The sequence below is a fragment of the Filicampus tigris genome, chromosome 9 (assembly GCF_054856515.1).
Source record: "Filicampus tigris isolate MCC_2025a chromosome 9, RoL_Ftig_1.0, whole genome shotgun sequence".
NCBI lineage: Eukaryota > Metazoa > Chordata > Actinopteri > Syngnathiformes > Syngnathidae > Filicampus > Filicampus tigris.
In genome coordinates, this window is record NC_141225.1 from 23,992,757 (window position 1) to 24,129,485 (window position 136,729).

The 136,729-nt window shown below is 42.0% G+C and overlaps 9 protein-coding genes across 16 annotated transcripts in view; 7 read left to right on the top strand and 2 right to left on the bottom strand.

The window, feature by feature from the left end:
* Window positions 1-722: 722 nt before the first annotated feature.
* Window positions 723-4,450, top strand: drd5a (dopamine receptor D5a). Its single transcript, XM_086041591.1, has one exon. It carries the CDS (start codon window positions 988-990, stop codon window positions 2,419-2,421), a length of 1,434 nt encoding a protein of 477 aa, XP_085897717.1. The 5' UTR covers window positions 723-987; the 3' UTR covers window positions 2,422-4,450.
* A 21,981-nt stretch (window positions 4,451-26,431) lies between these two features.
* Window positions 26,432-71,824, bottom strand: slc2a9l2 (solute carrier family 2 member 9, like 2). Of its 5 annotated transcripts, XM_086041252.1 has the most exons (15): window positions 71,703-71,773; window positions 71,061-71,133; window positions 70,271-70,435; window positions 67,961-68,040; window positions 66,717-66,818; window positions 62,732-62,892; window positions 60,631-60,755; window positions 59,661-59,806; window positions 50,808-50,940; window positions 48,837-49,024; window positions 48,476-48,586; window positions 46,479-46,580; window positions 44,969-45,044; window positions 35,592-35,719; window positions 26,432-28,165 (listed from the first exon to the last, which is right to left on the bottom strand). In XM_086041252.1, the coding sequence occupies exons 4-15, from the start codon at window positions 68,021-68,023 to the stop codon at window positions 27,923-27,925; spliced, it is 1,578 nt and encodes a 525-aa protein (XP_085897378.1). In that variant the 5' UTR covers window positions 68,024-68,040; window positions 70,271-70,435; window positions 71,061-71,133; window positions 71,703-71,773; the 3' UTR covers window positions 26,432-27,922. The 5 variants fall into 5 exon arrangements, with proteins under 5 accessions (XP_085897378.1, XP_085897382.1, XP_085897379.1 ...); XM_086041256.1 differs by lacking the exon at window positions 71,061-71,133 and having other exon boundaries at window positions 70,309-70,435; window positions 71,703-71,824; XM_086041253.1 differs by lacking the exon at window positions 71,061-71,133 and having other exon boundaries at window positions 71,703-71,823.
* A 2,165-nt stretch (window positions 71,825-73,989) lies between these two features.
* Window positions 73,990-81,699, bottom strand: wdr1 (WD repeat domain 1). The gene is made up of 15 exons (XM_086041533.1): window positions 81,510-81,699; window positions 79,996-80,117; window positions 79,517-79,607; window positions 79,266-79,413; window positions 78,558-78,738; window positions 78,153-78,230; window positions 77,934-78,014; window positions 77,067-77,300; window positions 76,800-76,889; window positions 76,361-76,515; window positions 75,915-76,002; window positions 75,612-75,722; window positions 75,270-75,443; window positions 74,974-75,118; window positions 73,990-74,773 (listed from the first exon to the last, which is right to left on the bottom strand). Exons 1-15 carry the CDS (start codon window positions 81,523-81,525, stop codon window positions 74,667-74,669), a joined length of 1,821 nt encoding a protein of 606 aa, XP_085897659.1. The 5' UTR covers window positions 81,526-81,699; the 3' UTR covers window positions 73,990-74,666.
* Window positions 81,700-83,439: 1,740 nt separating this feature from the next.
* On the top strand, window positions 83,440-90,797 carry idh3b (isocitrate dehydrogenase (NAD(+)) 3 non-catalytic subunit beta). 2 transcript variants are annotated; one of them, XM_086041373.1, is made up of 11 exons: window positions 83,440-83,603; window positions 84,606-84,779; window positions 85,144-85,264; window positions 85,360-85,420; window positions 85,510-85,642; window positions 86,187-86,320; window positions 86,429-86,531; window positions 86,877-87,023; window positions 87,175-87,269; window positions 88,002-88,062; window positions 90,375-90,797. In XM_086041373.1, the coding sequence occupies exons 1-11, from the start codon at window positions 83,562-83,564 to the stop codon at window positions 90,450-90,452; spliced, it is 1,149 nt and encodes a 382-aa protein (XP_085897499.1). In that variant the 5' UTR covers window positions 83,440-83,561; the 3' UTR covers window positions 90,453-90,797. The 2 variants fall into 2 exon arrangements, with proteins under 2 accessions (XP_085897499.1, XP_085897498.1); XM_086041372.1 differs by lacking the exon at window positions 90,375-90,797 and adding an exon at window positions 89,058-89,684.
* A 1,053-nt stretch (window positions 90,798-91,850) lies between these two features.
* ptpra (protein tyrosine phosphatase receptor type A) lies at window positions 91,851-116,395 on the top strand. Its single transcript, XM_086040168.1, has 22 exons — window positions 91,851-92,330; window positions 101,400-101,441; window positions 101,726-101,807; window positions 102,485-102,922; window positions 106,360-106,459; window positions 106,616-106,689; window positions 107,017-107,153; window positions 107,516-107,606; window positions 107,691-107,767; window positions 107,893-107,929; window positions 108,022-108,119; window positions 108,706-108,825; window positions 108,932-109,098; window positions 109,175-109,310; window positions 109,495-109,644; window positions 109,771-109,864; window positions 109,956-110,032; window positions 110,122-110,256; window positions 110,375-110,500; window positions 111,542-111,693; window positions 112,230-112,365; window positions 113,103-116,395. The coding sequence occupies exons 3-22, from the start codon at window positions 101,732-101,734 to the stop codon at window positions 113,175-113,177; spliced, it is 2,496 nt and encodes an 831-aa protein (XP_085896294.1). The 5' UTR covers window positions 91,851-92,330; window positions 101,400-101,441; window positions 101,726-101,731; the 3' UTR covers window positions 113,178-116,395.
* A 1,146-nt stretch (window positions 116,396-117,541) lies between these two features.
* Window positions 117,542-119,099, top strand: gnrh2 (gonadotropin-releasing hormone 2). The gene is made up of 4 exons (XM_086040169.1): window positions 117,542-117,603; window positions 118,452-118,593; window positions 118,687-118,770; window positions 118,906-119,099. Exons 2-4 carry the CDS (start codon window positions 118,459-118,461, stop codon window positions 118,942-118,944), a joined length of 258 nt encoding a protein of 85 aa, XP_085896295.1. The 5' UTR covers window positions 117,542-117,603; window positions 118,452-118,458; the 3' UTR covers window positions 118,945-119,099.
* Window positions 119,100-120,194: 1,095 nt separating this feature from the next.
* zmat1 (zinc finger matrin-type 1) lies at window positions 120,195-129,678 on the top strand. 2 transcript variants are annotated; one of them, XM_086040663.1, is made up of 8 exons: window positions 120,201-120,339; window positions 123,904-124,010; window positions 124,098-124,181; window positions 124,429-124,564; window positions 124,633-124,890; window positions 125,363-125,453; window positions 126,363-127,321; window positions 129,540-129,678. In XM_086040663.1, exons 1-7 carry the CDS (start codon window positions 120,201-120,203, stop codon window positions 127,297-127,299), a joined length of 1,752 nt encoding a protein of 583 aa, XP_085896789.1. In that variant the 3' UTR covers window positions 127,300-127,321; window positions 129,540-129,678. The 2 variants fall into 2 exon arrangements, with proteins under 2 accessions (XP_085896790.1, XP_085896789.1); XM_086040664.1 differs by lacking the exon at window positions 129,540-129,678 and having other exon boundaries at window positions 120,195-120,339; window positions 126,363-128,159.
* cd8b (cd8 beta) lies at window positions 129,661-132,077 on the top strand. Its single transcript, XM_086040668.1, has 5 exons — window positions 129,661-129,721; window positions 130,642-130,992; window positions 131,542-131,610; window positions 131,884-131,973; window positions 132,040-132,077. The coding sequence occupies exons 1-5, from the start codon at window positions 129,661-129,663 to the stop codon at window positions 132,075-132,077; spliced, it is 609 nt and encodes a 202-aa protein (XP_085896794.1).
* Window positions 132,078-132,161: 84 nt separating this feature from the next.
* cd8a (CD8a molecule) overlaps window positions 132,162-136,729 on the top strand; it is a 7,638-nt gene continuing 3,070 nt past the window's right edge. Inside the window, exons 1-4 of one of the 2 annotated variants that reach the window (XM_086040665.1) lie at window positions 132,162-132,206; window positions 132,475-134,401; window positions 135,948-136,261; window positions 136,336-136,662. In XM_086040665.1, the coding sequence (XP_085896791.1) occupies window positions 136,144-136,261; window positions 136,336-136,662 (445 nt within the window). In that variant the 5' untranslated portion in view covers window positions 132,162-132,206; window positions 132,475-134,401; window positions 135,948-136,143. Of the gene's footprint in view, window positions 132,207-132,474; window positions 134,402-135,947; window positions 136,262-136,335; window positions 136,663-136,729 lie in introns of those variants that run through there. The other variant, XM_086040666.1, reaches the window with a different exon arrangement.

A 136,729-nucleotide genomic window follows, 5' to 3' on the forward strand; every position in this document is an offset into this window, starting at 1 on the left:
TTCCTGCAAAAATAATTTGGAGAGTGCCATCTTGGCAGGGAGCATCGAATTATGATTCTCAAATTGTTACATCAGAACAGCATTTTCCTTGTTTTTCCCCCTGTAATTTCTCCCTCGGTCTGAATGAAAAGATGGAATTCAGGAGGAAACATGTTGGGTGAAACGCCAACAGCAACGTCAAAGTTATTGTATTGTAATTGTTTTCAAATTCCAGATTGAAATTTCCACAACAAATGTTCATTTACTTTCTTTTTGAAGGACATGCTATCTTCCAAATATTCTACACTCTAAAAACAGTTGGGTTCAAAATACCACAATTTTGGGTCAAAAATGGACCGATCCAATTTAGGTCAATTTGACATAACTTTCTTTGTTGTTTTTGCACAAAAACAACCCCCAAAATGGTCTGTTTTGCAGAAAACAATGCAAGAAAATGGACCTAATTTGTGTATCGGTCCATTTTTGACCCCAAATTGCGTTATTTTTTAACCCAACAGTTTTGAGAGTGTACCGATATCATACTTCACACAGCGAGAGTGACCGCACTCGCCAATTGAAAAGCCTCAAGCCACGGTCGCGCATTAAAATGAAAGCGTGGCACAGAAGCAGGCGCAATGGCAATTTTGGACAGCTGCAGTTCTGCACAGCTCTTATCGTGTTGTTGAGCCAAAGTGCACATTTCCCCAGAAGCGCCTGGAAATGTAGCGCACCCTTTTTTTCTAACGCAGTGCGTATATGCGCTACGCCCCAAAGAGGCGTGGCGCACCTGCCAGTGCGTAGCTGGGCGCATCGACTGTGGGAATCCCTTCTTCCACTCTCACGCGGTGCGAGCGGGCGGGCGGGTGTCTGAGAGCAGCCGGGCTCCAGTCCGGCGGCGCCGCAACATGAGCTCGCCGAAGCGCGCCGAGTTGCAGGCGCTCAGCCGCGCGCACGCTGACCGCGCTCGCCGCTGCGCTGCGGCCACGATGCGGTGCGACCGCGGCGGGAATGAGCGCGGGCGTCCTTTCGCGTGAGGCTGCGCGCCGCTTGAGGGGCCGGCGCATGGAGAAGCCAGCCAAGTATCTGTCGTCGGTGCAGGGCGGCGAGCCCGCGCCGGTGCCGCTCGGGGAGATGATGCGGAACGGCACCGGGTCCGAGGCGGCGGGCGACGGCGAAAGGGACGGCGTGCTTTTGCGCGCCGTGACCGGCTGCTTGCTTTTCCTCCTCATCATGTGGACCCTGCTGGGGAACATCTTGGTGTGCTCGGCGGTGCTGCGCTCGCGCCACCTGCGGACAAAAGTGACCAACATCTTTATCGTGTCCTTGGCTCTGTCGGATTTGTTCGTGGCCGTGCTGGTGATGCCGTGGAAGGCCGTGGCCGAGGTGGCGGGATACTGGCCCTTCGGCACTTTCTGCAACATCTGGGTGGCTTTTGACATTATGTGCTCCACCGCCTCCATCCTCAACCTTTGCATCATCAGCGTGGACAGGTACTGGGCCATCTCCAGTCCCTTCCGCTACGAGAGGAAAATGACTCAGAGGGTGGCGTTCGTCATGATTAGTATCGCTTGGACCTTGTCGCTGCTCATTTCATTCATACCGGTCCAGCTCAACTGGCACAAGGCCGGCGGGGACGAGGCGACGGCCGGGGCGGCCAACGCCTCGGCGGGCCGGCGGGCGGAGGAGAACTGCGACTCCAGCCTGAGCCGGGAATACGCCATCTCCTCGTCTTTGATCAGTTTCTACATCCCGGTGGCAATTATGATTGTGACTTACACGCGAATATACCGCATTGCCCAAATCCAAATTCGGAGGATAGCTTCTCTGGAGAGAGCGGCGGAACACGCGCAAAGTTGCAGGAGCAACCGACTCGAGTGCCATCACCACAACACGTTGAAGACGTCCATCAGGCGGGAAACCAAAGTGTTCAAAACCCTCTCGGTCATCGTGGGCGTCTTCGTGTGTTGCTGGTTGCCCTTCTTCGTCCTCAACTGTATGGTTCCCTTCTGCGACAAGCCGCCCGCCCAGCGGGACGCGGGCCTGCCTTGCGTCAGCGAGACCACCTTCGACGTCTTCGTGTGGTTCGGCTGGACCAACTCCTCTTTGAACCCCGTCATCTACGCGTTCAACGCCGAGTTCAGGAAAGCCTTCGCCAGCTTGCTGGGCTGCCGCTACTTGTGCTCCGGCACGCCGGTGGAAACGGTGAACATCAGCAACGAGCTGGTGTCCTACAACCAGGACACCATGATCCACAAGGAGATGGCCAACGCCTACGTCAACATGATCCCCAACGCGGTGGAATGCGAGGACGCTTTCGACAGGATCTCGCAGCTGAGCGTCAACAACGACGACGCCAGCGACTCGGTGTGTGACTTGGAGGACTGCGAGGCTGCGATCAGTCTGGACAGGTTGTCGCCATTCACGCCCAATGGATTACATTAAGCGCCGGCTCCGACACCCCAAAATCTCCCCCCCGCCCCCCCACCCCACAGGTGCCCACCGTGCGTCGTTGGATGTACTTTTTAGCCACTTTATCGTTCCATTCTCCTCCTGGCAGGTCAGGCCCACGCTGTCTAAAATTCCAGAGTCCATTTCCGTTCCCAGAGGTACAATATGTCCCGTAGGGCTCGCCCCCCCCCCCCCCCCCCCAAGTCCATGGTACCCTTTCCAAGCCGTTGAAGTGTTTTGTCAAGCTTCCAAGGGTACACTCCGTTCCGTTGTACCCCGAAAGCCGCAATGGTGTACTTTTTCTCCGAGTGCGCTTACTCGCTGATGGACACTTGGACGGGACGTTTGCGTCGGCGCCCAACGAGCCGGCCTGCTGCCGCTTTGCCTCATGTGTTATGTCACGTTGTTGTTCTGAAAACAAACAAAAAAACAAAAAACAAAAAGACATGTTGGTGGTAATTTCCATGAGCAGTGAAGTCTGTGTTGATTCGTTCAGAGGCTCGGTGTCGTCGGAACTGACGTTTTCCGCAAGGTTTGTCTCATGAGTGACCAAGGGGAAATATTTCTAAAGAGCGCTAAACATTTATAAACATTGAATAAGAAAAAAGAAGGTGATGAATAAATGCAATATTTTTCACAGGGTGGAGATTTTTTCAAACTGTTTCGTATTTTTATGTCCATTCCTGTTTCATACCCTTTGCTGCTTAAAACTGTGATGTAGCCAGAACCCGTCTTTGTACTCAAGGCTCTGTCTTCGTAGATGGTGCAGCTGTGCTCGAGCACAAAAAACGGCACGTCTCCATTTTCATGCCGTCGCGAGCTTCGTTTTTGCCTCTTTGAGAATTTGGCTCCGCGCCATGTTGGGTGCCCGGCGCACCTGACAATTTGCTAGCTAAAAAGCTTACGGCTGCTAAAAACCGCCGTTAACAATCGGCTCATAAAGTCTAATGCGGTTTTGGTGAATCTGATCAGGGCACAGGCAAGCAGATTCAGCACTCCATGGACCATATGCGCCGGATGTCATCATTTTTTTCATTCAGAGAATGCACATCGAACCCTCGGAACGATTGTCGGAATCAATCCATTTAAGACATGATTAAGTATTATCATCGTCATCTTAATTGTACACTCTAAAAACAGTTGGGTTAAAAATAACACGATTCTGGGTCAAAAATGGACCAATCCACCAATTGGGTCAATTTGACCCAACTTTCTGGGTTGTTTGTGCAGAAAACAACCCAAAGATTGGGTCGTTTTGTACAAAACGCAAGAAAGTGGGTCAAATTGACCCAATTGGCGATTCGTCCATTTTTACCCCAAATTGTGCCATTTGTTATTTGAGCGTATTTTTGAAACCATAAAGTCGGCTGTGTTCACACCCACAACGGTGCTAAAGACTCTTTTTTTTTTCAACTGCACCAAGCTGAGTGTGTCTGAGAAAAGATCACTTGCACCGGGCATGAAAATATAGCCTTGAGTGTGAAAACGGAGGAGAGCCTTACAGAACGTGCAAACCAGACAGTTAAAAAAAAAAAAAAAAAAAAAAGAGAGAGAGTTGAACCCAATGCAGTCATCTCAGCGCCTTATAGCTCATTCAAAGAATGAAATGTGTTGTATGGACCTCCATAATGCCAAAATGCAGTATTTTGCGTGTGTTACCTGTCCCCACCCCACGCGCCCCCTGGAGGTCACCACAGGGATTTGATTGCAGTTTGCTCGCAAGCTTTGATGGAGAAATGTGTTAGCGGTTGCACAAAAATCAACAAAAGCGTGTCCGTTTGTATCGGTGGCACTGACGCAACGGAAGCAGAAGAATCGAGAGTAGCTGTCACCTGAGCTACTGAAGAACAGCAACAAAGAGTTGCGTTCACGTTCGGTTGAGCCGACTTTCCGACGCGACCAAAGATTCCCAGGCGCTGATATGTACAGTATGTCCGAGTGAAATAAAGTGGCTTGTTGTCAATGCGCTTCTCCATCATTGTATTGCGTAGGTGACCTGAATGTAAATAAACAGTGAACAGTGTCATTACTTGCTTAATAAAATGCTACGGAATGCACTGAAAGAACAGAGCGGTGCGCTCCACGTGTGCACGATTCCGGACAAGCGCGACTATTACACACATTCCTCGATGTGCACACTCTACAAATATTTCATTTGACGTCGTATCTGGATTGGCGAGGTTGGCCACATTTGCCAATTTGCTGCAGCGTTCACATGTGCCGCATTAGAATTAATGAAGACAGTTGGCGTGAACACTTGTGGCGCTTGAATTGTAATCGCAACATGAGCAAAAAAAAAAAAAAAAAAAAAACCCAAAAAACACCTACAATTGCCACGTAAATGAACGGAATTCCACAGAGGGAGACACATGAACACTGCTGTTCCATTTTGACGTTTGACTCTGACCATTTTCCCGAAATGAACACAATCGGTTATTTCGCCTCATCGGAGACTAAAGTTGCCGGCACGCCGATTTGATTAAATGAGGTCATGCCGAAAGCTTGTTCAATTAAATCAAGAGGCACTGCGGCGCTGCACACCTCCCGTCCAAACCCGGCCGCTGAGCCCCTGGGAAATGTGGGAGGCAATTGTGGGATTAGCGGTGTCTAGCAGAGCTGAAATGTAAAAGGATCACCTGGCTGCAAGTACCCGATTCTCATCGTGGTCACAAAGCAGAGCAAGACGCGGTCACTGCTGAATTGGATGACTGACAAACTTTGACATTGTGTCTTTGTGTAACTAGTTATGAAGAAGAACAGCATTAAAGCAGACCCAAAGATATTTTTTTCAAGAATATTATGTTCCCAGCAGGCCCACTCGTCCAAACGCGGCATTCTGATCAATTTTGCGTTTGTGGAATAAGAGTTAATCCACGTGGTTTTTTTTAGCCATCTCAGGGGGCGGCCATTGCCGGAAGCAGGTCTAAGTTGTGGCGCCATCGGCGGTGTGACGCCATTTTGCTGGACTTGATCCGGGCGCAGGCAGACGTGTGGCGGATGTCATTGCATATTTCATTGATAAAGACCCTCCGAAGCGCTGAATTTAAAGGGAATGAGGGGAGCCGCTTCGATTGGACGAGAAGCAAGTCGGCTGTGTTCACTCCCACAATGGCGCAAATGCCCATTTCTGACTGCTCCTCCGCTTTGAGGCCTGGGCCTCTATGTGTTTGACTGTCTGTTTCTTGGGATTTCTTTGCACGTTTCTTTGTACTCTTTTGGAAGTACTACTATTTTTTTTTTTTTTACATTCTAACAGCCAACTGCTAACCTTTTAGTAAAGTGTTGACATGACTACCGGGGAATACTTCATTGAAGCCTCTTCTGAGTATTTGCTGGGCAGGGCTCTCTAAAGACCAACTGATAAATCTGTTTCCTTTCTACAACAAGGTCACGAGTGACTGTAAACACTTGAAATAAACTAGGAAGCGGGTGCTTAAAACTCCAAGTCGATAGAAAGGAACCATGACGGTTGCTCCCGGCCAGGAAGTTCTAGTCACGTCACATGCGCCTCTCAGTCCACTTATCAACTCAAATCGACTTTATTTTGTAGAGCATTTTAAAAACAAACAACGGCTGCATTCAAAGTGCTGTACATGAAGTAAACATCAGACATGTAAAAACAAAGAGCGTTTAAACAATAAACGAAGAACATAAGAAGAGCGGACGCAATAAAAAAGTCAAAGAATTCAAATGGGTTTTAAAGCTAGTTTTTAAAGATGCACAGAGAAGGGGCTTGCCCGACCTTTCGGGGGAGACGATTCCAACGGGAGGGGCCAGCTACGAAGAAAATCTTGCGAAAACCACATCGCCACGGCAGCAAAATCCAAAACGATTCCAAAAAGTTTCATCTTAAACATCCTTAGATGGAACACCCGCGTGCGTGTTCTGTGTCCTCGCGGCACAAAAACAAAAAAAGGAAGGTGGCTTGACATCGATATTCAGTCATGACAGGAAGGTCTGGGGAGTAAGCGCGGGGCAGGCTTTGGGGGTTACGCCATCCGTCAGGTCGCATTCATCAAAATGACACACGTGCACACACACACAGGTACATTGAAAATGCATAGGTGCGCTCAAGAGATCTTCTATTTTCTCTTTCCTCACCTAGCAGGTCTCCAAATGCAATGTTTCCCAACCATTGTCTTGGCTTTTTTTATTTTGTTTTTTCCTTTTTCCCCCTCGCGCCTCTCAGAGGAGCAGGATGTGCAATCGTGATTGACATCTCTTTGCTGCACGGGGGCTTATTGGGTGAAAACCTGACCCAAAGCAGGCCTGACAATCTTTGCTGACTGATCATCCGGGAAGGGGAAAAGCATTTGGTCTCGCCAGCCGTAGCGCGCAAGCCCTCGTGCTCTGAAAGTGAACACACATATATCAATCTTAAACATCTGAATGGATTTTTGAAATGTGAGAAAGTCACAACATGACAAGGACAAAATCGTCAAGCGTGTGCTTCCTGCTCTTATTAACACACCGCGCGCCTCCTCTCGCCAAGCAAATGTCTGTTGTAGTACCAAGGCTGGCCTGTGAGGGGCAGCAATATGCCACAGGAAAATAGAAAGACCAAGAAAGTGTAGAAGAAGAAGAAGAAGCTAGTTTAACTGTTTGCTAATCTGGTAAATACGTAGCGTTCGCAAATTCTTCTTGTCATTTTCAGCAGAAATATTGAACGAATAGAACAACTGACGACCCGGATTATTTTCCGAATACTGCATATTAGAAGGATTAATCAACTCGTAACACGCCCCAACCTACGAGATAATTCCTCAGTGTTATTTTTTTGGAGACATCCAATGATTGGGCCTTGGAAGAGAGGGAAAAAAAAAAATCTCAAATTAGGCCTGACGATTGGACCTAGGGCTGCTCGATTAAGCGATTTTGAACCGTAACCGAATTTTCTGGATAAAACGATGTTGAAAACGTTCAAATCGGCACGTTCATTTTTTTTTGTTTTTGGTGTATCTAAGCCATCGTAGTTTCCTCTGCATTTCCGCTTCCTTCCACGAGCGCGCAATCCGAAACAAGGACAACATCCGCAGGCGATTCTGCTATTTACTCAGGCAAGTGAGCGTTTAGTTAATAAATCGGGCAAAAATAGATCTGTAGTGTAGTGTGTGCCGCCCCGCATGTACAATACAACCCGTGAGCAAGTAACTCGACGTCTGAAAGTCGTCCCTTTTTTTTCCTCCTCTACAACCGACCGCTGGTTCATCTGTACTTAAGCTTGACAGGGCATTGTATTATTGAGTGACAGTTTTGCACTAATCATTGATTTATGTTGAAGTAAGACCAGGGAGAAAGGTGAAAGGCTCGTTACTAACTAAATGTCGATTGTGTAAGTAAAATGCTGCTAATCCCAATGGCTTGTTCTATGTGTATTAAGTTAAATTGACTGGCATTTTGAGTTCAAAGAAAGCCAAACCAAGATGAAATAAAAGACATTCAAAAGACTTTATTTTTCATTATTTTTTATTTTACAAAGAAATCGTAATCGTAAAATCGGGTTTGAGAGAAAATAATGGGGATTTTCTTATTAGGCGAACAGCCCTAATTGGACCCTTCTTCATTTTTTTTTTCTCAGCACAACAACTCATTTTAGATCAGTGGGCATTTTGATGACACGAAACAGCAGACACGGATAGCAAAATATTGTGCATGACCCATGATGAAAAATGTGCCTTTCGCATGTTGTTTGAGTTACAAATTAAGGCTGCATGAAAATCTGCGCGCAGAAATAGCAAAACCAGAGCACACGGCAATCGACTTGCATCGGAAGTATAAATGCGTCACCTTGAGATTGTTTCTATGATGACTGCTGAAGTTTTTGTCAGGCTGCGATGACTGATTGTGACTGTGCCGGAAATGAAGATGCTTTGCTATTTGGCTGTCTGAATCATTAGAGGCCCTGATTGCTAATTACAAGTTCGGAATGATTGATTCACATCCAGGAAGCTGCTTTCATCACTCTCATAAATTTGCCTGGAGAAGCGTTGATGTCTCTCTAGAGTGATGTAAATAAATGTCCTGGTCATGATAATGTTTTATGAAATATGACAACAAAGTATGAGCAAAATGATTCATTGTCGTTCAAGGCATTAGTCATGGCACAATCACGCGTAGAGATCCCTGTCTGATTTAACAAACACTGTCGAGTAAAGTTCTCGTCTTTGAAGAAGTCGGTGAAAATGTTGCAGCCTACTCTCGCGCTCCTTTGACTTTGTCTTTGCTTTTTCCGACGGCAAAAAAGCTGTGAGTGCCGTGGATTTTGATTAAATGCCGGTCCACGTTGCGTCTTTTACCGACTGCGAGTCCTGCGCCACATAGCGCACGCAGGCACGCACGCACGTACGCACATACGCACTTACGCACGCACGCACGCAATGAAACACAATAAAAGTGTTTGATTGACAGCTAATTAGGAAAAAAATGTGTGTTTAACCTCTGCAGGGTGTGGGGCAGCTGCGAATTTGACTGGCTGAGAATTGAAATTGATTTGACTACACTGAAAAATATGGCGCGTTGATTTTCTCAATTTGATTCGTATTCAAGCGCTTGCATGCAATAAAATCATCCGGATCCAGAGCCATGTTTGAAGTGTTCATCTGCTTAATAGCCTAATCGAAATCCAGATGATTCTACTGTGTGCAACCTCTTGCCAAAATAACATTCAGTAAATTCAACACGCCATTTTGTTCAGTGCACGTGACGAGTCAAATGTTTGTCGTTGTATTTTTGCCTGCTTGGCGATGGGCTGGAAAGTGTCTGGTGAACTTTCAGTCGCTTGCCAGCAACATATTGGAGACATCTCAGCTGACCATAAGCCTAAAAGTTGCTTTGCGCTTGTCTGGCTCCTTGTCATAGTCGGTCTTTTGAGCTTGTTCTTTGACTTGGGTTTCATGTTTTTCCTTGCGTTAGGTTAGGTTAGGTTTTTCCTCGTTAGGTTATTGAGTCCACCTGTGCTTGTCGTGCCGGTCCCTGGTGTCAGCCAATCAGCTCCCTCCTACCCGCCTGTGTCTAGTCCAGGTGTTCCTCGTTGTATCATCAACTTGTCCGCGGTCCTCGTTGGTTCATCGTCACCACCAATCAAGTTGATCCTTTATTTATTTATATATTTACTTCATATTATTGTTGTGAATGGTACAACGCCGCCACCGTAACATCCAGTCGCCCGCCGTCGACGAGCCTCCGGGCAAAACGTCTTCATAACAACTCAAGCTGACTTTGGCTTTCAGCACTCACATAAATCGCATGTCAAAATGCGACAAAGAAAAATAGAAACATTTGCATTAAAGGTGGGACGCACTATTAAGAATCACCCCCCCCCCCCCCCAACAAAAAAATTGACTTATTGCGGGAATAGCCGAGAGTGGTGACGTTCAATAAATTGGACGCGGAGCAAATGTGACATTAATGTTAAATTGTGTCACGGGAACACATCAAGATGTCAATTAAGTGATGAGTGGGATTTCCAAGGCTCCTCATTTCGAGACCCCCCCCCTTGCATGCAAATGGATGTAAGTGTTGTAGTCGGCGTCGCGTGATTGTCATTGGATCATTTTTACTCCGTCGATAACGTCAGCTTCAATCTCGTTGTCTAAGCGGATGAACACGCCACGCCAACTTTGCATGTGGTCTGTAGCTGGCAGATGATATCGAATGACGCCAAATAAAATCTTTCCGTCAGAATATCAAATGTGTCGTCCGGAGCCGGGGGACAATTTCACCTGCTGGCATTTCCCCAAAGTTGACTTGTACTCTAGTCCGTTTCGCACATATGTGAAATGTGTGATGTGAAACATGTGTGTGGGCGGGCCCTCGTTGAACAACAGGCTTGCCAGGGGCCGTCAGCAGTCGAGGGCCTATCCCAATTTGTAGTGTGGTTGTTTGTTCTATCAGCGCAACATTATTAAAAAAAAAAAAAAATGTTCTTGGAAGCGATTGAAAAAAAAAATGCACCATCGGTTCGGAGAAAGTGTAGTGTGTGTGTGTGTGAAGCTTTTGATTTGTTGGCTATTCAATTTGTTCACATTGATGAAAAGCATTAATATCTGATGTGTTTGTCAATGTTGAAAAATGAGTAGAGCATCCCGGTTCGGGCTGGGCACGGGAGGAGTGGGGGGGGGGGGGGGCTATATTTGATGCTTAGCTTCCGAGTAGCTAAAGGCAGTCGCGCCTGTGAGCGTTTGTCTGATAAGCTGATAAGTTGTCTCAGGAAGACACTTCATCCCATTTCATTGGAGAGGCGGTGGACTGTTCACATGTACAGCTCACGAATCCTAAAATGATCCGGATCGTTATCAGGCTTCTCAAGAGCTTGCTGAGGAGCTGATTCATTTGAATCAGGTGTGTTACAGCAGGGAGAGATTGAAAACCTGCAGGACAGGATGTGTCACGGCATCATAAAAAAAAAAAGAAGACCATTTATCGTATTTTCGTGTGACTGTTTTAAATCGCCAGATTGTGTCGCACACAGTCCCACAAAATGTGGATAGACAGGTGGCTTTAAGGTATAACCCAGAAAGAAAGAAAGAAAAAAAAAAAAAGCATGGCCTAAATCCATGCTTTATAATCTGTCAGAGACACACACACACACGCACACACAAATGCAGTGCTGCATCTAATACTTCCAGGGCAGTTTTCCCCGAAATGAGGCCCATCCCACGATAGTGTGGGAGGAAAAAAAAAAAAAAAAGAATGCTCTTTGCTGCATTTGCTGGAAACTGCAGTGGCCAGACAATTATCCACTCTGATCATTTTTTTTTTCTCTCAGACTAGAACAATCTGACAGCTCCTTGGAATGCTTCAGGCTAGTTAGTGTGTTGATTTGTCGTAAGGGGAGGGCAAAGCCTTTCCCTAATCTTGCGCTCGCGACTCATCCCAAACGCGCACACACACACACACACACACACGCACACACACGCAGCGACATCGCGCCCACGGGGGATTTGTGTTTCAGCTTTTCTCAGTGAAAGGCTCCCACACCCAAACTTTTCCCTCTTCCCTCCGGGTTGCTTGAGAAGTAGCAAAGCTACGTTGTGTAAAGTTGTTGTTTCACATGATTGAGGAAGTAAGCATTTTACTGCATGCGCACGAAAAAAATTCAGAGGTAGAAAAAAACCAAACAAAACGGAAAACTTCCCCCCCAGTGAGATACCGTTCAAATAAGTGCGTGTGACTCAGACAGCAAACGTGTTTGTTTGAAGACAATCATATAAATCACAATTTCTGTCAAGCAAATGCTTCCTAAATAAGAGCCCAGCTGTTATGAAGCCACTGACGAGCAGCAAGTACACGTAATTCAAGGAATTAACGCGTCTCGATAACTGGTCCCCCAAAGCCTCGCAGTCGTGTATTTTGGTCACTCCGAAGCAATCCCCAAAGACAAACATTTGCATGATGTACATGCAAATTAAGAACAGATCACTGATGACTGTGAACATCAAATGGTGTGTCACACCCGTCACACTCGAAAAATTTGGGGGCAAAAATGGAGCGATCCACTTGCGTTCCCGTTTTTTTTGTTGTTTTTTTTCAAAAACAATCCAGAAGGTTGGGTCAAATTGACCCAAGTAGTGGATCGGTCCTTTTCGGACCCCATATGGTGTTATTTTTAAGCCACCTGATTTTCGAGTGAGGTGGCAGAGAAATCTTTTGGGCTGGAATAATGGCTCGTGAAAGAGAAGGCCTGTTGAGAGGGTGCCTGAAGGTGTCAAAATGACCATTTTGACCCGTTCCCAACCGTGCCTTCTCTGGTCAAATAATTTGTAAGCGACACAAAGAGCTGGAGCTGCAATAGGTAAAAAAACATAAAAAATAAAAGGAGGAGGATTTGTTAAATACGTTTTTTTCCTGATTTCATTCTAAAAAAAAGTTGGGTTCAAAATAACATAATTTGGGGTCAAAAATTGACAACTTGGGTCAACCTGACCCAACTTTTTTTTTTCTGTAAAAACAACCCCAAAAAATGGTAGTTTCGTACAAAACAACCCCCAAAAATGAGCTGTTTTGTACAAAAAAATGCAAGTAAGTGCGTCAAATTGACCCAATTTGTGTATCGGTCCATTTTGACCCAAAATTGTGTTATTTTTAACCCAACTGTTTTTGGAGTATGCAATTATAACCACCGATGATGAAAAATAAATAAAGATATATTCACTGTAAGTCATTTAGCAAAATGGTGGACCACAGTGAATATCAATCTTATGTAATTGTGCTTGATCCTGCATTGATTTCCCGCACACGCCTACCAGGTACAGCGCGCGCCTCCTCGGTAGTCGGGCTCCAATTTCCGAGACGTCTGACGTCCAAAGCGGCACAGAAGGGAAGCTGAGCATATTTGCAAGAGAGGCCGCACAAAAGAATTGGAGGAGAGCACGCAAACTCCAAAAGGAAAAGCCGGCGTCTCTCTTCTGTCTTCTTAGTCCAGGCATGAACGAGTTGTTCATGTTTTGGAAACAGAGAGCTACCGGTACTTGGTGGGTGCTAATTCATGCCAAGGGCTACCAAATATGATGAACAGGTCAGAAATAAACACACTCAAAATTCAAAATGTGTGATTATTTACTTTTTTTCCCCTATAAATCTCTGCAAGCCTTTCCAATTTCATATTTCGACAACATTTCGAGGAAATGAACAATGTCCTTCTGAGCTATTTTTAGAAGAGGCCCTTGAGCTTCTCAGGTAGTTTTGTCTGTCTACGCCAGACACAGACAAAGACTGGACAAATGAACAACATCCAATTAGAGGGCAGAGGGTAAAAATTGACATGGGTACCCACTTTTGGTGATATTTTGGTTCGGTGGTGCTCTGCGAGATTTCTCGGACTTCAAGTGTGCGCCGGGACTCAGTAAAGGTTGGCAATCGCTGCTCTCGATAACAAGGGCAGAACATCAAACACATGAGTAGCGTCAGCTAATGAAGCGCGTCTTTCGACTACGGCGGTACAAAGCAATTTTCAAACTCAGGGCAGATCTATTGATCTTGTGCTATTCCACATCGCTCTCATATGTACCTTCAATCTCATACCTTCTGCTCACGTAAACAGAAGTCCAATCTAGTCATGTTTGTTATTTCTAATCAAATAAGTCCAAGACTGCATTTCTATTACAGGTCCTTCATAAAAGCTGCACTGAAAAAAAAAAAGTTATATTGAATGTGCTCAATTGGTCAAGTGGTTGCACAAAATACAATGATCTGGATGCAGGTATTTTTTTTTTTTTTTTAAGTAGACTCTACATCGATTTAAGAAATCCAGATGATTGTATTGCGCAATCACTTGACAAAATAAATAGGAGTAAATTCAACACCTTTTTTTTCAGTCGCAGTGACCAACTTTTTCTTTATCGTTGTATTAGTACAACATTTTCCTCGTCTTTTTCTTTTTATTTATTAGTTTGTCGCGTCTCGCAGTTCTCAACAACGTCTATTTTTCAAATGTCTTTATTTATTTGCCATGTTTGTGTCACCCATCGCAGTTCTCAACGACAATAAATATCTATTTTATTCATTTCTTTTCATGTGTTTGCTCATGCACTGAAAAACAAAATGGTGCGTTGATTTTACTCAATCATTTGGATTCACGTGCATTTTTTGAAGCAGATGCTACTTGAAGAACGCATGTGGATCCAGATAGGTTTATCTTGTTCAAACCACTTGACCAAATAAAACGGAGTAAATTCAAGGAAAAACTTGTTTCAGTGTACAGTGCGGTTTTGCCGTTCATTGCGTGGCTAGAAGAGCAGCATGAAGCAGATTGTTTCATTCATAGCACGGACACAGACGTTGGTAATAAAAGTGTTTGTGGCGCACCTCTGAACTGAATCGAGCCGTTTTGCAGGACTCCCTCAACTCCAGAAAAGCAGGGCGTTCGGCCTGTCAAAATGACATCACCAGACTCTCCTCTCACTAACCACCTCACATTTTATATGCCGCATCCAATAAACGCCGGCGTGTTTATTGACGTCCTATTTAGTGTCAGAGCCGGGAGACAATAAGAAATGTCGGTCGCTCAAAGGCTTCCGGAAGGCTCGTTGACTGCTGTTGCGTAGCAATTTGGGGAAACAATTGAGTTGATTCAAATGACCGTTTCTCGCCACTGCCTAATCGGCCAGAATTCAAATTAAGTATACTTTGTAGCGTTGGAGGCAAAGTGACAAGTGCTCAAGCTTTAGACAATTTGTTAGGTTTAACGTGGAGGAGGACCCAAATGCGGGGGGCAAAAATCATTTGCATAAAAAGCTAAAACAAAAGGCAAACAAGGTGCTGGGATAATGCTAAACTAACAAAAATGTCAAAGACCCAAATAAACAAGGAACAAAACAACTAAACTGGACTGGCATTTACTTCGAAGAGTGGCGAGAGGGTTTAGACAAGACAGAACAGACGAAGCAACAAGGGCTGGAAGAAAGCTGGCAACTAAATACAAACAAGTTAACGATACAACGAGGAACACCTGGACAAGACACAGCGGGTAGGAGGACGCTGGTTGGTTAACACAAGGGACCGGGATGACAAGCACAGGTGGACTCAACAGCTTAACGAGAGACAAAGGGACACAAGGAAAAGCATGAAACTAACCTCAAAGACAAAACTCAAAAACACAAACCATAAGAGAAGTGTTGCTATCTCATTGTGGGAAATGGCGCTGCCTGTGTCAAAGGTGGCTCAAATTGCGTTACACTCACTGCGTGCTTTATTTGTCTGTGGGAAATTGTCATCATGTGTCGTGCGCCAATCTACGCGCGCGCACGCGCGCGTGTGTGCGTGTATTTCGTCCCTAATGGCTTTCTCCTTCTCTCATTTCTATCTTTGAACAGACGCTGTGTTCCGTCATTGATTCATCTTTGTCACCACGTAGATCATTTTATGAATCAGATCATAAAAATCATTAAGGCAAAGTGGGTCTGCTATCTTCTTCCGAGCCAAACATCATTTAAAATGTCAAACGTGCCAAGAATTCCAATTTTGGGAATTCCAGCAAAATGTTTTGGAAACATATCAGTAAAATCAAATTAAAACACATCCTATACAATGATCGTTAGCATTTTTTTTTTTTTATACCACAATGGAAGATTGCAATTAATGGCAAAGAACCTCCAATATGAGCAATACAATAATTAAGACATCAATTACATACGCCGATGACGTTCACAAAGGGGATAATAAAGAAAATGGAATGTAGCTGAACTCGCACTAGCTAATGACTCGCATTAAAATGAGCGCAGAAACCAGTAAGGCAATTTTTTTTTTTTTTTTATGCACTGAAACGGGGTATAATTTGTTTCACTGCAACTTGAGAAGCGCTTTGTATAGAAGCAGCAGCCACCGAGCTCAAGCTGTGTTCTTCAACTGCCTGCTGGCAAACACACAGCATACAGCCGGCCTTTTCAATTCCGGCAACACCGGCGAAATATAATCACACCAGGTTACCTCCACATTCCAGCTCTATTTTCCATTTTTGCTCCATCCATCCATCCATTACCGATACCGCTTATCCTCACAAGGGTCGTGCTGGAGCACTATCCCAGCTGTCTTGGGGCAGTAGGCGGGGGACACCCTGAATTGCTTGCCAGCCAATCGCAGGGCACACAGAGACAAACATCCGCACTCACAATCACACCTAGGGGCAATTTAGAGTGATCAATTCACCTGCCGTGCATGTTTGGGGAATGTGGGAGGAAACCGGAGTACCCGGAGAAAAGCCACGCAGGCACGGGGAGAAACATGCAAACTCCACACAGGGAGGCCGGAGCCGGGATCGAACCCACGACCTCTGAACTGTGAGGCGGACTTGCTAACCAGTCGACCACCGTGCCGCCCTATTTTTGCTCGATATTTTTTTTTTTCTATTTCTATTTGCATTTAGTTTTATTATACAGTGGTTAACATCGCTATTGACTTGGAATTTTGCTTGTACAATGTTAAATTGTCGCAACTCATGCAAGGACACGCTATGTCTTTAAGTGACGGCTCACTCATACACCCCCTCACATTTCATTGATTCATATTACTTTTGTACGTCGTAGTTTTCCGCATGCTTAAAATGTGAATTAAGGCCCTCTTCGATGCCTCTAACGCTGTGGTCTTGTTAATGTAATTATCTTGACTGCAGAGAAAACGCAGATGCAATTTCTGTGCAATGACTGTGGATTTGTATTTGTATTGTTGCGTCACTTGATGAATATTGATCCCGCAGTCTGAAGTATTTATCTTACAACAAGTCCAACCTATTTGAGAGCTCAAATTAAAACACAGAAAAAGCCGTTACTCCATATAGCTAACCTCGTACTTCGCTTGTAGCATTTAGCGCCACAAAGGTAACGTCACCGTGAAGACAACTTCAAAATGTCAAGTTGTAATAAGTAAGCATATATCTTTTCATGTTAAGTTGAAATGTAAATATGCCTTGATCAAGGCAAAGTCTTTTACCTTGTTGCCACTTTCAAATGGGCTGAATAACTTTTATCCGCAATAGGACAAAATGTCAGTCTTTTTGCCAAGTGGGGACATTATACACCGTTTCGAAACGTAATCATTTTTCATGCGTTAAAAGAAGCAAGGATGTCTCCCTGCTTTGTCCCCATTTTTATGGCAAAGCTTTTTCTTCTAACGTTTGGCTTAAGGCGCCATTGTCAGGTTTGCCCTGCATGATGCTGCGCCCACAGCGATGACTTACAATTATTTATTTATTGCACTGACCTTTGTCAGAGGCGAGAATCTTTTTTTCTTCCCCCCCCACCCCACCAAACAATACACACCTTGTGATTATTTCAACTCCAGATGGGTGGAGATTTTTTGGTACCGGGCCGAATGAGCAAAAAAAAAAAAAAACATGCGAGAGAGCTATCACTGCTGTTTTGTTTTGTTTCTTTTTTTTTTTTTGCAGGAGCAACAGAAACTTTTACAGCAAGATATTTTGTTATCAAAAACAAAACTCTTCTTCTTTAGCATCATGGACATTGATGTATGTTTCCAAGAAGTCACAGCATGTTGTCTATGTATATTCTTAATGCAGACGGACATAACGTCAGCATCTACATGATTATGCTCTTCATGACAAATTAATATCTGGGTGTTGTTCATTCATTCGGCCTGTTTCTGCTTGGCTGCGTGCTACGCAGAGAACTCACAAGATGACATTGCTCGAAAGTCATTAAGCGCAGATGGAGCGAGAAGTATTTAAAGGCAATCTTAGTAATAAGAACTGTGTGCATGAATTAAGAGGCAGTCATTACATTCATGAAAGAGAGAGAGGGAGAGGGGGAGAGAGAGAGAGAGAGAGAGAGAGAGAGAGAGAGAGAGAGAGAGAGAGAGAGAGATAGCTAGATAGCTAGCTAGCTGGATGGATGGATGGATGGATGGATGGATGGATAGATAGATAGATAGAGAGAGAGAGTGAGAGAGAGAGAGATAGAGAGAGATAGATAGATAGAGAGAGAGAGAGAGTGAGAGAGAGAGATAGAGAGAGATAGATAGATAGATAGAGAGAGATAGAGAGACAGAGAGTGAGAGAAAGAGAGAGAGATAGAGAGAGAGAGATAGCTAGACAGCTAGCTAGCTGGATGGATGGATAGATAGATAGATAGATAGATAGATAGATAGATAGATAGATAGATAGATAGATAGAGAGAGAGAGAGAGAGTGAGAGAGACAGATAGATAGAGATAGAGAGAGAGAGAGAGAGAGAGAGGGTGAGAGAGAGAGAGATATAGCTTGACAGCTAGCTAGCTGGATGGATGGATGGATGGATGGATAGATAGATAGATAGATAGATAGATAGATAGATAGAGATGGATAGATAGATAGATAGATAGATAGAGAGAGAGAGAGAGAGAGAGAGAGAGGGTGAGAGAGAGAGAGAGATAGCTTGACAGCTAGCTAGCTGGATGGATAGATAGATAGATAGATAGATAGATAGATAGATAGATAGATAGATAGATAGATAGATAGATAGATAGATAGATAGATAGATAGATAGAGATGGATAGATAGATAGATAGATAGAGAGAGAGAGAGAGAGAGAGAGAGAGAGTGAGAGAGAGAGAGAGAGAGCTTGACAGCTAGCTAGCTGGATGGATAGATAGATAGATAGATTGAGATGGATAGATAGATAGATAGATAGATAGATAGATAGATAGATAGATAGATAGATAGATAGATAGATAGATAGAAAGATAGATAGATAGATAGATAGATAGATAGATAGATAGATAGATAGAGATGGACAGATAGATAGATAGAGAGAGAGAGAGAGAGAGAGAGGGTGAGAGAGAGAGAGATAGCTTGACAGCTAGCTAGCTGGATGGATAGATAGATAGATAGATAGATAGATAGATAGATAGATAGATAGATAGATAGATAGATAGATAGATAGATAGATACACTACAGTCTGCTTGGCTGCCTTCCAATAAAGTATTTCCTCTTTACCACTCCTTCAAGTGGATTGTGGAGCGCTCGCATTATATCGTTGCGCAGCTTCTAATAAACACACTCTTGTGTGAAAAGAACGGCGGGAAGGATGCAAGGATGCCTGCTTGTGTCAGCATTTCTCGAAGGTGAGGACGGGAGACACTTCTCATTAAAGTGTTGTGAGGCACCACAAGGACAGAATGAAATCTTACGCAGAAAGTCTTCAAATTGGCAATGGATCCGCCGGCATCGTGAAAAGCACTCGCCGTCACTTTTCCACGCCCCCGACGACAGATAACATTTCATGCATCCTTGCGCCTGGAATGGATTTGGTCATGGTGACATGTTGTCGTAAAGTAAATCCAAGAAGCATCCAAATCGGACAACTTTTAAATTTCATTGACTCTATGCCCTTTTATTATTATTTTTAAAGAAACATGAGAAGTGCTAATACCATACAGTACTTGCCGATTATTTTAACAACAAAAACTAGATGACACTCATTTTGCCTCGAAATGTGTCTTGACAACAAATTGCTCGACTCGATAGCAACACAGAAACGATTGTTTCGCCAACGCCTGCAAATGTTGCGGGCTTCATTTTGCTCTGTTCTTTGTCCAGCCCTGATGCGAAATGGAAGCTTGCACCTATGGCATCATTTGAATCGTGAGAGAGACAAGTGCATGTAGGTCACAGCCTGCTTCTGTTTTGGGCTCATCTCGTGAAAAAAAAGTTTCAAACGACAGCGTGCCCAGCGCACCATCTGTACAGCGGCCGATTATGCCAAGCTACAAAGCAGAAGGTGAATGTGGAAGTGGGCCACATTATTCCTCGCCGCGCCACAAATAGCCCGATGTTCACTTGCCGGGCGTCTTTGACTCGCTGTCCCGGCCGACGATGCTTTTGTCCACGTTTCCCGCCCCCGCCGTATCAAAAGACTCTCATGTGAAGAATACACAATCAACAAATGTAGCTTGGAAACGAATGGGAAGATCTGCACCCGCGATTTTTTTCTCTTTTTTCGAGAGCTCGATTTGTATTTCATGAACATGACTGGCCTGCTGCAGCACCACGTGACTTGGGGGCTCTCTCAGTAATTACTCCGGATCAGCCCTCATCTACACGCCAAATCCCCGCAGCATGTGACACCAGGCTGTAATTTACATTATGAATGGCTATTGACCAGCATATTCTTTTGTGTTAATATATGCTTAAGCCATTATTATGCAAATAATATAGTGTAGGTGTTATCATTTGAGCATATTGTGAATTCAAGTGCAGGTCTTCTCATTTTGACACCCGACCAGAAATGATGAATTGTTTGAAAAGGTTATTGGTGCAATAATGAAATGAAGGTCAGGCGTGAATTCAAGGTCAGACCTGAAAATGGGGACTGGCAGCATGACTCGAGGCTTGCGCAGTTCCAGGCTATTTGTCTAGAACTGGATGAGGGGAATAAAACACGGATGTTTGCCAAAGCTATAGAGGAATAATAATAAATGCTACGGTAATTTCTCAGGGCAGAACAAGGTGAAGCATGACGGAGTCATTTATAAGCATTTGATTAAGTGGGAAGACCACTCCAGGCAATGTACTGAATAGATGTGGTAGACGAAATCTCTTTTTCCATATTTTGAGAGGCAGCCTAAGCTCAAGGTAGGCACGGGTAAAAATAATTTTGAAAATATTGAAAAAGAATGATCCTATGCTAGCAGGGGTGTCAAACTCATTTTTGTCACGGGCCACACTGTAGTCGCAGATTCCCTCAGAGGGCCATTAGTTTGAAAGCATATACATGTTTAATCATCTCTATAGCAAGAGACGTCTAATAATTACCTCCTTCGAGATCCAAGATTTTGTTTTTAGGCTGTGACAACAAAGTCAAAAGTCTGCATGTCAAATCACATCCTAAAATGTAGGCTGGTGAGCTGCGTTCGAGCAACTTGGTTTCTCTGCATGAACACAAGGCTCACTTTGGGTCGACAGCTTTATCACAGAGCTGTCAAAAGAGTGAAAGAAACACGTCATTAATATTAATGCCGGCGCTTCAAGTGCTCCTTGCAGGCAGATTGTTGTTGCGCGTTTAGCCACTTTGATTCATTCTTTTCCAATGGAGTTTTGATACCGATTATAATTCATCAAAGACAAATTCAAACTCACAGCACGCCGTGAATTTTTTTAATTTTTTGTGGTTTCACGCCACAGTGCGACCCATATCACTCGCACGCAGAGTTATCACAATGAAAAGGGTGCGAGCCGAGGATTGTGCCTTGCTCAAGGGCAGCTCGACAGTAGGCAACAAGCAGACGAGCATTTCTCCAACAAGAGGATTGATGTCAAATAAAAAAACAAACACGTCACTTAAGGGCTGTTATAGTGAGGGAGGCTTTTTACTAAGACTTTTTTTCCCCCATGTGGTATTTATAATATGTAAAAATGAGCATGTGGCAGAAAAAAAAAAAAAAAAAGATTCTCTGCAAGGTAGCTTTGACACAAGAGCCATTTCCTTTCCGTTTGGCTGCTGTCGACTGTTGAGGTAGCGCAATAGCTAACGAATCTCGAGGGACCGCTGATTCGGAAACTTTCCAAATGAATAAGTCGCCGCCTAATAATTGAATAGTAAAGAATCTCTCCGGATACATACAAGCCACCATTGTAAATTATTAAGCCACGGCTGGCAGGATGCGTATCGACTTCAGCAAAAGGTCAAACATGACATCATGATCTATTAAGAAACGATGACAAGATTGGGATGATCTCAATGATTCATTGCCTCTAGTCATCCTGCAAATGTATCAAGTACGACAGAGGACGGGTTTCTAGTAAAACGGAACCATTGTTAACAATTTTTAATATGATCATCGAGACACATTTTGGACATTTTGAATCGCTTGTATTCTAATGGATTGCTGCTCACCCATCGAGTGGGAAAACATGCAACGCAACCAAGTGCATTTTTGTCCGTCCATCCATTTTCTTGCGCTTCTCCACCGGGCGTAAGGGGACGTTTGCGCCGTTGTGGGGCATCGTTGCATGGTATGCAGTACACGGGACCAGAATGAATGTGCGATCTTATTATTACTCTATAACCTTGGCTGAAGCATAAACAATAAGTTTGGATAAACTTCCTCATCATCAGACATCATTTTAGCTATTAAGACACTGAAGCCAGATGTTCCCTTATTGTAATAATTTTGACAGATGGCACATTTGCGGGCCTGGTGCTCTCTAAAGTGTGCTTTTGTTCAATTCCATCAACAAACGAATTACTTTTTTTGTGTATAGCCTGCAAGCCTGCTCTCTCGACCCGGAGTTTGCTCCAATTTTTGGTAAGAAACGGTGACCTTAAAAGCCTAATCCTTGGGAGCGTTATGGTCTGTGTTTTGAGTTTGGTTTTTGACTGTAGTTTCATGTTTTTCCTTGCGTTCCTTTGTCTGTCTCTCGTTAAGTTATTGGGTCCACCTGTGCTTGTCAACCCGGTCCCTGGTGTTAGCCAACCAGCTTCCTCCTGCCCTCTGTGTCTTGTCCAGGTGTTCCTCGTTGTATCGTCAACTTGTCTGTTTTTAGTTGCCCGCTTTCATTCGGTCCTTGTTGGTTCGTTTTGGTTTGTCTTGTCTAAATTAAGTCAAGTCCCGTCCAGTCATAGTCCTAGTATTTGTTCAGTTTGTTTTTGGTCCTTGTTGATTTTTTTGGACTTCGAAAACCTGCCGGGGATAGTTTATTCCCAGGGATTATTAGGTTTTAAGGTCACGATTCCTTGATTGCCTGCAACTTTTTTTTATGGCTGCTGAAGGACTGCGCAACTTCATTTATTTCCCGCAGGAGTTGCTAAACCACTGTTAATCATAAGGGAGTGTGAAATTGAACTACAGGTGTGAGTAGTGTGAATGAATGAACAGATGGATTGAATTAATCTTCAGACTGCACCCATTAAATGACTGTACAGCTTGCCCACTTGGACCCCCCCCCCCAAACAACGTTTCCTTTTTAATAATGAGAGCGACAGCCTCAATGACCATCGAAGTAGATGACATGAAAGAATAGTGAGGTTCCACGAAGACCAAAAACATGATCATTATTGTACAGAAGTACTTCCTGTTTACCAAATGAACTGAAATGAATTCCATCCATTTTCTATGCCTCTCGTCCTAATTTGGCTGGCAGGTGATAAGGAACCTTTTATTTTGACCATTTCATATTACAGTGTAAAAACTACTAGAGCGAACCTCCATCATTTTTGGCGCTTGGTCCCTAAACACTATAAAGAGCAAAAATCCATGAGTAATTTAGTTTAACACAGGGCTGTTGGCCACCCCAAAATCTTGAAAAATCCTGAATTATTTGGCTTATCACTTTTAACAGAAAGTGCTTATGTAGCACTTTATCAAATTAACTAGAAATTATAAACAATAAATAATTGCTTGCTTGAGTTGAGTGAATTAAAGTCAAAGAATTTCAGTGGCCCCCGCGTCCTTCCATTTTGCGCCCATCAAATGGAAACGTTTGGACACGCCCGGGCTAAAGGTTGGGGTACGCTTGACGCATGTATGTTGCACACGAAATGAGAATTGTGTAATCCGGCCGGCACAAATTTTGGAGCATTTTATACTCTGTGCAGTTCGACGATTTTCTCCCTGACAATAGCGGGCAGCGAAAAGCGTATACGGTATACGAACAACACTGCACTGTAAAAGAAGTAGAGAATCCTAGCGTTTCCAACATTGTCCTCACTTTACTGTAGCTTACTACTGCTAAGGAAAAGAAGAAAACGTGTCTTCTTTGCTCCTCCCGGATCACCACTCTTCCATTTGGCACTCTTTGCTTGTTTTTACCTAACGATCTCATAAAGTCGTCCCTCTCTGAATGGATGCAATGACGGGCTGTTTACAAGCCGCACTACAACGTCAACTTTGTGGCTGTGCTAACGAGGCCAACAGCAGCAGTAATCACACAGCGATGTCCGCAAGTAATCGAAGAGATTAGCATGGATTTGGCCCAAGCAGCCGTTTTATGAGAACTGGAAAATCTATTTTAAGATGAGAGCAGTTCACCTCTACAAAGCCTTTTTTTTGGTAGCTGTGAACATGATGAACACGTTCAAAATGTCTTTGCGACGAGACAAAACTGCGACCGTTGAAACCGTTTGCAAATGCCCGGCGGACGTCTTTGCAACCCTTTTGCAACCTTGAAGGAACCCTCGTGAAAAACCAACACTCGGGCCGAGCACACTTACAAGCCTTGGCGGCCGAGTGCGGCGCCATTGTCGCTACTCATCATGCTCTTACCGCAGCTGCAATAAACACCTTGCTCACACGTCTCCACTCAACAGCCCGCTCGGGCATTCGATGAGCTCGACCGCAGGCTGGGACTTCACTTTTCTTCACCAACTGTCTTTCTATCAATTTGGCAACACAGCCCGAGAATGGAAATCAGCCTACATGTCGATATACTTTACGTATTTTGACGCCAGCAGGCAGCACGTCACAATTCTGAGGAGGACGCGGATTGAAAGCTCTCACGGGAACTTTGGCGTCGCCTTGAGCAGGCCAGGCAGGCGGTTGGAATTCTGTTGCTCCGTGTGAGCTCACGAAGCAATTGCAACAGCTGAACGGTTGATGCCTTTGGTCGCAACCGTTCGGGAGGGAATAGATCCGCCTGTTGTCGCAATTTGCCTGAAATGCGTTTCGTTTGCAGGGAACCGCTCTTTGGGTTTAAATGGAAACAGAACATCAAAGACAAAGTCAGAAAAGCACAGGGCAGTTGCGCTGACACGCTCACACGCTCAACATAAAACTGACTCGGCTGCCATCTTGGATAATGTGCTGTCATGCAATTTAAAGTGAAAGTCAACCCAAATGTATATTTTTTTTAAGAATATGTTCTATGCGCCTTCACTAATTGAAACATGGCATTCTGGTTAATATTTTGTTTGTGGCATATGAGTGAAGCAGCAAAATCCCCCCGTTTTTGGCCATCTCAGGGGGGCCCCCGGCCATTTTGCCACCTGTGTCGACTGAAAATGACATCACAGCTGCTCGTGGCTCACCTGTTTTCTGAAGCTGAGCTATGATTGGTCGTTATCTGAGCCCTGAGCAGCTGTGATGTCATTTTCAGTCGACAGAAGAGACAAAATGGCCGCCCCCCGAGATAGCTCAAAACGGGTGGCTTTTGCGGCTTCACCCAGATTTCGTATGAATCATATTGCCTTGTTTCAACTAGTGGGTCTGCATAGAACATATTCTTGAAAAAAAAATCTGGGTTGACTTTCACGTAAATGCATGTAAATGAAAATTCTCACCCTGTGATGATTGTGTGCAGCAGACACTTCATGTCCTCTGAGTTTTGGCTGAACGGACGCAGAGATGCAGCTGCTCACTTGCTGATTGTGTCCAAGTGGTCTTCCCCCCAGCAGCGTGCCCAGCGGCCGACGCGGCTCATTAGAGTCGCAAGCCCCACTCATGCAGCGGTGAGAGGTGGCACGTCGACGACGTTTCTCCCACCTGAAGAGGTTAATCTAATCTCCGAGGAAGAATAATTCAGCCCGCAGTTTGACAAGTACTGCGTAGCGCTTGTAATTGTCGCATGAAGATTCATTGCGCTGAGTCGTGACATACTGTGACATGTAAAATCTTGTAAGGCAGGTAGGCCATTTGTGACATTTGAGTAAATGCTTTACATGCCATTCGGTCACCAAATAATTTTACATGTCAGGGTTAATGCTTGACGGGGTGAACAGTTATCGGGGATTAATAGGCGACGTGGAGGCGTCAACTGACGGAGGACGTTTGTCCATTCGTCCCTGATAATTGGACACCTTCACGGGCACGCTCACACCATGGTAGCCAGCCAACAAAAATAATCGCTATATTTATATGTGATGCTTGACACAAACTGTGGAGATGGCATGGCTGTGAACTTTATTGACTGAAAATTGGTCAATTTTTGTGCCAGGAAGTGTCTCGCATTTTCATGGCCCAGTTGCGTTCCCTTTGCGTTGATCTCATCGCTCTCGTCTGTAAGTTGAAAGTTAAAACTCTCATTGCCGCTTCTGTCTCGTCATTTTTCTCTCACCTCATCAGCAGCGTCCCGATCCTCAGAGGTGTTGTAATCCCCAAATGAAGTCACTGATTAAATCATCCATTATTGTTTTACATTAGCTCATTTTGCCCTCGGAGTGCTTCACGTTCTGTCAGCAGAAAATCCGACTGCTTCTGGTTCGTGTTTGCTTGTTAAGATCTTACGCCTACGAGTGCTTGCTGCGCATTAATTTGGACTAATGCTCTGATTGTTTTGACAGGAATGACTTGAGATGTTCAAAGGGTGCACATCAGCTGATAATGGAGACAGATGTAATTTTCTGAGCCAATCAGAAGCACCTTTAAAGTGGATTGATCTATAAAATATATAGATCAAAAATATATATATATATATATTTTTTTTTTTCATATTTTTAATTGTATACTTGGAAAATAGAGTTGCAGATTATTTTTCAACTGCATTTATGCTTCGTGTATCGACATTCTATACTGTTGCAAAGTTTGTGTCCGAGCAAGTAAAGCACAACTCCAGGCAAGCGAGAAATGAAAAGGAATTTATTTGGTTGACAAACTCCAAAATGGGCGAGTAAAATAAAAATTTGCAATAAAACAATGATCACAATCAATGTCAGCGAAAAGGCCAACACGGCAGTCGAAACACAAGGGCAGGCTGGGATTTAAGTGGCTCATATCGAAGAAGGAGGAAAATTAACAAACAAACCCAGCACCATTTAAAACCCTTTTTATTGCACACGCACAAGGATGTCTGTCTGTGTCGATATGTCTTTTAATCTCAGAGCGAGGACGTTTACCCTACCGGGAGGGGTTAGTTATATTCGCTCCAGATGACTCCCTCGATCAGCTCACAGCAGGTAGCAAAATCGCCTTTTGAGTTCTAGAGAGGCACAGGAACAGTGCCTGCCTGCCACAACTACCGCATTTTTTTTCCTTCCTTCACTCATAGTATATTTTTCAGATACAACTGCCAGCTTGTTTCTGTGAAAATGATTTGCCTCAGCATCACACACCAGATGAGCAGCAACCCTTGAAGAAGACCAGAAGCTCCTTCACCAAAAATGATATCTTTCATGCTAGAATGTCATGAATTAGCTTTGGCAAGCACGAACCGCCGCCTACTTTCCCCCACAGACCGTTCGGCGTCATTAAGTGCTTTCATGTGGAAACTTTCATTTTCAGTCAGCTCTGCGTTTAACTTTTTGACTAAGAATTTGGACTTCAAGCATGAACCTTCCCTTATATTCTCCGAGAGGTCCGAAAGAACAATAACGTACAAGTTCTAAAACGAAGCAGCCTGGTAGTTTACTGGCTGGAACGCCTTTCTCACATATTCCCAAAACACGCACGTAAAGTTCAGTGAAGTCTCGAAATTGTCCATAAATGTGAATGTAAACATTTTTTTTTTGTCTAGATGAGCTTGACAAAAAAGGGATGGATACGAAAACATTTTTTTGAGTGTGTGTGAGAATGCAAGAAAAAAAACGGTAGTCTTAATAATCCAACATGCTTTGCTATTTTACAAATTCTACACTTTTATTTCATTGTTCTAAGTATAAAAGTGTGTTTTGAAATTCATAGTGATTGAATTGCAGCAACAAAAAAAAGTTTCGCTTCAATCGAGGAGCTTCCACATGCTGGTCTGCATATGCATTAAAGAAAGAGAAAGATCATTTTGGTTATGATCAACGCCACTAATTTAGGGCGGCATCAATTTTGAGATTGGGCAGTGGTTTCATACGATTGCTAAGCAACGTATGGACACACGCACACGCTTACACGCACGCACACCAGCAAGGTCATTAAAATCTCATAAAAACTTGGCTCGGATGGAATGAAAACACATTCTTTAGCTATTATGTTGCTCTGAGGCGGTTCAGATACACAGTGTGCAAATTTACCAATCTCACTCCCAACAAAAAGCCCTGAAAAACGGTATAAAATACATTAAACGTTTAAATTAGCATGACACGTTTTGATATCACAAGATAAATGTATGTAAAAAAATAAAAAACGCCTCAAGGCAATTTGTTTCGATTTAAAAGGAACTCTCCATCTTAAAGCCACCTTGCACTTTTCCGTTCTTATCCTGCTCAGAACAGAGAACGAGTTTCATTTCATGGCTGGTGGAGGGGACCGGGACTTTGTTGATTTTGGCAAAACTCTGGCTTATGTCCATGAAGGTTTTGTTTTTGGTTTCAGGGAGGACGATGAAGAGGTAGACTGCCGCTACGACGCAGACCCCCACAAACACCAAGAAGGCAAATGCCTCAAGGGCCTCCTACACAAAACAGAAAAGAAAGCGGAAGACAAATGTGTTTTCTCAATGCAGTTAAATCAATCAATGAAGTTACAGCGGTAACAATAAGTAAGAGACATCTAATTACATAACCTACCCGACACTTTTTATGAACCACTCCAACATATTTTAGGCATGTGACTAGGGGTGCGCGTCCCTCCACAAAAGACGATTTGATACGGTTTTCGATATGCTAGGTGCGAAACAATTCAAAGGCGGGGAACTGGAAAGTGGAACGATTCGCTTGGTTTCGACTCGGTGAGATTGCGATTCGATTCAGTATGGCTCAGCTGGATAGTGTACGATGCAATTACTTTTTTCTTGTCATTTTACACACATTTGACGGAATTTGTCAGCACTGTAAATGTGCCAATCCCTTCTGAGATATATATCTCTGCAACAAAAGACCATTCGATACATATCTCGATACATTTCAAAGTGGAACGATTCGATTCGATGCACTCGCGCCTTTTAAATAAAATAAAACAACAGTTTTCCGGTTCAAGCGGGTTTTTGTTACACCCCTACTTGTGACGAATAGAAAATAAAAGTTAACCTTGAGACTTATACACAACTCTGCTCTGACCGATTACCCACCGCGAGAATTCTGGATTAAAAAGGGTCGCTTGCGTGCGCCCGTTCGACCCCGAGCGCTCGTGTGAAGGACGCAACATAATTGCAGCACTATGCACGCACCTGCACTAAGTAACGGCGAGTCCAAAATAGCCATGGTCGCCATGACAAACTCCTTACTCTTTCAGCTGTTACATCACTCCGGCTGTTAGCCGCTGACACAGTTTTCCCATGTTGAGTGAATTTCATAAGAGCACTAAAAAACAACATCGTGCAAAGGGCCTGATCCACTTTACCATGCAGCCTCTATGATGTAATGCTCATCTGCAAAGTTAGATGAATTAAAAAAAAAAAAAAAAGCTGCCTTTCTCTCCCAGCTGTTCTGGCCGATGAGTCATATTCAAACAGGACAACCTTGCCTCGGCTCAGTTTGTGTGCAACCCCGTCACAATGTCTGATACGGACGAGCGAGCGCGGCGTCGGCTCCTCCGGGGGCGGCGAAGACGCACGCGCAAACAATGGGGTGCGGGCGCATGCGTGTGGAAGCGGAAGCGGATCACACGCGGGCGGGGACGGCATGTGCGACCGCAGAGCACAGGGGGAGGATTGGAGCACGACTGTCTAGTCTAGGACAGCGTGTGCGGGGCGGGATGGGATGAAAAGAAAGCAGACGGGATAGAAGTGTGAGCACAGAGGAGGTGGGGAGGTCCTTCAAAAGCCGCCGGATAAATCCAAACATATTCGCTCGTGTAAATGCTCATTGTGGCCAGTCAAATGATTTGGTTTCTGGGCCAGCGTTTAGTTATAATCTGTGGTTGAGGTGTACGCTGTCACTGCAGGGGATTATGTGCATGCGAGAGGGCTTTTATAGTCTCAGCGGAAGCCAACGGAAGGACGGCGCCTGCCGTGCATGAAAGGCGGAAGCGTGCAACAGATGACGGGTGCATCGCGGCAAATGTCCGCGCCGGGCCGTTGAGGGGTTTTATGGATTACTGCGTTTCTGTCACGTCCCCGCAGCCTGATAATCGGGAGGCGCACAGTGGCTGAGAGGCACTCTTATGGATGGAGGCTCACACGATGCAATCATTAGGGCCGTATACGCAAATATAAGTTGTCACGGATAATGAACACGGCGGCTAATTATCCCGCAATGGTGCAAAATACTAATCGCACTTGTTTATACCGCCGCATTTGCATTGTGATGACATCATTTAATTGAGTTCATCCCATGAGCTGCCAATTAAATTGATGCCATCCATGTCTCGAAAGTAAACGGATATGAACGGAGCTCCGTTCATGTTGATATGCGTATAGAAATAAAAGAAAACAATACTGGCATAGCCATAGCTGACCACAAGGTGTCCTGTGATCGTTGATGCGATTGGCGCATGAACGTGAAAGTCAGTTGCTCACAATCCCATTCCAATTCCCAATAGTTACTCAGAAGTTATTTTGAGTTATTTTTATGAGATAGCGGAAGGGATGCATTCACGAGATAATTAAAACTGCGTTTCAGTGTCCATTTAGACTCTCATCGCACTCAGTGTTTTTTTTTGTTTTTTTTTTTACTGACCTGCAAGCTGCTGACACTCACATCTGGCAGCTTTGTAATAATTGTGATGTTAGCATATCCTGCTGCTCATTGCACATTTTTTTCCCCCCTCCATAAAAAGACTCATTAAATGGACAGTCATTAGATAACATATATTCCACCTCTATATTGTCATTTTCTAGACTTTAAAGTGAAAGTGGCGGTTCACTTAGCTGACTTGCGTGCAGCTGATGGCGTAAATGTCAACGCGAGTGTTTATCTGTAAACGAGAGTGTGTTTATTTGTACAGCACGTGCCCGTGCCAGTCGCAGCGTGTTGCCTGCCTATCACTCCAAATCGTCGGGGATTGGCTCCTACTCACCTGTGACCCTGAGCAGGACACTTGACGCATGCACACTATGAGCAAAATAAGGCCTCGGCGTAGGGCTTGATTTTGATGACCAAAGCTTCGTGTTCTTTTGATAAAAATAACCTAGTAGGTGAACCACACTCAGCAAAATCGTTGGAGTGGGGGTGAGATGAGATGAGATGAGATGAGATGAGTACCGGCACTCAAATAGTCCGTGTGAAATGCGTGTTGCACATGATTGGCAGTGTTCCATTTTGCGCGCTCGATCTCGTGCTGGGATAAAAGAGCTGCATCTGCTTTTATAAATATAAGATGGCTTGGATTTAAGGTTTAAATTGTCAACGTTTGTATCGTTGCGTTAACGGTTTGCAGTTGTGTTGAACTGAGTGCTATTTTAAGACCCGCCGCGATTTAGAACTGTAGAAAAGATGCGGGTCCAGATTTATGAATTCGGAGGGCATGTCAAACCAAAAGAACAGAACTCCTCCTCAGCTGAGCTTGAGCTTCAGCTAGAAAAGGTCAAAAATGCGATTAGTTTGACTCAATTGGTAGTGTATGTCTCTTATCAGTAATATTGAACAGCGATTTCAATTTTGGGGAAAAAACAAATGACATACAGTGCCAATGCTCCAGAAGAGTGTGTGCTCTTTTGCCTCTGTTTGAATATGATAATCTGTTCATCTTTGCCCATTTTGATGATGTAACTTTCCAGCGTATTCACGTTTGGCACAGTTTGTTGAGGAAAGATAATAGCAGGCCCTAACTATTGGTGTTGTATGAATCCCTTGATCAGTTTCGGTTCAAGGAGCAGCGGGCATGGAGGGTTCAGCATTTAACTTTTATGGAGGTGGAAAAAAAAAAAAAAAAAAAGTGTTGAGGCAGCAAGGTGCAGGTGTCGCATCAGAGGTCAGATTTGGTTTCAGATGTGATCTGTATGTCTGACAATGCAAAATTTGACAAAGCGCTTAGCCCAAAATAACCTTGTAGCACCCCCTCACAATTCCTCACCTTGGTCCCGCTTCCTCTCACGCTTCATGCAATTGCGTGAGGCATCACTTCATCTTGGCTGTTTTATCGAACAAATTGCACACTCATCTCCACCGCATCCCTTTTCTCCACTTGATGACGTCGCCGGTCAACATTTCGGTCAAAGTGAAGCGTCCTTCGCTGTTGTCGTTCAATCGCTCGACTCTGTCTCCCTGCTATCGGCCACTAACGCGCGCGCGGAAGCCTGTGGGCCGCAAGCTTGCGATGCAAAGTGTATCGCGTGGCGCCTGACAAATGCGGTGATGCCACGTGCGCCACGCGCAAGTCTATCCGCCAGCGGAGTCTCTCGTGGGCTACTGAGAGAATAAACAAGAGGCGTTCCGAAAGGTAAAGTACTTAACGGCTCACGTGGAGCCAAATGCTGAAGTGATTGAGGCAAGTGAAATATTCTCCAGGAGCCAAAGTCGTGGCCAAACCTCGCCGCGCCACGCCTGTTCACTGGTCTTACTGTGTCGTGTTGTTTTGTTGCTTGGTTTAGGAGTCAAAAAGATGACACGCTGCCGCGACTGACTAAAAGGCTGAATTGAGGTTCATCTGCGGGCGCAGCAGAGAACCAAGGCAGACGAGGCCTGGCATTGATTGGGCACGACTTTCACTCGGACTAAAAATAAAATGGAATGGATTTTTGTCATTCATCCTTCAAGCTTCAACGATTTGCATTTGCTATGTCTCGAAATGTCACAAAAAGCGGCTTCAATCCGTTTAATGACATCCCAAGTTAAAGCTTACTGTCAAACTGAGCATAAAACAAACAAGGATGAGATGATGGGTCTACTTTCTTGACCAGTGCAAGGCTGGCGTGCGGTACGGTCGAAATATGCAAGTTCAACTTGATTTCGGTATTTTCAAAGACGCGCATAGCTCGGTGCAGTTTAAAAGCATTTTGGCATTTTTGCACCGTTGTGGGCGTGAACACAGACTTGACTCGCCGGCGGCACCTCTCGTTCATTTTAAAATCAAAAAGTCTTTGACATGGAGAAACGGATTTCCACCCCTCGCATGTGTCCGTGTGTGAGAATTTTTAGGCTTTTGAGAGACATTTTCCCCAGGGCTGCACTGCAGAAAAGCTACTTTAGAAATCATAAAATGAGACCAAGCTCCGTTGCGCCAATCAAGGAAGATCGGAAATATGCAGCTCATATAAGACAGCCAAAGAATTTACAGGACCCGGAGGCTTTTTACCGAAAAGAAAGGGCATTCTCTAAAATTCTCGCAAAAAGATTGCAGGCAGTCAATGATGCTAAAGAGGGCAATAAGATAAGGTGTTAAGAACTAAGGCTGTGCAAACTTTTTAATTGAGGCCAGCTCATTATTTTTTCTTATTGCTCTGAAATGTAAACTTCTGAGAACAGCTGTAGCTAAAGTGAAGCGTGGTGTTGGCAGTGTCATGCTTTGGGGCTGTAATCATTTTTTTTCCCAGCTTTAATTGGGACATTAGTCAAGGTGGGGGGAATTATGAACAGTTCCATCTGACGATGCAAAGCGGGCGGTGGCCACCCTTGCAATCTGACAGATCTGGAGCATTGTTGCAAAGAAGAGTGGGCAAGCATTTCCACATTAAGATGTGCCAAAACCATAGGCTCCTGCTCAAAAAGACGGAAGAAAAGTAACATAAGCCAAAGGTGCTGCAACAATGTATGCGTTTGAGATACTTTTGGAAAGCAGGTTATTGTTCTTTTTTTTTACTTTTTCCCCTTGAAAGATGACATTGGTTTTTTTTTTTCAGTTGAGTTGGGCAGGTTAGAGGTCACTTTAATAGTGGAATACGTTCAGGAATTATTTATCTTGGTCTTTTCCTTTTTTTTCTCTATATCACAAAAACCTGGCATTGGATCAAGGGTGTATTAAAAAAAAAAACACACATCGAAACACGTCAACTGATGTTCATGCGGTTTGTGATCTGTGAAGGCTGCTGAATATGATTTACATTCTTATCACATTTTTTGACTTTGGCTTGTAACAAAGCAGCTGCATTCCGTATGCTTTTATACTGATTTACTCATACAACATTGCGTTTGTTTTTTCTTGGGCGCTCCTTGTTATATCAGCATGATTACATGTTGAAATGAATGTTCACCATGCGCCTTATTCTTGATCTTTTAACCAAACTGGAATTGTGACTTGTTTTATTTTTTAAAAAGACTTGTTTCAATGATATGTCAACTATTTTAAATATCTTTCAGATACAATCAATACTTTGACATCAACGTGGGCGCCAATGAACCATTCATATCCAGGCCTGCTGAATTAACTTGCAATGACGTTAACTGCTTTGCCTTGTGCCGTTGCGTTATTAGAGACGGCGCAGCTGCGGTCCAGCATAAAATCTGGCAACTCTCATTTTCGGTGGATCAAGGAGCCACCATTCTCCATCATACTTGAGAAACTCCGTTTTCCCCTCGATGGTTCCATGAACACATTTGAAGAGACTTCAGGGGCAAGTCATACCCTGTAGAATCATTGACATCTCGACTGAGCCCCATTCCTTCTTTTTTTAATTATCAATTTATGAAGTCAATATTTTTGGGGGGGTTTGCGATCTTGTGGCGCTGCTGTCGTTTATTCGGTGGTAGTCAGCCGCGGGTGTGGCCGGTGAAACTCAAATCAAAACTGTCATTAATAATGGACAACTCGAGAATTAACAGTTCAAGGTAGCAAGTGACTTCACATTATAAGCAGTAAATGTGTGTTACTTTGTAATTGTGGGTCAAATTCCTGACGCTATAATGATATTGATTCCTTGGTGAGAGATTTGGCCACTGAAAAGCACAGAGATTTTTTTCAAATGAAAGACACATTTGGAGCTGCAACCGGGGATGAAAGAATCATAATTGCTATTTGGTGCACCGAGTTATTGTCACACTTTGGAGCAATGAGACGCTTTTTTCAATCAATCAATGACACGTATAGCTTTAATGGCGAGTGAAGAGATTGAGTGCGACCTCAAATTGTCACCGTGCCACTGTATTTCAACAGTAGCCATCACATCACAGACAAATGACGCCTCTACGCATAATGCCTTCATTTTGAACTCACCTCTATTGTAAATCAGAGCGGCATGTTAAGTTACATTCCAGGCTAAGAACCGCTGCATTAAAACTCCTCTTCAGTTCAATTTCCCGCCACCAGCGCAAAGCCAGCAATAAACTTCTTTAATTACATGCAGTCTCCTCGCCTGGTGTTTTCCACTTACGTCAGGTTGGTTCTGCTCTAATCTACAAAGTCGGAGGCTAATAAAGTCACCCAATCTTATGCCTACATGCTAACAAGGCTGCTGGTAAATTTTGTATTATCAATTCTTGTGTGAATGAAAGTTGAATTACAATCATCATGCGATGGGAAAGAGAGGCTGAACTCATTCTTTTCAGCACCCTAACTCACTGGTATGCAAGTAAAGGTAAATGTTGAAAAACATTCAACGTTTTTGTGGTTTGAATATGGTTATGGCTTTTACGCACGCTGCCTCGTTCGTTGCCTTTTAAGATGAACTATAGACGTAGCTTTGATTGAAAAATGGATTTCTCGAGAATGTTTTACCACAACATAGCTTCGCATGAACAACACACATTCATCTCAAGTATCATCTTCATAACCTTCAACTTGGGGGGACAATTATTATGGTTTGAATAAATACATAAATAAATAAAAACATGCATTAAAGCTGACCCTTGATAAATACGTTTTTCAGCTATAAATTTGATATTCGGACTATGGCAAATTTGAAGGGGCAAACTTACTGTAAACTAGCTGTGTCACGTTAACTAATTCACTTAATCGAAACACCAAAGCACATTATGTTATTTATAGGTCTAAAATATCAAGGGACATTTCCATGAATCAGCACCTACACTAAAATAAGTGCGATTCTTTACCAAGAATGGACTTACCTGTATAAAAGGAAACAAGAGACCCACAGCAAAGTTGGCGAGCCAGTTCACAGTGCCTGCAATCATGAACGCGGCTGGCCTGTAGGCTTGCTCAAACAGTTCACCGGTCAGGATAAATGGGATGCCTCCTATCAAAAAGGAGAAGAGCGTCATCGGTTATCAGCTGGGCTACAATTCAGCTAGTGCTTTAAGACCGCATGCCGTAAAAGGAAAAGTGACTCGTTCATTCTGTTCTGCTGCACTTTGGTTAACGGCTGGTGAATGTAAACAAGGATAAATGATCTTCATCCCATGAACAAAACAAACACAGACCACTGGGGATCCATTTAAATGTGCTGCAGAATTTGCTAAACGAAGTAGCGGACATGTTTCTCCTGATTATTTTTGATCATCCGGTTCTTTCAGTCCCCCGAGTGACTCACGGGCAAACTTGACTTGCTTCCAGTTTTCTGTTGGACGCCAGACTTTTTCAAGGCAAGTTGCCTGACTTCAACTCTTGAAGGCGAAGGCGAAGGCCATAATAACGACAATAATAGACACATCATCATCGTACGTTTGAATTGAAAGCACCCTTCGGAACACGCAGAGAAACCGTACAACAGCAAGACCAAGGTAAAGTCAATGCAAAAACAAGACTAGGGCGAGAATAAAATCTTAAAGAAATTCGTTTGGAGGTTGGCTTTGTTGCATGGAAGGAAAGCGGAGCGACAGAATACTCTGCTCCCCACCGTGATGTGCTGGAGTGAAGATGATGACTGAGGAAGAGCAGCACGGTTGCAAAACTGGAGTGATGGATTCTTGTAATGACCTGAGGAACTCCGTTCTGAACCAGTTGATTGGAGAGAGCAATTGCAATATTTGATCCAAGAAGTTGCCAGGCAGCCAACAAGCAAGGCAGTGGAACAGGCAATGAGGCATGAACGAAAGTGATTCAATATTGCGGGAATGGAAATATGTCAAGCATGTGATGATATTTGTGTGAGCTTGGTTTGATTGGGTGATGTCAAAGATGGCACCCAGACTCCGAGGGGGAAATGGCGCAATTGTCAATGAGAATGGGGGAACTTCAAGTTTTGCCAAGTGTCCATTTGGACCCAGCCAGAACTAATTGAGTGGGAGCAAGTTTGTACTAAAAACTACATTTGGGGTTCAGTGAAAGAGTCAGCAAGCTGAAACTCTAGAAAGTCCGGACAGTGTCCGTCCGTTCTTTTACGAACTTCTGCAAAATACACCACTTCCGAAGAGCTCTTCAAATGAGACGCGCAAAAGTGAACATATGGTCTAAAACTTGTTTCTGCTCCCTCCGTTAAAAATGTTTACCTCTGCTGGGGATGTAATGAATGCGCACCCTTCAGTAATTGTTTTATCGGAACCGTGCACTCCCGCTGCAAGAGCAAGCTGCGAACGTGAGCCAACCGCCTTCACCGGTGCTGCTCGGCTATGACAGATGGTCTGGCGCGTGCTTTACATTTTTCAACAGTGTATTGCTCAGCCAGGTCAACAAAATATACTTTTAAACTCTCGCAGGTTATATACAGCTGCACTTACAAAAAAGAAGCATTATTATTCACTGCTTCCACGGCGCTACCATAAATTGTGTCTTATCTGGATCCGGTTGTATCTGTCTATCTTTATTAAATAAGCCTGAAAAAAATGGTGCTGGAGGCAACGTTAAGAGTAGAGTAAGAATGCACGTGAAAAATGGTTTCTTGCACTGCATTTCTTGATAAAAATGCACAGAAATCATCCATCTATAGCATGTGTTTTGTTCGAGATCACTTGTAGGCTAAAGTCTATCCCAGCAGACTCACAATGACCGGCCAGGAAGATCCTGACTGATGAGCTGTCAATCAAGAAAGGCTTTTCCCCCAAATTGTTCCCATTAAGGTAGAAGCAAAGAACAGCGGTCTAATCCACCACGGGATTAGCAGTTACCGTAATGGATGACGACTTGTCTCACCATACTTTGCCAACAAAATAATTAGCAACATTTTCAACAGCGGTTAAGTCTGGCGTCCACAACTTTCGTCTTTATCTCAACTGCGCAATAAGTGCGCCTGTTGCTAGTATTTACTATCAGAACAATCCAGACTAAACCTCATTTTCTCAACGGTGGTTGTTGGGTGTCACAAAATATTTGATGGCAGCTAATTATCTGCTAACCTCATATCGCTCCAGACCACATTTTGCCTTTGATGTATTATTTATGATGACACACTATCCTATTGCGATAAGGAGAACTTTACCCGGTTTCAACTTTCCCATGCAGCTCCCCATTGTTAGTCATCAGGTGCCTCAGGCTGTAAATAACGATCGACCCCAGAGAGATTAACACAACTCTGAGTCCGGTAGAAACCTTTGCATTTAATAGTGTCAAATCTCACTTCCCGTAATCCAGCATCAGCATTCCAACCATGTGCTACTAAATCATTGCTTCCTGAAATTGTCTGTTTCATTTGTTTCGAATTGTGAACGGGTCACACTCGAGGTGTAAAATCTAAATTCCTTCAGTACTGCCTTATGGTGAATGATAAAACAATCGGAACTGCAATATGCAATCAAATCATGCACACAAGGCTGCGTTTGGATGTAAAAACTCCTCGTTAGATTTGAAAAATGAAAACTTCTAACTAACAAGTTTGACTAGCTAACCAAAGTCTTAGAAAAGCAATAGCAAAGCAATACATTTGTGCTTAGCAGAGCTCATTTGGGGTTATATGGGAGCCAACCCCCAAGAAGCACACCTGAGCTCATATAAAGACAATGTGAGGGTCGCCAAGAGTCATTATTTTACTTTGAGCGAAAATGAGCGTAGGAGAAAGTTCTGTTTTTGTTTTTCTTTTATATAAAAAAAAGACACCACAGTTGTATTCTTAATTTCATATAAGGACAGACTTGGAAATTCTGAGCACCGGGGCTGTGACTAAAGCTTGATATCACTTGGGTTAACTCCATACGTCACCCCCGAGGACCACACGAGGAGCCCGCTGCTCTCTTCTAAAAGTAGCTCACGCATGATGGGATATGGTGATTTCCAAGAATCTTGTGGAAGTGATCATTTGAAGATGTAAACACTTGCAGAGATTTATTGAAATAAATGTTGTATGTTGATCGATATCTGCGTTCTAACTCGTTAAGCCATTTTTGATCATTATTGTGAGTACATGAGTATGTGTGGATGCCCATTTGTGCATATACACTTGCACCTACATTTGTAGAGACCCCCCCAAAAGCTCAAGTTCTAAACCCCAACCCCCATACTTGAAAGTCTGCGTTTAAATTGGAGGTAGCAAGTTCGACCCTTGATCCGAGCTGTTGAGAAAACAGTGAATTGTCTTCAGAACAAAAAGTGAGAAAAAAACAAAAGAAAATCGAATGGCTCTCATTCGGCAAGCAAGTCTGACTCCAAGGACGACAGAGCAGGTTAATGCTCCGGGCAATATGACATGCATGAGCCCGATTCTCCACCTGTGTCCATCATTTCAGGGCCTCGTGGACACTCAAGTGGAATATGGAGAAGAATGTCAGAGACTGTGCCAGAATGCTTCTTTCAGAGAGCTCCAAGGCAACAATGTATTCCCGAGTCGGGTTAGGGTCTGCTAAAGATAATTGGGGAGGACGGAAGGAAAAATATCTAGCGGGGAATAAAGCATGGAAGATGGCTGGCGTGGTACATTGAGGGGTTGTTTTCAAATTGTCTGTGTGCTTAAATGATTGGCAAAATATCGAAAACGAGCGCATGTTGAATCTCACATTATGAGGTCTTTTGTGTTCCACGGTCTGTACGGTCTAATTCCTCAACCCTGGTTTCGATAATATTTTCGTGATACTGCAAGGATGATGGCACGTTCTTTCCTGAGTCCGATGCATTTGTCTGCTCAGTTTTGCACTTGTCGCGATTTTGCCAAGGATTTCGGGTGCATTGAACAAAAAAACACCTTGCTGGAATAATAGTCCGAGGACCAAACGGTTTAAAAGGGAAAGCCGCACAATTCGGACTCCAAATTGACAGCAGCCGTGGGGTGGAAAGCCACAAAGTATTTCAAGAGGCTCGATGCTGGCGAAAGCCTTGACAGCACTTGATAAGATGGGGGCTGATTAGAAACAATATTGCAGAGCGGTCAGTGGAAACAGGAAAACGCGGTTGGTGAACCTGCTGATGGACGTTTGGACTGTTGAATAAAAACCAACAACCTTGAAGCTGCAGGTAGCAAATAACCACAAGGGTGTTAAATGCGCCCAAAGGTCTCCCTTAAAAATCCTGCGACAATAAGCCTAAGGATGTCTGGCTCAGTATTTCGGAGAGTGTTTGTGGAGAGCGCAGCCTGCAGTCCCTCTCGAATTGGAATGAAAGTGGCACCTCCGGGGTGACCTTCACTATTAACGCCTGTAAATTCTCTGGGTGCAAGACAAGATCGCAATTAATCTCTCAAAGTGTTTGAAAAAGGAAATGGCAGAGGAGCTATGGACGACATTTGATGGGTAAACTGTACTAATGAGTGTTTCTTTTTATAATGTTCACGCGCATGAATAAAACCTGGGGATTTTTTGACTATTACTTTGTGAGTTTTAGAATTGAATTTAGAATTGAGATTAAACTGCTCCTCCACTTGGGAATTTAGATTCCGCAGGAGAACAACAAATTAGAAAATGGCCTGGTTAGATCTGACATTTGAAAATGTTTGGAAATGGGAATTTCCATCTTGACCAATATGCAATCTGGATCAGATATAGAACTATTTTCGGACAAACCTGGCAAGGATTCAGAGCGTTGACTCTCAGGGAAAGCCATTTACTGTTGTTTAAACAGTCGAGGGACATTTGGGAGTTATTCAGTTCTGCTATTTGGCACACCCGCTGTTTGTTTCTCTCACGTGCCCCTTCATTTATGCAGTCCTTGAAATTAAATCTTGCAATAATGGCCAGAGCACATCATTAACGTTCACCTTGGCTGAGGTTCGCTCAGCAGACATTTCAATCAATGAATATTTCCTCCGTGTTGTTCTTAAAAGTCATAACGCGGTCGTCAAGGTGATTCCAATCAAAGTTGTTTTGAAGTTTTGCATCTTCAAGCTTCGCTTTACGTTAACATTCCCACGGGAAACGTCAGTGTATATTTCTAAAATGCAATGTTTATGTTTAGTAACGGTTATCGTTATTTTTATTGCTAGGATTGTAATTAATGTTACATAATATGGCAAAGTCACATGACCATAAAACATTTTTTGTCCCAGCTACACCCATTTATATATTTTTATATTATATATTGGGGGGTGAGAGTTGGATATTGGGGGGGAGCCACGCCCCATTTCTTGTGGATTGCGCATAGTGGAACATTTATCCGTGTTTTTGAAGATATTTTGGGAGCTTTAATCGCCCCCCAATGCATTTCAATGGAGTTATACGCTTATTTTTGCTATTCGTGGGCCGGCCAAGTCCCTGTCCCTAACTCGTGAATGCATACATTGTCTTAAAGCTACCAAAGGTTAATAAGTAATCATGACCAAATTATTCTCTCTGTGGATATTCAGCTGGGAAGAGCTTTTATGTTAGGCCTTTTTTTCCGGCCGCATCCACCTCAGTTAAACAGCCATTCGTGACATCTGGGATTACTTCATATGACTGGTTTATCTTCCCTTTGAAAACAGTTACTGATGCAAGAATTTCATGAATAAATTTCTATTCATGTTTACCCAGTATTTGTGATACCAAAGCTATGACTGTTAAGCTGCCCGACATCTTGGAATAATAAGCATATTAAATAAATCCCCTATCACTGTTGGGGAAAATAAAAAGATTTAGATTTACAGAGATATTCATTGATGTGCGGATATGTGGGATAAAACTAGTTCACTATTGCCTGACAGACTGTGTGAAGACTCAGACTGACAAGCTGTGCATGATTTGACCAGAGCTGGTCATATGTGACGGACCGCTCCGCCTATGACGGACGCTCATTTTGCAGGCGATAAATGATAAGACGGGAAACTGAAAAAAATACAAAGCATATTTGGAAGCCCATTTTTTTTCCCGTCGATGTAATCGTCTTTTTCTGCAGCTTCTGGCTGATATTTTGAAATGTGTCAACTTTTGGCCAGAGTTGCTGTCATGTTGAAGGCCCTCTATTTGTACCCGATTTATCTCACCGTGGATGTAAGGAGATGGAACGCTTTGAAAATGGTCTCATAGCCCGCCCAGGATGAACGGGCTGTCAATAACCCAGTCCTCCTTGCGCTGGGAAAGCTCCTTGGCTCTCGGCATTGTTGATTTGCATGGAACCACCGTGGGTTTGCTTGCTTTCCGCTCTCATTTAATTAGCGCAGGCCAAATCCTTGCCCAAGGAACTCTCGTTTCATTGGTCTAGTGAAATGATTAAAATAAGCACCCAGATGTTTAAACCTGTGCATTTTGCCTGCTTGACTTAACCAATGCAGCTGGGGGTTTATTTACTTTTGCACATACGCTAAGACCGTCTTTTAAGTCTTTGGTCTGCTTAAAGAAGAAAGTCAACTCCCTACTAAACACATGGCTGCCATCGATAACTGCTGCATATATCTGATATTACATGCATAAAAACTGGTAATGATAAAAAAGATTTAAAAAACCAAGAAAATGATGGCAAATCAAAACTGTGGGCTGGTCAAGGTGTTCGCATACATTGACATAGCAGCGTATATTTGCAGACCCTGCACTGACATACACACATAATGTTTGTTGAGTATGTTCTTGAACTTTTGACCAGCTGATGAACAGCCTATTTCAGTCGAATTGTCCTTGGCAGTACATTTTTGACTCAGTTTATTTTGTCTCACTCTCATTTCTTTGTTTTGAATTTGTGTTCATTTTTTACCCGACACAACATGATCAAGTCTGCAAACCTTTTGATTAAACAAAGGTTTGAGGTCCCTGTGATTTCCCTGACGAATAATTATTTCCAAGAATGCTGAAAACGTGTCGTGCGGCCGTTTATGACCAACTGTGTATGATCACTAGTGGGATCGCATGAACGTGATCTTTGGCTGAGGAAGAGAACTTGGCCAGCCGAGAACTCACAATTCTAAATTGATTTGCATACATTTTGACAAGAACATTGGAGAGCTGGCACAAACGTTGATGACACCCAATCACCTCTAGAATGGGCAACACTACAATAGAAATGTAATGATCATAGACTTGATCATGCCAACGCTGGAAAGAGTGGAGAGAGAGAGAGAGAGAGCATATCGAGAGGCAAAGAATACTCAAAGTGAATGAAATGAGCAAAACAAACGTGGCTAAAAGGCAGCAAAAAATAGCGACAATATGGAGGAAGATCGTGCTGCAGGTGTGAGGAAAGCTTTGCAGTCTGCTCAATTTGGACGCCCCTGACATGTATTGAGAATGAACAATTCAAGGCGTGTTTGTTTCTTCCTCGGTGCTCCTGGTTGAAAAGGGTCTTAGACCAAAGTCTGTATTTTTTGTTGTTGTTACCGGCCGATTTGTCCAATCTTAGCACACCTGTGTTCTGAAGCTGACCCATGATTGTCGTTACCTGAGCCCTGAGCAGTTAGGATGTCATTTTCAGTCGACAGAAGTGACAAAATGGCCGCCCCCTGAGATCGGCTAAAAAGGGGTGGATTTTGCTGCTTAATTCATATTCCACACACGCAAATATTAGTCAGAATGCCATGTTTCAACTAGCGGGCCTGCATAGAACATATTCTTGAAAAAAAGCTCTTTAAGAATACCATGAAGTACCGGTATCGATTCCCAGGTACCTGGAATCGGTACCATATCTGTTCAAATGTGAAAAGGTACCGTACACATCCATATTCTCAGGCACAAGAGTAAAAAAAAACCAAAACAAAACGAACATTCGCACTGGTTTGACAAGGTGTGAAGGGAATTTTCACTTTAATGACACAAGCAAGCAAGCAAGCAAGCAAGCAAGCGTCTGTGCTCTGCAGGGAGGAGCATCAAGACGCGCAGCATGTCTTGGAAAATCAAAGACACTTGAATGTCAAAAGTATAAAATCTGTCACTGTTAAAAACAAAGAACACAGAATTTGTCCCGTGTGTACACTACAGCCATTAAAGGGGCTACATAAATTGTATCATGGCTATAGCCATACCCTAAAACTTCGAAGCATGACCTCCAAGCCATTTTTTATTTATTTTTTCGCTCAGCTGTCACCATAGAGACAGCTGAACGAATGACTAGCTCCGAGGGGCCATATAGCACAAGTCCCAGTTAGAGCCCCCCGGCGGTGAGAGGACCCAATTAACTAGTCTCCTCAAACTGGACCCACAACCACAGTCACCGAGGGAACACTAACAGCCCAACGACGCACACTTCATCAAGGTGCGGCGTGTAAATACACTGGCAGGAAGAAAGCACACTTCCAAACTTTCTCATGCCATTTCTTTTGTCATTCCTGCAGGCTACATTTTGAGGTTCATGGGCGAGGCTGCAAATTGAAGTTAGTGGCTGCCGAATCTCCAAAGTCAGGTCATACGCTAAAATTCCAGGAAAAATGTACTTCTACAATCACACTGATAATATCACTTCAGAAAATATGCAGTATTCTTAATTGTTTCATTAAAGCTGCCTAATTCCTCTTCCTTCCATGCAATATTCATCATAACGCAGCATTTAGACTGGTGGAGAGACATAAAACATATTATTTTGACATGATTTCTGCTTTAATGCCTTAATATACACGCAATTACGAAATACCTAATCCACAGGGGGGGAGAAAAGAATCTTATGTGTTAACGCATGACAAAAACAGACTTCATATCTCAGCAGTGAGGATTAATGTCAAACAAGCTGCAAATGCCGAGCAGTGCGGAATACTAAATTTGGATCAAAGAAAGGTTCCGATCTTTCCTGTCCTATCTTTGTGTTACGGGTTGCTTTCAGGCACAGAATCTGGGCCAGCGTTAGCGCGCTGGAAGCACTGGGTAGCGATTGTGGCTCATCAGTCATCTGTTCAAAAGCACAATGGGGATCGTCCCGCGTGTGAATATTAACATCACAAGCACTTCATCTGCTTGGGCTTCATCTGTTGTAATGTGTGATGAATCTCTGCTGTGAAAATGACATAAGACGCAATCTCGACCCCCACGGAGTGCACACATCAAATGCCTGAAAACCGTACAATGTCAAGTGGAACTGTGCTAAATGCAAGTGTGTTGATGCGTGCGTGCGTGCGTGCGTGCGTGCGGAGCCTGGAGCTCATTCCATTTTCCAGTTTGAGTAAGGATGAACACAGACTTGGTTAACTCATATTTCAGTAAATAATTGGGGAAGCTGTTGTACAATCGGCATTGTTTTTTTTTTTAAATCAAGACATTTAAAAGAAAGAAGAGGCGGGATTGTAAAACAAAAGTAATACCTGGCCCGGAGCAGAAGGAAGCAATCACTGCCAGTATGCAGACGTAACTGAGGTAAGGCATCCATGACACGCTGTCCTAGGAAGAGACAGGGAAGGTGCTGCCATTGGAAGCATACCTTACTCCATATGAATTCAGCAAACTGAAAAGCCTTATGCCCGCACAGTACCGTACATACCTTAAGTATATCTTAACCTTTACTTTTCCATTGATCATATCCGCTACTGCTTGAATATATTTGACCACTGCTCAGAATGTTGCAAGTGTGCACCTTTGCCCTCGATGTTAGTTATAGTGGCCCAGCGGATGAATCTATTTAAAGGGTACGTAGACATTGGAAACGTCAACCCTGGATAAAATAGTAGACTATAAAATGTGTCGTAATACTTTCTTCATCCTTTTATTACACGTCTTTTGTTTTATGGAGTCGCTGATAATGTAGCTGTTCACTCGCCTAATTTTCATGCAGGCATAATGAGCTGAGCTCCCACTTAGTGACGGTATGAATGTGAGTGCGAATGGTTTCCTGCAAATGTATTTGACGGTCCAGGGTGTAGTCCACGTTCCACCCGAAGTCAGCTTGGAGAGGCTCAAGCCAACTACAACCCTGAACAGGGTTCGTTGTATTGAAAGGGGACGGATGGATGTCTTTACAAGGTGGGTCCAGCGCTCTAAGGGTCCTACTAATTTATTCAACTGGAACTTAGGGGGTAACAAAAACAAAGACTCTTGTCGCCGGGCTGCTCAGGGCAACGCAAAGTGGCTAACTCAAGATGGCGTGAATAAAAGAATGGAATGGATACCACAAAGGTCGCACGTGTGTGAGCCCATTTGCCAATTTACACATTGCAAGACATTTGCTTGTTACTTAGTTCATTTATGATGGCAACAATTTGATGCAGGAACACATTATGTCCATTTTAATTGAGTCGAAATCAGAACAAATTGAAAGTTGACCAACATCATTCACTGTATAATTCTTTTCTGTATGGATGCGCGAGTAATGATATCAGGTACCGGTATCAGGCCGACACCAGGTTTATTTTATAGCATTGGTTACTCATGAAGGATGCCAATACCAGCCACCGATACTTAAGGCAAATTATTAAATAAATCTGAAGTCTTCCTTGTGTCAGAAAGACAGATAAAGGTTTTTATTCACAATTATCTGTGTTAATTTAAATTTTATGTATCATGAGTACTAATGATATCGGAACTTTGTATCAGTATCTATGAGTACTCAAAAGTGAATACTCATACTGGTATCAAACATCCCTCATTGTTTTTAAGCTATCCATCTGCAAAACAACTTTCATGCTGGTTTAGTAATGTATACAACTACATATTTTTTAATTTACACTTTACACTTATAGAAAATATGATGCGCATACGTCGCCAGCTTTGCACTTCTCTTTTGCAGAGGCTGTTTTCTTATCTATTCGCAATGTGGCACAGAACAGAGTAGTGGCACAAGACTACACGGGGAGGAGGTCAGTCAGAAAGGAATCTTACTTGAAAATTGAGGAACACAGTGAGGAGACTGAAGAACACGGCCATGGCGCAGAAGCCAAATATGAGCAGAGGTTTTCGCCCAATTCGTTCTATCACCAAACCCTGGAAAGAGGACAAAGGCAGCATTGTATCACCAGCATTTCCAAATGCAACAAGTTGATTTGCTCTGCTGTTAGAATTGAAGAATTTCACCCTGCTACATTTCGAATTCTGTGTGCTTTAAAAGGCAGAATGAATATTTCCAATGGCCCATCTCTGCCACACCTCAGCGCCTCATCACGCTCAAGCTAGCGTCTTTGTACTGTCCTAGAGAATGTCCTTCATGTCGTATCGTGTGTGTGTCACTAGCAATTGAAAGAACAGAACATGAAGCAAAGTTCATTATAACCGTTTATGTGGACGCAACCGCTTCATGGCTTTGTCCGTCGGCAAATATCGTCGTGGTAATGGCATCGCTCAATGTCAAAAGGCAACAAACATTCTGGAGAAAGAAGATTTGGATGCGCTGCAAATTTTGGTAGAAGCCTTCACTGAGGGGGTGGGGGTGGGGGTCGATGTTGCATGCTCCCCCAAGGTAGCCTAAGTGGCAAGCGGAGGGGGCATTTAGGTATTCAGGGAGCTGGTCTGACCTCGCCGGTCGGATTTCATGAGGCTGTGGAAAAGGTCATTGCTGTTTGTACAATATTGTATGTATCCCACCAGCTCAGCAGAGACAAGGTGGAAAGAGAACAGGAAGTAAATCGCCCTTGTGTGTGGATGTGTGTTGGAGAAACCTTACACATTAGAATTCATTGTGTGCGTGCGTGCGCGTGTGTCCCACTTGCCCTGAAGGCACAGGACATCTCTCTACCAGACACATCTGCAGCCACACGCATGCACAATATCGTTTGCAGAGCTGCTGCTCACGAAGAATCGTAGGAGTCTAATAAAGGTTTGAAGAAGAAAAAAAAAATCACAAGAGTCTGATTCATTGTGCCTGTGCGAGACGTAATTTGAAAGAGGACAAAAACAGTCCTTGCTCTCAATGCGAGGCCATTATCGGCCATCCTAATCACTTCACGTCATTGTTGTCCGTGCAAATCAATTTGCTCGGAGTCCACTATTTTTCATTGTCGCTGAAGAAGTTGCATTTTTACTTCTACAAAGACACTTGGAGCCCCTGATGATGTACTGTCACCGCGGAATGAAATCAGCATTCTCCCAGAGCACGTCTCATCTGCACTTCTTGGCAGAGGCAACAGAGGTCAAAGCTGTGACTTTAGCACTCACGGTTGACAGGACTAAAACGTCTCGTCATTATTCATCACATCAAGAAGTAGACGAGCCATTAAAGACAAGTAGCCGCAGCTTGAGGCACCACTGGCCCTTCATGTGCCGCGGTCTCGGCACCGTTCGCAAAGAATAACCCTTGGGAGAGCGTGAAAATGCACTTTGTTTGGCCGTCACACTCGCACTGGTGACAATTAAACACAAAGACGGGAAAAGGACAAGTTAAGGTTATTGCACAGGCTTTTCCTGTACTCTAATGGTTGCAAAGAAGTAGCCGTTGACCCCCCCCACCACCAAACCCCTCCCCCCACCCTTCACAGAAAGTGGCTGTGTACGTATAACCAAGCAAAACTTCACAAACAAGGAAGGAGAAAATGTATTGGATAAGATGTACAAATAGTGCAGAGGGTTATAGAATATGGAATAAGAAGAGAACAAGTGTTAGTAAGCCACACAATGAAAAGTATGACGAACAAAACAAAAAGTACATTAGCAGCCAATAAGCACGAGTCAAAAACCAATTTTAGACATGTAATGAACGCCATTTAATATTTTCCAGCTCGCATTTGTATAATGACATTTTGAATATTCAATAAAACGATAACAAATGCAAGGCCTGCAACAATGATATATAGAAAAGTAGTTTCAAGGTGGTTCAAGTCGGAGGAAACCATGACCACGCACAACAACAAGTTGTTTTGGGATGATTTGAAAGTGGCAATACTCACAGAGATGATAGCGGAAAACGTCTCGATACCTCCAGTGCTGAGGGTTATGTACGGAAGAATATCTTCAGGGAAGCCTGCTTCTCGTAGGATCCCATTGGTGTAGTACCAGATCTGGAAAAAGGCAACAGTTGATCATTGAAATGCAGACTATTACCTTTGCATGGACAACAAAAGATGCTAATTAATGTCTTGGCCCCGTGGTCTGGAAATGGTTCGGATGATGTTGTCCAATTAGCCAAAAATGCTAAATTATCAAACAAACATGAGCTGTTTTCTTTCCTCAAGCGAACAGTACCTCAGAAAAGTAGGATTGTATTGTGTGATTTCATGAATGCATAACAAAGTAGGAGGTGAGGCTTACGGCGTTGAGGCCGCAGAGCTGATAGCTGGCCATGGTGACCATGACAGTGATGAGCTGCCAGCGAACCGCCCGACTCTTCACAAGCTGCAAGACGGACACCGTGTGGAGACTTTCCTGAGCTCGTGCCTCTGCGTGGACCTCTTCCAACTCAAGAGAAACATCATTTTTTCCAAGGAATCGCTGAAAGGCTGGGAAACACACACAACCACACACACAGAAATAGCTTTAGGGTACTTCAACCCCCCCCCCAAAAAAAATCATAAAAACAATCAGATTGATTCTGAATCTGGCACTCCAAGGATCATTTGCATACCCACGTCTTTATTTATTGACAAACTAATGTCATTCATCTTTTGTATGTATGTAGGTGTGTATATAATTTGTTTGTTTTTAGATGTCTTTTGCATGTCTGACTTTTGTAGGCAGCGGTGGTTGTTTTTAAAGCGCTCTGGAAATAGAAAAAGAAAGTTACGCTGAGAGTTGGGTTGTATTTCAATCCAAAAACAGTGGCCACACTTACAAATAAGGTCGATAGATAGACAACTGAGAATAGTTTTAATGTTTGAAAAGTTGAATTGTGCTTGAAACAAATGTTTGCCTTGCCTTTTTGCAGCCTGGCACCTTTCTTTGAACTTGTAAGTGAAGCACGAGGGGGAATTTGTCGGTGTTAACACAACACTTTCTTCTCTTTAATAGTCATGAAGTTAGAACCCAGTGGTCACAGGGCCTCTGGGTGTGTGCAGATTGAGGGCGCAACCTCGTTTGGGAACGTTTTCAAGCAAAATGAGCGCAAAGGCAAAAAAATATATATATATACGAAATAAACCACTGAATTGTTGAGTTCAGATGGGTACCATGATAAAGGTAGTATCAGATCTCTTCCAGTCAATCAGCAAAGAAAGGTCAATAATGACAAAAAAGTACTTCAATATGATGACAAAAGAGGGCTGCTTGATTATGAAAAAAATATGATTATTTTGGGAAAAAATTGAAATCACAATTATTCAAACGATGTTTTATTTTTGGGTACAAAAACAAGAAAATGTTTAAACGTACAAAATAGAAAGGCAAATAAATGTACGTAAGTTCCTTTGGGACCAAACAAAATGTATAAAATTAGTTATATAAAAAAAAAATATTAAAAGGTGCAAATGTCTAAATTCAAGTATGTTTTCCTTGAGTAAACAAACAGTGTGTTGGATGTAAATGACTATTAATAATCGTTTATTTACGATTATGCCAATTTTGTAATCGTGGAGTGTAATAATCGTGACGGTAATTGAATTTTGTCTGAAATGTACAGTAAATAACAAGGACTGTAAGTGTAATTGACCTTTTCGCCACTCTGTAAATACTGACTTAAATGATTGGACATCTGCACAAGCACTCCCACTGCCGTCAACAAGATTTTCTGCTCCAAATGTATTTACGTGTTGAGGTCCTCAGGGGAGCAGCTTGTGTGCGTCTCCCAAAAAGTTGGTGTGCGAGCAACTCAGCGATGCGCAGCAGCAAGTGTCCTTTTGAGACCGTTTCAATATCAGCCTGGCCCACGCGACCCAATGATTATTTCCGTAACCTCCTGAGCAAAGCGTGACATAACAGCGGTAAAAATAAAGCCGCTGTCATGGCGGCGGTCCAAGACCAGACGCTGGCATCCAAAGAACACACACTTCTGAGCTTGAGGACCTTCGATTATGTTTTAAGATGAAAGAACATTAGGGAGGGAAAATAGGACTTAAGGATGTAATGTTGGCAATGCAATGTGAATCATTGCATTATAAAGGGATAGGCTTTAATGTCAATGGGTCCCATTAAATGGAGAGAAATAAGAGTCTCCTTGGCATTCCAGTACTACTTTAAAAGCTTCAGAACCGCTCAAGGAAGAAAAGCTGACAAGAAAAGCCGCACGTAGCCAGCGCAAGGGTTTGTGAGTGCTGTGGAGCAGGACTTGGCTGTGTGCTACGTCGTTACCTTTCTCTGCTGCAGCCTCGTCCCTCCTCTCAATCAGCAGGTAACGAGGACTCTCTGGCAGGAAAGGCAGAACGCAGAGCTGCAGCACTGCAGGCACTGCCAGGAAGGAAAATAAGTAGTTCCACCTGGACTCCTGCAGTCACAAATCACCAACCAACAATGGGATCAGTAACTTGAAGGTTTGCCATGGATGCTGATTTTTTTTTGGGGTGTGTTTACAATCAAACTTTTCATTAGAGTATCGGTGACAATAAGCCAAAGAGGGAAATGTCTTGGTACGCATCAAAAATAAACTTTGCAAAACTTTTGATTGGCTTACAACTTTTACACTCTTTCAACAGTTGACTGTACTGAAATATGAATGACAGCATTACCTCTGTGATAGATTAATACACTTTCAAACATTTTATAATTAATTACAAAATGGTGGTGGTTGATCAACACTGTGGAGAATTGTTACGACGGCTACGTCAGAGTTGTGAGGTTCTGGGTTCCGATCTCAGCTCCACCTTCCTGTGTGGAATTTGCATGCGCTCCCAATGCTTACGTCTTTTTTTCGCCAGGTAGTTCCGCTTCCTACCACATCTCCAAAACATGCAGATTAATTAAAGACTTGACATTACTCATTAGTGTGAATGTCTTGCTCAAAGTCCGCCGGGATTGGCTGCAGCTCGCGCTCAGACGTAACGAGGATAATCCCTATCGAAAAACAGAGCGACGGGTGGATTGATGGAAAAAGGCGGTTTGACCAGCCTCCTGAAACGGATGCTTTGCGCTTCCAGTAGCAGGCCCTAGAATAAAAAGCTACTCATAAAAATCCGACGTGAAATTGTTTTCTATTGTGTCAAAGCTAGGATCACCACTGCACACAGTGTGTAATAAATTCTTAGCTGCCACTTTTTATTTATTTTTTTACTGTCACCGCTATGCTGTACAAAACACAAAATCAGTAAGTGATAAGGCCGATATAATAAATTTGGACTTTCAGAATGGTTTACTTCATGATTGTAGTCAGTGTTGTTGCTGGAGGTAGCTGCGAAGATGAATAGACAAACAAAGGTGGATTGATGAGCATCACCGAGGTCATTTACATTGTCTGTGGTGCGCACGTTCTTTGAAATGTGCCTTAGGAGGTAACAGGGTCATCATTCACCGCCGGGTGCCTCCAAACGAAAAAGGGGCCACGGAAAAAAGACAGAGAACCTTTGAGTCCTTCAGGACCGTGTATATTTCAACGTTAGCAGGTTGTTAGCCAAGCAGCATTTCTCTCGGTAATCCGTCCATCCATCTTCTCTATCACTCATCCAAATTAGCCTATCAATTAGATGAGGAAATTAGGCAAATTTAAAGTCTTCAATTAACCTACCTGGAGTACCACAAAAAGCCACACTGTGACGGGTAGAACGTGCAAACCCCACACAGGAAGGCCGCAGGTGGGAAACAAAGCCACGACCTTTGAACTGTGAGGCAGTCGTGCTAAACAGTCGGCCGCCGTGCCGCCCCCCTCAGTAATTTAGCTAGTAGTTGCATTGATCCTTAACGTGGAAGTCAACCCAAACGTATTTTTTTTCCAGAATATGTTCTATGCAGGCCCACAAGTCTAAACACGGCATTGTGATTAATATTGGCTGTGTGGAATATGAGTTAAGCAGCAAAATTCATACACTTTTAGCCATCTGAGGGTCGACCATTTTGTCACTTCTGTCGACTGAAAATTACATCACAGTTGCTCAGGGCTCAGGTAACGACCAATCACGGCTCGCCTGTTTTCTGAAGCTGAGCCGTAATTGGTCGTTACCTGAGCCCTGAGCAACTGTGATGTCATTTTCAGTCGACAAACGTGACAAAAACGGCCGCCCCCTGAGATGGCTCAAAAGGGGTGGATTTCTCATATTCCACAAACACAAAATTAATCAGAATGCCTTCTTTCCACAGGTCGGGCTGCATAAAACATATGCTTGTAAAAAATATGTTTGGGTTGACTCCCCATTAACAACGCTTCCCTCAAAATTGATCGATAAGATCAGGGATCAAAGTTGTAGACGCAACAAAATGAATGTTCAACATACTTAACGATAGGTCTCGTATTTTTCTTTTTACTGAATGTCTTGAAATAATAATTGGACCCAAACCGATCATAATTACAATAGCAAATGACGCCATACTCGTTAAAAAGGCTGTAATCGGTTTCTATGACTCACGGCAGGTACTTTCTTCCAGCGACAGGCTCGGACCGTCATTAGGTGCACCAAAGGGAAACATAAACGTGTCATTTTTGTAATAAGTGTAGAAGGAGCCATTTGCCAATCACACATGAACTGTTACCATTCGGCATGCACACACGTTTTCCTTCAATTTACTGGCTTGTCACTGAAGGAAATTGGGACTTCGATTTGTTTTATTTTATTTTTTTTAATTCCCCATCAGTTTCTGCCTAAAGCCAAATAAGATGTGCATGATTTTGAATTACCGACAAATCGTGTGGCACACTGGTGCCTCTCTGAGGGAGCGAGGGAGAAAGAATCAATGGGCATTGCTCATATCAAGTGATTAATGTGCAACCTGATGTTTTACTCTTCACCTAAGCCACTAATTACTCTTGCTTGGTCTTCTGTGTGTTTTGACAGGTCTTCAGGTCGTGGAAGTAAGCGCCCCTAAAAATACGTCTGCTACAAAATGTGGGATTTGGACTACAATTTGTTGTTGTTTGAATGTGCATTGAGATTGTTTATTGTGAGCCAAATGGGCCCCAGGACACTTACGCATCAATCAAATGAAAATATTTTCTGACTTTTCAACATAATGATTACTTTCTACCCATTTTTTGTTTTCTGCAAAAACAACCCTAAAAATGGGTAGTTTTGTACAAAACAACGCAAGAATGTGGGACAAATTGAACCAATTAGTGGATCGGTCCATTTTTGACCCAAACTGGTGTTATTTTCAGCCCAACTGTTTTTAGGGTGTAAAACACTTATGTCCATTTTTTTTCATTTTTTTTATGTTAATGGGGTTTCCACGTTACAGACATCCCACTAATGTGAACTATTATTTTTTTAAATGACAAAATTGGACATAAATTTTTCACAGGACAGCGACGATATACGCAGTTTTCACCAGATAGCCATGTCGTAAAAATATATATATATATGTATATATACATAACACTTCTTGCCATCTTTGTGCAAATGATGGCGCATGGACACAAGTAAACAGTTTACAGTGAATGAAGAGGTGCAGACGCACAAGTTAATGACGTGTCCCATGAGGTTAGAGTTGTTGTTTTTTCCCCTCTTTGAATCATCTCGTGCTACATCGCTGAGACTAGAGGGTGTATGCTGGCATGCCGTGATTGAATGCGGGTGAAAAAATAAATAAATAAATTTAAACTGAAAAAAAGCTTCTCTCGTTTGGCCTCAGCTGACAGAACAAAGTAAAAGGTGAAAGCACATTTCATGGCAGCTTCCCACAAGTAAAAATGGTTTGTGCAAGGTAGGTAAACTGTAATGGAAATGCCAGGAGGACCACATTGATAGTTCTGCATTTATACTTTCTGTGTGAGGTCAGTATTCATTACTTCCCCTATCCCAAAAAATACTCCAGCGAGAAAAGCACACCCCTGTTGAAAATCATTACTTGGTGTGTAACTAACCGTTAATTGAAAATCTTTAATTCAACAGCAAGCTGCGAGATATAATTGGCTGTCACTTACTTCTAGCCGTTCACAATCTAATGCATGATGGATTACAATGTGCACTGCAGTAATTATCGGATACAAGCTGGCATAAACAACCCTGGCCCGATAAATTGATGTGATGCTTGTTTTTTTTGGGTTTTCTTACATCTTTGATGTGTCATTTTGAGACCCATTAGGTCACTTCGCTTCATTTACACTTACACTTCATTTACACTGTAAAGGGATTTGTGCTTTTTGTCGTCACTGCGGCATAATGAAAACCATCCACCCACCAGAATCGGAAGCTTACGCAGCGTTACTCCTTGAACGCTCTGTGTCTATTCGGGGTCAGTTTGGCCAATTATACTGTTTGGTCATTATGGCAATGTGAAAGCAACAAATGTTAAATGTTGGATTTTTGTGCGAGTGGGGAAATAATTTATTGAGAAAATGAGAAGGACTAAATAACAACTAATCCTGGGCTCAAGTCAAATCCAATTATAAATGAAGATTACTCACAGCCTAAGGCCCAAATATTTCTTTTTTTTTCTCGCCGAAAGTGTCTGTTGGAAAAAAACAAAAAACCTTATGTGACACATATGATAAAAGGTAGGATCTTCAGAAAAGCCCCCCATCCCCTCTGCCTGGAACGCTTGACCGTGAATGTCACCTCGTCTAAAACCCGATTTTACTGATGCTGATGAAAGATGTGCCGGCTGACAGCTGACACTAAAAAGTGTGTGCAATCAGAGCAGTCATTTATTACAACAGTCAGTGTCTTTTGCAGGCAGCCAACAGTCCGGTGATATCCGCACATTCCGATAAATCAGACCACATTTAATGTCGTGATACGGTATCTTCCGATTCAGGCTCCAAACGCAGAAACAATGGTTGACCAAAAGAAAACAAAGGCAAAATCTCTATGCAGAAAAGATTCATAGATCCCACTGGCTAGCCCTCTCTCTCATTTTAATTGAATGATTCATTTTTTTTATTCAGTTGATCATAGTAATTATGATCGAGGAAATTCCTGTTCCTGTCCACACGTGCAGAGATGCAGACAAGGACTGCGGGGGGCAGCGCCTTGCTCAAGGGCACCTCGACAAAGCTCCAAAATCAAACTAGCGTCTGGTGCAATTTCCACATTTCCTTGACATCCGCAGCAGGATTTGAAACGTTGGCCCTCTGATCCAAAGTCATGTCCGCTGAGATCGAGTCACTGACAGGCCAAATACTAATTACTGAATTAAGAAAGCATTGTGCAGCCTTGCTTCTATATAAACCTCACAGACAAAGACACCATGTTATGTTTGCGTAAACAGAAATATGCTCATTTATATAAAGTGGGTCCTCGCTTTGCGATGCCCCCGACCTACAGTGTGCAATCAATTGCTTTGTACCCCTTTCAGTGAAGTGGTCAACCACACAAGTAAAAATAAGAAATTGTTCTCTTTCCAGTTTCTGGTTTTCATTTGATTTGACCTCAGAGTGGTTTTTTTCCATACAAATATGAACTCAAAAGTTCATGTTACTTAAACATAGCTTATGCTTAAGTCACAGAACTCAGCCGTAAAATAAAGTCAGACTCAGTGAGCATTGCAGCAGCAAAAAACATACGCAGTCATTTTGAAGTTTGTGTGACAGCCAGTCAACTTTTTTTTACGTTCCAGCGATGATCAGCATTGACATTTTTTAGGTGCGGTGAACAGAGCGTTGTGAGGGATTTTGAAATGTATAGTATGAGTGAGGATCGGGTCATTGACTACGCAAGAGCCTACTTGTGAAGATTACACACAGTGTTGCGCTCACTGCAGCAGAACTCAGTGACAGATTGTCTCCAAGGCTTATCCCTGCTCCAATTTTGGAATGATCTCGGGACCGTCCGTACAGGATGGCATTGGCTAACCGTGATGGCCCGAAAAAATTGCATTTGTCAAAGCTTATTACTATTTAACACCCGACGCGAGTGACATGTTTGATTTCTAATAATGGAAGCCTTCACCAAGACCTCAAAAAGTATTTTGAGTCTCATAAACAAGGGCCGGAAAATATCATGGTGGCATTATCGGAATATGTCACACAGTATACGTCTGGTATGCGCCTGTCAAATTACTGGAAAACAGACAGGCCAGGCAGAAAGGGTGGCAAATAGGGCAGATGAACACATTGGCTGCACAGGCGACATCGTGCACAAATTGGGGGTGGGACAGGCCACCATTTATGAATTACAAATGACCTGGTGTCACGCTCAAGTGGGAATGCCAGTGCGGCGTTTACACTGCATGTCTCAAGTGACACAATTGTGATTTTTCTTCTTGTTTTTGAGTGGCCCAATTCACATCGTTAAGAGGGGGAAAATAATCACAGATAGCCAGTAGACGGCGCGAACCGCGATCGAAATCAGACTTTTTCCCCAAATCAGACACCGTATCGGGTATGTGCCAATACGACATGCAGCGAAAATGGAGGGTGTGGTTATAGCCCATCAATGTGAACTTGGCATCGTCAAAATACACCAATCGTGACGTGTGCGACGTGAAGTATGTCAATTAGCGAGTGTATAAAATAGGAGACAATGAACAGGCTAGTCGAGTAATGTGGAAAGGAAATGACGATAATTTATATCGGTGGGGGAGAGACTCATCCCAGGCTAACTAAACGCTGAGCAACATTTTAATAGTGTATTTGCGTTGCTGTTGTTATTGCTGTTTCTTTCTGTGTTGTCCCTGCCCTGAGTGTTTTTTGTGTGTAATTTTTGTGTAATTTGAGGCAAGGGCAGAAAAGAAAAAGGTTTCTTTTTGTTGTTATTTAATTGAGACAAATATTTCAACAAAACCAAACACAATTATGTCAAAATGGCATCTTCCTTAAATTGGGTATTGTGTAACACATTTTTTTTTTTTTGTTAAAGCTACGGCCAGTAAAAGGAGTCCTTCATGCTATTGATTCCCTCAATGCAGTAAACGTTTCAGTTAGTTTGGGAGAAAATACGTTTAAATTAATTCAAAAGCTAAGTCAAGGTGGCAGCCACGTTTTGAAACCAAGGCAACGCTGTAGAAAGAAATAATATGAGTCTGAAAATCACCTCGCCGCATTTAAAGGGAGACCTAGACAAGCTAAAACTTTCATGCCTAATTGTTCATAAGGAGCCTGATTGTTGTGGCATAAAGGACACAGTCATTGAAATGATTCCAAATGCTGCAATGATGTACGGGGACAATAGTCAACGGACGTGAATTGAACTCTGCCAATGCTTGTGGCTGCAGATGCAGATCCAGTTGCTCATTTTGATGTGCTCATTTTGATGTCATCCAACTAGCAAACTAATGTGCACGTTTCTTTTTAGCGACTATTGCCCAGCTGTTATTATCTTCTGCAGAAACTAAGATCGCCAAGGGAACAAATCAAGGAAACGACTTTCAGCCATCTGTCTTTGTACTCCGTTCTAAACATCGGCACTTTTACGACACGACCAAGCATGTTGAACAAGCAGCAGAGGCCATCGGTGAGAGAAATAAGCCTGCCTGGCTTAACGGCTTTTGCAAATCAATGCGCAAGAAGAGAAACAAAATTGCAGTGCCAAGCAGCTTCTGGAAAGTTTTGTCAAGGGGACAAGCACCAAACGCATGCGAACATTGCATTACACATGTTGACAGAAGACTGGTCGGGGAGATATCTAACTGAGAAACAAAAGTGTCAAAGTAGTGAGCAAAGGTATGTGACTTCTGCTCATCCAACATCATCGACCCCAGTTCAGGGGGTTTCTCCTGCCTCTCGCTCAAAGTCAGCTGGGACATGCTCCAGCTTTCACTTCACTCAAAGCAGGATAAAAGGTAAAAAAAAAAAAAAAATGGATGAAAATATGAAAACTGAATGGTCATACATTCTCCACTTTGTACTCGCCCCAGATTTCCTGCACCAGACACCCCTGAGGTTAGTTTTCTTTCGTTTTCTCAGGCCGCTGCATTGTAAAGGAATTATCGCGTCCAGATGGCCCAAATTTCACTCGCATGTTCTATTTGTGTATTTTTTGCTCAAGGCAACAAAAGCGGCTGTCATTGTCAATAAGATGAATCCATTTTGAAGCAATCGGTTTATATCACCACAATCGATATCTCGCCATGTCTTGCTGTGATGTTATTGACTGAACAGGGGGCAAATTCGCTGTATTTGGACAAAGGAATGTACTGCTATCATTTTGATCACGTTATTGCATGTTTTTGTCACCCTGATCCATGGTCACGTCATGGCTAACATGCTTAGTATAGTTAACATTATGTCATGAAAGCCTGTCAGCTGAGGCCTGGCCATGTCATAAAGAGCAGCAATGCCGGATGATGTCTATATTATTTAGCCATAGAACATAATCGGACACGGGATGGCTGAACATAATCTGACAAATACCCCGCCCCCATAAAAAAAACAAAAATGAAGGAAAAATGAAGGAAAAATGGAGGCGCCAGGCCTCAACGGGTAGAATTGGAATGAAACGGCAAATAATGCCTGTGCAATGTTACAATTGTTTACATTCATTTTTCTCTCTTTTTGGAGTGGCGAAGTGCGGTTTTCTTTCTCCACGTCAGAATCGTTGAAATGATCACTGCAAATGGCACTCTGGCTTGATCCATCCCATTTGATTTTGTTTTGCTGTGCTCTTCAATTTTCAAAGAAAATAACGTGATTCTGTATGGACGAAGCAACTGAGGACACAACAGGAATGTGCTTGCATCATTTTGTCACTGACATCAGCGGGCTGATGTGTGAATCACGCAGTTTACAACAGAAACAAAAATCAGGCAGAAAAGATGTTGTTGTTTTTTTGTTTTTTTTTTATCACACACAGGCACATACGATCGGCCCACTTCACAGATTTGTCATCTCTCTGGTCAACTTTACATCATCCGCCTGTGGAGGTCTGCTTACTGTACCTTAAAAACATACTTTGCACGCTTCAATCTCCTGCATGTACTCTGGCAAATCAGTTTCTCCTTTCACCATGTCAAGAATATCGTGCACAGATTTTAAAGGGAAGGGTTGCATCTGGCGACACTTGCAAGGGGACCATTTTGATTTTGTTTGATGATAAGATTTAACTAGGCCAGATCAACCTTGTCCACATTGCTCTCTTCTCACATCTTTCAGGATGTTGAAAGGGCGAGAAATAATCAGCTACTCACCTGGCCCAGCAGCTCAGGTAGACCCAGCACCTGACCAATGAACACTCCCAGACAGATCAGAATAGAGTTGAACTGACCAATGGAACCTCGGATATGTCTTGGCGAAATTTCTCCAAGATACATTGGTAGGACACTGAGAGCTATACCTGCGAGAAAAAAATCAAAAGATTCAAATAAATCACACTGTAGGGCATACATTTATACGCACCACGATGTATCATTATGATCATATCATAAGAGTGTGACCCCGAGGACTGCTGAAAATTGAATGTCTTTTTTTCTTCAATATGTGTCGAGCACATATTTGACTTATTTTACGCTTTAAGCCGACAGGATAACAACAACAACATAGCGCAGAATTGTAATGACATGTCTTAGTGTCTGTAAGCTTCGGACTGCAGCTTCTGATTGTTACTCCCCCATAAATATGCCTAAAAGTTGAACCTTAATTGGAGACATTGCTTTGCATGTCCCTGTTTTTTAATCACCTCTTTCAAACATCTAATCAAAGTAGAAATTCTTCCCATTACATTAATGAAGTTGATGATTGGGAGTAAGTGCTAATTTCACAGACGCTGCGCACCCAACAAACACACACACACACACACACACACAGGTCATTTCAAATATCTTGCTTGATGAGAGCATCGCTTTGCACTGGTTATACACAACATTTAAATTTTTCACCGGGATGATTTCATCTCCCCTGGAGAACCAAAACTATTACATTACTGTATCTCTTTCTAAAACTGAAAAAAAGTCAGATTATTTTGAGCGTGCAAAGAGGAAAAAGCTACTTGGGCTCAAGCTCTAGAATGTTTCCTGAAATATTACATTTCAATTGGCTATGTTTACGGATGGAGATGGCCCAATAAAATAAACTCCGAAAAATACAGATAGTTCCCTCACCGCCAGGTCTGTGTCATGAAATGTCATCTGTCTGGGTTGAGCCGCAGAACTTTGCACTCACCAGAGTCCACACCCATGATGAAGCGGCCAATGATGAGCATCTCAAAGGACCGCGCCCTCTCCCCAAAGGTCAGAAGCAATGCAGCTATCACAGCAAAGATGTTATTCAGCAACAAGGTTCCCTTTCTGTTTGGAGAGAGACTCTCGTTAGGCAAAACCAAAAAAAAACAATAAAAAAAAAAAAAACATGACACGATTAAGAAGTTCCAAATCAAGACAGATGCCATAGGATGACTAAAAAGGGAAACAATCCTCTTTGACTTTATGGTTACCTTTGTAAGAGAGTTCTTGGAAGTTTTTAGGATTCATAAGTTCATAAATGGCACTGAATCAAAGCCCTCTTATGGCATTCATGTTTTATTTCAAGTTGTACTGTAGAATTTCTTGATTAGAGCTGTGACATGTCATTTCATAGGATCCAAATACAAATGTTGACATGACCCAGCAGGAGTTTCATTCCTCAGGAAGGGTTTTTATTATCAATTCTTTAAGATCTCCATCGAGATATGCTCGTCCGTCTTGAATAATTCAGCAATATCTGAACAAGAATAACCCCTCGAGAACTTTTAATGAGTCAGTCAGTATTTGATTTACATATTCTTCATCTGCTATTATACATTCAACTCTATTCCTGGCCCGACCTATGGATTCTTAGCCTTTTGGAGACAGTTTTTATTATTGGTTGGGGCCGGGAGCGGGTTGGGGGGGGGGGGGGGGGCAGCAGCTCATGTCGTGGTTTCTAACTGAGAATAAAGAAGAAAAGAATGAATAATACATTTCAAATTGTGCATGCGAGCAGTATGGATCACAGGTTTGAAGTTGAGATATTCAAGGGGAACAGTAAGGCCTCCTAACTTCCCAAAATGATGCTGGATAAAAACTTTTTTTAGATTCCCCGCTCTACGAGCAACATCCTTGTCGTCTGTGGAAAATTGATTCTTTTGAACATATATCGTTTCCGAGCAATGACAATATTTGTGTCCAAGGATGAGTTTGCCCTTGACAAAAGTTAGCACATATTCTACAGTCCAGGTTGGCATTTCTACACCGCAACAGACGAGCCTGACCTGGCACTGAAAAACTTCCCAGTTGCAAGTGTAGCCAGCGTGTGTTTTCGGCACGTGTCCATTTTCTGAGAACATTTACTTTTTCCTGAAAAACATTATGTCCTCACTCGTCTCCGTCCGTTTGAAAGTGCAGAGGGGAGCTAATGTCTAAACTAGCATAAGTACTTGTTTTAAAGGACAGTTCTAGTATCCATTTGTGGCCACTTAGGTCCAAACAGGTATTTGAAAAATGACGATATACGAAAGCGGATTTGAAAAAAAGCGGCCTACATGTGACTGTAATGGAGATTCTCAGCTTTGAAGATTTAAAAAAAATTTGTTTTTTTTAAACAAATATCTCCTAAATATGCGGAAGTAAAGGTTGTTGATTTTAAGGCACTCGAAAAGGAATCAGGTATAAAGAGGCAAGTGAAGGTAAAGAGTATAGACATAAGACATATTGTCAACGGACCACTTTCAATGTGAGTGGGTCAGAATTTTTCTAGAGTGTATTTATTCATTATGCATGTTTGACGGAGCAATCTGTGCACACTTTGGGCACGTTTGATGTTTGTCCTTTCACCATTGTCCTTGAAGAACAGCTGGTCAGTCCTTGTTACCTGTTCTTGGATGCTGCGCAATTAGCAAGCTATCTCATGAGCGACATGCCCTTTCCCTCCTCCGTCTACAAGAACAGTGTGGATTTGCATCGCTCACTCCGACTCATAATTAACAAAACTGCACTTGTTGCCTTGGTTCTTTACTCAGATTCATCTCTTTAAAACCCAAACAATGCTGTCACAATATACTGTTTGTGTACAGACGCAATGAATGGATACATCTCGTACCCAATTATTTAATCCGAAATATTCTGCTCCAAGACATTTTGAACAATTATTTTTCAACCCTGTCAGCGTTATGGTCCTTCCTATTATTTGTATCCGTCTAGTCATAGGTGCGAAATGCACGAGTTCCTATGCTGGTCGTAACTTGAGACCGTTGAGTAACGCAAGAACGCTGGAGAAATGCATCACGAGCATGCGATAGTCATCTCACCTTCCCAGAATTTTGATGGGCCAAGAAACAGCAAGCGCTCCGAAAAGGCCCCCGATGGCAAATATGGAGACTGTGATGGACCAAAGGAGCGTGACTGTCTCTTCCCTGACAGGTTCATTGTATCTCTCCATCCATGTCCGATTGTAAAAAGCTTTAATGTACTGCAACGGAAAAAGCACATGGAAGAAAGAAATCTTTAGTGTTTGTCAAATTTTATTCACCCAAGGCACAGCTTTTAAATTACAAAAACATCTCATGGAACACCAGTAAACAAAAAAAAAAAGGCTCAAAAAGTGGATATACAGGTTGATGAAGTACCTTTAGGCCATTTATTGGAAGAGCATGCACTAATTGTTCTGCCTTTTAATCTTTTCACTAATTATATTAAGATGCATTGGATCATCGCCTGCAACCCGCCTGATCATCTCTCAGGGCACACTGATGTCCCCAGCACAATTTTTTTTTCATGTTCGTTTTTACATTCCCTCCCGCTGTGAACAAAAAAAAATGTCTAACTAGTTGAAGAAAAGATGCTAGTTTGTAAGGCATTGAAGCCGGTCATCTTAAGCCCAGGGGCACATCACAATCGTTTTTGACTGGGTACAACAAAGCAAGACTGTAATGAAATACAAAGGCTACTGAACTGGCGTCACCCTGTGATTTTCAATTAAAAATAAAACAGCTCCAGTTCAATAATCTGAGGTTTGAAGGTTGGATTGTTTTTATTGGATTTTTATATCCGGGATGTAGACTTGCATCAGCCTGAGCGTTTAAAGTGACTACACGGTTGGGCTTCCTGGCGAGAGCTCAGCTTAGCCCACATTTCAAAAGATTACATTCAAACTTTGTACCTGTCACTTCTACTTGACTGAATGAATTTAGTGGGGGAACCGAGAGGATTTTGATGAATGCAGCGCAGTCTTAGAAAAAAAATGCTTTTATCTCCCTCACAATACAATTTACATGCAAAATGTACTTTTCACCGGTGCAAAAAGGCTCATCACGCAGGACATATTTCTTACACAAATGACATTGTGCAGTCTCACTGGTGGTGGAGTCGTGCAAGATGCAAGCAGTGTAGGTTCAGTTCCCACAAACATTTGTTGTATGTTTGTATCTCTAAATTCTGCTTTAACTGCACCAACACTACTTCCTCTCTATTTCGGATGCTGAAAAGGCCTATCAATGCATTTTATGTTTAATACAGAGTCACTCAGTTGATTAAAATTGACATTGTCTGCCTGACTTCTTCTTCATGGCAGCTCCCTGTTGAGGGGGCACTGCGCCATCAGCCAAGTCTGATAGATTTCTAAACCTTGTCACGGACGTATAAAATTAGCATGTATTTTTCATTCAAACGTCCAAACAAAAGTTGTTTTCTTTTCAGCACAGAAGTTACTGATTCAACCACAACAATCAACAACCACTGTATGAATAATTTCGGCCTTAAAGTGGGAGTCAAGTAAAAAATGGTCTTGTCAATATGTTATATGCGCCCCCACGAGTCTAAACACAGTGTTCTCATATATATTGCGTTTGTGGAACATGAATAAAGCTGGAAAAATCCAGCCGTTTTAACCCATCTCGGGGAGCGGCCATTTTACCTTGTACTGACACATGCTGGTGACTGAAAATGACATCACAGTGGCTAAGGGCTCAGCTTTACATTTTATATGGTTCACATTGGAAAAAAATCTCCCAGAACACCACCAAACAAACATGTCACAAAAAGTGGCTATGCGGGTTAATTTAGTGGAAGATTATTTGTTTAATTCTTCTGCCTTACACTAAACATCCTTCGCATAGATTGCCAAACAGACGTACATTATTTGAAGGTTAACGGATACTTTTATGATTCGAATTTCCCACGACACAACCGCTGATCTCTCATGGCACACTGGTGGGAATCGCTGCTTAAAGGTGTTAAATAAATGTAAACGCAATTGCATCAGAACTAGGTCTCTGAAAATACAGAATGTGTAAATTGGCAAATAGTTATAAATTATTGAATACAGTGACTAAATTGGTCACTTAGTACTACACCATCACCCAGCTGGGGTAGAATTAAGTTTTCCATGATCCTGACATGTAAAAATGAATGAATGGATTTCAGAGGGTATTCTTGGAGGGTTTGTGACACTGGTTGGATTTCAAGTTGTTGTACGGTATTTCCAAAACATTTTTTACCATCGGAAATATTGTGTTTAAATTTGGTTAAGATAAGGTTATAAAGTTTTTCTTTCATTCACTGTAAATGACTTTGGCCTGTTTTGGACTGCCAGCCCACTTTCTCATTCTCCGATTAAAGAAATCACTTTGTCCCGCCAAAGCATGGAGAACGGAAAAGTTAGACATGCACCATGTGGCTACTTTCCCAGGGGAGGAATCGTTTTTTTTCTGCTTTTACTTCATTATCATACTTTTATGAACCCTGAGTGGATTGTCGGAGGCCCTGAGCGGTTCGAGGGCACCTTGACAGTGCTCACAAAGGATACAGCCTCTCCAGCCCTTTATCCCAATGGACTTAATTCTCATTCATGGCACGTCTTGGAATTGTGACTCTCTAGTCCTCAAGACAATAACCAAAAGAGCCAAGAGACTTCCCCCAAACTTATTGACAGATCTGGTTACTTGAGAGGCTAAGAGAAGCCAGTGCCCTGCAATTTTTTTCCCTCCCTAAACTGCCTACTAGTGTCCATCACCATCATTTTCCTTGGAGACTTATGAAACATTTATCCCAGTTATGACCCCCACCACCTCCTGTCACTGCATGACAATCATCTTCTGTCTCCAGAGTGTGAAAAAAAAATCAAAGTACATTCAGCTGACAAGACTGATACCTGCTGGGTTCAGCCCATCAGGACAAAAAAACACTCATAGCAGGTCATTCCCGAGTGCCTGTTTTCCATGGAAGGATGGGAAAAGAAAGGTGGCTTCTCATCAAACATTCCATGTCATTAATCAGCTGAAGTGGGCACATGCCCCGTAGCAGCAATCCTTTTGTTGTCTTCACCAGGGATGTCCTCCGTGACATCCACATGGCTCCTTGAAAAAGACACGGCCTTGGGCTTTCCTCGTGGGATCAACTTCCATGATACTCATGATACCAGGGGCAATTTTAGGATCAGAAGTTTGGAGGTGCTGGCAGTTTTGGGCCATATTTGGTGTCACACATACACACACTGTGTCAGTTAGCTAGTTAGTAGCACCTTGGCTTTAATATTAGCACACTGGCATACGAAAAGTGTGCTTCTCTCATTGCAATTCGAAAACAGGACGATGGTACTGCTGATCTACACTTTTCCGAGCTGGATGATGTGCTGACGATGATAAGAATGTGTTGATGTTGATTGGTCAAAGTTAAGAAATGTGACACACATTCTTGATTGAGTAAGATGAGACTACTCACTCAAACTATGCTGAAAAAAAATTGGTGTGTTGAATTTACTCAATTTTATTTTGTCAGGTGGCTGCACAAAATAAACTCCAGCTAGTACAGCTGTAGTAAATAAACTGGAAAGAACTCTCAAATTTCGGGGTATTTGGAGGATTTCTTCTCCTCATTGAGGCATCCATGGTTACGTTTCACAGCAAGAAAATCCAGGGCTGTATGTTTGCTTCGCATATCTCTGTGCGGAGGTGAGCGCCGAATGGAGGAGGAATGTTTTCTTGCATTTTAACTAATGGATGGAGGGATAGAACTTCTCAGCTAAACACCATGTAAGATTCAATATTGTTGTTGTTGTTTATTGCTTACAGTGTTGTTTCTCTCCAATGTTGTTTACCTTCATTTGGCCGTGTTCAGCTTGTTTCAATAAATGTGTCGCTTAACATTTCATGCATATGATTTTTTTTTTTTTTTTTTTTAACGTTAGAAGGCTACATTAAAATTAGATATAGTCATGTTTATTTACTTCCACCGTGAGAGGGAGCCACATAATAGTTGATTGAGCATGTTTGTTTACTCAAGGGCGATTTGGCTTACCAGCGCTGGAGCATTGACGACAGACAGATTGTAGCCATAAAGGAAAGACGAGCCCAAAGCGCCAAAGAAGGATGCACTCAGCAGACAGGATGTGACCCGCTTCTATTGAGCAAGCACACAAAAGAGGCATTAGTCACACAAACTCAGGTTAGAGGTCTTGTACGGGAACTGTTGTCGATCAAAGTTAAGATTCATTCAAAAAAACAAGAACTGCTGTTATGAACTTGGTCAGGAATCGGGGTCAGATTCAAATAATACTAAGCAAAATAAGTACAACAACAATCAAGACTAAAATAAAACCTTGACTAATTGGTCACATAGTACAAAGTGATAATAAAGAATCTTAACCAACACCTGAATCATCGGAAAAGCACACACATTTGGCAATTTTAATTTATTAACTCATTGGACAAAACACCTGCATATATTTTATGTTCGCCTTTATGCTTGTACGTTGAAGAACCCAGAATTGAAGAAAATGAGTTTTAATGGGGAATCACAGATAATGTATCTATTAAAAAATGATATATGTATATGTAGAAATACAAGAAGGGGGCAAACCCTACACAACAAACATGCTGCTAGCTACAAAAGTGACGATGAAGCATACCGATGGGTGAAAATTATGCCAAAGTGTAATTTGAATCACTTTGAGGGTTAATGGACTGCATGAAATGTACTTAAAATTAATGGCACCGAGCTATAGATAATGAGGGATTTTGTCTGCAGAGCTGACCTTTATAGTAGGCCAGAAAATATACTGGGTTAATAAATGAGAAAGACAATAGAAGAACTGTTTTTTTTTCTGGAGAAGAAACCCTCTAAGGTTTTTGTTAATTATGTATTTATATATTATTTATTTGTATTACAAATCTTTTTGGGGGAATTGGAAATGCACCTATTTCTATTAGCAGTACAGTACTGTATAAGCCTAAAATATACTGCAATACAGGAATTTATTTTCACTCTAGAAAAGTACCAGCAAAGGAAAGAGCAGATGGAAAATGAGCCGCATCATCAAAACATTATGTGTGCAGTCAAAGCACACATCTTGAAAGTCGGCCTGTAGAGAAAGTGTTCCACCATCAATAAACATGCTTTATATACAGTATCTTACATACATAATCTCTACTGAAACCTTTGTACCTCTTAATGCCTAACCATTGCCAGGCTGAAATACTGCTGCTACACTTGGAGTAGAGTAGCTGAGCACAGCTTGGTTGTGATTCCATACATACACTAACCTTTGCAGGGTTTTTGTCACAGCTGCTCTTTTCAGCTGCATTGGCCTTCTGTGGTTTATCCATTTTTGTGGTTCAGGAACCTTCAGTGCGAAAGACATCGACATATAGTCTTTATGAATATCCCACACATTCAGCTTATGTAGATCACACATGAGAGGAAAAGGCGCATTTCACAACCAAGATGAGGAAGTGGAAATAAAAGGAAAAAAGAAAAAAAATCTGTATGAAAAGGAAATGACTTTGCCATGTCACAAGTTTCGGATTTATTCTTAAAACGGAAGCAATAATGACAAATTGGCTTTACAGCCAGCAATAGCTGAGCTGAGATAAGCACTGCAGATTTATAGCCATATGTTGAACAACACACCTTTCGTTGAAATTCAACTCATAGGAAGGAATTTGGCTATCATATGAAAAGATGCTAAGCAAGGTTCAAGGGTTTATATTTGCAGGGCTCTCAGCGAATGTTGATGTGCGCTCGTATGGCACACACAAAAGAACACAAGAGTATTTCAAAAGTGCATCCACTTTTCTCATTTGGCAGGTGAGCTGGAGCCAATCCCAGCTGACTTTGGGCAAAAGAAAAGAACCATCCCAGATTGGTCACCATTCTATCACTGGGCACAACAAAATGATTGAGTCTTCATTGGTATGTTTTAGGAATGTGGGAGGATTTCAGATTCCCACAGAAAACGCACGCAAGCACAGGAAGAAAGATGCAAACTGAGCCACAACGCTGACAAAGTAGGCCAAAGAGATATCAAGCTTCAGTCATGAAGCTTTTTAGACGCAATGTTTTCTTTTTGTTTTTCCTGAAGGAACAAAATCACCGGCTTTGATTGTCAGAAGGTGGCATCTCTGCATAGTTTGCATTGTTGACCGATATGAAGTGAAAGACTGATTCTGCCACCAAGTGGTCATAAAATAAAACACAATCACTGTTTTTTTCAGGTTTATTAAACACAGTAGACACAAGAATGGAATATAAATTGAAATGCAACATTTTGAATGGTAATTTTAGGCTTATGACAAAGTTTTGAGAATGACTGGATTCATGAGTTTGTTTTGGTGCGGTTTTTGGAACAAATATGCTCTTGTATGTACAGTAAATGGTGAAGGCCAGTAACCAATTAAACTGTTTCCTGCTTCCTTTAGAAAGATTCCAGGATGGAAATTAGATTGATTAGACAAGCAGTGTGAAAACAATTAGGATGATTACTCATCAAATAACCAGTCAGTCCCAAAATATGTTTTTTTTTTTTTTTGTTTGTTTTTTAAATTATTATTTGGGGGGCATTTGAAGCTGTAAGGAAATCTGTTTTTCAACCTATTTTGTTTGACAAATTGAATTAAAACATGTAAATATGTTTATTTATTAGTTGCTAGATACATTCTCCAGTTCCCTAAATTGTCTTCTTAAAAACGGTCAAACATGTTTGTTGTTGATGATGGGAAGCGGTAGATTTTTAGAGATCTGTACAATGAGACCATGACCCTGACATTTTTTTCAAAGAGCAGGTGTTAGAAAAGAATTAATTATTGTATATTATCTATTATGTATGTACTTGTTTATGTATGAATTGATCTCTTGTCCATGTTCAGACAGTTGCACTCAAACAGTGTGTACACTACTGCACTGCCTGTTGCGCAAAGTAAGGTTCACGTTAACAAAATCTGAGCGCTGTCTGATCCTGCTGAATACAGCGCATTTCTTTGTAAAACACAATATGATTAGTCATAATCTTTCTGATATGAATGTATTCTTTGTAATTGTTTTTTTTTTACTTACAGCAGTTTTAAAATGCATGCATCTTGCTTACTTGTTTTGTGTTTACCATTTCCCCCTATAAGAAATCAAAACCATAGCAACGTATATCAGTAGATGCAGTGCATCACTGTAAACTACAACCAGAATAAAATCCAATGTTTACTTAATCTGTATCTTTCAGGGTCCTACTGTATGTACATCCAGTACATATTCACACTGCATGTGCAAGGGAACCTTCAAACGCTGTGCTGATATTTAAAAGCGGTGTTTGAAAACAGAGCATGACACAAGCTTGAACTGGTTTTACAGAACCAGTAGACATAAGGTGATAAGATTAGAAAATATATATACTCAAGATATAGGGTACAACTGCTGAGAGTGGAAAGGAGAATACCGTGTATTAGTTGGATGGTTGCCAAGGCAAACAAGTGCTGGTAGTAGTAGTAGTAGTTATAGGAGTAATTATAATTATAGGCTGTTGAAAACGTATTTGAATTTCTACTTTACTCTGACAACTATAAAAGAAGCAAATGGTGGCCTACCTGTACATTAGTTAATTCTCTGCTGTGGGAATACTCACCCACGTGTATATCCAATGCTTACGGAAGGTCTACTGACTCGCTCACTATGCAGCTGCTTGGATTCTACCAACGTCCCACCAATTATTAACTTGCATGTGTCTGTCTGGGGGTATGTCTCGTTCTCTCCTGTAACGATGGAAACATCACAGTAGCTGTATTGCATCTAAAACAGATTTAACTCTCAGACAAAAAAAAAAACATGAATTATTTGCTATGGTGATGGAATTATTATATATACTTGCAAAATTAGATAGCGAAACAAAAACAAGTCCAAATGTACAGTACTGTATTTATAGCCAAGATCAAAGCCATATATATTACATTCTTTATGGCCAAACCTGAGTTTAAAGCGAGATAAGGTATCATACTGCACATGTTTACCGCACGAGGATGTGGCACACAGCTCATCTGGTAAATGTGAGGAAAGAGCTAACTGTTCAAAGGTGTAGCAGTAAATGCTGTAAATGCTGTAAATAAATGCTGTCCATCTGGAGACCAGATGTGGGCCAACTTGAGAGCTAGGCTAAAACTTTTTGCTCGACTTCGGCTCCAAAAACACTGAGGAAATGATCATTCCTATTGCCATTGAATCTTAAATGATGACATAATCGTGTTGTCTCTGAAAGCATAAACGTATAACCTCTGTGCTTTTGGCGGCAAATAACACCAACACCGAGGATTACTCCGATATCCGTGTGAGCGTATCATTAATAATTGTCTGTCTTTCATACACCGGTGATACTCCTCGTACCATAAAACGGGGGTAGATTCGCTCCAACTCATCGATGCTCCATTGTGTCTTCGAACGCAGAGGGAACACACGGCTTGTCGACAAAAAGTCCACATGAAAAAAAGAAAGAAAGAAAGAAAGAAGAAAAAAAAAGCAACGTTTCCCACTTAGTTGTCCAGTCGATCTTCACATAAGATGTTGATGAGTTGTAACGGAGAAAATGGCAGCTGCTCTCCAGTTCAATGTAAAAGTAATCCATGCTCGGCGGAGGGTGTTTCTGCGACCATGGACAGACAACAGCTGTCTTCATGGCCCAAAATGTTCTCTCCTGGGGCACTTTTCTCTCATCAATGACTGCTTTATCCTCACGCGGTATTTTTGTGTGCCCCGATATCTACAGTAAGAGCCATGTGTGGAATGCATGGAAGGCAATTCAACATAACCACAAAGATGTGGCAAATATGACATGTGGTTAGTTTCACAATGGATCTCCACAAATCTGTGGTCTGCTCTGTGTACTTTATATGAACAAGTAATGAAACGCACGCAGCCTTTTAGGGTCATCACCCCTGAGAGGCATCCTTTGTCAAGCTTGGAGTCTAGGTAACACAAGAATTAGATTTCCCCATGTGAGCAATTGTAGTGGAAGACAGTTTGACTTACCACCAAGTGTGCTGAAGTAGACATCCAAACAATGTGAATATTTTTGCTCTCTAAGCATTAATGCTCTCTTCTGCAGGATCTACTTGTTTCAATTTTATCATGAAACACTATGTCCTGCCCTGACACAGGAAGTGCTTTGATATCATAATATTAAGCCAAAGGTTCCTGTAATCAAACAGTTGGGAAAAAAACAAATATAAGTAGTCAGTCCTAGCTTATTATGTCATCAATCGCAATGTAAATACACCTTTCTGCCAAGGTCAGGGCTACATTGTGAACTTGACCACCTTTTAGAGAGGCAGTAAGGTTAGCAGATTTGCTATCTTTATCATTCTTTATCAAGTGTGTAAACACTCATCAGACTTCTTATCTTGAAGATTCCCCAACCAGAGAAACTGCAGGCGAGCCACCAGGAAAACTATAATCACATGGGAACCAATTGGCTAATTCAATTGCCTGCAAAATTGAGGAGGAGGACTCAAAATTATGCTGCTATGTTCCCCAGAAAGATGGCCTGATAAGTGTCAAGTGTTTGCGGTTAAAAAAGAAAAAAACAAGGCTTGGCATGCGATGTTGTTGTTGGCGGTATTGTCTTCTTTTATAGCTTTCACTTTTTTTTTTTCTATCTGGCTCAGCCACCGTTTCTTTCAACCAGATTCTACCCATCTATTCATTCAACACCCTGGACTGGAGACCAGCCAATCGCATAACCCTGATGAGGAAAAGCAGTGTAGAAAATGAATGGACGTACATAAAACACTATATGTAGGAATAAAATCAGAAAAGTTGTTCAATAAATCAGAACAAAACACTTTAATGTATTGATCTATTGGTCTTATACATTGCAGTTAGAGTAGTCATAGTGAGTAGTAATCATTTCTACACCAAATAAGAAGGATAACCAGCATACAGTGGTTCATTACAAATCAATGAGGAGATATGTACTGTGAGTACAATGACGCAAAATGTTGACCATGGCCTTTGACGCCATAAATAACAGTCATTCATTTTTCTCCTGCAGTCAATCTTGGCTTACCTCGGATGAGAGAAGTGGTACAAAGTCAATCATTTGCACGCACAACACCACCTAAGAACATTTAAAGTCATTTATTATCCTGCCGTGCATGTTTGGGGAATGTGGTAGGAAGCCCGAGAAAACACATGCAAGCACAAGAACATGCAAATGCCACCTTGCCAAGGTGTACAGCACTGTGAAAAAGGCCTCAACAAAATACTGTTGAGATATACTATCTGTATATAACGATGACTCAATCCCAAACTGAAAGAAATGTCAAGTGAGATGATGTTGATCCATCAGATGCTGGATGTTCTCAACTAAATTGGGGAGGAAGAGTTAAATTATTGAGTTCCTGCTCATCTTAGGCATCTTCGTATGTGAGCTCTGATGTGATCGAACCGAGTACTGAATTCTGGATCATGTTCATGCCGACTCCGATACCTTCCGAAATAACTGGTCTGTTGTTTTTCCCCATCAATCCAAATTCCTCACTGTGAATAAATATTGTGAGAGCAATACGAATAGCTCGATTTTCTGTGTGTGCGTACATGAGTTTTCACACATATCTTCCAACAGCAGGACAGTGAAATAAAAGTGCTTGAAACATAGTATTGCACTTTTTCCATTGCCTACCCTGAGAAAACGTGTTTTAAGATACCTAGTTATTTCTTTCTTGTTTTAGGGAGGCAATCACTTCAAAATTCTTAGTCTTTTGTTACAATGAGATCTACGGGAGGGATGGACTTTTTTTTTTTTCCAAGCCGATACCGATGAATGCCTTTTTCTCAAGACCGATACTGATAACTAATTTCAAGTTAACTGTCATCAATGCACACCTTAAGTAAAGAACTATTCAAAGATTTGTACTAACCAAATATGACATCACTAATTCACTTTTGTTTTTGCACTTAAGACGCTGCATTTCATTTATTGACAATGAGTAGTCTATTTTTGAGAGGACTTTGTGCTTTAGTCTTCTTAAAAAATATTTTAATAACCAGGTCTTAAAAGTTTGTCAAACTCTATAAATTAGCATCTTGCATAAATCTGTTTTAATTACACTGAAGGGTGAGAGTCCTTGTCCTCTATTGCTTGTGTTATCATCTTTATATATGCAATGTAGTAATAAAATAAATAAAACAGTTGCATGGGTGTGACTACGCGAGTAGAGTGCATTATTCTGACAAGCAGCATGCTTTTTTTTTTTTTAGATTACATTTCTATATTTTAAGTAGAGTCAGTGTTGTACTATACAAAGAATCGGGGGGGGGAAATGCAAAATTGTTTTATTTTCAGCAATATTAACAAATGCATAGACAAGACATGAAAATAGTGAGACAAGCGTAGTGGGCCCCAAAAGATACAAGATAAGATCCTCGAATGAACGACTTAATGATTGTATATTTGTTTTCGGTTGCTATAAATGCTCCCTAGTCCAAGAAGAAGCGCTATGAATAGCAAAAAGTGACACTAGAAAGCAAAAAGCTGCACGCATCCACTGCTCTCCATCCCCTTTCAAAGGAAAATGTGACAGGCAACCGCACGGAGGGCTTCTCATTTCAGAAACGTAACCCAAAGATTAAAACGTCTTTGAAACACAACGTTAGTGTTAAACAACACTTTCGGTTCATCCAAGTTAGGATGCATTGAGCCCAACTACTGACAAGCGCCATTATTTATGGAATGTTGAGCAGTGTCCACTCAATGAGATGTCAAATAGAGTCTCTGGCTGTTGCACGTATTTGCACAAGGACAAATCTTTAGCTCATTTTCATTTCTTTCATTTTTTTGTTTGTTTCTTTTTACCGCAACCCGATGTTTACAGACAGCAAAACACACCATTTATATTGTGGTGGGAGGGTGGGGGGGGGGGGGTGGGGGGTTATTTGATTGAACTCTACAGTAGTCCTTGTCCCTGGGGGGATGGGTCCTTTTCAGCATGCGTCTCAGTATTTAATAGTCCACTGCTTGACACTGGCATCGTGAGAAGTGGTGACCAGAGTATTTGCGTCAATCCAAGACAGGCCGCTGACGTGGTGCAACTTGTGGCAGTCTACGGAAAGCGCAAAAAAAAAAAGGAAAAGAAAAAAGTGTATTAATACTCTTGGAATCTATTTTTTGTGGAAACATCATACATTTATCTTATGTGAGTCCTCTTTTAAGGGTCTAAGGGTTGCCCCAGGTGGAGGAACATGTGAAGTAGGCACGTGTGTATGTCCTGCATGTGTATCTATAGCGGGCTGTTTGGCCTACCTTGCAACTTCAGGTGTTTATCTGCATCATGAACTGTCCAGATATAAACCATCATGTCCATCCCACCGGTTGCAAAGTGCTCATTATCAGGTGCCCAGGCTAAAGTAACTGGTTTTGCATGGTGTCCATAAAACTCATTTTTTACCTTAGACAGAATAGCAGGGAGAAGGGGGTAATTAAATATTGGAAGCTGTGGATGTTAAATGTTTAAAAAAAAAAAAAAAAAAAAAAACACACACACACACACACACACACACACACACACAAAACCTAAAATAACAGACAGACATATTTACCGAGTAGCCATCTGCCACATTAAAGGCTGTGGCCACTTTCTTGTTATCTATGACAGCCAAATAGGCTCCATCGTTCGAGTAAGCCATATCTGTGATGGCCCCTTTAGCTTGTATGGTTTTTCCCTCATCCTTCAGAGTATTGCCTTGGACCGAGTACAGACGAATTGTACCATCCTGCGGAAGAGAAGAATGGGGGGTGAGGGGTAAGAGGTCTTATTTACCAGGAGCAATTAAATGTGTTAAAAGTTGTTGTTTTCTTTTCTGTGTGTAATTAGGAGGCTGTTCACATTCAGTGCTCGATCGAGGCTGATTGTGATGGACTACGCTTAGATGTCCACTTACTTCTCCCCCAATGGCGGCGGTGTTCCCCGCAGGATCGAGAACTCCAACTTCAGGCTCGTAGCCAAGGTTATCCAGTGTGAAGACTTTTCGTTTGTCCTTCAGTAAGACAACCTAGAAAAAGCACAACCAAAGGGATGAGCTTCAGGACCAGCCGAAGGGATTTGCCAATTGTCAGGTTCACACCAAATGAGACATTCATAAACAATAAAACAATTATTCTAACATTAATGTAGAGCAAAATGATGCATTTGGAATTCTTAACGAGGATCAACAACCGATTAGACAGCAACGAAAAGAGATTACCTGCCCAATGCACACAACCAGTGTTAGGTTACCAGCGGCAGTTGAGACGCTTTTAGGCTGGGAACCCATTTCCACCACATCAGATGCACTGAAAACACACACCTCTGCTCATTTATATGAATAAATAATTTACAAATGGAGGTGGAGTCATTCTGGGCTCCGCTAAATTACATTTGGCATGCCATCAGTCACTTGTACGTGAGAACAACATGAGATGTGTCCTCTGCACTTATTGCAGTGCTACACACCCCTTGGAAGATGACAAAATATAATTAGTAACTGAACTTTTGGAAGAACTCCATAGTCTGACAGAAATGGTGAAGCAAGTCCCGAATAGAAGACTGCCTTAACTGTGTTTAAACACACTGACATCTAACAATGCCAAGTTGCTTACAGATACACGTAGAACCAATGCTTTTTTTGAAATTACGTGTGATGGCCTCTACCTGTAATCCTTCTTGTTGATGCTGGTGTAGCGCGCCGTGTCATCCATGCTGCACGTCACCACCTCGTCAGCAACATTGACGACCATTTTGCTCACCTGGTTGCGGTGGCCCTTCCCTGAGAAACAATCATTCTCCCCAGTTTCTGCATCCCAGTAATGTAAGACTACAGTTAAGTGAAAATTATGGCATAAATGTGAAGGGGAAAAAAAAAAACCCTGGGCACAAAACACTGACTTTGTGCAATATATATTTTTCTGCAATGATCCCAAAATTTAGCCCTCACATTGTATGCACGCACATCCTGACATCTGTTTTCTACTTTCTTATTGAAATTCAGTGTCATGACATTTTATTTGTATTAAAATGGTGTTAAAGTAAAGGAGAATGCCTGCAACGTGAGACCAAGACGTTCCAAAATGTGCAAATGGTTGTGAAGGATATTGATGTGGCCATCATGACTCCCCGTGTAGATGTATGGTCGCCCATCACTTCTGTGAATTGTCACACACTGGATGGATTTGCTGTGGCCCTGTGGGAAGAACAAGTCGAAGCAACAAATCGGCCGATTAGCGGCTCGTATCCCCAAAAATTTTTAAGTCGGCTCACTGGCATCTCAAGGTACCACTGTATATGAATACATCTACACAGTGAAGCAGAGCCTGAATATGGCCCCCCCAAAAAAGAAATACAATTCTGTTGGCCTGACCTTGACGGTGCGTATGGGTTGGTTCGGATTGTTCTTGTCCAAGTAGTTAATGTAGCCTGACAGGGAGATGCTGAGGAGGTGTTCGTTCTGCCACAGACAGCCCAGCTGCTGATCGGCTACATCACTGCCCAAGTTGAAGGTGGTGACCGCTGTACCGGTGCTAACATCCCAGAGCTTGACAGTCTTGTCCCCTGAGGCAGAAATCAGCTGGGAGCTGTCTGGGCTCCAGCTTATCTAGGGAAGAAAAGAAAATGAGGCTGGTGTTTTAACACACAATTAATCAACCATAGCCAGCGGGGTAGCGTGGGTCGCTCGGGCATGGAGCAAGAAAAGCATTTGTGCCCGCTAACAAGACGACAAAGCGCCTCTCTTCAACCAGTCCAATATTTACCACTTGATAGTGTATTTGACCCTTTCATGCGACCATTCTTCACACGTTTGGCAATGCAAGAGGGTCACAAACGTCAGCATGTTTAAGCCACATTACATTTGTGACATCCCACTTAACTTGTCTATTCAATTCATTTGCACAAAAGCACCATATAAAATCTGATGCATTATTATTATCATATATGTCAATCTTAGCAGGAAACCCTCAAAGATGCCACACTGTAGCTTGCTGTGGCCATTTAAGGGGACTCCTAAAATGGGTAGGAGGGCACAAAACAAATAGAAGGAAACCATTTTTTTTTTTTTTAACAGCCACTAACTAGTACATTTGTTTTTCTCCCCTCAAAATTTGGCACTCCTGCGACCTCAGCCCAGTCCATAACTACTTCCCAGACCAATACTCCTGTACCAATCAAAAGTTAAATTCACAACAAAGAAAACGGGCACTCTCAAAGTGAAAAAGGTGGCCAAACTTACAGCATATACTCCTCCTTTGTGAGCCTTTTCTCCTCCCAGGCTGATGACTCGCTCACCGTTATCTCCATCAAAGACAATAATCTGTGGAAACCAAATGGATTTAACTGCAACAAATGCTATCCAATGTCCATTTACTACTTTGTGGATCAACATTTTACTTGAATAATCAATTATGGTTTTCATCAGGTAATGAGAATCTCTCATGGCCTCAACGCTTACCTGGCCGTCAGCACCAGCTGTGGCAAAGTGATTTCCAGCAGGAGAGTAACGAACACAGTTGACAAACTGAGTGTGATCCTGTTAGCAGGACACACAAAACAAAAAGGAACATTTCTTTTCATTAATTGACATGAATAATTCATGAATTGACACCACATTTTCCACATATATTTCCATTACCGTATTTGGCAACATGAAAAGTGCATAATAGTAGAAACGATTCTCGGTGTGATTTAGTGCAGGTCAACACCACAATTAATTAACTAGAGCTAGAACACAAATTACCATAGAATTCTTGTTCTAAAGAAAAATTAACCATGAATCATTATATCTACTTTCATCTAATTTGATTTAAACAAAACAAAACAACAACACCCCAACAGAAACAAAAAGATCTTTACTCACACGTATTGTGAACTTGAACTTGAAGGGAGGCCCCTCGCAAAAAGAAGCAGAGGTGTCATCGCTGGCAGTGACCATCCGGTAGGGACGTTTTGGACGAATGTCTACGCTGTTGATTAATTTGGAGTGGCCAGAAATACTTCCTACTGAAGAGCCAGAGTCCCACAGGAACACAGATCCAAACCTTCAGAATGAAATGCAAACGTAAAGCAGTTTTTCTCCAAGTGGTACGAGTACCCCAAGCTGCACAGAAAGAATCACTGCTTGAAATACAAATAAGACAACAACTTGTCAGTACTGTAAATGTGGCTTCTCGTTCAAGGACTAGAGAAGTGTCCCATCAAATATTTTTGTTAGGTCTTCCATGCATGAAAATCCACTTTGTTTGTTGCCACTTGCAATTTATAATTGCAAAAACCACATAGTTGCTAAATCAATTGTAAATGGTTTGCATGACAAATGAATTGTTTCAAATTTGATTGCCACGACTGTCAGACTATTTCATCTCTATTGGTGCCATTTGTGTACAATCAAAATTTAACTGGCTAATCTAATCATTAAAATGAGTTTAACACAACAAGGAAAAACAAGTATTACTACATAATTCTGCTCTATATTTCATATTTTATTCTCAAGTCCAGCACCAAGTTAAATATGGTGGTTAGCGATGAGCTTCATTTGGACATCTGAAAAGGAAAGCCAGATGCTTACTTCTCTCGTCCATCCCCAACAACAGCAATCCTTTTGCTGTCCTCTGTCCACGCGATGTCCTTGACCCTGCCCGATATTGGGAGGTACTCATACTTGAGTAGGTGCTCCTTCTGTGTGGTGTCCCAGATACGGATCTTTCCTGATACATCTAAAAAAAATTGTACGAACTCATGGCGACTTTATTGTGGAGATACATTACAATGTTCACAGACAGTATGTGATACATTTTCATACATGGCCTCATTCGTTACCTCCAGATGCGATGTAGAATCCACTGGGGGCGTACTTTGCAACAGTAACTGAATGGGCATGTTCAGTGTAAATGTCTGCTATGGCTGGGTTCTTCAAAAAGAGGAACAACAACAACAAAAAACAAGGTATCAACTGGTCTGAGTCTGCAAAACTGAAATAAGGTCATAGCTCATTGTTTGTTTTTCCGAAATCTTTAGTGAGTTTTCTAATTGTGCATATACTCTGGGAAAAATACGTAGATGGCATGAGAGACAGTAGTGGACTTCTAATATTGCCTCAATTGTACTTTTTCCACAAAGACCTGCTTTCAGGTCACAGAGCGAGTTAATACATAAAGAAATTCTATTTTCCTCACATAACAAGGTCTCTCCTCATCTTATCTGTATACCCCATGCCAAAATGAAATGTCTCTAAATTTAGTTGTTTTTTTTATTTTTTTTTTAAAATAATACATATAAATATTTTTTTTAATAATTACATGGATGTTCCGGATGATGACACACTTCCCGTTGGTATAGAGAAAGTTGTTGCCTTTCGGATCACCACTAATCACTTTGGCGACTCCCCTTTCCATCTGCGGGAGACTGGCAAACACTTGTCCTGAAAGTAGATATCATAGTGAGAGAATGCCGTATTAGTTACTGTGCATACATATGGTTAAATGTAATGAAAATTATGGGGAAAGCTGCCCAGGTCAAATCAATACTACATAAAAACTACATGTTTACATTCTACAATCATCTGAACTGAACTTGTTCATTCATTGGAATAGAAGCTCAGTGGTACAATTCCACTGAAAGGTGCTTAACAACATTTCCATCGGTCCATTTGTACTTTCAAGGCTGTCATTGATATTGCTTCTAATTCACAAACAAGAATTCAACCACAGGAGAATCTTTTTGAATCATTACAATTCTGGACATTTTTCTTCTGTGTGACAAATGGTCAAAGGGATGATCAAAAAATGACTTTACTCATGTATTCTCCTGTTATCATAACATCTCGAGTAGTGATTCCCAAGCAGGGTGCCGTAGCACATTAGTGTGCCACTACAAATCATCAGGAGTGTCGTTGGAAATTATCCAAATTAATTGATCAGAAAAATGTAAGTCATTAACAAGGAATATATCTTTGTTCATCTACATATGCTAGTGCCGTACAGTAACGGGCAGAACAATAAAATCTTTTTTATCATTATTATTAAATTGAGATAAATTCATCATTATTTTAGTATTCATTCTTACTGTGACACTTTAGTTTGGTGGTGTGTCTTGAGATTTTTTTAATGAAAAATGGCTTCCTTGTCCCAATAAAAGGGTGGTGAAACACACATGCACAGCATCGTTCAAGCAAATTTGGGAAAAGACACTAACTGACTTCGGTATGTTTACCATCGCATTTATTCTGTTTTCTTAATACAGAGCCACGTTTCATTTACATTTATTATTCCTTATCACAAATGTCAGCAGCAAAGGTAGGAGCAACCAATGCATTTAAACTGCACGACAGCTTCGCATGGTTGTGTGTGGGGGTTTTTTTCTTCTTCTCCTGGAATCAGTAGATAAGACCAGTCCGTAAACGCGCTTTTAATTGATTAAGCACCCTTGGGTGGGGTTTCCTGGAGGAAGAAGGGAGTTCCAGCCCGTTCTGGCATGTCATAACAATGCATGAGCACATTAACGCGCACACACACACACACACCGTGTCACACGCTAGCTCAGAAAAACAACACGCTAAATGACACGAGTTCAAAGAGGATAAACATTTCTAAAACGATCAATTAATCTTTGAAATAATCATACATTCAGAGGGCAGCAAGAGTTTTACAAGTGTCTAGATCACGAGGGAGGATGTGTCAAAATAATCAAATCGGCTGCGGGCGAGACTAGCTAACTAGCGTCGTGCTAACCGACTGACTTGAGCGAAGAAAAACACACAAATGAAGATTTGCGTTGCATTTTTTTCATCAGGTAACTCAACATGCATACTCACTCAGTTCATACGACATTGTTCCTGTTGATCACTTGCTTGACGTTGCACTTTGAAATCAATGAATCAGTGGAGCCAGCAGGCTGAGCAGCACTCCCTGGTCACACAAACCCGGAAGCAGGTAGCGCCCTCACGACACTTGGCTTTGCCCATATATGGTAAACTCACATACCACGCTGCCACTGTCATCCACTGAACAGGCACCTTGTCCAACGAAGCATTTGGTCCCCGAATGTAAACTTACAGGGTCAGGTATGAGCCACACCCATTTAAACAGCCCTTATTGGGGAGAATACTGACAACAGAAACAGCAGTTATTGCGCCTTCTAGTTTATTTTCTATATTACAGTTTTTTGGGGGTGTCCAACCCCACTCCACGAGAGCCCCTTTCCAGCATGTTTTAGATGTCTCTCTCATCCATCACAACAGATTCAAATGATCAGCTCTTTATCATTTCTGAGAAGCCTGCTAACGATCCAGATCATTTGAATCAGGTGTGTTGGAGGACGGAGACATCTAAAACATGCTGGAAAGCAGCCCTGTTCAATAGCACTGGGTTTGGAATTATTATTCTATCGATATCCTACATTTAAAAGACAAATAAACGTAGTACAGCATGTAACATGTAGAGTTTCTGTATAGGCATATAGGCATGTACAGCAAGCAGTCCCAATTTACACCAGCCATAGTTTTTGTTTATCAATGCATAATAACCAGGGGTGCAAGGAGGTGGTGCACAGGTGCGCACTGAAAACATGAAAAGCGCACCGGGTTCAAGTGTGTCACTGTGTGTTTGCATACCAAACATTTTGCATTTTCTTTTTGAGGGGGGCAGTGGCGCAGCAAGCGTACTCAAGGACAGAACGTATCTTGTGAATGAACATACTGAATGTAATGTCTTCTTGCAGCGATTGTTTCCTTCCTCAGGTTAATCGAGCTCAGCCGTAAGCCTGTTCTGCATGAGAAACTCCCCCGAAAATGAGGGCCTACAAAGATGGCTGAGCATGGTGGGGTCACCAACAAGGTGGCAGGCATCAAAATATTTCATTACATGTAACCGGTCCATGGTGTAAAACAGCTTGGGGACTGTCTCTGGGATTGCACCAAATCACAAAAGTACATCTTTATAAAAGGAAATAAGTTGACATAACTTAAACATGTACAACAGAATCACGCATTCCAAAAAATTAACCTCACTCAAAAATGTATTATTGTAGTAGTTGTTATGAGTACAATGCCATTTTGGAGAATAGGCTGATCAGATCATTTTATAAAAGGCTTTGTAGTCATTTTTTTTCTACGTGTCTCGACCTCTACTCAAGTACAGAATGTACTGCACCTCTGACCAAAACCCAGGAGCAAATCAGCGACCTTTACTGTATCTTCAGTCTAAATAGACTCGGCTACGTGACCAATATTGTACTCGCCTTGCATGGATGACCAAATAAAATACTCAAAAGGCCTTGTTATTTTGAGTTCTGCTCTTCCACATAGTGACAGCGGAATCATCCTGTCTTCCAACAGTCAGTGTCATTGGACCGAAATAGGACTGGGAAACCCCTGACCTATTTAGGATGGGCCCATTTCAAGTGATGACACTGCACGCTTCCATGATATCGTGTTACAGATACAATAATTAAAAAAAAGCGCATCCAGACATTGTTTGACAGGGATGTATTTATAAAGTGATACTAGCTCTGACCAATGGGGCATGTTATTTTGGTTTCACCCAACATTATTAATCAATCAAGCATCACATAATCAAAAGTATCTTGTATCCTAACCCTTTCCCTGCAGTTGCTGTTTGATTGTGTTGTTTTAAGTCAAGGTGCTGGTGGAGACGAGCTTTTTTTTCGATCCAAGCAAACCTCTTAAAAAAAAAAAAGCTAAAAAAACAGATGAATAAAATAGATAAAAAGCAGTTAATGCACAGTACATCCTCATAGTGTTTGGGTTGCTTCCCATGTCGCTGCGCACATTTTCCACTTCGTGGCGGTAGTATAGTGTAACTGCCACTACTGCTACTGCACAAAGAAGAGACTAATTTCCTTGGCCATGGCGACTGTCATGAAAAGCGGACTGGTAACATTGCTCAAGGTGAGTGCATAGATGTTTAAAAGCTGTGTTTTTTCCCTCCCCAAACAGTAAACCTAAAGTGGAAAATATGCTGCGGAATGTGTGAATTTAATATCAATCTAGTTTATTGTCAATGTCCCATACGGATTTATGCTAGCACTTTCCTGTTACTAGCTACAACTCCTAAGCAATTCTGTCGTAGTGGCTTCCTTACTCCTTAGCTGATTTAACAAGTTCTTCTGAAGGAAAATAAATTGTAAGAAAGTGTACTAGGGTAGATACAGTATCAGCTTCCAGATAGGATGTGGAAGGTTGTGCACTGGCTGATCCCTATTTGCCAATGCACAACGAATGAACATGTCTGCTAAATGGCTGCGTTAATTTGTCATTTGTATTTCGAGGTTGCGAAATAACATATGCCACACTGGGCAACCAGTGGTTTGATCTGAATACAAACGCCCTGTGATTGTGATTCATCAGATAAATACAAGCATCCATTATACACAGTGGTGGCTCTCATCGTGCAACAAATGATGATTTATCCAAATGCATGATTACTTAAATCAAAATTAGATGATGAACGATTCCTCGTTCTATTATTCCACTTTTCATATGAATGTATTTCCAATCAGTCAATTGTCAATATACTATGTAGGTGTGTGCAATGTAAGTCGTTTTATTATTTTTTATTTATAGTGACAGTTGATCAGGTCCAAATGTTAATGGTCCTTTGTTGTGGTGGTTTTTAAACTCTGACATTCATTAAATCAGTGTTTCCCAACCTTTATTAAACCAAGGCACCCATTTTACATAAGAAAAATCTCATGGTACTCCATCAAACAAAAAGGATGACCTCTTAATTCTTCGACTTACTTGGTGTAAAATGTGAACTTGTTAAATTGATCGCAAAGCTGGTGTACTCTAAAGATATATATTCTATGAATGGCAACAATTGGGTACAGTTTTATTGAACCTGTCATCTAGTGCAAGAGCTTTTAATTGTTCTTGTTCTTCTGTTGTCAGGGTCTGGGTGGCCCTCAGTGGCAGCAGTTGGTCCGTCGACCTTTGAGCATCTCTGCTGTTCGCTTTGGCTCGGAGGTGCCGCCCGCTCGTGCCGATGCAACCTTTAAGGTCACGATGGTTCCAGGGGATGGTGTTGGACCTGAGCTGATGTCTGCTGTCAAGGATGTGTTCAAAGTACTTTCCCCCAATGACACAAATGAATCAGAATCTGTAGATAGACAGGGAACGTCTTGATATATGATGTATAGTATGTATGCATCCTTCCTACTCACCACTAACTCCATTGTTCACTGTGCTTGGTTAAATTCAGAGGTCATGTTTCATGTATTGCATGTAAAAATGTAATCATGACAACAGAATAGTCAAATTGTTGCCTTCTTATCTAATTAGTTTTATCTACCTAAATACCTTTAAATATATGTATACGTTGGCCTTCTATAAAGTTGTTCTTTTGTCCTATTACATTAAAATAATAGATTTTTGATATTGTGCTTTTCTGTGCTGTGCTAACACTTTTCTCCTAATTGCCCAACCACAGGCAGGAGATGTCCCTGTGGAATTTGAGGAGTTTCATTTGAGTGAAGTACAGAACATGGCCAGCGAGGAGAAGCTGGATCAAGTGTTGAGTTCTATGAAGAGCAACAGAGTAGCAATTAAAGGTATTTCACTTTACGCGTTGATTAGTCTCAAGTGAAAATCGGTTATGTAAAAGAAGAGAAAAAAAACTCTATCTTGCCTGTTTTTGATTATTCAGGAAAGATCCACACACCTATGGAGTTCAAAGGGGAGTTGGCTTCATATGAGATGAGACTGAGGTACAAGTTAGACCATATCGTTGTCTTTGCATATTTTGATTCAATTGTTTTTTTCCATTCCAAAAACAAAATACACCTTCTTTCACCAGACGTAAGCTGGACCTTTTTGCCAATGTGGTTCATGTGAATAGCTTGCCAGGCTATAGCACACGCCACAACAATCTGGACCTGGTGATCATCCGAGAACAGACAGAGGGGGAGTACAGCTCCTTGGAGCATGAGGTAAACGTGACGGTTCGTTAGGTTGAAGAGGAGCCACTATCACAGCGGACAGGAAAATACATGCTACAGTTATTGGGGGTTGTCACTAGGGGATGCTATTTTTTCAGTGCACTAAGAGCTGGGATAGAGGTCACCAACATGGTGCACACTGTGGGCAGCAGGTAGCTCCCAACGACCACGAGTAGTCAGTTGGCCTGTTGTAAAAGGCGCTCATTAATGAAATGGTCATAAAAAAAAAGCCTCATACCAGTGAACTTTTTGATGCTATTCTTTCATTTTCGTTTGTGCGACAATGGCAATAATGTTAACAAAAATTAGTCTAGTTCAAAGGTCAATATTGTGGATGACCAAACCATCACATTAGTGGAGATGAACTAGTGGAGGCCATCACAAGGAGGGGATAATTTAACTCTGATCGTTTTTGTAAATTTGTGTGAGGGTGTATCAAACTTAGCCCTTCACATTGATCAGTACCCAAGAAATACAGTTGCTCTGTGACCTCTGATGTAGGCACTTGTTGACAAGCAATGTACTTGCTTTTCAGAGTGTGACAGGTGTGATTGAATGTCTGAAGATCATCACCAGAGAGAAGTCGAGGCGCATCGCCAAGTTTGCCTTCGATTATGCCACCAAGAAGGGCCGAAACAAGGTCACGGCTGTTCACAAGGCCAATATCATGTAAGAAAGCTCATTGAATACATTTTGGCGCCATTTCCTTCTACTCGTCATTTGAATAAGATTATTTGTGTCATTTTAACCCGTGTCCTAATCAGTGTCCAATTACAGGAAATTAGGTGATGGCCTTTTTCTGCAGAGCTGTGCGGAGGTGGCACAGCTGTACCCAAAAATCAAATATGAGAACATAATCATCGATAACTGCTGCATGCAGGTAAAGCTACATTTTCACCCTTCCCAGTTTTTTGATGGTTTGAATGTGTTTCCACGGGTGTCCCATGAGTGCTTTGCTATTTAAGACATTTACACCAAGCAACTGGCTAACAGTAGCGCATCTGACAGACTACTTGTAATATGCAATATACATTTTTATGCATGCAGAAAAAAGAAGTACTTCAAATATGTTTCTCAGAGCTCTTGGAAATATACTCAATTTGACCTTGGTTATGAACCCTTTCTGTAGTACAAGAATGTCATGTGATGTACTACATTGCATTTCTTAGTTTAGGTCCATTCACTTTGTTTATGTTTTGTTGTTGCTTTGTTTCCCCTGCTGCAGTTGGTCCAGAACCCTTACCAGTTCGATGTGCTGGTAATGCCCAACTTGTATGGCAACATTATTGATAACCTGGCAGCAGGACTGGTAGGAGGGGCAGGTGTTGTTCCCGGCGAAAGCTACAGTGCAGAATATGCAGTATTTGAGACGGTATCTTTCTTTTCTACCTTCCCTCCCTGCTTCAAACGTTGTTGCTGATTTCATTCAATCACTCATTTGTCACTGGTGGTATGCGGTGACCATTTATCCCTGTCTCACACTCCTTATGACGTGCATCCTAAATCATTTTCTTCCCTTGTAGGGGGCGCGCCATCCCTTTGCACAAGCAGTAGGCAGGAACATTGCCAACCCCACAGCCATGCTGCTGAGTTCTGCCAACATGCTCCGGCACCTCAAGTAAGCCAAGCAGTCCTAATAAATAGGATCCCCCTCGGAGTTCGCCTTATGGCAACATATGCTAACAACACAAGTGATTGTTGGGCAAAAGTATACAGTGCTGTGAAGCAGAATTTGCACCCTTCCCTGATTTCAGTTTTTAAAAAAAAAATATTGATCACACTTGAATGTTTAACATAATCAAACCATTTTTAATGTCTTAAGACAACCTACTGTAAGTAAATGTAAAATGCAGTTCCATTTTTTTTTTTATGAAGGGGAAAAAATCCAAAGCTGTCTGGCCTTCTGAGAAAGTAATCACCGCCACGATGTTGTTAAATTGTTGGCATGATGTTGTTTTTGATCAAAGGCCATGCATGTTATTTTTACTCCAGATGTTACAGCCTCACACCGTACAAAAAGCTACACTTTTGTCTCGTCACTCCACCGAATATTCCTCTCATGATGATTTCTTTAAGATCTTTTTTTGCCTCACATTTTCAGTCAGATACTTCTGAAGTAGTTTCCTCATTCAACAAATTTGATGGAAATCAGGACTGGGTGTGGCCAGTGAAATGGAACTCAGCTTTTCCCCAAATTGTCATTTCTTTAGAAACTGTGTTTTGGATTCACTTGGGTTGTGCCTGTGACAAATGTCCTTGATAATCTGACTGCAATGCTCCCCAATTGGAGAGCTGCCTCAAGTCTTTCTGTCCTAAATTGTCCTGTCGTTGTTACCTCTTTGTGTTGCAGTCTGGATTATCACTCCCAAATGGTGTCGGATGCTGTCAAAAGGGTCATCAAACAGGGGAAGGTGAGTGTGCATGAGCTACTCTCTGCCTCTTGCGTGCCCGTTGCTTCATGCAGCCTCAGCATGTGGCAACACCTACAGTATGTGCAATGCATTGACACAACAGATAACCACTAACATCATTAAGCTAGCCGCACACACTGGACGTGAACACGCAAATCGTGCCTAAACGAGCTGACGCCAATGCTCAGTGCTTATGTGGCTAGCTGTTAACATTATTGACCCGCAAAGTTCTACTCACTGGGAAAATCTTGGAGATCTTCTTGTATTTCCTTTGTGAAACTTTTTCTACTTTGGTCTCTTTCTCTTCTTGAAATGGCTCGGACTGGCCTGTGCCTCAACATGTCTGCCGTTCGCTAATGGCTCCACTTTTGCTCGCCAAATGGCATCTTGGAAATGTTGGGACTTCGTAAGGAGTTGGCAGAAGGTGTGTGCTTGGACACTCTTGTTCATCTAAGACATGGAATGGCAACTGTTTGAATGTGATCCTCCGCTGAAAGGGAACTTTGCCATCCTGTTGTCCAATGTTCCTTTGCATGGAACCAACTTGGCTCTACTTGCTCGCTCATAACACTTTTCCATTGGCTAAAGTAGGAAGTATCAGGCTCAATTTCCTGTTCTTGACTCAGTTCCATGTGGCAATAGGAGTCCGTGGCTCTGGCCTTTTTCCTGACTTTGATCGGAAAGGGAAATCAAACTTCAAATCAGACAGATAATCTCCTCATCTTGGATTTAAAAAAAAAAAAAAAAAAAAAAAAAAAAAAGACTCGCTTTGTCTCGGGCCTCATGGCCTGGATTATTTGTGAGCACCTGATGTGTTCAGTGCTGCGTGGTTTTCATAGTTTCCTGCAGTAACATTTTCAAGTGGAAAAGCCGTTGCCCCTAATCAAAGTTGATAACTGCAGCATAACTTGCCCTTCCCCTTCCGTTTGACACCCAGCCTCACCTTAACCGTTGCCCTTTCTCTATGTGTATGTGTGTGTCTTTGCATGTCCCAGGTTCGGACACGAGACCTTGGCGGTTACTGTACCACGGGCGACTTTGTGCGTGCTGTTTTGGATAGCCTGCAATACCGACCTATTTAGATGTGTTCTCCCATATACGTACACTTCCACGTGATGTTTCTTTAATGATGGACATTGATATGTCGTGAAATGGTTTTCTCGGTGCTCGTCTCCCTGACAACATGACAGTTGGAAAGATTTCATACTACTGGGTTTACTCATCCTATTAATGTGTTACTTGAAGCCAGCAATGATCACGGGGCTGCGGCTTAACAATGCCTACACTAACAGAGGGTCCTTTAAAGAATGAAAAGCTGGAGCGCCACTCTCCACCAACGCCGAATGTTCTGTGAATTATCACATTACTGAAATCCGTTTACGCTGTTTCTTAAGTTCACAGCAAGCTGTTCACCATTGCAGTGAGACATTTGCTACCTGGTGAAATTGTTAAACCTCCACAACTTGGGCTTCTTTGCTGGTGGTCTTTGCCCTACTTGGAGCTTTTTATTTTTTTACTTTTTTGCAACACCATTGTCTGAGAATGTTTATTACTGGATTTTTTTGAAAAAGTGTTACCTGTCCTGTACAATTTGGTACCGCAAATAAAGACCGCTAAAGACACACCCTTTTGAGTTGGTTTGCTCTTATTGTTTTATAGGAGCTTGTTCAGCATTCAAATCACCAGTGGAGCAGAGCAGGCCATCTCCACCAAAGTGAATATACTCAGATATGAGCTGTATTGTTTTTTGTTTAGTTTTGTTTTGTGCTAAAAGCGGTTTGCTGTTGGCATCCAATTTTATTTTACAGGGAGGATCATTAAGGCCAAATGTTATTTATGTGAAATGGATTTATTTAAATGAAGAATTGTACATTACAATTCAGATAAGATGGCTCGGAATAATTATTTTGTTGGATCCTGCTAGTGTTGGACTTTTAATACAGCCAATTGCTAAACAGTACATAAACTCACAAGCCGCAACATTTGGTATACCTCAAGATTATTGAGAACCAATATGAATGCCGTATCAGTGCTGCACAATAGTTTGTGCCGCTGTTCATAGACTGGTGAGTGTATTTCACTAAGACAAATGTATCCAGTTGCTCCTTATAATACTGAGTGAATGTGTGTTTTGGGCGGGAATGCCGTAGGATACTAAACTGAAGAGCATTTCACACAACCAACTTTTACTATGTTCTGTAGTGTTGTTTTTTAAATGCTGTGGAGCATGCTAGCCTTAATAGCGCATGTGGACATGTGCTGCTGCAGCTGTGCATACATACAGTAACACACTGTCCTTATGTTTGCAACAGGTGCGCACTGGAGACCTTGGTGGTTACGCCACGAGTGACGAGTTCACCCGAGCTGTCATCGCTAACCTGACTGCCTAATCACTCAATCATTTGCAACTCTGTCAGCTGCAAAGGGAGACACAGGCTTATTCATTTGCTTCCTGCGGACATCATCTCTCCACTGTACCTGCTCACTTTTAACGCCGTTGTCACTGATAAGACAATGAAACGCACAACAGTGATATCCAAATGTCAGATTTTTATTTTAAGCATGAAGTATATTAGGCTTTTGTTGCAGTCATTCCTACTTGAATGTCACAAGTGCGGACAGCCGGAGTAAATCTACTTTAACATTTCAGATTATTTATTACCTCGACTATTGAGTTATAGTGCCTCTTTATTTATAATGAGATATGAATAATAAAATAGGTGAGATATGACAAACTGTGTCAGAATCTTTGTGTATTTACTGTTAGATGGAGCGGGTGGATTAAATGCAAAAAGGTAAGTCAGCAAACACCAAGTGACAAACATTTAAGGCAGGGAAGGGCAATTTATATGCTGGATGGGGCCACAGTTTTTCATCAGTGCTACTCAGGGGCCACAGGATGGTGCACCTCCTAACCAGATGTGTGACAAAAATACTCTTTTAGATCTAAACAGAATAGGCGCAAATGTTCAAAAATGCATGCTTTTATATACATTTCTCAATGCATGTTTAAAAGATCCCTATCCTAACCCAACAACACAGGTTTTGGAGCAAACATCCATCCATCCATTATCTATACCGCTTATCCTCACAAGGGTCGATTCTGTCATGTTTTTTTTTCCCAGTGCGAAGGACTCTCTTGCTTAAAAACGACATATCAAGGATGGCACCAAACTGCTGAACAGCAAACCAACAAGTTTAAGTGCAAGAACTCATTTTGTGCATTTTTCCCCCACAAGAATCAGCTCACTCAAAAATGTTGTATTATTGAAATACTATGATTGTCCAGCATATCCTTCCAAATAGCAAAAAATGACTAGGCTTATGTAAGTGCAACTAAGCCATGTCTGCTATCTAGTGGTGAATGGTGATATTACAACTTAAAACTACAGTCAATGTAAATTTGCAGTTCGGCACCCGCGAGTTTGCATACTCATGGATTTTTTTTTTTCTTCAATATCTTTTAATCATTTGTTTTCTTACCTCAAAATTTAATGTTTATCGACATTTTTAAGAATCTTTTGGGTTTGTAAAAATAAATGAAGATTTATTTTATAATTTGTATTTTTGAAATTCATCAGAGTGCCGCCTTTTGCCCAAACCCTGGTTTAAATTCAAATTCGGGCCCACTTCCCCAGATGTTGTTGCTTTGCTGCCCGGGCTTCGTGGACGCAGATGAACCCGTCGAAAGGCCCCACGCCCCCAGTCGCGGCAGATGTGCTACAATGCCTCCTACGGCCAGCGGGTGTCGCTGTGGCCTTCCAGATGAGCGGATGGCGAGGAGACAGTTTCACAGGAGAAGAGAGGGACTGCCTGGTTTGGGAGAACGCCGCTCGCTTCCCATTCTTCCTCATACACAGACACACAACATGGCGGTCTAGAATGGTCGGCCGACGCGCCCGAGCGGACTAACAGTGGGATTAAGCCCCCAAATATGCCCGGAACATACACTTTGAAGCGGCGATTGGTGAGGGCGGATCGAGGATTTTGATCCGGATTGCGACGCGTTTGCTTGGATTTCCCACGGCAAGTGACAGCGAAGTGTTGGCGGCGTGTCCCAGATCTCGCCTCCCTCTTCTGCTATCACCAAGTCCCCCACCCCGCTCTCCCTCTCGGCTTCAGGGGTGTGGAGACAGGGGCCGGGGCCGGGGCCGACAGCGTGGACAAGCAAGCGGGCCCACATTCCTACTTTCCTTGGCCTTCCCCCCCCCACCCCTCCACCCCTGCACCTCCCTTCAGAGCTTCCTCTGGGCGTTACTGGAGTCTTGGTGAGTTTTGTTGTTTGGGTTGTTCCGAGCCTGAATCACACATGTTCCAGTGTGCTACCATCATGTTTCCTCTTGCTTTTTTTTTGTCACCTTTAGCGTTTACTTTTTTTTTCACAGGTTGCCTACTTTCTAACTTCAGCACTGCATGGGGAGACTTTCTATGTTTGTGTTTGGGAAAAATCCAGATACCTTAAGTTGTACAATCTCTTTGTTACCACTCGACGAGTAGCTCGGAGGCAGGGAGGGAAATATTAGTGAAGGGTGGAGGGGCTATGTGGAAAGAAAGATCCACAGATTATTTTCGAACCAGAAGTGATTTGTCGTGCTGGAACCAAAACAGCGAGTTTCGAGAGATCTAGTTCTGTCTCGCTGGGAAGTCCACTTGATTGTATTGAGTTTATTTGCATGTTTGGGGGGTGCGAGTGAAGATAGTTGAGTGGGAACGAGTGGGGGGCTTGACACACGAGCTACAACAGGAATAAGGTCACCCCAACATTAGCATATTAGCTCTGTCAAATCACAGCGTCCACGAGGGGACCTGAATTCCCCTTCAGAAACTCTTCTGAAGTTTCACCCCTCCCTGTCTTAAAGATACTCTTGTCCCCCACTCTTATAGTAGAGCACACTATTTTAAAGTTTTCAAGTTTTTCAATTCCACTGCTATGTGCTTGTTAATTCCAAGTGTTGCTCACACGTTCCTGGAGCAAATGTAAATACTGTAGGATCATATTTGCAGTGCTTACACGTCTTGTCAAAAGTGATGCATGACCAGGACTGAGGATGCATGGAGGAACCTGCACTGTTGCAAGTGACAAACGCTATTTGCTATATCTACTAAGCCTACTCATTACATTTGGATACATTCTCTCAGAAGCAGCACCTTTCCACCACACCTCACTAAGATTTCCAATAAATCCCATCGTTTTGACACCGTCCAACACTCTTAACTTGGGGGTAGTCCAGTCCTGTCCCATATGATTCAATCTCCATAATCATCTCCCTACAGTGTTCCTTCACTTCTTCCGTTTCGGTTATCGCAGCTTCACTCTATCGCGGGGTTTTCATTTGAGACCATAACTTCATCTATTGGGGGTTTTCTTGCTATTTTTCTTCCTTCTTAATCGGACCAGTCAAAAAAATGTAGTTTTTTTGGGGGGGAAATTTGTTTTACAGAAACCAAGAGCTTATTGCCTCCCAAGTTCCCGAATTGTGGGCGTGTTCGGAACTACGCTTCGAGCGCACAGATTTACTGAAACTATTTGGAAACTCCGAATGTTGTTAAAATGTGCCGTTCGCTTATTCACCGTGCCCCAAAAAACATAGTACCTTAGCCCAGTGCGTCAGGCAATACAAGGAAAGTAAACAGTTGTAGCACAAGCTGCTGATTATAGACTGCGTTCAGAAATTACCGGTAATGTGAGTGCTCGGAGCGCGCTCTGCCTTGTGCAGCACACGAGGATGAAGAAATGTCTATTTAATAACTACATTCAAGTTTTTCTTTTTAGTTGAAAATGACTTACCTTAACCAGAATTCCACATCGCATTGTAGCCAGAGGTAAAATCCTGATGGGTAATGAACATTTTGGCGCAGTAAACCCTTGTTTTGGAAAGCGTACATTTGTTACCAAGACTCCCATTCTTCCTTTTCTTTATTTCTTTGTCTTCTTCTTCTCCTTCGAAATAGAAGACGAAGAAGTCTTCTAAATAGAAGACGAAGAAGAAGAATAACTTCCGCAGTACAAGACTTAACAGTGCTGGTAATTAGGCCCAATCCCAGTAGCCACACTTGCACTCAACAGTCTTCGCTAAGTGCACACGTAGTCGAAGCACGGCAGCACGGGTGGTTATTTTGGCAATTTTGCTGTTGAAAATTATATCAAAACTTCAGTAAAGTAAAGCTCGGTCTTGCAGTCGATGGGAACGATGGCTCCATTATTTGGACTATTTGCGGCTCCTGCACGATATGCCCGCATGCGCAGAACGTTGCTAAGTACGGCAGCTAAACTAGGACAAAATACGTAGGTCAACGGTAACGGGTAAACGGTGACTTTAAATGCACTTAGCAGAATTGGGGCACCCTACACACTCGTATCCTCGGCGGCAACGCACCGCAAATAAGGGCAGTATTGGGATCGGGCCTTAGTCTTCATTTTGCATTTTAAATGTGAGATATATTTAGTGTAATGAGTTTTTATAAGTGTGGAAACTGCAAGGGAGGGTCCATACTGGCTTAATAGAGACATTTAAAAAAGAGACAAAGTCAACCTCTACTTTTGTGGAAATTCACCTATCGTGGGGGATCATGCAACATACAGTGAAAAGTGATGGAACACTGTCGAGCTAATAAAATTTCCCAGCGCCAGTAAGTCACATGTAAAACCCCAAATTGTACAGTTGGGGGTTGAAAAGCTTTTGAGGGTATGTACTTTTACTGAATAACTGTTGTGCGTGTGAAGTGCAAAATTCTTCTTCGCTAAACAGCCTACAATGACACCCCCTGACCCCCAAGCCCATTTGTTGGGCTTGAGCAAGTTCACCTACATCACAATGTAGAACCATGTGTGTGCACGTTACGGCGCTTCTTTGTATGAACATCATCTCCCTTCTGCTGTCCATACCGTTTTTCAAGCTATTTATAGACAATGTGTTATTTCTGTCTTGTGCGCATCTCCAGTGACCCTCGCGCCGTACTTTTCACTATTGGCCTAATTTGCGGATAAACTTCAGTGTTGAATGGACACCTAAAGTATAGCTTGGCACGCTGCTAGGAAGGGACTTTTTGGGGTGGGACAAGAGCTGTATTTTTGTTTCCACCTGTAGGCGTATAGATTTTTCCATGCAGGGCCACTGTGCATCTACCCCGGATGGGACGAATACAGCTCCATCCAGATCATTCTGAAACTTTGTGGGACGTGATTTTAGCTGCATGTAATTTGTTGCTGTAGCCAGTGATTTAGGTTTGCAGTGCAGGAACTTAAAATAATGCTAGTGAATAATACACCTTCGCTTAATGCACTCTACTGTAATTGGCAAGCATACGTGGATTGAATTGTGGGGTGATGGGAAACAAAAGTGACACCCAAAGCCTTTCAACACACCAAACCAAGTGGATGTGTGTGAACTTGTGAATCATAATGTTGCGTTGAAGAGCCTCGTAGTTATGTTTTGAATGAACCAAATTCGTCCTTGACTCTTATCAGCAAGCACCAGTCACACGAATCAAATCAGTGTTAAAAAGAATTGCTACACCCCCACTAATGGCAGTGCGTTCTGAAACTATGGAACAAAGCAGGTGTGGCAATTAATGGATTCAACAGTGGAACTATATAAAACTCGGTTATTTCCGCAGAATGTCGAACAATATGATTACACTATGTAAATGCATTGCTGCTGTAACGTGAGCTAAAATTGAGTTTGCCTATTGCGCTGTCGCCAAATCACAATCGGGGATTGCACAGCGGAGGACAACTTACGGTATTCTTAAATTTAGACTAAGTTTGGAGCAAAAGAAGTCTGAAGCGAAAAGAGGCTTTCTGTGTACCAGCCCCAAAAAAGGAGTGTATTAAGTGGATTTTGAGAATGTGCCGCCATGTTGTCATGTCGAAGATGTCTGTTCATCTTGCATCGGCCTCTTATCTTTTGAGAGGAAAAGGAGGAGACAAGTGTGGTGGGATAGTCTGATATGTGCATTTGCGGTTTGGTTCCCCATTGTTAAAGAACTCCGATGGGAACAGCCTGATTTCTTTCTTTTTTTTCTTTTTTTTTCCCCCCAAAAAGGAAGCAGAAGTAGAATTAGTGCTTGCAACACCTTCTGAAATAGTTATTCATAGCTTTCACATGAACATTTGTTTGGTCCAAAAACTAATGAATGCCCAAAACTGAAAGAACGGGACTGAAGGAGCTGGAAGACGTACATTGCGGAGATTGTTGTTAACATTAAAAGTTATGTTAATAGGAGCTCCTCAAGAATAGGATTTAAAACATGTACAAAGTGATGTTGGGAATTGATCGATAATGTATGCGTTGAATTCAGACTGAAGTGACACAAACTGACTGGGCTTGTCATTGGCCTTCGTTATCTAGTCATTTGGCTCCACGAAAGACTTACGGGTCACCCTGGCTTCTGCGGCGGAGGCTTTGCTTTGCACCTCCTCATCCTTCCCCCACAATGAAGTCGACATAAAGCAAAGCCACTCGCTCACTCATTACTTTAACTTACTCCGGTGAATCTTATGATCCCCCGGAGCCCGATGCCAGCCAATCATCAATTTAGGCAGCATAACAGACCAAAAAAAAAAAAAAAAAAAAGGCCACCCATGTTGGTGAAATTAGCCCAAAAAGCGGCCCTGTGCGTATGTTTGCCTCCCCAACAAGCCACCGGCTGATGAATGAAGCCATCAAGAACACAAACCACACCAACATGGAGTCCGTATCCGCCCGCCGTGGAAGTCCAGAGGATTGCGGCTGTTGTATGTGGCACCGGGGACGTATAATCTGTGGTCTGTTTCAAAGAAAGAGTCCGAGTGGCCCCGAGTTAGGCTCACTTCTGCCTCCTGTGAAGAGAGGCATTCACAGGATCCCCGCTGGCCCAGACAGCCCTCCCTCCTACTCTCATGGCATAGAAAGTGTATTAATATGCAATGAATGGACACAGACAGGCCACCATTTTCTTATTCCGCAACCACTAGTTGAGCAGAATGCCTCGCAAAAAGCCAGAGGGGAGGATTTTGCTGCATGGGGGCGAATGTACACTTGACCAGAAGCCTTTGTCGCTATTGGCGCTCCAGCTGCCTGTGTCAGACCCTCGAGCAATTACAAATGAGGTTTGTTGATTTTGCTACATCATTATGGGCAGCGCTGAATTCATTCCAGTAGATGTAGTTACAGCATCGGTCCCCAACCGCTGGCCCACGGCCCGGTACCAGTCCGCGCACCATTTTGTACCGGGCCGCACGGCCGTGGCGTGGGGTCAGCTTCCGAAGATGAATTTATTTTGGCAAGAGCGTTTGCCTCATCATAGGTTGTGAGGCAGTCTCTCCAAAGCGATGTGGAGCAAATGAAGCTGTTGCGCGAGGTACGTCCTTGAAAACGGACAACACAACAATGCTGTTGAGTCATTTCAATAAGTGCCACCCAAGTGATGATGTGGAAAACATGAAAATGCGAGCGGAGTTTGCACAGCTTGCCCGCGTGGCATTAGCAGTTTAGCCGCCACTAACTAGCTGTCAACATCACCGGAACAAAGCAGCAATGTGTTGATCGTGCCCGTTTGCAAGTAGGAATGATGTTAACACCATGTAGGACTATCACTTCAAAATTATAATGTTTACCTTTTAAGGCATATTCATTCTTTTTTTGTACTGTTGAGTAAAAAAACAAAAAATATATATATATATATATATATATATATATATATATATATATATATATATATAGAGAGAGAATTGCACCGGAACCCAAAATGTTGAGCATTGTTTTCAAAAGTAAAAGCAGATGTTTGAAAATGTTTCATTTTGATCAATCACAATGATCATCATCCGTCTGCTCTCCTGCAGCAGTACAAAAATCGGAGAATATTTACTGTAAAGAGGCTGAAATTCTGAGGATTTGGACAATTTTAGGTTAAACAAGGTCTCGTAAGGATGAATGGATTATTAAAAAAAAAAAAAAGTTATCAATTAATTGTTCTCTAATCGACTCTATAAAAAGGTACATAGTATATACCAAGTCGGGCTTGACATGATTAAGAATCTCAAGATTCTATTTGATTTTGATTCTTTGGGTCGGAATTCAATTTGATTTAAATTCTCTGATATCGATTCAGGAAAGAGTGCACAAATACATAAGTGGCTAAAGACACCGTTTTGAAATGGTTTTGATACCATGTTAACATTTGTGGTATTGTCTTGCCACATTTTTCTTAAGCAATAAAACATCTGAAAATGGAAGTTAGCACTTCCCTCTGCATACGGAGTACAAAAGTAAAAAAAATAAAAACATAACAGTTGTGTATAAACACAGAAATAGTGAAATTATTCATCAAACAGTGCATTATTAATTTATGGATAATATGCCACGCAAATGACAGTATTTGGAAGAGTTGCGGAGCCGTATTCAATGACTACCTTGCCTGCATGTTAGCCTTCGGTTGTCCTGGTGCTCACTTGGACTTCTTTTTATATTGTACCTTGAAGTGTTCTTTTCACTCCATGAATGAAATGGCATGTGAACAGTCCGGCCCTTTCACTGTTGTGTGATTTCACTCCTATGAGGTCTGCACTTGGCCACAGGCAGCGAAGCAGCTGTCTTCATTAGTTGCTTGTGGGCGGGCTCGCCTCGCATGGATATTAGGTATCAGGTTCTGCGTAGCAGTGTCCACTGTTGCACAGGAAACACATTTCAAGTTACATGTTAGAATTTGGACAATGAGAGGGTGAAGGACAGGGTTGTCCAGAATGTGTTGTTGTAAATATGAAGTATTTTCAATGTTGCACATACAAATACGTTACCGTAAATATGCTTGAAGTGCTCAAAAGATGTTCAAAGACTGAGAACAATTTATTCTTGTTTGGATTTTTAGAGGGCGGGACTAAAACAAGCTCAAGGAGTGCCGTCATTCCATCAGTGGCTGTCCCACATAATCACAAGTTACTTTGTAATAATAACGGGCAAGCAGTGCATCTTCCCTGAAGTGTTATTTGCAAGTGGACGTCGTCTTTGTAGAATTTTCTAATAAACATGGAGTGAGCACTTCAAAATGCCTCTAAAATCCTCCCTAACAAAAATACATTCAGGGCAAAAAAAACCCAACCATGACCTACTCTACTGCTCTCTCATGACTCGTGTAGCATTTGTGCTACAACCTTTGTGACATCTTTTGAATCGTTACGGTAATTTTTACTTGGATAAGCCCTCGGAATTTCGGCCCGTGCGAAGCTGTTGGTGGATATTATTAATTAAAACTTGTCAACTAATTGGAGAAGGGGTTCTACGAGTATCCGACAAACTGAAAAAGGTTCTACTTTGAATAATAATGAAATTGTCCTGTTTTACTTTGATATGATATAGGCATTTCTTGATCAGATATTCTGTAGGTGATACCACACTAAAACAATCCTCAAAAAGGCAATTTTTTTCCCTTCCTGACTAAAAAAACAAAAAAAAAACTTTTTTTTTTTTTCTGAAACCTAGGGCAGTATGTAGACGTGATAGACATGTAGCTATGGGCACCGAAGTCTGAAGTCATGCACACTCACTCACGCACACAAGCTCCAGAAGATAAAAACGGTCCCCATCTGTGGAAGGAGTGTTAGCTGGAAACAATGAGTCATCAACATTTGGAATGGTTACTAAAAAAGCTTGTTGATGCGACCAAGTTCATTCTGTCACCTTGTAGATAATGTTAAACATAAATACAGGATATGCATAATGCTGAGTGTCACAATTGAATATTTTTAAAATCACTTATTCTATCTATTATCACTGGATGGATCGAATAATATGATACAAATTTAGTTTGCATTGGATGTGTTGATGGATGATGGCAATTTTTTTATCGATCACCATTTACTGATTACTTTTGTTGACTTGGTATTTTTAACGTTGAACAAAACCAAATAAACAACAATTTAGCAATGTCACACGAGAGTGAGTGACGTACTCACCAACATTTTTGAAACTGAGAGCTGCTTCTTAAGTGCTGGCTAATGTGAAGGGCAATCATGCATGTATTGAGAAATGAAATGTATGAAGAGCACGTATTTTGCGCATATGCATGTATTTTGTCCATTATTGAAATAGTCTCCGACTGGTGACGTTTTCTCCCAAATTGGCGCTGCTTTCGAACCTTTCCATGTAATTCGTATTCCGTGAACACAATATTAATCACAGTACTGTGTTTAGACTAGCTGGGGCACGTACAACATATCATGTCATATGATTTTAGCAAGAAAATCTTGAAATGATTTCCCCCAAAATAAAACATACTTTTCTTGACATTGTTTGAATGTTTGCTGACTGACCAAAACGGAAAATCAAGTAGAGTATTTACCTTTTTACATTGTTTATGTTTTTAAATACCCAATTTGTTCACAACCAAATGAGGCAATAATATTCAATTTAAAGCGCCGGATTTGTGCAGGATGTTGTGCAGTCTTTGGCTCACCCAGTGCTCAAGTATCTGTAAACAAGCAGATGGACTGGATTATTCCAGGGTCAAAATCATGAGATTAGGCCCACAGATTATCGCAGTTTTGTCAGGAAGACCATAGTCCCGGTTGGGATCCAGGATTACCGTTTACATGCCCTTTCCACCCAGCGGCAGTCGTGCTTTCTCCTAATCCTCTTGTGGCCCACCTTGGCTGCATGCATCTTAAATACTGGTTCAGATAGTTTCACCAAGGACATATTCATGGGACGACAATGCTATTTTCCTTTTGGTTTGGTGGGTAAATGTCCGATATTTGTTTGTTGGGTTCACGTCATTTATACAAATATTTGCACAGCAGTCAGTCAAGCCACAACATGCCTGAGAGCAGAGCAGCAGAAGCCAGCCAGCCAGCTTCTGCTGACAACGATTTTGTCATTTCTTCTGAAAAGGGGAGCAACTGCAGGCTAACGGTGGAGTCTCCGGTATCCTATTGGTCCGCGAAATAAGAGACTTATTGGTTGATAAGTACAGAAGTACTGTATATCACTCCCCTTTTGTGTAAACAAAATACAAGTAAATGTATGGGATTATGTTTTTGTCAAAGAAATATTATAAATCAAAAGGTTTTCATTTAAAAGTAACGAGACGTCACACTGTCAGTTTTTTTTTGTTTTTTTTTTAAGAATCGTTGCCCTCTAATTCCGATCCGAATCAAATTGTGAGGTGCGGAGAGATTCCTACGCCTAGCTGCCATACTTTTTGTCTAGTCACATGACTCATCACATTTTTAATTGATGCTTATGGGTGCATACAAGTAAGACTTGTTACACGTAACTTTCCTTTTTCTTTATCTTGAAGGAGAACATTTTTATGTCTCAAAGGTGCAATTGATTCTCTGTTTGTCCTCCCTTGTGTTCTAGAAAACTGCTGTGCGAATGAGTGACTGATCTCAACTTTTTCAGGTAAACACAGGCTAATCCTGTACTTGGATTTAGTTTTAACAACTAAAACATGGCAAAACATAAAGAATGACATATTGGGCGTCATACACCATGTAAATAAACTATTTCTAGTATGTGCAATTAATCACAAAATATTGCACGTGTGCAATTTTCTTTGGTGAAATTAGAATTACAATAGCTATAAATTAAACTGATATTAATTTTGAAATGTGTTTTGTTGTTCTCCCCCCCTAATTCTCCATGATGAAAATGATTCAAATCCTTCTGTTATGTTACTGTTCTAGGGCAGAATGGGTGTGTGTCCCTTGCTCCTGTTGCTAGGTCTCGCCCTCGGGGTCTCAACCCAAGATCCTGTCCCGGTCACAAGTAAGAGCAGTTATATGGATACAGTGCACTTCAGTTTTCCCCACAAGAGTGTAACGGTGGTCGGAAAAGTATGTGTTGTGTCACATTTCAAAAATGTTTTTTTTATCAAGTTATTCCTACAGGTCCTTCAAATTCTTACATTTCTGATGATGACTTCAAAATTCAGTTTACAAAGTGACTGGTTCACTTGGACAACAGAAATCAACACTTGCCTTTCGCATACAAACACAGCATACGACAATATGCACGTATTCTCTCTGCTTTGTGAGAACAATTATTGCTGGAGCTCAGTTGGGGACCTTCTCTGCCTTTCATTCTTGCTCTTAATGCTTTGCTGCGTCTCTTGCAGTAGACCTCAGTGCTGCCGACATGTTGCAGCTGGTACTACACTGAAGGCGTGTAAGACTGCTTACTGTAAAAAAAAAATAATAATAATAAAAATACAATTCCTTACAAATCAGCCAGGGTGCAAACGATTAACCACGATTTAGCAGGGGAACACTGTAATCCCCCAGTTAGTAAAGGATAATGATTTGACTCAGTAGAGCAGGTCTTACATCAGCTGGGCAGACATCTTAAGTGGATGGATTGGATCTGAAACACGGCATTAACTTCTTAGAAAGAATTGAGAGAAAGTCACTTTATTGCGCTTGACGTATTGTCCCATTATTCTCTAGGTGCTCCTAATATTTCTGCAGAATCAACACGACCCCCCACCGCACCTGTCATCAACATCACGGTCGCCCCCACGGCGTCCCCCACTGTCCCACCCGCAACACTGCCCCTCGGAGCCTCCCCGACGACCGTCACAACAACAACAACAATAGCAAGTGCAGCTGGTGCCCAAGATGTCCAAGTGGAAGGTCCCAATGCCACTATAAGGTTGGCGCCAATTCCCCCTGCCCCACCTCAAACTCCAACTCGTGGCCTTGTGCCAACGAAGAGCCCGGAGACTCCCTCTGCTACCGCTTCAGTGGGCAGTGGGAACGGGACTACACCACCCGCTCCGGATACCCCTACTCCCGAAATATACATTGAAGATGACGACATGACCTTGGAGACAGAGTCCACTACAGAACCTGACATGGATTACACCCCAGATGGTAGCCCGCATGGTGAGTACTAGTGCCTTACCTTTTGAATACACCCTCAAAGTTACAAGCGATCGATTTCGTAACGTGTACTGATATGACCCTTGGGGATCTTGAGGCAGAATCCACTCATTCGGATGTACTGATTTTGCTCTTTGACTTTGGCTCGATCCCTTACCCCGCTGCTATCAGACATCATTACAAAAATCCATAAGGCCTTAGACAGTTATTTTGTAAAAGCAGAAGTAAAGCGGACATCCGCATGTTCGCCATAGAAGAAATATATGAGGGGTGTTCCATGCCAGATCACCCAGTGGATTTCAAGCAGGCACATTTTGATTGGAATGGAACTTCAGTGATCTGGCATTGAATATCTGTGGATACTTTAACTCCCTATTGCTGGTCAACCCAAAAATGTAAAAGATCTCTGAAACTTTTAGGTTTTACACAACATGTGAGAGATTACATTTCACATGATCCACAAGGTCAAATTATAGGTCAAAAGGTCAAATTACCAAAATATTCGACAAATAAATCCTTGTTGAATACCCTTTCCAATTCCTGTTTTGTGAACATTGGCCCCTTTAGTTCCTGAGCTGTAAGGGTGCAAAGAAGGCGGCCACGCCCCTTTTTGCAGAATGTCCAAATTTGTCAGGCCGTAGCTCCCAAACCCCTGCTCCGGTTGAGCTCAAATTTGAGATTTAGTGTTGTGCCATCACTATCTACCATTACATCAAGTTTCATTAACATCAAATTCTGCATGGTTAAACCCACTGGGTGATTTGACATGGAGTGAGCCACTAGCTTCTCACCTGACTCTACTTGACTTGTCTGGCTTGAATAATCTTTCGAATGTCTTATGTTCTTTCTGATCAAGCCAAATGCGGTGATGCAATCTGTCTCCCTCGGCCTCCCCAAAAGAATCCCTGTGTGGGGTTTATATCGTCTCCAAATCCCCCGGGTACTACCCTGGCTACTTCTTTATTGTCAATAGATGTGAGCGTGGATGTGAGCGGTTGTTTGTCTCGATGTGCTCAGCGGTTGGCTGGCCACCAGTTCAGGGTGTATCCCACCTCTCTGCCTAAGTGAGCGGAGATGCTCCCCCATCACCCTGAACAGGGCGACAAAATTGCCCAGATGGATCCTTCTGTCCTTCAAAAGTCCGACAGGAGCGCATGCATCAACAGATTCCATGTCGTCCAGCGAGAGGACCCCTCAATAGAGCAGAGTTCCATGGAGAAGCAAGATAATACTCTGTGTTCTCATGTGACCAAAGAGGAAGTGACTCATTTTCCTCCAGTGGAAAAGCACTTCACCACGGTGGAGGCTTTGCCTTCGTAACGTGCTTTTCACGGATGAATGGAACTCGTCGCCATACTCATATTAGCTGTCGTTGTTGCAAGTGATTCACACATCATGTGTGTCAGCATGTGAATTTTTATCAAATAGTTCCTCATTATGCCAACCGTTTTCCAAGGGCCTTTGCCGTCTGGCTACCATTTCGTTTGCTCTTCCACAGTTGCCGTGTCTGTAAGCGAAGGTGGCGTGTTTCTCACCTGTTGCCCAGAATATTCCATGCGGTGACTCAGACAAAAATCAAATCTCAGCTTGAGTCTTCTCGAAATATGTCGGTGGGTCATTTAACTACAACATGATTTTCCGAGTGTCTTTTGCGGAGGCTGTCAAAGAAGCAGCAAGAGGAAAGCCAAGAAAGCTTTCTGGTCAAGAGTCGACCTTTGAATATTTTAAGATCTTCCGCTTTTAGACATTGTAGCAGTTCTGGAAATATCCTGCCGTGACAGGCCTCCATTGAACCAATCATGCGTAAGAGGCAGAGCACGATCCATCGGAACTGCCGAGCGGTTGTCGAAAAGGTGCTTCTTTCCTCACACGAGAATTGCGAGCGTTTACCTTTGCATGCCGCAACTATAGCAACAGGAATACGTGCTACTTTTACCAATGTGGATTTGTGGCATTCACTGTCTGCTATGTCAACTTTGTGACCACTTCGGGGTTCGTAGGTGTTTCATAACTTGCCCATTGTCCCCGTCTGGCTGCCCGAGAGCCTTTTGTGGCATACTCGCAGAGCCTATGAAATGCCTAACGGCTGTGTCAGGTCCACATGATGCTCGCTCGCTCGCTCGCAGCCTGCTGTGCTCTTCTTTTCCTCAGTGTGCACATTGTCAGAGGGCGAACACTGCAACGCGCTGGGAATTGTGCGTGAAAATGTTAGCGGGCCGGGTCAAACGGTCCATTCTCTGACGCGCATGGAGTCCGAAGAGCTCTCTTGAATATTGAGTTGACAATTTTGCCCGTGCGTTGTCAGCACTACCATACATTTGTCTAGAGAATTCTCTTCTTTTGTTGTGGCCTCATGTGTCTTGCAGAGCCGACAGCCGGCACGCAAACAGCAGCCAGTGTTTTCTTTCATACAAACTCCCGTTGTTGGTCAGGCAAAAGTCCCGTCCTTTGTGTTAACTGTTGCAGTCAAAAGGTTGTACGGCACATAATGAGCGTGAGCTAACTTGTCCGTGTAATGGAAACGTATACATATCGGTGCCCGAGCATAAGTTAAAAACAAACTGTGACTCGGTCTACAAAATCAGCTCCTTTCACTGGACAAGTCTGTACAGAGGAAAATGATTCTCATACCTCTGACATGCAGAGATCATTTAACATTTATGCTCTGAATAATTTATGCAGAATTCACAGCAAACGTCCTAAATGTTTCATGACTTTAGACAGTCATCCTCTGTCTGCCGTCACTTTGCTTGTGACAAGTCGCAGAGGCGTGGAGTGGACCCTTTGGTAAAGTGCAATTTATCTACTCCAAGAGACACCATGTTGCACTTGAGTTTTTTTTTTTTTCCCTTTAGAAAGCTAATTAAATATTAACACACATAACCATTACAGAAAGGAACGATCTAGAAATCACTGTTTGCCTCTCTTGTTTCTTTCATCTGCACACTAAAGCTAAGTGACATATTATGGTGTAGAGAATAACGGAGTAAAAAAGGAATAAAAGAAATCACTTAACTCATATTCTAAGTTCAACTTTTTAAATGAAACAGCAGAAAAAACGCAATCTCCTTTTCTATATTAATTCAAAGGCAGCCAGAAGCTGGCTGTCTTAACGTTCTCCAGTGTTTGGAAATGGTTTTACTTTTGGGGGTGTCAAACGCATCGTCACAGAGGGTCACGTGATCAGCATGATGGTTGCCCTCAAAGGGCCTGATGCAACTCTTAAGAAAATGTCAATGGAACAAAATGTAAGGTCAAATAAATGTAACTTCTCCTCCATGTGAAATTGCTCTGAATGCATTACTGATTTAACTTACAAATATTATAAATGCATTTACATAGATGTTAAAAAAAAAGTGCCCTTCAAAAGCGAACTAGCAATACAGTGTAGCCTGCCATACCATCATCCTGACCCTTTCCTCTATTTGTGCGTCACCAAGACAACAACCCTTCTGATGACATGCCAATCATAGCGGTGATGGTGGCCCTCTCTTCCTTGTTGGTCATTATCTTTATCATCATCATCCTCTACATGCTCAGGTCAGTGAAATGCAAGAAGATTCTCTAGTTTGAGACCTTGTGGTGACGGTCGAAAATGCTGCTGTTACCTCGGCAATTGCTGATGCTCAACAATCTATAACTGTGCAATGAAATGTGTTGATGTCACTTGGCCATTCTCTTTTTGTTGACCGACAGGTTTAAAAAATACAAGCAGGCAGGAAGCCACTCCAACTCCTTCAGATTGACCAATGGAAGATCAGATGATACAGGTGAAGCAATTGCTTGCATGCTAGCTTGATGCAGCTTGTTAGCCCGGATTGCTTAGGGTAACATTCGATTGATGTGGCTCCCTGAACTGGTAACATTTCATCGACTGTTGGCAGGAGGCTTTTGTTCTAGGCCAACACTTAGCCAGGGGTTGAGTCGCAGCGCCCTCTGCTGGTGTTACAAAGAAAACAAAGTGGAACAAACTAAACAAAGCTTGTGTATCTCAACCTACTGACAAGTCTGTTGTCTCTCTCCACCTGTGTCATTTGGCCCTTTGCTTCCCTCCTCTCCTCACTTCTGTCTCGTTTGCTTCCTACCCTCCGGTGCAGAACTCCAGAGTGTGCCGCTATTGGCCCGTTCACCCAGCACAAACAGGAAGTACCCACCCCTTCCTGTAGACAAGCTTGAGGAAGAGATGAATCGTCGCATGGCTGATGACAACAAGCTATTCAGGGAGGAGTTCAATGTACGGCGACTAAATATGAAATGTTTACATTTGGCGCTTCGCTGTAAATTTGCATTAGGTCAGAGCAAAGAAAATACAATTTACCGTAAATATAAATTAGAAACATCACTTGAAACGAACAAAGTGATAGTTTTAAGCAATTTGCATTTATATTTAAAAAAAAAACATTAAAGGAATGACGGCCGTTGTACACTTTTTTTTTCTGTGTACACTGCTACGTAAAACAGCCAAATTCATCTCTGCATTAGACTAAAATAGGAGGATATATACAGTAATGTTTCAAAATAAATTAAAGACTGCAAAGAAATATCCATCTCGGTGGTCTTCTGCTCTCTTCCATGCATCCGTTTTTCTGTGTTTAGGCTCTTCCAGTCTGCCCCATTCAGGCAACGTGTGACGCAGCATCCAAGGAAGAGAATAAAGAAAAGAACAGATATGTCAACATCCTGCCATGTGAGCAAACCGCTCAACTCGGCAACATTGTCCCTCTAAAATAACTGGCAAATGGTGTAATAAGTGTTTGAAACCTTTTTGTAGACGATCACTCCAGGGTGCATCTCTCATCTCTGGAAGGAGTGCCGGACTCTGACTTCATTAACGCCTCCTTTATAAATGTTTGTACAACAATAGTATTGATCCATCTCATTTAACAAATAGTGTTTGTTGTGCTTGGACTTGAAATGAATTTCCCCCTTTTCCCCTTTGTTGTCGCCTTCATTTCTGCTTCCTTTTTGTGCAGGGTTACCAGGAGAAGAATAAGTTCATTGCAGCTCAAGGTAACAGACCTTCACTGTAACAGAGTTTATAGAAGCACAATTGGTAATCAAACTCTTAATATCTTAATAAGTAATTCCTTTGTTACTCTCAGGACCAAAGGAGGAAACCGTAAATGACTATTGGCGGATGATCTGGGAGCAGAACACAGCCACCATTGTGATGGTGACCAATCTGAAGGAGAGGAAGGAGGTAGCGGAACTATTTCAAGTTTGTCACTCCCAAGTGTAATCGCTACTTTTGACTGAAGACAATGCAGGCTTGCAGTATAATATTTACAGTCTATTATTTACCACGTGGCCCACAATAAGTTTTTTTTTTTTTTATTTAAGTGCCCTCTAATTTAGGCTATTACTTTGTTAAAGTCAACACAAACATTTTTTTTCAAGAATATCTTTTATGCAGGTCCACTATGCTAAACATGGCATTCTGGTTACTGTTGCATTTGTGGAATATGAGTTAAGCAGCAAAATCCACCGGTTTTTAGCCATCTCAGAGGGGGGGGGGGGGGGGGCATTTTGTCACAGATAACAACCAATCGTGCCTCAGCTTCAGAAAACAGGTGAGCCGCCCCCTGAGATGGACAAAAACTGCTGCTTAACTGACATTCCAAAAACGGAATATTAATCAGAATGCCTTTTTTCAACTAGTGGGCCTGCATATAACATATTCTTGAAAGCAAAATGTTTGGGTTGACTTCCCCATGAACATGAATTTCATTTGGTTTTGCACAGACACTTGTTTATGCTGCTTTTGCATTTCTATCCCTGCGTCTCAGTGTAAGTGTGCCCAGTACTGGCCGGACCAGGGCTGTTGGACATACGGGAACATCCGCGTTTCTGTGGAAGACACAATGGTTCTCGTCGATTACACCATCCGCAAGTTTTGCATCCAGCAGGTAAGATTGAGGAACTCTAGAATGCGCACGTGAGCTCGCTGGATGTTATACTGATGGTGACGTGACTTTGTGATCCTGATGTGGATCTGCTTTGGTTGAATCTCAGGTTGGGGATGTATCTGGCAAAAAGCCTCAAAGGCTCGTCACTCAGTTCCACTTCACCAGCTGGCCGGATTTCGGCGTTCCCTTCACGCCCATTGGTATGCTCAAGTTTCTCAAGAAAGTCAAAACGTACAACCCTCAATATGCTGGACCCATTGTGGTCCACTGTAGGTAAGTTTCTGACCCGTTTGTTTGTTGCCCTGCTGTGTGCACGACTCACAAGAGTTTGTTTCCACTTCCGTGGTAGTGCGGGAGTCGGAAGAACAGGTACATTCATTGTGATAGATGCCATGTTGGACATGATGAACACCGAGAGGAAGGTGGACGTGTTCGGCTTCGTCACCCGCATTAGAGCCCAGCGATGTCAGATGGTCCAGACAGATGTAAGCCAAACTTCTGGAGCAAAATAATGGGAACCAATTTTAGAAATGTAAAACACGTGAGGCCTTTATTTGCAACGTCAGTATGGGCACAATTGCAGTGCAGAGGTTATGATGTGCATATTTACAACTCCAGTGCATTTTTACCCTCATTATTTCAACTCAACTGGTCTTTCAACGCTCACAGATGCAGTACGTGTTCATCTTCCAAGCGTTGTTAGAACACTATTTGTACGGAGACACTGAGCTGGAGGTGACCTCTCTGGAGTCCCACCTGGCTAAACTGTACGCCCCTTCGCCGGGAGCTGGCTGCAGCGGTTTGGAGGCTGAATTCAAGGTTGGCATATGCCTTCGCTTTCATCAGCAGACCACCGACGTCGCTCTCTTGAGCTAGTTACCTTCATTTTAAGAAAGTGCGTGCTCTCTACAGAGCATTGATAGCTTAATATCGTCTGACTTGTAGAAACTGACATCCATCAAGATCCAGAATGACAAGATGAGAACAGGCAATCTGCCTGCCAACATGAAGAAGAACAGAGTACTACAGATCATTCCATGTGAGTGAAGCCGCATGTTTCATGCCTTGTTTTCGGCGCGTTCGGGACCGATGACCACTCAAGGCAAAGTTGTGCGTTCCTCTTTTCCTAGACGAGTTCAACAGAGTGATCATTCCAGTCAAACGAGGGGAGGAGAACACAGACTATGTCAATGCTTCTTTCATTGACGTGAGTGCAAAAAGCTGCTTCGTCCTCGCAGCGTTCTTGTTCTGTATTTCGTCCAGTCATCTGCGGCCTCCATCACTCACTCTTTGCAGGGATATCGTCAGAAAGACTCCTACATGGCAAGCCAAGGCCCCCTGCAGCACACCATTGAGGACTTCTGGAGGATGATCTGGGAATGGAGAAGCTGCTCAATAGTCATGCTCACTGAGCTGGAGGAGAGAGGGCAGGTTTGTGGAATTTGCGCAATGTGGAGTATTCGTCATTGCTGGTGGATCCATCAGACGCAACAATAAGAAGAGACGCCCGAAGAAGATACTGACGGCATGACTGGTTTTGCTCCTGTAGGAAAAGTGTGCTCAGTATTGGCCCAGTGACGGCGTCGTGGCCTATGGGGACATCGCCATTGAACTTAAAAGGGAGGAGGAGAGTGAGAGCTACACAGTGCGTGACCTCCTGGTTACCAACAACAGGGTAAATAGGAATCAATGAACAGATGTTCCCCACACTTATTGCACACGTGTGTTTCCCAACTTACTTTGAGGCACGCCACATATATACAGTAAAAAAGGAAATCTCAGGGCACACCGCCAATCAAAAATGTCACAAGCTTTAAATCGACTGAAATAATGATTAATTTATATCGAGTTACCCACGACTGTACTTGATGTGAAATCTGGACCTGCAACAGGGTGGTACGCTGGTTAATTGTATCTATTGCCATCTAGTGGTAGAGCATTGAACGTGTTCTGCCTGTCACCGTCATAGATGTATGACGAAGATACTATTTTTTCTTATTTGGAAAATGTCTAAAATAAAAACATGTTGTTAAGTACACACGAGAGGGCAGAAAAGACTAAATAAACACACTAACAGAACATTATTTTTAGTAAATAAAAGACATGCCTGATGATCTCTCGAGGCAGAACTAAGTGGTCGTAGAAAGTTAGGGATAATCAGATCTTGGGTGAAATGTGATGATCTTAACAGGTGAACTTAATTTGATCTTCTCTAAACTTTTGAATGCACTAGTCCATCTCTTCCATGTCTTTTTTACACAACTGTTGCACTGCCAAAGAACTGATCAGCAAAGTGTTTGCTCCATGAGTCGACCGGCACATTTCCTCGTTCAAATAGAATTGGCGTTTAAACAGTCCTCTTCATCATTCTGTTCACAATTTGACACCATGAGAGCAAGAAAACACCTAACAATTGAGAAACGGTACCATTGCAAGGCTGAAACAGGATGTTCTCAGAGGGAAGTGGCCACTGATCGAATTGTGCAAAAAATACCGATGCCTTGAACATTTGGTCACATGCGTTCAAATGTTTAGAGAAAGGTCAAGCTTTTTTTTGCATTTTAGGTTCATCCTGAAATTTCACCCAAAACCCATATACCCCCAAGTTTGTTTGTTTGGGTTTTTTTTTAGTCATAAGTTTACCAACTGTGGCTGCAGCACTCCACCAATCGTACCAAAAATTATCGACTGTAAATCTTTCCCTCCATCCTTCCAGGAGAACAAAGCTCGAGCAGTGCGTCAGTTTCATTTCCATGGATGGCCAGAAGTGGGCATCCCCACTGACGGTAAAGGCATGATCAATATAATCGCTGCAGTGCAGAAACAGCAACAGCAGTCCGGCAACCATCCCATCACAGTACACTGCAGGTAAGAGGCACTGGACACACCGAGGCTTTTGCCAGATGATTTGCCCGCCGATCACCACTACTGCCGTCCTTTTTTGTAGTGCAACCACAGTGACAATTTGTGGTCATGAACAGTTGCTCTATTATCCTGTCAGCCATAGTGTTTGACGCCACACTTGCGTCTACAGTGGACCCCCGCATATTTCTGGTTCGGCATTCACAAACTCACCTATTTGCAAAGTTTTTTGGGGGCAGGGGGACCCCATCCTTCTGTTATTTGAAACTCACCTCTGTCGTTTTCTGTAGCATGGCAAAAATCGGAATTTTTTTTCTTGTTTTGTTTTTGTGGCAAAATGATGTCGACAGCATATATGGTATTTATCTCTTTAAATGAGAGAAAAGCAAGTTATTGTCAGCTTTAACCACGGCAAAAATAAATAATTAATAATGAATAAATCTAGTTGTCCACTCACAGTACTTTCTTGAAATGGCCTTCTTGCATGCTTTCAGCGTATGTGTTATTTATGAACATGCTTCCTTTTCCCCTCGTGTGCGCAGTGCTGGTGCGGGCCGGACGGGGACATTCTGTGCATTGAGCACAGTCCTGGAGAGGGTGAAAGCAGAAGGCATTCTGGATGTTTTCCAAACAGTCAAGAGCCTCAGATTGCAGCGACCCCACATGGTGCAGACACTGGTGAGCAGGGATTATGTTGCGTTATGAACACAAAATACACGTTACAGCACTGCATCTGCATGGAAAATTCCTTCTTTTCACATCTTTTTGTAGTCTTTTCACATTGCTTTTATCATACCAGTTATTTTAATCAAATAGTAGTAGTACATCTGATCTCAGGCTGCATTTTCACATTATGTATGTTTGTATATATTTAACTTGGTGTTATGGTGATCAGTCAGAAAAAATGACCTTCTGGTGTCAATTTGATAGCCTTAAGACGAGCAAATAATCAAGCTCACGTTCTCGGCTTGTGAATGTCTGGATGGAAAATAGAATTTCAATGAACGGCATTTATTTATGAAAGTAATGACTAAACTAAAATGGGATTTTGAAATGTACTGGTACAGTGAACCCTTTCATATTCAGCATTGGCAAAATCATTTCTCTTACCTATCCTCCGTTAGTCCCTAAAAAAATGACCTGTTAGCTTTTTTTGTGCTCAGGCCAAAGCAATAAACATTCCTTTGCCGCCATCTTGTGGCATGTTGGTGTCAAGGAACTATGTGGAAGTGTGGCGTTTCTTTTCGACAAAAGTTGTGCTTTGCTTCCATTTTGCGGCACTGATAGGCAACCATGACCATTTTTAGGGGGGCGTCAATGACTGATTGATGATAATAGAATTAACTGGTTAATGATGTAGAACAGAAACAATAATTCTGTGTCACTGATGTGATGTTTTCCACCCCACTTTCCAGGAGCAGTACGAGTTCTGCTACAAAGTTGTCCAGGAGTATATTGATGCCTTTTCTGACTATGCCAATTTCAAATAGAGACGGCTGACCGATGGCTACACATCGTACTAACACCACGTGCATGCACCAGAACACACACGAAACATGACCGATCGGAAAGCTGCTTACTTCCAGCTGCAGTATTGTTTTCCTTTTCAGTGACACGTCACGTACTGTTTGGTTCTGTGGACGGCACAAACTGCCTGCAGGAAAAGGGAACCACCATTTCAGTCTGAATGGGAGGGCAGTGCAGTTGGACAGAGAGAAAAGAGAGGCCTTCTTGAGTATTTTGTAACAATGGTCTCGTTGATACAGCCCTTGATTTGCTTACATGCACCTATTTACTGTGTTGCATCGTTTAACTTTTACTTTTGGACACAGATTTGAGTTTGGCTGCATTTTTGGGTGGCACCTGTAAAGTATTTTATTGCTATAAATATATAAAAAAAAAAATCTATATGAATATAAAACTAATGCTTTGGAGGTTCATGTAAAATAATGCCTTTTTTTTTTTTTAACACGTTAAGAACTGAAAAAATGTCAATGTTTTTGGCTTTGCCAGAGCTCCAACTGTAGTAAACGTGCAGTGGCAAAGGTTTAAGCTGATCTCTGAGACTTTGATATATGACACAGGCAGATCAATTTGTTCTCACAGAATTAGCTCGGATCAATTTCAACCCACTTGACAAATCAAATCCACCTATCATCAAATACACGTTGGCATCGGCAGTCATATTAAGGGTCATTCTTAAGGATCTCTGCTGAACTGGGCTATAGCAATTTGAGTGTAGGAATATAATTAGCTTTTTTTTCCTCACCCACTGACTACTTGCTGATGTATTCAAACTCACCACTTGATTCTCTCAGTATGGTTAAGGCATAGTGCCCTGAGTTTCCACAGAATATTAATTTATTCAGTCTACTAGTCCGTTTGTGGGATCATGTTTGGAAGAAGTTTCACAGAACCCTGAATCGACACATTTTGAAAATAAATAGAAACAACCCAAAGTCTTGTTTTTGCCTGTAAAAGGGAGCCCAACTCTACAGAGTATTTTCTTCCATTTTTTTCATTTCTGTACGGTCAGCTGTTCCAATACTTTTGTCCTTATATGTAAGAAAAAAACAGCACATGCACACAGCAGTATTTGCTCCAAAGTTGTGTTGAGCCTTTCTTGCTTTTCCTTTGAGCCTTTTTTTTTTATATTAGCCAGACATCACAACGCTGTATTGTCGCTATTTAAAAGAATGTCCATTCATTCCCACCATGAACACTGATGTTGAAGAATGTCGCTTTTCATTCGAATGCTGATTTTAACAAAAATTGACATTTTCTTCAGTTTTCTATTTTTTATTTTATTTTTTTAAATACTTTTTGTGTGCCATGCTGTGTTTACTCCTTTGGTTTTTGTTTTAGTTGCTGTTCTCTGTGAAACACTCACACTTGAACTACCACTAGCATTACAGCTGAGACCATCCCCTCTTGATGATTGTAATGAAAAATGAATGATGTCAGTTCAGCGAGGGGGGGGGGGCTGCATGTCAAGCACCATCTTTGCTGGAGCAAACCCTGGAAATGAAGCTCATCCTTACTCACACACACACTGGAAAACCAACAAAAAGACAATATCTACACTTGGCCTTGCAAGCCAGTTAGGATCAGAACCTTCCACGTTACAAGTCATGTTTTTTTTTTTTTCACTGAGCGATTGCAAAAAATGTGGAAAAAAATATCAATGTTAATGGAACTCAAAAAATTCCAGATGCAAACTAAAATTGTATGGACTGCTCATCTAGTCACTTTTTTTTTTTTTATTATTGTCGAAATCACTTCCATATTTTTGGTGTCATTGCAACACACAAACCGCATTGAAAACACAATGTAAAAAAATCTTCCTCAGAGTTTATCAAGCTATTGATTTTTTTTTTTATTCTATTTTATTTAATAATGACCCATCTGAAAACAGATCCACACTTGAACATTAGTTGCATCACACTTATGTGACCCTTGTTTGCAGTGTACCAAATCATGACAAGTACATGCAGCATTTTTCATGGTGAGCAGTTGTAGATGTTGATTGTCTCATGCACTATTTGCACCAGAAAAAAAAAATTGAAATAAAAACCCACATTATGATTAAAACTGTGGGAATTTCAAATCCCTTTTGAGGTCTGCAAGCCTTCTATTCATCCTCTGTAGGGATTTACAAGTAGCAAATCTATGACCAGCCACTGAAATTAATGTTTGTGCATTGTGATCCCCAACCTGTTAGCGACATTTCTTTCCTCCATTTGACACCTTTGTGTCGTCAGTCCAAGAATTGGACAAGTATGTGCTTGCTTATTGTCTTGTCAGCTTTATTCTTCTTTGTCATGGTCACTGTGTTTGAATCATGGGACACTTCCTCAACATGACACAGTGCCAACTCATGAAAACCACAATTTTGCTCCAAGAAAAAGTGCCTCATATTAATTAAAAACAAATGTTACCAATGATATGTGGTGAGTTCTAAAATGGTGTCTTTTCTATTCATAGAAGCAAAATGTGGAGGATGCTTTTGAGGGAGTGAACCAAAGCAGAATCAGTCATCCTTTCATGGATGCTCCATCAATTTTCATAGAAGTGAAAAATAATATATCTTGCTTGGCTTGAAGCCGACTGTTTTAGTTGGGAAGTGCTTGCCGTAAGTCGTAACTTTTGCAAAAGAGGTCCTTCACCTGCCACACGGCTACAACAGCATCAAGGGAAAACCATTTTCAAAAACTAGTCGAATGATCTTCCTCTTCTCTCCACCTCAAAGTCGTCTTTATGCCTCCAACTGCACTCACTCTTCCCTTTTCCTTACTGACGTTTACCTTGGACCATCATCTTCCTGTTGGCCCTGGTTGAATGATGACCCGACTTTGTACATAATGTAAGGTTATTTATATTTCATCCCTGTCTGCTGCCTTTATTTTATTTCCCTTCTCCTTACCCCCTCCCCGCTTTTTTAAGAGGAAAAAAAAAAAGCTGTATATTGAATTGTAATGGGACCATTTTGAAATGTATTGGATTTGTTTGCAATTTTTAATTGGTATAATTGTCTTAAGATAATCCAACTTTTTATTTGCCTATGTTGGTTTCTAGTGTTTTGTTATTCAACATTTGAATATATGTGTATATAATTATATATATGATAAAATTATATATAATTATATAATGCCAGATGGCCTTTCTAAGCCAGATACTGTTCAAAACTAATAAAGTGCTTGAGATTTTTCTTCTGTCTGTATCTATGATGCTTATTTGAAGTTAAACAGCAACCTGATGCTCATTAAAAAGCTCACAACGCAATGAAGACTGGTACAATATAATTGCCTATCATTCATGTCCCCTTATGTATAGATCAAGGGGTCTTCAATCAATGTGTAATCCTTCAAACTCCTATCGAATTACATTAGTCAATTATTGATATGTTATTTTTTAATTTTCCTACGAAGGCCCATCAAATTAATTTGTATCTTTCTCATTACAGACATAGCCAATGTTCTAAACTCAGTGAACAAAAACTATTAAAGTGGCAAATATTTTTTGAATTTATGATGATAATATTGCATATTTCTATTTTCCTTCAAGTCTTTTGACACTTGTGTACTTTCCTGACAAAATAAACCAATTCAGCTCAAACTCACTTTATTTGGCCCAATTATGAATAATTGTGGACAATAACTTTTATGTTAAAGGGGGTGTGAAAATACATCGCAAATGAAGCATGACTACGACATCTGGCACCATCTTCACAAATTTGTACAGGAAATCTAATCGAAAAGGGAAATTGCCTGTGGCCTGGCTAGGAGTCTTCCATGTTTGTTCCTCTGCAATCAGTCTTCCGATATTGGCCTGGCTGAAGTGAGGTTCTAGGATGAGTCATCAAGATCAAATTGAAAAAAAAAAGAGGGATTGCTTTTGAATATGATCAAAAATGTCCAGCTCATATAGAAAACAGATGGAATGGTCCTCACTGAAACAGGAAAAAGGCCATTCAAAATGATGTTCAAGAAGGATTTGTACTCAGTGTTTCTTTAAAAAAAAAAACACAGTGTGCGTAGTAATTGTTACATGTATGATTTTTTTTTTTCTTCCGTGTACAATAAAGGGGTGATTCATGTGTCAACATGTCGGCCCCGTGGGTGTCACTGCTGTTTGCAGATGATAATTGGAATTATCCAGGTCTTCTCCACCTTGTGCCCCGAAAGATGTTCATTTCTCCACTTGGCAGGAAAGGAGCAATGGGGTCAATAAAGGCGGGACAATCAGGGAACACTAATGGGGGGCGGGGTGGGGGGTTGATTTGGTTTAAAGGAATATAGGCTACATATAAAGCACTTGAAAAGCATCTGTTCAGTAAAGCTCTGTGAAGCAAGTAGCAGAAAGTTGGGTCTTGCGGAAGCACCTTCAAACAAGATCAAGTCCGAGTTAAGACATAAGGTAAGGCTTATATTTTCACACTATTTTATTCATTTCACTATTTGTGAGAATTTGAAGTAACACGTATCAACGCAAGGAAATTGGTAACCCAATAGCATACGGTAATTGCCCATGTCAGTTTGAAATGTTTTCAGAAAACAAGAAAAAACGACAAATTCAACAAACAGGATGAGTCCAGGAGCCTCGATTTTAATCTTTGTGGATGAAGAAAAACACTGTTTTTAAAAAGCGCTTTAGTATTTGGTCTTTTTTTTTTGTTTTGGTATTGTGTCAGTAAATTCAAAAGACTTGGGCAATTATGCTATTAGGTTTGAGCAGGATACCTTTTGAAACACGAAGTCCCCTCAGAAGAAGCGTAAAGGAAACTGCTGTCAAAGTTGGAATTACAAAGAAAGAAAACTATTAAAGGGTGTGGATCATGTATTACAATAGAAAAGCATGTACTGTAAGCAGCATTGTGGACATCAGACCATTGTCAATAAGTTTATGCAATTCCAGGATTTGCTGTTGTAAGCATTCCATTCCTGTCACTGAGTGCGAATTTGGCCTTCTAGAAGAGAAAGGTCAATATATAAGAAATAATTGGCTGGAAAATAGTTGCTCCAATAAAGCTTCACATTTTGTTTTACAAACGAGGCTCCAGCTCACTGCATGACGCGTATGAAAAAAATGGATAGATGCATAATGTAATATAGTCATATATTTTTCTTTCAATATGGTTCTGAGTTGATCATACCTTTTCCCATTATAATCATTCCCTTTCTTCACCACTGTGATGGGATAACTCATTGGGTTGTGGGAGTGTCCAACATGACTCATTTCCACCTTTGCTCTTCTGGGTCAATCAGAACTATCATGAGTGCATCTCGGCTGGCTTTACTGCTTGGACTGCTTCTCTGTATTGAAGCTCAGCTGTCCAATGGCCAGCACTGGTCTCACGGTTGGTATCCTGGAGGCAAGAGGGACCTGGACTCTTTTGGCACACAAGAGGTCAGGCGCAGTGCTAGTGTGTACCAACTTCATTTTCGGGAGTGTGTGTGATTGACCTATTCTGTATATAATGACCGAACATCTATTTTTCAGATTTCAGAGGAGATCAAACTATGTGAGGGAGGCGAATGCGGTTACTTGCGACCGCAGAGGAGGAGTCTTCTAAAGGCCATTCTTGTAAGTGCTAACGGCCATGTCCCTGGATTAAATGCAAAGGATTTCATTTTAAGAATTGGAAAAATGAATCAGGGCGTCAATGCCTTTAATTGTGAATATAGTGTCGTGTAACTAACTAAATGGCTCTCTTTGCAGTTGGATGTCTTAACCAGAGAGCTCCAGAAGAGAAAGTAACACCTTATAGCGGGTCTGACGCTCCTCTTCATTCTCCTAATTTGGACTTCATTTGGCGCAATGTGGGCTGTTGGCTTCAACAGAAAGATTTGTGGCATTCAGTGGTCAGTTAATGTGTGTTCAAAAGATGCCTTGAAATAAAGACTTTATTTTGATATTATTTATTGTCTTCAATTTGTGTCCGCAGAAGGTGATATGTTAATTTGCCCATAATGAACAGTTGGAAGAAAATGTATGCGAACCCTCTGGATTCAACCAAGATTTCTGCATTAATTGTTCATAAAATGTGATCTGATCCTTATTTAAGTCACAGCTACTAAAAAAAACCTCAGACTTCTTTAAACGATTACCACACAAACAATTACATGTTTTTATTGAAGACAACATGAACAAATCATACTGCAGGGTGAAAAAACTACGTCAACATTTGGATTAAGCCTTTGGCAGCAATAACCTCAGCCTGTCATGACCTGTGTTTTGCTTATCTTAGGTTGACATCAGTGCAGATATTTTCAGTTTGCTATGTTGTGATTTTGTTCTGGTTTGTTTTCCTGTGTCTCCTGTTTGTCTGTCTCTACCTGTTCCCCTTGTAACAACCTGAATCATCCCTTAATATTTTTGCATTTAGTAACCAGATATTCATTCTCTTTATTGGCCAATTTTGCAGGTAATACTTCATGTCGTCTGTCGTCTGTCTTCTGTGGTGGTGGATCCCAGTTTATTTGTTCACTCTGTACCCGTTTTTGGACTTTGCTAATTTAGTATTTATGAGCCTGCTAAACCGTACATTTATTTGCCTCTTTGTTTGTAATAAATACTTTTGAGATTTCCTTGATTCACTTTTTTCCATTATTTGTCTGAACACCACCATGATGAACATGTCCCAATTACAACGAAACCTAGTTTATTCGTATGTATGTATGTATCATTATTATTATTATCATTATTATTATTATTATTGTATTATTATTATTATTATTATTATTATATTATTATTATTATTATTATTATTATTATTATTATTTTTATTATTATTATTATTATTATTATTATTATTAATGTAGTTTACACCTTTTTACTCTTACGAATGGTTAGCCATGATGCATGTCTTTTTAACAGCTATTTTGCTCCATAGATTGCAGCCTGGTATTTGCATTTGTTGTTGTTTTTTTTTTGTTGTTTTGGGGTTTTTTTTGTCTCGAGCGCAAGCAGCTCTTTCAACTCACCAGCGCGCCTGCGCGTCAGTCGGGGCTAAAATGGACCTCCTGAACGTCAGTGCTCCGCAGTCTGTGGAGTCTGGCGCTCAAAATAACATTGATAGTGCCCCTTTAGCGACTTCTACCACAGAACCAGACAAAGTAATAAACATTAAAACTGATAGTACCCAGACTGGAGGTGAGTCTTGCCTAAAACGGGGCAATTCAGTCGTGTGTCATGACCGGACGAACGACGTTAGCTTTCCTGCTAACTGGCTAGCCGCATCGCATTCAGTTTGATAGCTCCTTAGCTACAAGTGCTAACGTCACTGTTTTGAACTAGCCGAAGCAACGAAAGCTTAAATCACCCCGTCAGTACAAGTAAACGTTAGGGCGATGCCAAGAATGGCGTTAATAAAGCAAAAAAAAAAAAAAAATGATGCCGTCTTCACCGCCGTTGGCTTGTGGTGTTAAAATATTTAGTATTTTTTTCTCCCAAGACAGAGCAGGCCCATTACTCAGATGGAACTGTTAACAACCCAACAGGCCGTGGGTACGAAATAATATACGTTAACTGTGGCTTGTAGGGCTAAAACAATGTCTAGAGCTGTGGTGTCAATTCGATTAAAAGCCACTGATTAGATTCAAGAAATTCCCCTAAAGGTTTATCGGGGTTTCATTGAGATGATTGAGTTATATAAGGACAGACATTAGTCTGTGTTCTTGGCTCACTTTGGAATAGTTATCATTAAACTGCGACAGTTCGTGGTAAGTACCCTGTCAGGCATGTCTCGGCAAACATCCAAATGTATAACACTTAATTTAGAACTTTATTTTACTTGGGACGTTTTTTTTTTTTTAATTCCGTATTTTCACTGTGTTAACATAGTTTCCAACATGATCAAGTGTAGTGGTGAGAAAGCTGTGGATACTTGATTTGCAACAGCAAGTTAAACAAAACGATAACTTCAATACAAGGACTTCTGCAGACATAAGTGTTTACTTTTTAACTGCTAGCTAACAGTAACAACAAATTAATGGCGTGGCTAATGTCTTTTTTTCATTATGTCCTATATTTAGCCCAGGGCAGATACTGTAAAAATAGTTCTCAACTTTTGTCACCCTGTGACACCGTTTCCCCATTGTTTCCCTTTTTTTTTTTTTTAAATATAGAAGTTAAGATCAAAGAAAATCTGGTTGTTAAAAATAGCTTTAAAAAATTACATTTTTTAACCTAACGATAATAGATGCTTTTAGTTTTCTTTCGTACTGCAGTGACATTTTCGTTTACTCTCAGAGACTGTTTCAAAGAGGTTTCACATTGTGCTAAAGGTACAGCGTGTTTCATAAGTATGTCACTTTACAAAAACGCCTATCGTAGGAACAGCAAGGGTTGCAAGCTAAAATCAGTTGCGCTTAAAAGGTGAAATCTTCAAGCTGTCTCCTGTGGTGGCCATTGTTACGTCACAATCTTTTTTTCACTTTTTACGTAAAACGTGGTTTGCACTGATTTTATTGCTATTTACTAAAGATGCCGTTCACTGGAAAGAAGGTGTTTTGTGTCTTGGAGTTTGATCAGAATTAGTCGGGACACATGTTCAACAAATTGCAGATAGAATTTTTATCATATGATATATGTCGGTCCGTTTAACCAAGGGCTTGCAAATTGAACATTTGCATACATTTTAACCCATCCATTATCCAAACCGCTTATCCTCATAAAACATGAATTTCTTGGACAAATGTTTTGCAACAAAAACTTCAGATGAATAGAAAATAAAAGTTGGGTTTTCATATCAACAGTCATTGAGAAATTAGGTAACGTTAATGTGACACCGATTTATGACACACACCTTGTATATGCCAGCCATGATGTTGGCTATAGCAAGAGGGTGAGCCGCACTGTATTTGTCTACAGATTAAACTAGTGGCTGAAGGGGGAGGCACGTACGCATGTTGCCCCTTACCTAATATGTTCTGTGTGGGAACTTGGTGTACCTGCGTTCCGTACCCAAAAAATCAGAATGCAAATCCATCTAATGTTATACCCTCATGAATAACGTTTGATATTTTCTCAATATTTGTATGAAAAGTGCTTCTAGGCCATGAATCTAAAAGACCCAAATGAAAAACAGTGAATACAACTGTCACTGACTGTGCCTTCTTCTACCATGTGATGACATGCGAACGACTTTGTTGTGCGTTGATCGGGCACTAAATTAAGGACTCCCTGTTCGTTTTTCCAAGCTGTCCGTGACCTACTCTTAAGTTCCGACCCACCAGTTGAGAAGCACCGGACTCGAATCATAAACAAATTCTATGCCTTGCAAAAACAACAACAACAAAAAAAAAAAAAAGGTACATTTTTTTTTTTGTTAATTTTAAGTTTAGGCCAAGATAATGTCTTATTACTTTGAAAAAAGAACCACCAATGCTTAAGTCGTACAATAAAAAAAAAAAAAAAAAAATCCACTGGCAAGACAACAATTTACATTGTTTCATTCCAATTCTGTGTTTGTATTTATTACATTGTAGAGTTTGTTGTATGTCTTTGTTTGTATTTGCTTTTATTTTTGCCTTGTTTTACTCGGCTATCTGCAGCCAACTCAACATTTCAAAAGCATATCCCCTCAATTGCCTTACGTGGATCATTAAAGATGAGCTAAATACAAATTAAATAGTGTAAGGAGTCAGCGTTGCCTCCTGTCATGCATTTCAGACGGTAAAAGATATTGAGTCACTCTGACTTGAACGATCATAATCTTTGCATATTTTTTCATGTTACAGTATTTAACTGATCTAATTCTGACATACTATTGTGTATGTTTGCACTAGTGCAAGAGAATTATTAAGCTGTGGTGGTTGTAGAAAATCTTACATTTCATCAACCAGTGAAACCCTTGAAGTCAACATCCCGAATGTTGCACTAGTCACCAATAGTAGACAGGATTGCTATACAAACAACTTCCTGTTTTCTCTCCATCACGTATGTGTTTGTTAGGTGTCTTCAAAGGTGTGTGGTTTTACTTTTGGGGATTTCATCATATCGCGGTCAACCTTTTTATAGTTGCACATCAGTTGAGAATTTTTAAATGTTATCCGCTGGTGGGACGAGCCAAAAGTCACAACACCATTAAACCAAGCCAATATTGATTAAATTCAAAGTTATTTTCAAAATTAGAAGAATTTTAGGAAGCAGTAGCTCATACAAAAAAAACCTCGCCCCTTGTTGGATTTCAAGAATTGCGTTCGACAACAGTTGTGGTTCTTAAACTCTACATCAAGTACCACCGGAAAACCTTTTAACTCTCAAAGTACCGCCACTATATCCAACATTAACATAAAATACAGGAATGTAGTAGGCCTAAGTGTTCCTTTGAAACGAGGAAGAGGCTTTACTCCTAAAAAGGATATGTATTATCGTAAGCCAATGTGACGTTATGCGCAGTTTGAGCTTTGCTTGAATATTGAAAAGAATTTGATTTAAACAGAGTAACAGTTAGCTGATCATTTGATTCAGTCATTCTTTCACTTACCACTAGAGGGAGCGGTACCACACTTGAAGAACAGGTAGAGGATCTAGTGTAGTTTATGGTTTTACTGTTGGAATCAAATGGAGCAGAGAGTATGGACCATCATTTGCAATTACTTCAGTGTTGAATCTGGTGGAATGAAATCACTTTTTCTCTTACGCATGAATCACCGTGCAGTCTCTGTGCTATGTTCTTCTTGAAGCTTTTTTTGTTTGCTTTTTGCCATTCAGGCAATGTGAGTGATGAGGAACTCCTGAAAGGTCTCCTGACTGACCAGCGCTGCCATGTGTGTGAAGCTGTGCTGTTGTTTGAGGCTCAGCGGCTGTCACATTATGAGGTTTGGGACATTTCGTATCCAACACGCATTGAATCGCGAGCGGCCTCTGGGACCTCATTGGAATCATCTCTCGCCTCTCATTTGCAGGGGAAAAAACATGCGCAGAAGTTGAAACTGTACCTCCATAACAAGAGGGATGAAATGAGGCATACGGAGTCTGCTGGACTGCTGGTTAGCACTGGTTTTGTATTTCCGAGGGGAGAAGTGTTCATTGTATTGCCACGTGGAATATTTGCAATCCAATGATATGACACAAAGCTTTTGCATATGTGTGACTACAGGATAGTTGTACAGGTAGTAGAAAAACAACAGCAGTTGAAGCACTGGAGCCATCATTCAAAGGATGTTTGATAGGCGCTGGTGTTCTTTTGAAATTTTGCGTCAGAAAGCACAAATTGTCCCGTCGCTCATTTCGCAGCACCGCATGCCGACCGATAAGGATCGTTTCTGTGAGCTGTGCAACATGGTGTTTACGTCGGCCGTGGTAGCAAAGTCGCATTACGAAGGCAAAGTCCACATGAAGAATGTCAGAAAACAAAGTCTTCAAAAGCCAGGTACGTGCACATGAGAGGGACAAGGCAAATGCCCTACAAGTTGAATTGATTTCTCTTTGGCTTAACAGGAAATAACACAGAGGTCAGTACTTCACCCGGCCCTGTGGTGGACCGTGCTACTGAGGACCACATGTCAGGAACAGGGGACGCTACAGACCCGACATCGAATCCGAATGCGGCCAGTTCAGACGCCAACAAGTACTGTGTTTTGTGTTCGGCCTCTTTCAATAATCCCCAAATGGCGCTGCAACACTACAATGGCCGCAAGCACCAGAGGAAGAAGGCTAGACAAGAGATGTTCAAAGAGCTGGAACAGGCTCAAGAAGGTAACATGACACAGACACAACGGCAGACGTTCGCTTGGTTATCTCCTTTTTATTATTACAACACGGCTACTGCGGAGCAACAAGCGTTCCTGCGTCTTGAGCACACACGGATGTCCCCTTTTCCTCCCGTCCGCTCTCTCCTGTCGCTCGCACACCCCTCCCATCCAGCGAGTTGCGTGATGCATTCAGGAAACTCGGAAACAACACAACTCAGCAATAACACAGTTATCACCATGACAGCACAGATAACCCAATTGGTTACAGCATTTTAGTTTTTCTATACAAAAAGTATTTTGACGTAAATTTCCACTTTAAGTGGTGAAATCTGACTTACACCGAAATTCGGGTTACATCGCCAGCGTAGGAACGGAACTCGTTGGTAAATCGAGGAAATGATCCAAGAAGGTTGCAGGTTGTTTTTTTTCTCAGGTTTTTCCCTTTCCTTCATTGCGGCCTCATTTGTCTTCTGCAGAAAACCCTCTGACGTGTGCCATATGTAATTTGCAATTGAACTCCGTTGAGATGTACCAAGCACATATGCAGGGGAACAAGCACCATGCCAGGTAAACATGCAACACAATTCACCATATATGCCATCGTTACTGCTTTGCCCATAAATAAAAAAATACATAAAAATCACTGGCGACTGCAGTGACTTGAGAGGCCTCTTGCAAAGCATCTTAACGAATCCCAAAAGAATGATGCCATTTTGTGGTGGCGGGGCAGGGCGTGCCTCCAGTATTATATTTTGGGGGTTTTCCGCACCAACGCAGGCTTCTCAGTCCTACGCAAGCCTTGATGCATGAACTGATAAAGCCTTCTCGGATGAGAGGCGACACGGCCTCTAAGCCGAGCAGAGCAGTCCGGCTGCGGTCGATTCAATGCCCTGAGAATAAAAGTGACCTGGATGAATGAGAATAATCGCAAGCATCCATTGGGTGCGCCGCCGCCCAACTCTCCCTTGATCGTTTCGTGCTGAGTGAGGGGCACTTCACAGTTGGTCTGAAATAACCGGCACGTTTGAAAAAAGGCAGCTAGAAATCAACTCTTGTCCTATTCAGTGATTCACAGTAAAGCAATTATTTTTTCCTTCATGTTCTGTAAAGCAATAGACTTTAAAAAAAAATTTTTTTTAGATTAATTCGAATGTGATTGATGCACTTGGGTGTCTGGATTTTGAACTATTATTCTCAAGATAACAATGGCAAAATTAGGTCACCAAAATGTTAACAGCAATTAGTTTGATCTCCACGTCTTTTAGTGTTAAACAAGTTTTGTTAATACCCCTCTTTTGTTCACAACAGCATTATCTTGTAAAGGCAAGATTTTTTGGACGCAGTACTCTTATTTCGTTACATTGCAGGTGTACCAAATGGCCTGCAATGCATGCCTCATTAAATGTCCACATTCATCATGCCATTTCTTAAAAACAAATCCCCCAAAACCGTGAATTCTCTTTGTTTGTTTACCAGGGAGAGGAAGGTCTTCAAACTGTGCAAAACCCGCCAGAAATCTTATAACACATTTGCCGATGAGCTTGCGCATTACATTGAAGTCCAGAAAGCTCGCGGACTCGCACCCAAGATTGGCACGATTCTATCGAAGGATGAAGCGCAAAACCAAGGCGATCAAGTAGAAGCGATTGCGGATTTAGAAATGGGGCACACGGCGCAACAAAACCAGACTACGGGCGCCTTTTCTCCCTCGTATGAGCGTCACCCACACTACCGTGACCCTCGCTTTGGCGTCGAAGGTTTCCAACCTCCGTATACGGGCCCTCCCTGGCCGTCCAGGGCTTGGGACTGCAGTCGTCCTCCCTCTTTCCCACATTTAAGGCCTTCGTTGGAATCCGCCGCTCGACCTCTGAAGAGACAACGAAAGTGCTCGAGCTCCTCCTCGTATTCGACCTCATCATCTTCCTCCTCCTCCTCCTCCTCATATTCCTCGTCCGCTAGCGGTGGAGCAAGTGACAGCGATGAGGCTGAACGTGGGCAAAGAGAAACGAGGGGGGCCAAAAGATCCAGGAGGGAACGAGGCAGACGATCCAGAGCGGCGAGCTCAGACAAGGCGTGGCGCCCGCAGCAAAAGAGAGCAAGGGGTGATCACTCGGAGGAGGGGAGGAGAGATGATCACGGAGAATCAGGGGAAGAGAAGAGAAAAAGGCGCAAGTACCACAGCAAGCAGAGACGGCGAGTCAAGAAAGAAGTGGCGGAAGAAGACAGGCCGAAGGACAGCGGAGCGCCGACAGACGTGACGCAAACCGGCGAAGCGAATGTTGTACAGCCGAGTGACAGGCACGAAGAGCACGCCAATGCCAAGTGCAGAAAAGAGAAGAAGCGAGCAAAAGAGATGATGGACAACAGGACGGAGGAGGAGAAGTTGTGGGATGATTCCATTCTTGGCTGTTAAACCCAGGAGGCGCATGTCAAATGTGTGATTATAGCACCTTAACATCATTGAAGTACTCATTTAGAACGGCAAAGATTGAGTTAATTTAAAAAAATATATTTTCCATTAGCACTGTATGCTAGCTGGCTAGCCATGTTTGGGCTCCAATTAATTTATTCCTATATGTGCGTCTTATAAGCTACATTTTCAGCCTTTTTGCTAACTGACATCTAATCAACTTACACTTTGAGTCGTTCCTGGTAGGAAAGTTCCTCGTAATTTCCAAAACAATTGAAAAGAGAATCTGACAATTGGGTATCGGGCCTTGTAATGCCTTTAGCAGCCTGCGGCGAGCGCCTTTGAGTCGTCGAGGGCTCATGCTGAAAGTTGAGTCATTTCACCTCTCGTCAAGCCTTGTGCGGTTTCTGAGGCAAAACCGCAGCTGGGGGAACATTGCAAAGAAGCTCAAATGTGTCTCTTGATGGACGAGCTAGCTTTCAATTCAATTCAAATGGCAGCTAGGTGTCGGGGAGATGCTAGTCTGCTTGCTGACGACTGTCGAGGTGCCCTTGAGCAAGCGATCGATCGTCGCCACCTTCCCAGCTCGAGCCGTGCAGCGCGCCTCTCACTCTGAATCTCTCCTTGCATGCTTGCATGCGTGTGACGTGCAACACAGCGTATACATGAGAGTACGACTCGGATTTCCCCTTAAGGGATTAGAATGCGGAAAATAAATTCAACTATGCTTGTATTGTACACAATTGTTTCTTTTTAACAAAAGCTCAGAAAACATAGCTGCCGTGGATGTGTGTGTGTGTGTTGGGGGTCGTTTTCCGCAAACCGAAATGTTTCAACTGAAACTTATTAAATGCTTTCACTTCTCTGTTCTTATTTCTTTAGCGTGCCACTTGTTTTGGCATGTACAAGTTAAGGGAGGAATTCTCTAAAGCAGGCGCTAATCTAGAAGAGAACCAACAACAATCGATGTTGAATATGTAGTTGCAAATACACAAGAAAACGGTTGATCACAAGTCGTAAAAATAATTTAAAAAAAATAAAGACTGAAAATGATAAGCAGCAGAACAGCTGTTTAAATGAACTGGAGTAAACGCAACGAGGTCAAAGCAGCGTCTCGGCCAATTTCGTTGTCTTTTTGAACTTAATAGCGGAGCGACGCCTAAGCAGCCAACTGTGAAGCTCATCAAGATCTCCTGTTTTCATAGAATCCTGTGGTCTCATTCCTTGTCTCACTCGAGTCGTCGACCCACTCAGTACTTCGGGGGCCCACATCCTCTCACTTCAGAGACCACCGTGCACGCACACTCACGTATCTTTATTTCACAAAAATGAGACACATTGAAACTGGCCTGGCTCCATCAAATACATTCAAAAGCAAACAATGTGCCATAAATGTCTAATCCGATTCGAACTATGACTGATAACTATGTGTACACGTGCAATAGAATGCCTAAAAAACCAACATGGATTTGCAAAAAAAAAAAAAAAAGTACAAATTGTGATCCTTTGTTTAAATGTGGATGAAGTTTCATGCATATGTCTTTGCGTGCGCTTTGATATTTTAGGTGATTATCGACGCTGGGTTTTTATCGAAGCTGGGTTTATAGGACTCGGCTGAGCTCGAGGTTAAGCACCTGAGACCACAGCGGTGCTAACTGCTGCCACGTTGCAAGTCAACTTTTGTGTTCCGCGACATTCAGCCACATGTTGCATCTGCTGAGCCTCACCTTGTCGTCGGTTCTTTCTCTCTGTCCTTGCGATGTTACTTGGCATGCGACTCTGCATGTCTAATAGGAAAAACACAAAGCAATGACAGTCACTTGCTGCATCCAAAAGTCGTACCGTGCAAAAACATCGTCGTGTTGAAATGAAAGGGCCTTTACTGATCCCAAATCAAAAGACATATGGAAAAGCTTTAAAAAAATGGAGTACCTAATCAAAGAGGTAAACAAAAAAACGCTATGTAATGTTTATTATTGCAATTGTGGTTTGACATTTTTAATATACAACATTCTACCAGTAGGAGTTCACAAATGGCACAAAAACATGAATAGTATACCGCAGTGCAGTACACCACTGCACACTGCAATAAAAATAATGATAAAATGTTTAAAAAATGAATTTAATGAATGATAAAATAACTACTGTCAGTACATAGAGTTTAAAATGTTTATTAGCGTTGGCTATTTAATGCAGAAATGTGTTGAGTCGTCTCCGATAGGTTTTGTGTGTGCGTGTGTCAGTCACATCAGGGTGTTACCATGACGACTTTCGCACCTGCCACATTGAGCCCTCCCATCATCTCTTGCGTGATTGACGGCGGAAAATGAAATGATCAGCACTGCTCGGCAAGTTCCAGTCAAGATGTCAACCCTGGCGCCTGAAGTGAGCCTCCTCGCGTGGACAACATGCCTGTGGGCCTTGGGTGAGTTTTTACTCACCCTGGTGCTTGCTTCTTACGCCCGTACATTTGTTCAGATGACACCTCGTTCAGGAACCTTGTAGTGAGTGGGATATTCAGCTCCCACGGATGCTACTAGATAAGATGATTCTTTATGATCAGTTGTGCAAAACTGTCGTCTTAACAATCATCGGTCATAACAATTGATCTCAGATAATACGGCCTTTTAGTTGTCTAGTAGTCTAATTCTGATGGATTGAGGTTATTTGTCCTTGGAGAGCTTTTTCATTGTTGTCTGTTTGGTAACAAGAGCGATGAAGGGACCATTAGCTTCAGGTTTCTGGATTATTCATTTGTTGACATGTAACGTAGTAATTGTCATAACAAAATTCAAGTCTCTGCATGAAATCTACAGCTTGGGTCTTGAACAGATAGCTAGCCCCTTTTTGTTTTTATAACCGGCCTTAGTAGACGTCCTGTCCCTTTACAAAAACGTAACCATATTGTACCGAAAAAGAAAAAAAACAGTATTATTTGGGAGGAAAAAAATTCGGTCTTGGCTTCTTCTCATTTTGTCAACGTCGGTCTGAGAGCGTAAAAGATTAGAGAAAACCCGGTCCTTTGATTGAGGTTTGTCATTCTACTTTATACGTCTTGATGACATTTTGTGTTTTGTAACTGCGTTGTTGTAACTGACATTGATAACAGAATATTATGAGGTTACCGTGACCGTAACTGTCCGGTTATGAAAGATTTTCAAAGCAAAGAATGATTGTGCACGCTTGAGATTAGGTCTTGACAAGCCAGCTCGTTACTGCTGCTTGGTTTCATAGAATCACATCAGTGACTGCACCAGTGTTCCAACGGTCTAAAGAGTAGCCTTCAGCACTGTATTTACTTTGTGTCCTCTGTCCCTTCCCCCCGCCCCACCACCACCACCATAGGTTCGGGCCAGATCCTGCAGCAAGCAGTCAGCATCGTCTACCCGCAGCTCCTCAGCACACCCTTGATTCAATGCAAATGCGTCAACATCTCCTGCGAGTCAGTCTTCTGGTTCCGCACCATCCCCGAGCAGAACCAAGTTCAGTTTCTGGGCCGCTTAAATAGTGCAGATCGCGTAACACTCGGGAATGACGTGGACAGCAGTCGCTTCCAATTGAGCAAAAAAACCCGAGAGCTCTACACGCTGCGAATCATCAAAGTGACAAAAGAGGACACCGGGATTTATTCTTGTATTTTAAAGGATAGGAAAAATCAAGAATTGTGGCAGCCGGGTGTTCTTCTTCTCCCTGGAGGTTTGTATGCTGACCAAAACTTCTTCAACATTGATGTTTGATACTCACTGAAATTACTTTTTGTCTTTAGCGGGCTGTGTATGAGATAGAGGAATCCCGGCCTCAAATGTTATTCTTGTATTATCCGAAACAACTATTATTCTTTCCCCGCGTTTGTTGTTCGTCGGAGTTGTACTTTGCGGCGCTGTGGCACCACTGAAAACTGAGCAAGTGTCCCATAAATGTGTATATTTGTTGCGGCGCTTGCTTTCACCAGATGCCATTAAATTGCACGGCTTCGTTCATGCTGTGCTCTGCGAGTCCAGTCAAGTACTTGGCTACACTTTGCTTTTCGTTGTCATGGTGTGAATCTTAAAAAAAAAAAAAAGTCAAATGATCCTCTGATGTACATTCAAGTGTATGGAGCAAAGCCTGTTGAAAATGGATGGAGTTGTTTCTTAGATGTGTCAATATAAAAATGGTCCCTTGTTAAAATGTAAATGCATTTTTCTGGGTGTGCGTGTTCAAATCTATCTGTTTTTTTGTTTTTGTTTTGTTTTTTTGTCACAGAAAGGCTCCCGACAGTACCTCCTGAGTCACCACTCAAACTTGACTGTAGCTGCATCGAGACTTCAGCTGGTAATGATTTTTATTCTGCCGCTTATGTCTGATTTATTGATGCGCCAAAATCAGAAAGCAAGTCATGATTGATTTTTTTTCAATAAATTGTAATCATTCACCAGAAATGTCCTGTGATAAGTCAGCGGGTTACAATCTCTCAATTAGCCCGTCAGACGAATAAGATAAGATAAGATAAGATAAGAATGCCTTTATTGATCCCACAGTGGGGAAATTTTCATTGTTGGCGTCGCTTTGACACATTTAAATGACGATGTGTTTCTTGAGCGCCAGGTGATTGCGACTCGCTCATCCTGTGGTCATTGGTCGGCCTGGCCGCAGTCCTGATGAGCACGCTGGTCTGCGCCTTGTACTACTTCAGCCGTGAGTATTTCAAAATGACTTGGAATGGAGCACAATGCGTTTGTACTCATTTTCTGTTTCTGACAGGACTTCCCAAAAAATGCCAACACCGTTTGGTGAAGTAAGTATAACAGAGCTTGTAGAGTGGCGACTTTTTGGAATGTTGACTGTACGTAATAGTGAGCGTTTTCACTCCATTTGTTTTAAAGGCGGCGGTAAAAGACAAGTGCTCAGTGAGCGGCATACCTGACCAAGTATGTACACCGCACACACACAATTTGGAAATAATTGCAAAATGTAGCTGTTGAACCTGTCCACAATGTTGTTGACCACCAAACGGTGATTACCTCGCTACCATTTCTTACCCTGAGCGGTGCAACCGGAGATCATGGTCTTCAGTTCAAACAATTCGGGCATTGGATGTTTTCTGCAAATGTGAATAAATTCACACAAGTGCATGTCAACAATCTCCCAAAAAGAAAGACGCTTCAAACGCTTTGTCATTTGTTTCTGTGATTACAGCGGCAATGTCAAAAGCGTCTCAGTTTGCAAATGTCGTACCGTCGATTGGAGGAGCGCAAAAGGAATGAATGCAGTCACAAAAGATTCTCGTGTGACAGACACGCTTGGAACGTTTGTGGCCTCTGCCTTGCAGGAGAAAGCGACAACGATGAGGACTTGACTTAACATCTCCTGAATAATATAGACAATCTATTTTGCATTTTTTAAAATTGACTTGCAAATCATCAATGCTGTTTGGAGCACAGCTTGGCTCTTTGTATTAAATCCAGACAAAAGAACATTTTAAAGATCCAAATGAAACTTTTGTGCATTGCATAAACGATTAGATACAAAAACATCTGAGAAAAATCATTTTAGCTCAAAATGTCAAGTTTTGCCCTCTGTAATGTTCCAGATATGTCATCTCTTTACCAGTGATAAAAGTCTTGACTCATTCTAACCTTGAATGAAACGGCACTGATCTTCCTTTGAAAGGGTTATTAACTTTAACTTTGCAAAATGTTTGGAATTTGCAAAGGTTACAAGCTACTGCAAAAATATTTACATTTTTGACATTTTGCAAATATGCAGTACATGCAAGTTGACTCATTTTAAGCGCTACTGCTTTATGGCTGCAGAGATTTTTTTTTTAGTTCATTTGTCTCCATGTACATTGAATTCCATCTGCAATTGAAATGTTTATTATTGTGTGTATGACTGTCTGTGGCTCTCCTCGTGCACACACACACGCGCACACACCTGTGTGATAGAAGGTTGGTCGTGGGGCGTGGGGCGGGGGGGGGTGGTTAGCTGGCGGTTGCCGGAGGCTTCGGGAGTACGCGAGACTCTTTACTGTGTGCAGGAGCGCTCGAGCCTGGTTTACCCTTTGAGCTCCTTGTTTGCTCACTGGAACAAAAAAGATCACAAACATACCAGATAAATCAACCACAAGCTCTATGAAAGCAAAGTAAGAGCACCGTTTTAAACGACGACAGTATAGAAAGAAGAGGCAAACCGAGACTTCTTCGGGACAAATGTTTTTCATTGATTGTGTTGTGGAATGAACAATACCTGCATATGTCCATCCATCCATTATCGATACCGTTTATCCTCACAAGGGTCGCGGGGCGTGCCGGAGCCTATCCCAGCTGCCTCTGGGCAGTAGGCGGGGGACACCCTGAATCGGTTGCCAGCCAATCGCAGGGCACACCGAGACAAACGTCCGCACTCACAATCACACCTAGGGGCAATTTAGAGTGTCCCAACGTGCATATGTTCATATTTGAAAGACTTTACAGTATGTAACCATACACAACTACAGCCACAAAAACCTGAAGGTCCAATCGAATGACAGGGGAAGCATTGAGATTACGGATCTCAAATCAAATGTAAGATACATAAAAGATTTTTTTTTTTTTTTTTAATTATGAAAAGTTCCATTTGCATTCAATATAAAGGTTCCCATGAAGACTTATGTTCTGTCTAAATGTTCCAATGGCTAAACTTGAGAGCAAAAATGAAGCAACCATCTTCTTATCCCGCTCAGGGTCACCTTAATATATCCCGGTCAGTTCAAATGTTATCAACTTTGTTTCGGGTCGGTTCCATGAGGGACGTGCAAACAATTAAGCGCCTTTGTTAAATGAGCTTAGTAATCAGCCAGTTATCTTTTGCTGCATTATGCAGAAGTCAAATAGACTTCCTAAATGTCACGTTTCATGAAGTTCATTGAAATGGAGACAAAAGACCAGATTCTTAAACAGTATTTCCACATGTTCTGTGGTCTCTGTGACACACTAAATCCTTCTACCCTTTTTCTGCTGCACCCTGGACCGGTTGCGACCTTTCACCCTCACCTTCCCTGAGTGGAAACTCAACCTTTGCTGCTCAACTATTATCCCTGACCAGCTGTGGCGACATCTTTTCAGTTCACGCTTCTCTACTCCAGGTGCCTGTGGAAGAATTTGTTAAGCTGATTACATACTAAGTTAGTTACTAGGCTGTCTTCATCCAGCTCACTTAAAGAATGAAACTTACTGCGCAGAGGAGGCGTCGTCATGATCCAATTTTTCGGTGTGCACTCCGCTTGCTCTTCCTTGTGTCTTACATCCACCACTTCTTTCGAAATAACTTTAGGAAAGCTACGTCGAACGCAGTAACCCTGATGTCGAACTCAATTTTTTTTCTCCATGTTTGAAGCCGCTCATTTCACCGCGTATTGTACGACAGACTATACTCAAGCTCTTGCGCGCAGACTCAGATTCAAATTTGAGGTTGGACATTCTCACTTTGACTGGTTTAGGGAAGCCCATGGAGGTGTTTGCAAGTGATTCACAGAGGAAACATCGTGTGGGCTAAGTGACTTTGGGTCTTCCCTCTAGCAATGAAGCAGCAAGTCAATCGCTCAAGTGAATTAACAACCATACAGCAGGAGTCCCGGCATTTCAAACAAAAACACGCACGCATTGAATCGCAATCATTTTGGACAAAAGCGAACAACAACAGGCTGACAGTTAAGACAGTCATGGCAATTGTCAGTAGGCCACTTGGTCACCCCCAACCATGGAACAGATTGAAAGCCACAACAAAGTAGCAGTGTCAGATGCACTGACCACAACTAAACTGATGCACCGTATTTCCTTTCCACCTATGAAGAGGAAATGGGGCAGGTGTGAGAGAAGGTAGGCACGAAACAAGAATGTAAAGTACTGTACATATCTGTTCAATCGCAAAAATACTCTTGAGATTTGTATCTTGTCTGTTTGGCGTTTGTAGGAAATGTGCTTATTTGCAGACGTTATCATTTGAAAAAAATTGTAGTTGAAAAATAAGACTAATCACGATTAAAAATGGAAAACTGCAATTAATTAGTTAAAAAATTGTAATCGTTTGACAGCACTAATATATATTATATATATGTGTATATATATTTATATATGTATGTATATATATATATATATATATGTATGTATATATATATATATATATATATATATATGTATGTATATGTATATGTCCTGCTCAATTAAAAACATTTTTAGTTGAGCAGGATAATACACATATCTATGAGTAAAACTTGTTAGGTTATCATTGGTGACTCAAACGATGATTACTTGGTCACTTCCAATTAATTCGATTAGTTTTAATTATTTTTAGAGCAAGTTTGTTCGTTTTAATTTTCTAAAAAATGCTTTGCTTTAGGTCCGTTTTTATTAGTTGTAGTATTATTTTTTTGGTTGTTTTTTTTTTAATGTACGGAGTTACTAAGTATTGTGTCATAAAACGAATTACAATTTTCAAACAGCGGTTTGACCTTCGTTCTTGTGTACAGACGTACCAAAATAATGAACCCCGAAAGTTTGAAATTATTATCGACAAAGATGAAAACGAACAATATTTTCGCTATGGTTATGATTATTTAGCTTTAGCAATTATTTCCTTTTAAGCATTTTCGTTTCATTTTATTTTATTAACGAAAATTCTTTTTTCCACAGTGTATTTATAGTGACCAACCCCCCCGCACCCCCGGTCAAAATGCCACCAGCCACCGCTGGTGACTCCATTGAGTCATAAAGAGGTGACATGCAGATCAGCGAGCTCCTCCTCAAACATTAGTGTATGTAGAGCGCGACCTCGATGCGACGTGCTGCAACGAGGCTGTTTTGACACCTCAGGAGGGGCGTGGACCGCATGTCCTCTGTCACAAGCAGCCTCCCTCCTGACAGCACAAACACAACCTCAGCAGTTGTGCACTCTAAAATGGATCGACAGTGGATTCGCATCCTGGCAACGCTGTTGTTCTGCAACAGTAAGTTCCTGGTGACCTTTTTACTGCCACCTTAATGAGGTGAGAGACAATTCCCACTTTGTGTTGTCTTCCAGAGTTGACTGCAGGAGTTGGTAGCCAGAAGAGAAGCAAAGAAGGGCTGAAGGTTGAATTGAGGTGCAAGCCCTCGGAGATTGGCTCCATGATTATGTGGTTTCGAGTACTGGACGACTCCGGCATGGAGTTCCTGGCAACTTTCTCCGCCAATGGCATGTTGAAGTCAGGAAGTAGCTCCTTCTCATCCAGCTTCAATGACCTGAGAATCCACGAGGGCATCCTCATTCTGAAGGCCTTTGACAAAGGTCGCGACAGCGGCATTTACGGGTGCGCATCCCTAAAAGGCACTGAATTAAGATTTGGCAACATCATCCGACTGACGGGAGGTGAGATTTTATTTTAATATATATATATTTTTTTTAATCAAGTTAAAATTAACTCAGCGATAACGAT

Bases quoted from the DNA above. Each gene is read 5' to 3' on its own strand.
- drd5a (XM_086041591.1), top strand. From the start codon at position 988: ATGAGCGCGGGCGTCCTTTCGCGTGAGGCTGCGCGCCGCTTGAGGGGC.
- slc2a9l2 (XM_086041256.1), bottom strand. From the start codon at position 68,023: ATGGATAAACCACAGAAGGCCAATGCAGCTGAAAAGAGCAGCTGTGAC. The intron at 60,756-62,731 runs GTGAGATGACTA...CTCTCCAAACAG, and splicing joins CCCATCAAAATTCTGGGAAG to AAAGGGAACCTTGTTGCTGA. The intron at 45,045-46,478 runs GTAAGATTCCTT...GTCTCTTCCTAG, and splicing joins CTGTGTTCCTCAATTTTCAA to GACAGCGTGTCATGGATGCC.
- wdr1 (XM_086041533.1), bottom strand. The intron at 79,414-79,516 runs GTAACGAATGAG...AATTTTTTTTAG, and splicing joins ATTCTACATCGCATCTGGAG to ATGTATCAGGAAAGATCCGT. The intron at 75,444-75,611 runs GTAAGTGGACAT...TCTCTTCCGCAG, and splicing joins CCGCCGCCATTGGGGGAGAA to GATGGTACAATTCGTCTGTA.
- idh3b (XM_086041372.1), top strand. From the start codon at position 83,562: ATGGCGACTGTCATGAAAAGCGGACTGGTAACATTGCTCAAG. The intron at 83,604-84,605 runs GTGAGTGCATAG...TTCTGTTGTCAG, and splicing joins GACTGGTAACATTGCTCAAG to GGTCTGGGTGGCCCTCAGTG. The intron at 87,270-88,001 runs GTAAGCCAAGCA...TTTGTGTTGCAG, and splicing joins AACATGCTCCGGCACCTCAA to TCTGGATTATCACTCCCAAA.
- ptpra (XM_086040168.1), top strand. From the start codon at position 101,732: ATGGGTGTGTGTCCCTTGCTCCTGTTGCTAGGTCTCGCCCTCGGGGTC. The intron at 102,923-106,359 runs GTGAGTACTAGT...TGCGTCACCAAG, and splicing joins CCCAGATGGTAGCCCGCATG to ACAACAACCCTTCTGATGAC. The intron at 109,645-109,770 runs GTTGGCATATGC...TCTGACTTGTAG, and splicing joins GTTTGGAGGCTGAATTCAAG to AAACTGACATCCATCAAGAT.
- gnrh2 (XM_086040169.1), top strand. From the start codon at position 118,459: ATGAGTGCATCTCGGCTGGCTTTACTGCTTGGACTGCTTCTCTGTATT. The intron at 118,594-118,686 runs GTCAGGCGCAGT...TCTATTTTTCAG, and splicing joins ACTCTTTTGGCACACAAGAG to ATTTCAGAGGAGATCAAACT. The intron at 118,771-118,905 runs GTAAGTGCTAAC...CTCTCTTTGCAG, and splicing joins GTCTTCTAAAGGCCATTCTT to TTGGATGTCTTAACCAGAGA.
- zmat1 (XM_086040664.1), top strand. From the start codon at position 120,201: ATGGACCTCCTGAACGTCAGTGCTCCGCAGTCTGTGGAGTCTGGCGCT. The intron at 124,182-124,428 runs GTTAGCACTGGT...CTCATTTCGCAG, and splicing joins CGGAGTCTGCTGGACTGCTG to CACCGCATGCCGACCGATAA. The intron at 124,565-124,632 runs GTACGTGCACAT...TTGGCTTAACAG, and splicing joins ACAAAGTCTTCAAAAGCCAG to GAAATAACACAGAGGTCAGT.
- cd8b (XM_086040668.1), top strand. From the start codon at position 129,661: ATGTCAACCCTGGCGCCTGAAGTGAGCCTCCTCGCGTGGACAACATGC. The intron at 130,993-131,541 runs GTTTGTATGCTG...TTTTTGTCACAG, and splicing joins TGTTCTTCTTCTCCCTGGAG to AAAGGCTCCCGACAGTACCT. The intron at 131,974-132,039 runs GTGAGTATTTCA...TGTTTCTGACAG, and splicing joins CGCCTTGTACTACTTCAGCC to GACTTCCCAAAAAATGCCAA.